The 143,292-nt window shown below is 48.6% G+C and overlaps 2 protein-coding genes across 2 annotated transcripts; one reads left to right on the plus strand and one right to left on the minus strand.

Moving 5' to 3' along the window:
- Positions 1 to 12,010: 12,010 nt before the first annotated feature.
- Positions 12,011 to 78,036, plus strand: PTPN1 (protein tyrosine phosphatase non-receptor type 1). Its single transcript, XM_079719334.1, is given in 11 exon segments — positions 12,011 to 12,212; positions 55,210 to 55,228; positions 55,231 to 55,274; positions 57,838 to 57,928; positions 60,831 to 60,931; positions 63,785 to 63,883; positions 69,397 to 69,534; positions 73,387 to 73,596; positions 73,996 to 74,157; positions 74,542 to 74,765; positions 77,500 to 78,036. Coding segments are annotated over 11 exon segments (1,338 nt in total). The 5' UTR covers positions 12,011 to 12,149; the 3' UTR covers positions 77,687 to 78,036.
- A 5,118-nt stretch (positions 78,037 to 83,154) lies between these two features.
- RIPOR3 (RIPOR family member 3) lies at positions 83,155 to 111,795 on the minus strand (the record flags this gene model as incomplete). Its single annotated transcript, XM_079719832.1, has 21 exons — positions 83,155 to 83,258; positions 83,686 to 83,776; positions 84,888 to 84,971; positions 86,238 to 86,440; positions 86,946 to 87,107; positions 87,814 to 87,975; positions 88,607 to 88,742; positions 89,298 to 89,421; positions 90,338 to 90,468; positions 93,777 to 94,349; positions 95,885 to 96,014; positions 97,795 to 97,940; positions 98,026 to 98,151; positions 98,338 to 98,381; positions 98,718 to 98,781; positions 98,953 to 99,102; positions 99,746 to 99,799; positions 100,105 to 100,128; positions 103,126 to 103,204; positions 105,469 to 105,615; positions 111,686 to 111,795. The coding sequence occupies 21 exons, from the start codon at positions 111,793 to 111,795 to the stop codon at positions 83,155 to 83,157; spliced, it is 2,844 nt and encodes a 947-aa protein (XP_079575958.1).
- Between the last annotated feature and the right edge of the window lie 31,497 nt (positions 111,796 to 143,292).

The raw sequence follows: 143,292 nt of genomic DNA on the forward strand, positions 1-143,292 counted from the left end.
CCAATTCCATAATTTCTCAGGCTCTTTTAGTTACCAAAACCATCTCCTTTCAGTCCTTAAAACTCAAAACTCCTCAAATGAAAATGTCAGTCTCAACCAGTGAGCTGCAGCTAGACCCAACACAGATGAATCTCGTAGCCATGATGTTGACCGAAAGAAGGCAGGCGTGAAAGAGCACACCCTGCGTGATTCCATTTATGCGAAGTTCAAAATCAGGCAAAACTAACCCACGGTGTTAGGAGTCAGAATGGTGGGAGCCCTTGAGGAGGGGATGGGACCGAAAGGGGCACAAGGTGGCTCTCTGGGGGGCTGGTAGAGTTCTGCATCTTGATCTGGATGCTGGCTACATCAGCATGTTCAGTTGGTGGAAATTCTTTAAGCTGTGTACTTATGACATATATATATATATGTTTGTTTCTGTCTATGTATTATATTTTAGTAAAAATTTACTTGAAAAAACTTCTAGAATTTGATTCAAAGTTCTTCTATACCTTCCCCCCTTCCAACACCCAGTTCAAGCAAGACTTATGGCTCTAGGGGCTTGGAAGTGGGGGGCGGAGGGGGCTGGGTAGGAGTGGGAGTAGGGTGCCTTTCCACTACAATGGCTTCACAGGGACCCCTGAAGAGAAGTGGCTGTCCCCAACTGCTAGATGACCTCTGAATTTAGACTCACAAGGCCCCTTCATCTTTTTTTTTTTTTTGCGGTACCCGGGCCTCTCACTGCTGGGGCCTCTCCCGTTGCGGAGCACAGGCTCCGGACGCGCAGGCTCAGCAGCGGCCATGGCTCACGGGCCCAGCCGCTCCGTGGCATGTGGCATCTTCCCGGACCGGGGCACGAACCCGTGTCCCCTGCATCGGCAGGCGGACTCTCAACCACTGCGCCACCAGGGAAGCCCCTCATCATTTTATTGTGTATGTAAAGTGCCGGGTACAAAAGCATATGTAGCGGGGGTGGGGCCCTAGAGGGAGACCCAATATATTTGATATCTGGAGGACTAGAAGTGGGGATGCACTGCTCTTTTAAAGAGGCCAGAAGTTTGTGGAGTCATACGTGGTTGAAGAAGACATTTCTATTTGTGGCCTTTTCGTTAGACAGAAGGAAAAGCCCAAGGCTACTGTCTGAGACAGAGTGTTCCTCCAGAAGCCAACGCTGAGGCAAGGCTTCGAATGCAAGCAAGTGATTTGAGAGGAGGTCTTGGGGAGCAGCGGTCCAGGAGTGGGGGAAGGAGGCAGGGACAGGAAGGGGCAGGTTGCCACCAAGGGCAAGTGGGACTCTGCCCCACTGGAGACCTCTGAGAGCCCGTGGAGAACATGCCCCTGTGTTGCCCCCCCGAGGAGCAAGGAGTTGAGCTGCTGACCCACAAGCTTCCACTTGTCCTTGGTCAAGGGCTGTTTCTAAAGTCATGCGCTCCTGGCCAGACCCTGAGGGACGCTGAGCCCACTCCAGTGGCCGGAGAAAGCTTTCTGCCAGAAAGCTGCAGTGTGAACACCAAGGGCTGAGGGGATGTGCAGGCCATCAGCATGATGGGGGAATCCCTGTCCCCAGACTGCCCGTTCTGTGGGGAAAAGAAACTCTGATCTGCTTCAGCTTGAGTGTTGCTTAGAGCCAAAAGCGTTCCCGTCTGATACGGGAAGAGCAAGGGAAGCTGAAGAGTAGACTGAAGTGAAAATTTAGAGCAAGAAGAGACAAGTGGTTAAGCAGAGTTTGAGGAAAAGGTATTCAGATTTCTCAGAAAGTGTTGCGGAGCCTAGAGGACCGGGTTTCCTACTGCATCATGAGATGGGAATTAGATCACACTGAGTGTTTATTAAATGGGGGCGGGGTATGACCCTGTCTGGAGGGTGAAGAACCTGGAAACATTTAAGTCTGAGAAAGAGAGAATGAGACCTGGAGCGAGAGAGAGAGAGAGAGAGAGAGAGAGAGAGAGAGAGAGAGAGAGATGAGAGGGGCTGAGGGAAAGGGGAAGGTGGAGATAGAGGTGTAGAGACAGAGACAAACCAAAGAACCGTGGAAATCCGCATACCAAAATGTTGTCACCATCGTAAGTGGTGAGACTAAAACACTAAGTTTCCTCTCTTTCATATGTGCTTTTCAAGATTTCTTCATTAAACATGTATTAGAGATTAGACATGTATTTTGAGATTAGAAAAGGAATTGAGAAAAAAAAGGTCCCACCTCCAGTGCTAGAATTTACACGTCTTGATGGAGAGAATGCCCACCTTGAATCCTTTCTCTCTTTAGTTCTTCCACGCTTCTGGAATTTGATTTAAACACAAACACAGTTTCTTTTCTCCCTTCTTCCTTCTTCCTTTTTTTTTTTTTCTTTTTTGGAGACAATCTGGGTCAGAGTCAGCTCATCGCTGAAGCAGAGCTAAGGCTGACAGTGGGTGGATTAAAGGAAATTTATGGAGAGAAGGATTAGACACTGCTTTGGAATTGAGAATTGGATTAACTTCTTCTTCTTCCTGGCTCTACCTCTGCAAGAACTGTCTTGTCCTAGAGTAGTATAGGAGAGCAGTGGGGAGGGAAATTGGCTCTGTTTAGGGAGGTGATAAAATTGGACTTAGATGATTCATTCTTTCATATATTCATTCAACAAGCATTCGGGGAGCACCTCCTCTTGCCCAGCCCTGAGCTACCCTAGGAATATACCAAGATGAATACTACCCAGTCCCTGCCTGAGAGGAGCTCCTGGTCAGCTGAGAGAGACACACATCCGGACTGATAAGACCAATACAAGAGATCAATCCATGCCCACATAGAGTTTTGTACAAAGGCTGAAGTTTTGCTTTCACCCAACCCAGATACAGATCTTGGTTCTGAAATTAAGAAGTAAGAAGGGACTAGGGAGATTCTTATTTAGAAGAAAAGTGGTGACAAGTTGATGCAGGTGGTTTCCAAAAGATCTTGACTTCCAGAGCAACCAGGGCTCAGCGGAAGGAATGAGGCTAAACGTGAGACCCACAGGGCTGAAGGAAGGTAGAAACAGAAGGCAAAGACAGGGTAGCAGTTAGCATGCTTTTGGCTGCAAGTAATAAAAAAGCCAACCCAAAGTGGCTTCAACAATAAAACTAAAAAGCTGGGCTTCCCTGGTGGCGCAGTGGTTGAGAGTCCGCCTGCCGATGCAGGGGACGTGGGTTCGTGCCCGGTCCGGGAGGATCCCACATGCCGCGGAGCGGCTGGGCCCGTGAGCCATGGCCACTGAGCCTGCGCGTCCGGAGCCTGTGCTCCGCAACGGGAGAGGCCACAACAGTGAGAGGTCCGCGTACCGCAAAAACAAACAAACAAACAAACAAAAAAACTAAAAAGCTTATGATCTTTACAAAGAAGTTCAGAGCTAGGTGGTTCCAGAGACAGTTCAGTAACTCAGTGACTTTGCCAAGGGCTCGGGGGCTCTCTCTCTGTGCTCATCCAGCCTTAGTTTGTTGAGGAAGAGGCACAATTCCTTCCACGTGTCTCTTACAAGAGGGAGAAACCTTTCGCAGAAGCTTCTGGGCAGACTTTGCCTCACATCCCATTAGCTGGGATTGAGTAATATGTCCATGCTCAAACTGCAAAGGTGGCTTGGAAAAGGAATAGCTCACTTTTTCAGCCTCTGTTATAATGGGTAGGCTCTGTCAGCCAAGAAGAAGGGGGGAGGGGATGATGGGTAGATAGGCAACCAAAAGTATCTGCCTCAGAAGGGAATTAACATTCTCTGGGCACTGTTTCTAACCCCAGCTGTCCCCAAAATTTCCAGCTTCCCCTTTAATATCTAACTAACAATCAGACCCCATGACTCTAACAAGACCAAACTTTTATCAGGTTCTTTCTGCAGGATATTACTCAGAATCTCTGGGGGATGTTCACGTGTCCCATGGACCATCCCTGTGGCTGCTTGGCAACCACAGTGAGCTGCCTCTCCCAGGACTTCTACTGTCCTTGTCTGCCTTCTCCTAACTGCCTGCATCAGGATGCTGCTCCTGTCCCCAGCGCCATCTTAATCTGTAGGCGGTACACAGCCCACTTCCTTATCAGCCCCCTAAAACATGTCTGGGTTAATTATAGAATATAGATTCAATTACTGTAACTCCCATGAACAGTGGCTTAAACAAAGCAGAAGTTTATTTTTAACAATAAGAATGATGTCTGTAAGCAACCAGGATGACTAGACCTCTGCATATCAGCTGAGAATCAGCCCCCTTTATGTCTCTCTCATGGAACGGTCTGTGTGTGATCAGTCTAGGGGTGATGGGGCAGGCTTCTTCTGTTTTGTTCTCTTCCACCCCTTGTATGTTGCCCTTGTCTGCACAGTCCAAGTTGGAACCCACTATATCTACGTTCCAGGCAGCGGGATGGAGTAAAAAGCAAAAGAAAGAACTTTTCCTGTCCCTCTGCCCAGCACCCCCTGGGCCTTTGAGGGCATGATTTAGAGGTGGACCACATCACTTCTACCCACATCCTATTGGCCAGCATGTAGTCACATGGCATAGTTAGCTTCAAGGGAACCTGGGAAATGTAGTCTTTCGCTGGGCAGCCATGGCCCAGGTACAATCCTATTTCTATGAAAGAAGAGGAGAATTGATATTGGGGACAATTAGTATCTGGGTAATACCAAACGTAAGATGAGCTTGCAGCAGGGAACAACATTTTATTGAAGACTTGAGGATAACAGGTGGGAATTACAATGCAGAAAAGGAAAACAGAAAATGAAATTGAAAGCAGATAGTTTCTAGAGGCCATGTACCTGCATCCTGCTTTCCCTATGCCGGTCTCCGTCCTCCTTTCTCTCCAGCCAGTTGTGGGAGCCAGTCTACCTCCCACGGAGGGGGGCCTCCTGACCCTCTCTCTAGAATTTAGAGCCTTTCTCTTCCTAGCCTACCCCAGATATGGGCAGTGGGAATATCCAGGTCCTTCAGAGGAAAGCTCCATCCACTGTGTGCTTCCCCATGGCCCAGGTGAGGACAGCTTGAGAGTTGTGAGCACATTCCCCCAAGTCAGGGTCCCTCTGCTTTCAGTCACTCTAAGTGTAGGTCCTCTCCATAGGCCTCCCTCCAGCACAGGAAAGGAAAAGTACAGGCCAGCCCCTCCCTCTCTGCACGGTCAGTTTTCAAATGGAAGACCATTTCCATCTTCAAATACAAAAACTACCGGAGCAAATATTTGATCCAAGAGACACACCTCTCTCCCAAGGACTCCAGGAACACTTTTATCTAAATGAAAGCTTAGAAGTTAATTCCTTTTCTCTAAAAGGACTGCCATATTGCTACAGAGCCACTCCACTCATAGACATTATGCCAACACTGCTGGCGACAATGGACAAATGACATAACCACTCTGCTTCCTCACCTGTCAAATAAGGTTAATAACAGAACCTTTCACAGGATTCCTGGGAAGATCTAGAGGGATGAAGGTAAAGCGCTAGCTTAGCACAGAGCTGGGCCCATAGTTAACACCCAATACATGTAGCAATTATAATTACTATTACTAAACAATAATAAACAACTCAACATGGGGAATCTGTATCTGAATAATGTCACTGTTTTAAGACTTCCCCCAAGAGTAGTAGTTCCCCCCAGAATAAAGGGGGGAAACCATTTCCATCTTCAAAGATAGAAACTGCTTCTAACCCACTTCAAGAATTTGAAAATCTAGGGCTTCCCTGGTGGCGCAGTGGTTGAGAGTCCGCCTGCCGATGCAGGGGACACGGGTTCATGCCCCGGTCCGGGAAGATCCCACATGCCGCAGAGCGGCTAGGCCCGTGAGCCATGGCCGCTGAGCCTGCGTGTCTGGAGCCTGTGCTCCGCAACGGGAGAGGCCACAGCAGTGAGAGGCCCGTGTACCGCAAAAAATAAATAAATAAAAGAATTTGAAAATCTAGACTCACTTCCAGGACTGGCTACATAATTTGCAAGGCCCAGTGTAAAATGAATATGCAGGGTCCTTGATTCCAAAATTATTAAGGATTTCGACATGGTGACTGCAGAGCATTAAACCAAGCGCAGGGCCCTTCTGAGCCCAGGCCCTGTGTAGCTGCACAGATTACAGACACACCCACAAAGCTGGCCCTGCTCACCTCCACTGGCATGACAGATATTAGAGATGTAAAACAGGAGGTTGCAACATATACTATGAAAACATCTGTAGGCAGATCATAGCCTGCTTTTTCTACTCAGAAACCTACACAACTGTAATAACAACAGCCTCATTTATGGAGTCCTTGCCCTGAACTAGAGACAAGGCTCAGACACCATCTCGTCCGACCATCACATCCCTGTCTTAATGTCAAAGATGGAAAACTGGCAATCAGAGAGGGTAAGTAACCTGTCCAAGGGCACAGAAGCCCAAGTCCACCAGATTGCAGAACCTATGCCCAGAATCACTGTGTGTGCCACCAAAGTGTCCCCCCACCCCCTAAGCTGGAGGGTGGAGGAAGCAGTGGCCTCTGGAAACCCTCCTTTGCTGAAAGCATGGGGCCAGGTCTAGTTTCCAGCCTTGGGTCAAACTTGCCTGCTTGAAGTTTCCCTGCTTCAACCACCCCCTGTCTCTGACCCATCTTTCTCAGAACGCACGTGATTCCCCCTACTTCCCCCTGAGCTCCTCCCGCACCTGGGCACTTACTCTTGGAGGAGAGGCAGCTCCAGATTAGATTTATGTATTTATTCTTGTTTTTATTTATTTATTTTTTGTGTGTGTAGTACGCGGGCCTCTCACCGTTGTGGCCTCTCCCGTTGCGGAGCACAGGCTCCGGACGCGCAGGCTCAGCGGCCATGGCTTACGGGCCCAGCCGCTCTGCATCATGTGGGATCTTCCCGGACCGGGGCACGAGCCCGTGTCCCCTGCATCGGCAGGTGGACTTCAACCACTGCACCACCAGGGAAGCCCCTTGTTTTTATTTTTAATAGCTTAAAGTCTGAAATATTTTCTGGGAGTGGAGGGGTGGGAGAGTCTTCACAAGGATGGGGAGGGGCCCAGTGAGGATGTGAGTGAGGGGCTCCTGGGCTGCTAGCCTTCCTGTGAGTTCTCACAGTGCAGAACTCACATATATTCATAGAATTTCAGAACTAGAAGCAGCATCTAGAGCTAAACTGCTTTCAAATCCTGGCTCCACCATTTCTTAGCTGTGTGACCACAAGCAAGCTGAGAAACTCTCTGTGCCTCAGTTCAAATGGGGGATAATAATAGTAGTAGCTTCACCATGTTGTTGTAAGTGATAATTATTACCACTATTATTATGTCTTCATTGTTATTATTTGTTTAGAGTTCATGGGAATTCTTGGAGAGACTGTGTAGCATCACGGCTGAGAGCACAGATGCTGAAACCAGACTGCCTATTATCGAAATCCTACTTCCATACTTAGAGCTGTGCGACCTTGGTTAAGAATTTGACCTCTCTGGGCCTCGGTTTCTTTATTTGCCAATATTTCCATTGGACAAAGTGATTGGCTTAGAGATGACATGTGAGACTCAATTGGACCAATGAACTTCAAGGCCAGGACTTGTGCTGGGACCACAGGGAAAAGAAGCACTTTTTCCATCAGGGTTGCTGAACTGGCAGGATGTGAGCCTGGAGCTGCCAGGGCCATCCTGGTTACCTGGGGAGGAGAGTGAAGCTAACACAGAGGGAAGCACTAAGAGAGCAGGAGTAAGAGAGAGTCACGATGACATTGTTTGAGCCCTTGGATGCAGCTGTGCCTGAAGCAAACCACTTTTGGACTTCCCAGTTTCACGAGCCAGTGAATTCCCTAATTTGTGAAAGCTACTTTCAGTTGGGTTTTTCTCACTGGAAAGCATTCAGGCTGACACTAGGAGGTTAAGCAACTTGCCCAAAGCCTGAAAGCTGGTAAGTAGCAGACCAGGGTTAGAAGATTCTAACCTGCTGCACCCAGACCAGCATTCTGTATTTGGGTGTTCATTGATTTCACCTCTTTACCCATTTTCTCATCTGCAAAATGGGACAACACCAGGCTTGCAGGACTTCTGGGAAATATAAACTGGGAGGTCACACCTAGCGCTGTCTGTGGCTGGAGGCTGAAGCTCTGTGCATCCAGTTTTCAGTGCTGTGGGCCCGGGTTTTGCCCCTAGTCAGTTATTCCATCCCAGGGATGTCTTTGGCTGACCCCAAATCAGCCAACCAGTCAAGGCACCCAAACTTCTTTAGGAGAGCAGCTGTGACTCTCAGAGGGAAGGGCCACTGCCTTTCCGGGCTATGTGTCCTCACTGGTAGACAGAGCAAGCTGGATGACCCTGAGGACCCTGGAGGTCTGAGTCTATGAGGGAGAAAAAAGGCCTGTCATCTTGATTTCTGGAATCTTCCAAGGACTTGTGGCCCATCTGGGAATGACCTGTAGCTCAAGGAAGACAGCACTGAACCAAATCGACTTAATCTCTTTTCTTCATGAAGTTGACATTTAGTGGTAGAGATGGACGATAACACATAAAACAAACACATGACATAATACTACATGGTAACAGTAGGGAGAAAATATGTCCTCAAATGCCTGATAAGTTCTAAAAAGGAAAAAAGATACAGACTCACGGAACTGTTTATTAGGGGGCATCAGAAGGGGCCTCTCCGAGGAAGTGACATCTCATCAGAGACTACTTCAGTCTCTCTCTGAATTCCAAGCTCTTAACACTGGTCTATCTCCCAGAAAAAAGACCAGGCCGGATTTTTACCAGGAAGCTTGCTGACACTGCTAAGTTAGGAGTCGATGATCCATTGGAGGCTTGGTAAACAGCCATCCTTCTCTACTGACAACTCTTTAGGACATTTTAAAAAGTTTAATGGGTTATTGATTTGCTCCATTAGCTAAATCTGTGAAGAAAAGGCCCAAGAAACCACCTGAGACCATTCCTCAGGCAGGCCTGCCAAGAAAAGGTTTTAGCTATCATGACACATGGCCATGTGTTTATTTTCTAACCAGTCATCACTAAAAGATTCCCAATCACCACCATCACAGCTCTGGGGGATACCAAGGCTTGGCTGGTTCTAGGCCAGGACTTGGCAGAGAACTGGTAGAGCATGACAAAATGAAAGCCAAGCCTTAGAGAGCCACGGAAGATTCCAGCACCTCAAGTCCCTCCTCCCAACGCAATATCAGGGGCTTGGGACACAGACAAGAAGTCGAGGTCCCTACCCTCCTGGAGCACTATAGTGGGGGGGCAGGAAAAGGAAACAAGCCAACAAATAAAGAGGGAGATTTTAGAGATGAGCACTGTGATGCGAAAAACAAGGTCACCGGTAGAAAGTGACTGGGGGCTATTTTAGAGACCGCGGTCAGAGACCTATCTGCAGAGGTAACATTTGACCTGAGACCTGAAGGGTGACAAGATCTGCAGGAAGAGTGGTCCAGGCAGCAGGAACAGTTGGTGCAAAGGTCCTGAGGTAGAAACTCATTCAATGAATTAGAGGATTGGTCTAGAGTACAAGAAAAGGAGAAAGGTTGGGGAGGTGGGCCAGGGTTAGGACTTATTTGGCTTTCATTCTAAGAAGGATGGGAAACTATTGGAGGGTTTTACCTGCAAGAGTTTCATGATCCAAAAATTAAAAGCGCTCTCTGGCTGCTGCTATGTGAAGAATGGATATAATAGTGATTAGCTGATACCTGAAATTAGGGGTTTCATTCAGGACCAATATTGTGACAAAGTTTCACCCTCTGCCACTGTGGTAGGTTGAGTGGGGGACATATCTCAAAAAAGATATGTCCAAGTCCTATCCCACAGAACCTGGAATATAACCTTATTCAGAAAAAGGGTCTTGGCAGACGTAATTAATTTACGTATCCCAAAATGAGATCATCTTGGATTACCTGGCAATGCAAAATCCTCCTGGATTAGAGTGGGTCCTAGATCCAATGACAGGTATTCTTGAAAGAGTGAGGCCAAGGGAGATTAGACAGCTGGAAGAGGAGACAGAGGAGAAAAACCACATAAAGACGGACACAGACTGCATTTCTGCTGCCGCAAGCTGAGGAACAATTGAAGTCACCAGGAACTGGAAGAGGCAAGGAAGGATTCTCCCCTAGAGACTTCAGAGGGAGTGTGGCCCTGTCAACACATTGACTTCAGACGTCTGGCCTCCAGAACTGTTCAAAAATATATTTCTGTTGCCTGAAGCCACCACATTTGTGGTAATTTGTTACGGCCACCCTAGGTAACTAATACATCCACTAAACATACGTGGACTCTGCACGCACACACCCACCTCCACTCCTTCATCAAGATCCTGTGCATAGCACTGGCCCCACTCAAAGGCCGCTCCAGTCACTGGGTGGTACTCCCTGCAGGCATGAGGGCCACTTGGGCTCCAGATGGGCATTTGATTTATTTGCTTACTTAGGTCAGCCCACAGTGAGAAGAATGAACCAGCCTTGTTCTGTGCCCCCCAACAAGGAGCTCTGAGTTCTGTGAGTTCCAGATAAACTAGCCCTCAAAGAAACAAGGGCAGGAAGAGTACACGAACCTGGAGAGTCACTTAAATGGCTAAGACTTATATTAGGCAGCTTCCAAGTGTGGGGTTCCCAAACTTTTCACCCGAAGGGGCATCTTTTGTTAATTTCCCCCTCCATGGAATACTCAGTTTCTAAAGACATTGTCTATCAAACCAATTGCATTTATTCAACAAGGATTTACCTCCCATTTCCTATTATTTGAAGGTATATAATAATGGGGGCTCATATTTATTGATCCACTCACTAGACTGAAAGCATTATATATACTCTTTCAATTTTCACACCACCCTATGAGGTGGGTACTTTCATCATCTTCATTTTACAAAGGAGGGAACAGAGGCAGAGAGGGGTTAGGTAATTTGCCCAAGGTTGCGCAGCTAGTATTTAGTAGAGCTGCAATGTGGACTCAGGCAGCCTGTCTCCAAAGTGAGCACTCCCCTGAAGACTGGTTAGAATCCTGGCTTCCATACCAATGTTCAAAGGTACTCTGGACAAGTGATTTTTTCTCTCTGTGACTCAGTTTCCTCATCTATAAAATAGGAATAATAAAAGTGCCTATATTGTAGGGTTGTTGTAGAGATTAAATGAGAAAATGTACTTGGAATGCCAGGCACAGTGCCTGCCACAAGCACTCAAGGAATGAGCTGGAATTCAACACCGCTGCTCAGGGTAGGCTTGAGATGGGAAGACTGAACAGAGATGATTCTGTCCTCTAGGGTCTCTGACCCCATGGAGTTCACAATCTTCATATAATGACCCCGACCCAAAAGTGAATGGCTTAAAGTACAAGCTGCAGGAAAACCACCTGACCAGCCCTTCTCATGTGTGCTTCAAGGACCACAGGTATAGAATTAGCTGGGGTTACTGGTAAAAAATACAGATTCCTGTATCCGAATCCTTTGGAAGTGGGCCCAGAAATCTGCCATTATTCAACACTAATGCACCATGGAATTTGTGCTCCACTGAGTCCATTCTGAGCAGGACTTCCTTGCTACTTTGGGAAATATTAAAAATCATTCCAAGACCCCAATCCATTCATTTCTGCAGTGCCCAGGATAGGAGACCCCAAACGCAAAGTACATTCAGAGAGTGGTGGGCCTTCCCCAGCAGCCTGGTAAATCATGAAGCTCTAAGTTTCACGAAAAAAGGGTGGACATCTGGCCAGAGGCGGGAGCCTGGAAGGGGAGCATGTAACCGCCCCCCCCAACCTTGGAGCACTGAGGCCTGGGCCCTGGCGCTGCAAGAAAGATGCATGACTGCTTCAAGGTCACTCTGACTCAACGGACCGCGTCGATGCTTCAATTCAAGATCGGTGGCAGCCGGGCAAACCCACGCGCCGTGGGCGGGGCTCCCGGGGTCGCCTAGGCAACGGGCGCGCGCCACGCCCAAGCCCGTAGACCGGGATGGGAGGGGAGGAGGGAGGGCACGCTGCAAGATGTCTTCCCCCAGCACCTCCCCCGGCTCCGCCCCGCGGAACTGCTAGCCGACAGTCCTGAGCACTGATTGGTCCTTCCGCTTGAGGGGCGGAGCCCGCGGCAGCGCGGTGCGTACTTCCGGCTGCCGGGTTGACATGAAGAAGCAGCGGCGGCTAGGGCGGCGGTAGCGGCGAGAGTCGCGGCTTGCAGCAGGTCTAAGTGCGGAGAGCGCGACGCGGCCTAGAGCGGCAGACGGCACAGTGGGCCGAGGAGGAGGCGCAGCAGCCCCCCTGGCCCGCCATGGAGATGGAAAAGGAGTTCGAGCAGATCGACAAGGCTGGGAGCTGGGCGGCCATTTACCAGGTGCGGGAGCGCCCCAGAGCGCGGCAGGCCCTTCGCTTAGGCCTCGCGAACCTTCCCCTCAGACCCCCAGGCCCCGCTCTCCCTCTGGGTCCCGTCCTCCGCCTGGGCCCTGCTCCGTGAGGATTCGGTCCGACGGTGGCAGAGGCCGGCCGCCTCTCTCTTTGTCCCCCGGGTGGGCCTGCGTCTCTCCCCGGCCTCGCAGTCCCCTTTGATCCCCCACCTACCTCATATCCTCCAGCCCGGGTGACCTCTCAAGCCTGGAAGCCGCCAGTCTCTGCTCTCAGCGCGAAGCCTCGCACCCCGACCCCGCCCCCCTGCCTGTCCACTCTTTGTCCCCTGGGGTGGATAGAACACCCCCACTACTTCCTTTCTAGACTGGACCACCTCAGGCTGTCTTCCTTTGTCTCCCCGGGGGAAAGGGTTACTCCCCCCTCCCTCCTTTACATTTCCTTTCTCCTGGTCTCTGTGCGTCGAGTCCCAAGGATGACAGTCCCTTCCCCCTTCCTGTTCATTCATTTAATGGATCTGAATTGACGTGCCTCTTCCGTGCTAGGCGCTGCTGAGGCGCTGGAGGTAGTGTTTGCTGAACAAGACAGGCAAGATCCTATCCCCCGTGAGCTTAGAGTCGAATAGGGGGCAGTCCAACACATAAGCAGACAATTTCAGATGGGGACAAGTGCTATGAAGAAAACAAAACATAACGGGGTAGAGAGTGATTTCAGGGAGGATGGCCTGCCTCAGAGAAGGGGATCAGGGAAGATCTGTCAGAGGAAGAGATACTTGCTCTGTGAGCTAAGCCCTGAGAGCAGCAGGCTAAAGAGCTTTCCAGCCAGGAGGTCTGGAGTACCCACTCCACTGGGGCCAGAGTATTACCCCGTGTCAGGCAGGCAACAGGGGAGGTTAACGTTTTTACTCTCTCTAAAATAGCACCTTTCTCTCGATGAGCATCTTATCCTTTGGTCATGGTTGAGATGATGGTGTCTTCCCAGTCCTCATCTCCTCGTGGGTTATGGTGATTCATAAATAAAAAGTTCGGAAGGTAGGGTTTCTCTACATCATCAGATTAAAAAGATGAAGAGGTCTGCTTTCACAAGAGCTAAATCCTGTGAAGGAAATATGTGCTCCCGATTAAATGTCATCGCGGGGGTTGTAAGGATTAACCAAAACCACACTCGGTATTTTAAATAAACAATGTACAGAATAGAGAGATGTTGTTACTTGTGTAAAGGGAGAAGGCTGTTTTCGGCTTGTAGGCTCAAAAGGCAAATTGTGAGATCCATCAGCTGGTAGTATTAAAATCTATTTTGAGCTCCACTTAAAAAGGAAAAAAGCTTTAAGCAGTTCTTTGGTATGCTTGACTAACAAAAGCCTTTTTTTGGCAGGCTTGGTTTCATGTGGATTTTCATCAAGCTTATTTGACAGGATTCTTTTTACTTGCACTGTAATGTACATTAGCTTCTGATAGACTAATGTTTAGAACCACTCTAATCTGTATAAGTACGCTCGATCAATATATAAAATTTGTATTCCGTGTCTAGTCTCTCTGAGTTAATTGAATGAATCCCACTAGTGACTTTGAGAATGTGTAGACAAATTTTCTACATCAGATTGAATACAGTAGAGTCTAAAGTGGTTTTAAATGAAAAAAATTCTTGGTCTGAAGTGTTGGAGTTGATAATGACATACCCCATCACAAGTAGGGGTGGCCTCCAGGAGGTACTGGGGAGAATCTTTTATATTGAAGCTGACTCAGTTGGCAACAGCAAATTCATATTATAAAAAGTCCTGTTTGAATTTGATTACTTACAGTTTTAGGGAGGAGTGGGAGACCTGTCACCCAAGCACTGTTAAAACTATGTTAAGCAAGTCACTAGCATGGCGCATGGTCTTCAGTTAATTTCCCTCATCGTTCTTATGTTTGTCTACCACCTTGGAACCCCAGGAGTTGGTCGAGATCGCTGTATGTTGAGATTTCTCTAGATCCTTAATCGATTGCCACATTTCTAGAGGTGGTTTCCTTTATCTTAGAGAATTATCCATATGGGCTTTCTCACCTCTGCAGTACAGATACTTTTCTTTTACAAAATCTGAATCAGACGTTCTTTTCCTTCTTGATGTTGAAAGTGGCAAACTCTGGCATTTTTTTAAAAATGTAGAGTTCAAATGACCTTGAGTCTAAAGTGGCAGATCTTCCAAAGTGTGTGTCAATTTACGAAAACCATTATTTTTCAGGAATTCAAAGAAATGTGTTTATGGTGGGTAGAAAATGGAAGTTAAAAAAATTAATATTTTGTAGCCTGTCACAGTGAAGGCAGCCTTATACAGAGTCATTTTGAGCTTGCTTAGTCTATTGTGATTTTTAAAATAATATGTAATTTTTGCTTAACATATTGTAAACAAAGCAGTGCAGTTATTTCTCACTATACTAACTTCTACCTAGAACAAAAAGATGTAAAAACTTGGAAACAATTGGGAAAAGAACAAAGGATTAAGTAGACTTGAATGCCGGGGAATGAGGCGGCTTAGAAAACAAATGTTTCAGGCGAAGAGTCTCTGCTAGCTCAATTTGATAAAGTGAGCATAACTGTTTTTATATAGTTGTTAATGCTAATAGATAGCATAGATACTATTATTAGTATCTATTATTAGTATTAGTATATCTATTATTAGTATTAGCATTTAGGTCTATAAAAAGTCAGCTTTGATAGCATGTGTAGATGGCTTTAAAAAATTGTTTTCTATCATTTAAATGATTGTATGTCTGGTTTGAAAAGTGGAAGTAATACTTAGCAAGCCTGGAGTGCCCAAAAGAGAAGAGAGAACACAGATAGGGCAAAGGGATTGGTTTTTGGAGCTAGAATGAGAGAAGAGAGGGCTTGAATGAATGAAAATAGGAAAAACTACCCTCCATTTGTAGTTTAAGGTTTGGGTCAGGTGTTTCGCCATCTCTCTCATCTCTAATTCTTTGATTCTCTGACACTGTTCACTAATTTTCAGTATGAATGATTTGATTGTTTCAGATAAAGGAGATTGCAACAATAGCTTGTGACTTGAAGGCAAGATTTATTCTATGTTAGAGGCAGGCTTTGTAATACGGGCCACTCTTCCAATTGACATTTGTTTTTATAGCTGCTTTCATTATGAAATACGATCTAATGCCTGACTAGGTTAAAACCATGTTATAACAATAATTCACTAAAATTCCTTACTGCTGTATACAGCTTATTTTGTTACAGTCCAAGATGAATATTAAAATTTCCCAGTAATTTTTATATAAATACCATTCTCTTCAGAGAAAAACTGTGTTTTGTGCAGAGGAGAAAGATCTATACACTATGACTCACTTCACTTAAAAAAAAGAAAGACAAACGGAAGTGACACGGAGAGGATGGGAAGCTCTAGTCATCTTGAGTGACCCATTAGATCTAAATGTGCTTGTGTAGCCCTGGTTTGAGTGAACTAAATTTAGGTGTCTGATCACCACTTTGGAAATGGTGCAAAGACGTTTGTAATTGTCTGGACTCAGATTAACTGGGGGCACAAGTAGAAATAGTGGAGGGAAGAACTTTTTGCTATCATTATTTGTTTGACATCACTGGCATATTTATAGGAATACTTTGGTTCTTTTGGAAGTACGTCATAAACTATATCAGATGGTTCTGAAGAGTCAGCTGGGGGATAATGGTAATGCAGATGATTTTCGGTTGCCAGTTATCTACCATTGGGCTCCAAGGCCCCTCCAGTGCATTTTGCTTTTTTTTTTTTTTTTTTTTTTTTGGCTGCGCTGCGCTGCATGCAGGATCTTAGTTCCCCGACCAGGGATTGAACCCATGCCCCCCTGCATTGGAAGCGTGGAGTCTTAACCACTGGACTGCCAGAGAAGTCCCTGCATTTTGCATTTTAGCATGAATAGCTCCCCCAAACCTATTTAAAAAGATGCCTGATATTGAGTAGTGTAATTGAATGTATACTGAATTTCATGATAGAAATAAATTTTAAAATTTCCTGTAGGGATTTTGTCAGACTCATAACTCCTGAAATAACTGTGCCTTTTCTTTTTACCTTTTCTCTTTTTTTTGAGTTGTCTATTTTCTGATCTTTTAGATGGCAGAATCCTTTGGGCAGTTTTTGTCTTATGCTGTGCTTTTAATTGCAGGTACTTTTTCATAAGCCACCCTGAGCTCATGTGTATTTTGCACAAGCTGGCGTCCCTCCCTACAGTGTTTATGTTAATTTGTTCATGGTAACCAACTAATACTGACTACAAATAGTCTGGGCATGTTTCTTTGTACTGCCCATGTTTAGGAAAAGAGGAAGTCCAGCAGGGTCATTGTGTCCAAGACAATGTAGTTTGGTACCAGTCATTTGGTGCATGTTTTGAATATCCAGGAGTACTGGGGACTTTGGAATGGTTCTTGATTCCCTCTACCACATCTCATTGATTGGTCACTATGATGTCCTTCCTAGCATCCCAGTGGTCTAGGTTCTCAAATTTTACTTATAATACTGCTGTCATTTCTGGTTTCACGTTGCAGAAATTAATGAAACCAGAAGCATATTAATAAGGTCCCTCAACAATCTCTCCACATCTCCCCCCTGCCCCACTGTGTATATTCTTCACATTATCACTAGAGTAATTGTGTTAAAAACAGACCTGAGTCTGTCACTCCTCTGTTTACTTCTATGCTTTCATTTATCTGTCAGGTCCAAGCTCCTTGGCATGGCAGCCAGGTTCCAGCCATCCCCTCCTGTGTACCTTTTATTCTATAGCCACACGAGCAGGTGCAGTGTTCTCCAGACTCATCCTTCTCTTTCATTCCTCTGTACTTTGGCTCAACACTTTGTTTAGGCTGCCTTTCCCACTCATTCTGGCTTGCGCCTCACAGCTCAAATGTGTGCCCCCCTTGCACTGGATTTTGGCTCTCTCACTTGTGTGCTTACATACACCTTCATACCTATCTCTTTTAAAGCCCTGCTCTCATGGGAGCTGTTCCTTTGTATCCGGGTCCATCTACTGTAGGGTCCAAACTATGGAAGTCAGCTCTTCCATCTTTCTCATTCATCTTGGTGTCCTCTGCACCGGGCACAAAGTGCCTAAGAAACGTTGGGGTTGAATTGATTGTCAGCACTTTGCCCCAGGCCCTGACAATAGAAAGACAAGTCACAGTTCCCACCTCCCATTCTGGGGGAGGAGGAATGGTAGACACAAAAAGATGAGCCTGCATTAGTACTAAGAGCAGAGGCCACTCTCAGAGAAAACCAGTACAATTTGAGCCATGGCTTGATGAGGCAGTTTGGTATTGCCTGCTGTGGTGGCTTGGAAGAAAAGCTTGGATGCTTACCCAGTAGGAAACCCAGTTTGTTTCACAGGAACTTTAAATTTAACAACAAATCTGTACTTGGCCTGAGGCGAACTGAATAGGAAACTTGGAGGTGATATATCTGTCTCTCTAAGAATTATTGAATTACTCTGTTCTCATCACTCTTGACTTGTTCTCACATGCCTTCTAGAAGGGCTTTGCATGTAGCTGGTTTGTAAAATATTTTTTGACTGTGGGATTAAAAATATGGTTCTCCATAAAGTAACAACCCTTATAAAACCTGTGATTTCTTTTCGAAGTATAAATGGTAAAGGCAAACATTTTTGGCCTTTGATCAGATCACCCTTCTGGCCAAGAGAGCAGCTTAATCTTTTGCTTTTTCTCTAGTTAGCTCTAACACTAACTAGGCTGAGTGGGTCCCTTCCTTTCTTGGGGCTTCAGTCCCTTCCTGTGTAAAAATGATCCTTGACTAACTGATCACTGAGTTCTCGTCAAGTAATGAAAGTCTTTAATGTGCTCACAAAGAGAGTTTGGTGTTCCTGAAGTAATCCTTGTAACCACTGCGTACACTGTGGTTACTCAATTTTGTAAGGTGCGTGGGTGTCGGTGGGTACAGTTAGGCTCACAAATGTGTAAAAGTTTGGTGAGTATAAAGATTCAAAAGAATTGAATCTTTTTTTCCCAAGAGGTATTGAACATTTTTAATAAGTTGGGTTCATTTGGTTTAGTAATGTGGGAAAACGAGTGGCACTGACATATGAGTTATGCTTGCAGTTTTTCTCTGAGTAGCAATTGGGTGGTTTTTCCTGTAAAGATAGAGGAACTGATTCTCGAGAATTTACGAAAGATTCAACCCCAGCTAGGTACACAAAGAGTAGCTGCCCTTTATGTTGTAATTTTAGAAAGAAACCAACATCTGGTCTAAACTTCATTTGAAGAGCATGATAGTATACACAGCTGCCGCGTTTGAGAAGAAAGTACCTAAGGCTCCAGCATTTTAGAAATAATGCTTCACTTTGTAGAAGTGGGCTTCATAGTTTCCCAGCTCCTGCCCTCTCCTTCCTCAAGGCAGCTTGACGTATCACAAGGGTCTTACTGACAGTTTTGTAAATTTTGAACGTCTGAAAGCTAGGAACAAGACCATTTCCCATGGAAGATTCTTTTCCCCCGAAATAAATAGCCAAAGAAAAGTCAAGCCCCCCCAAATCAGTTGATCTTCGGAAGGTGGTACAAGTCACACTGCAGACAAAAATAACTACTGATAAATGATTTTCAGTTTTGTTTTGTTTTTTTTAAATTTGTGACCCGATTCAATTTGCAGTTTTGAATGCTTATGATTCTACCAACGCTGTTTGTAAAGTTTTACGGATACCCCATGGTAATTAGATAGAATTGGTGCTTAAGAAGTTCTACAGCATGGAATCACAAACGTGGCTTCTTAGCACAGGGACACTTAAGGTCCATATTTTTCTCTGGAAAATATACATATTCCCTACTACTCTTAATCTAGTAGTGTGCCAGGAAATTCTGAGTCCTTATTGAGGGTTAACTGCTTGTTGAAGCAAACCTTTGGGCTTGAGTGGACTTGTGTCCTAGGCTTCTTTCTCTTTTACTTGCAGAGCTTTCTTCCCAAAGACTGATTGAGGCACGTTTTCTTTTACAGATGAAGAAGGAAAAGCCTCGGCTGTGTTTGTGGCTTTTGTGGGCAAGCGACACCACTTGCAAAGATAAGATGAGCATAGCAAAACTAGGTTTCCAAAACTGTGTTTTTTAAATTTATTAGTTAGTGATTAGAGAAGGAAAACTCCCTTATCTCTGTTACTCTGTTATGAACCATTTTTCCCCTGACTTTTTTTTTTCCTTACCTAATGGCTTTGTTACTGGTGCATCTCTTCCTTTTGAAGAGCCTCATTTAAAAAATGCCACGCTAAGTTCCAGGGAACAGCTTAGCTAGTTTTTATTCTGATGAGTACTGATTACTCAGAGAATTATACACTACAGTGAATTGCTTACAGGAAGGTGAACATCAAGTAGTTACTCCGAGTAGTTGGAATTCTCCGAAGAACAGGGGGTTACTTAAAAATGTCTGCGCATGAAATCACTTCTGAATATAACTTCACTCAAGAGAACAAATAGGCAAGCTGCATTTAGCATAATACGGTAAATTAGCTTTAAATTCCCTCGGTGCTTAAACATTTGTCACTGCTATATTTATCTCTTTTAGATTTTGTATTGCTTCGCTATTCAAATAGTCAGGGCTGAGTTTGCTTCTATAAGGATAAAGGCAAAGTGTGCCTAACTGGGTCATAAATATTTGTGTGGCTCACTTTTGCACAGAGAAAAGAGGCCTCTAAGAAGATATTCAGGGGTGTTTCAGAGGGAGGATACTTTGTTTTGTGTGTTTTGTTGTTCTTGTTGTTCTGCTTTATTTTTACCCTGATTCAAAACGTTATTTTGACAGCATCTTACAGTTAAGAGCATTGCCATTATTGTTCTCCACCACCTGGATACCACCTCCCAGTTGCTGGGGTCTTTTGGATCATCCTCGGAGGTGGGGTGAGGGGTGAAGCAGAGTGGTGCAATATCAGGAAGTTGCATTAAAGCCACATCAGGTTGACAGGCACAAAGCCACATTTCTGGAGCAACCCCCAGCACACCGGGTGATATGGCCATGATTGAGGGTTAGCTGGTCCACATCTCCCATGAACCATCCTTGAGAATCCACATCCCCATGATGTACTGCGTTTTAATGTACCTATCATGGTACCATTTCTAAGTGTATTTAAATATTCCTTCATGTCCCACTAACAGTTTTTCTTAATATATCCTAGGAATATTAGTGTCATTAGCAGTATTTTATTTTATCTGTTCTTGTCATAGTACCCAGGTCTGCTACTGTCCCTTGTTTTTCTACTTACTGATAAGAATGCTTTTGAGAGTTTTAGTATTGAAGAGTGCACAGTAGCAGCTGGTAGGATTTATACTCATCGTTTCTTAACCACTCGTTTCCATCCTTTTTGAGCTTGAACTTTCCCCAGAAAACTTATCAAAAACGTAATCATCACGCAGAGAGAATCATGGTAAAAGTAGTTGAAGTTTAACAAACTAGTACCTTTTTTTTTTGCATGAACCCACATTTGTCAACTAAGCTTCCTTTTGCAACATGTTCCACTACTTTATGACAAAAACTTTTGTGTTTCCCAACAGCCTTTGTTCATTGGAAGATGTTGCTTTTGGAAGTAGGAAATAAACGGCTTGAGGAGATGGAGGCAAGCTTTGGTCTGAAGTAGGAGTCTGGTATGTCCCTAGCTCTCTGTGAGAAGCGCATTTGGAGATGGGTGTGGTCCATCATCTGAAATTTCCTATCCTCAGTTTGAGGAGGTGGTTACCGTTCTAACCGCTTAAGAACTGCATGGTACATGCTATTTTATCTACAGGGCAAAAGTTAGCTCTAATGGTTTCCCTTGTACTTGCCTTCAAATTAACAAAATGTCATTCTTTGGTAATGTTTACATGCCAGAAGGAAGAAAGGATACAGCTGAAGTTAAAGGATTAAATTGGCATCACACCTTTAGTTTTGTAAATGCTTTTAATGTTTGATTTTTGTAGGTTGATCATAAGGAAGTGTGATAAGTATGTTAGGTTATTTGTGGTTTGAGCTAATTTTAGTCTCTTGTTCACAGCTTGCTTTATATCCTTTGACATCTGCTTTCTAGAAAGACAAAGTTTGAATGTAGGACTCAGTTTATATTCTACACTTGGCTACATTTCAAAAAAATATTTTCTCAGTACTTTGGTAGTTGGACACTTTGAAGCATAGTAACATTCTTTTAAAAATCATTGATTCCTTTGCTTAGTGATGTCTCTACTTTTCCAGTAAGTAAATTAGATTCTTTCATAGAGGCTTGGAACTCTTGCTACAAGCCAGTGGCTAAAAGGGTATGGTTGATACTAGAGGATTTTTAAAAGAGTCTGACTGACCATGAGATGTACTGAAGCAAGGCTTTGATTGGCTGTGTACAGGAAACCTTCTCCACCCTGTCCCCTTAGTTGATAGAGCCTTTTACTCATAAAGGCTGGGCCTTTGTCTCAAAGCTTTAGTCCCAGGCTGCCCTGCCACCCACCCTTAACCAACTCCCCCCAGGGACTTGTGAGGTGATGGAAGAAGAGGACAGGGTTTGGGTTCTGGGTCTGCCTTCGACTGTTGTGGGACCTTGAAGGAGGTAACATTCAGGATCTGTAAAATGTGCTGATTAGACCACATAGCCTTACAGCATGATTGGAATCTAACATCCTACACCTACGTGGTCACACGAGGAGCCAGGAGACTGGGGCAACTTTGCTGGAAAAATGGGGGCTTCACATCCCACTCATGCTAGGTTTGGTAGCCATATATGTTCCATGATCCCCCTTATCTAAAAGTGAGACAGAACTTTAAATTTTCATATTAACTCAAATCAAAACTTTAAAAATCCATTATGTCCTTAAAAAGAAAAAAACACCCTGTGTGGGCATAAATCCATTATTTTATAAAATGACTGAATGCCACATTGATGAATGCAGTTTCCTTTGAAATTCTTCTCATGTCTAAAGAGGATTATTGGGTTTTGTAATTGGACTAAAATCTCCCATCCAAGGGAGAAAGGCACAGTCTGATCCATGTTCTACCCTCATTCATAATAAAACCCAATAACAGCTAACATTTATTGAATTCTGTTCTGTACCCCAGGCACTGTGCAAAGTGCTTTACATGCAGTACCATTTATTACACACCATAAATTGGTCTTTAATAGCAGGAAATGTTTTGGGAGGACAATTAGGTGTCAGAGCCTCGATGTTCTTCTTTGCCTGAGGTCTCCCATGTCCTGGACCCAGCTTTACAACGGCACTGTGGCCATGCTCACACTGATACACAACTGCAGGGACAAGGAATTGTGCTTCGCCTCCTGGTTGATTAGCACATAGGAAGAGAGAGTTTGTAGATTTTGACCCTTGCTCATATTTCTGACCTCTTACCTAGATGTCACAAGTTGGCCACCCAGTTATATTTTGCTTGGTCCACACAGTGCTTTAAAGAAAAGGGGAGTTTAAACTTTTGTCATAATTGATAAATCAGGCGAAATCACATACAAATCTGGATTTCTGGCTTCTCTTGAAAACTCTGAAGATCACGCGGCCTGAGCCCACCGTGGCAGTGGTCTGCTGATCTGAGGGGCACGTGTGTATCCTCCTCCCCAGCAGGTCCCCCGTCCTCGCTTACATGAACTACCCACAGCCACGGGACGCACTTGAGTTTGTAGCCTCTGCTCCAGACTGGGTGTTTTTCTTGGAGCTGTTTATTAGCATTAGAATTAAGGTGATTTTAAAAAGACGTTTAGGCTTGTAAGTAGTTGGTGTACTATCATTAGATAAAATCAAAGCAAGGGAAGACTAGCTGGAGATAGGGTGGCTAGTGTGAAAATGCCTGAGGAGGGAGTGCCCTTGACTTCAAAATCCGGGATAAAATCATTAGCCAGGTGCTTCTTTCCTTCCTGCCCTTGCCCCTTCCCTTGTCATCCTTATCCCCTTTCTGCTATTTTGAGGAAGTTAGAAGCTGCCACCATTTTTTTCCACCTCGAGCAACTGAGTGTGGCTGTATTTTTGTCCCATGTTCAATTATTTCCACGAACTATTTTTGATGACCAACTTGGAAATTAAATTGGATGGTCAATATGGGACTTGACAAGAAGAATGACTTGCTCAAATAAGTTTGCACTGAAAAATCTAAGAAGTAGTGTTTTTAATGACTTGCTTTGTGACCTGGTTAGGAATGATACCATTTGTCATGTGTCTCAATTCATGATTAGATGATTTCTCTACCTTATCCTCTCTATCAAGGGATGAAATAAATGATAGCCATGATTGGGGGGAAAAATATATATATGTATATATGTTACAAAGAATATGTGTGAAAGGTCTCTGTCCCTGTTCAGCGACAGAAGTACGTGTTATATTGTAGGAGATGCTATTCCTTTGGTCCCTCTTGAACATCTCTTCTTCCATAGAGGTATACTGTATATGACAAATTAGAACAAGCAATAGATAGGGAAGATTCTTTACCATTATAAAACAATCAGGATCCTTGTTCTAAGTTTTGTACCTTTTCCCCTCCTAAAGCTGAATCCCAGGAGGACAAAACCAACTCAGTGTTTTAGCACTCCTGAATCGTGTGACATGATGGCATTGGCCATTTAATACTTTTTTGTATATATGAAATTAAAATCAATAACTGGAGATCAGTTTCTCCATGAAGCTTTTCATCTCCCCTTTATTTCCTCTTCTGTTCTGCAGTGGTAAGCTCCTTTCAGGCAGAGTCCATTCACTCATTCAAGCTCATGAGCTAGGGGCCGGGCTCTGCTAGGCAGTGAGGGTAAGTGGTGAGCAGGAAAGACAGTTGGTCCTTGCTGTTAAGCTTAACAGTGCAGCCAGCAAAGGGGCTGGGTAGAGACAGTGCCAGTTCAGAGTGATGAGAGCTGTCATAGGCGTAGGCCTGGGTACTTGCGGACACTAAGGAAGAGGCATTTGGGAGAAGGAAAAGCAAGCGGAAGAGCTGTCAGGTAAAGATAGTCTATAAAAGTAATATCTAAGTGGAGATTCCAAGGGCAGGCGGGAGTGAGCCCCTTATGTTCTCCAGTCCCCTAATCTGGGTTCAGGCCTCCTTGCCCTTCTCTGTTCATATTAAGTGTTAAATTACCTAAGCTTGAAAGCATGGGAGCATATTTAACTTTCTTCCTCTTTGTTCTTAACCCTCTGCCTCCCATCCACCCCTTGCCCCTCCACGATTCATATGCATTGTCTCTCTTTCTCTTAATATATTTTTTTTTCCTCTCTCCCTTGCCATTACTTCTCACCTTGACTGTGATAATGGCCTCAGAATCCTTCTAATAGGGTGACTTAGTGAAGGCTACAATATGTCACTGACCTCATGTTGCCGCCGTGTAGTGAAGTCACCTGTGTAGGTGTCTTCTCTGGCAGGATGTTTGTGTTATCGTCTGTGCGTTAACAGTGTTAACGGACAGTGCGTTACACTTAGTAGGCAGGTAGTACAGTATTGATTGCAATGAAGTGATAGCTTTTATGTAAATAGTTTTATTTTTCTTATCCAGGTATTTATGCAGATACTCTTCAGTCCGTACAAAAAGCAGAATTATCTTTTATGACACAAAATGTTTTTTAAAAGGAGTCTTTAAGTATAAGCCTGATTCGGTAAGTACAAATGGAAAATATGTGGCTATCCCCCTGATTTGCAGATGACACTATAAGAAGAAAGGTCTTATTTATTCATTTTGAATTTTAAAGGATGTTTTTAATGGTGTTGGCTGGCTTATCCCATTATGTGGTCTGTTCATTAGCAGTTCTCTATACATAGACGGCTTTGTTCGAGTGAGTCTTTCAAATCAAGTACCTTGTAAAATAACTTAAGTTTACTGATAATTTATCCTAGTTTTAAATGACTAAGTGATAGGCTTTAATTTTTAGGCATTTTAACATTTTTGGATATGATTACATATTCTGAGACTTTGTGATTTAAACACAAAAATTATCATCTTGAGTAATTCTGAATGAGTTGCTGATTGCTGCCTGTTTTCCGTTCACATACTTACTAAACTCATTCCTTGCTGTGTCGGAGCAGTCAGACTTGGATATCTGCAAACCATTAAGGTTGTGTAACATCTTTTCTTTTTTCCTTTTTCTAATTCTGGCTTTGAAGATCATGTGTGGAAGTAGTACTGGATTCGATTTTTTAAAGAAAAATTGTTGATTACTAGTCATTACAGATTTGAAAAGGGAAGAGTTTTTCTTATCAGTGGAGGACAAAGTAGAGTAAAAGAAGCTTTGACTGTTTTTCCTTCACTGGTGAAGGAGGATGTTTCAATGTGGCTTCTGTTTTTGTTTTTCCTCCTTCCGGTTTTATTTTAGAGTCATTTACATGTCACTGAATGGATACTATAGAACATCCATAGCAGAAATAGATGTATGGAGTAGAAAAACAATAGTTCACAGGCCTCCCAACAGAGTCACTAAACATAGCTTTTTTTTTTTTTTTTTTTTTTGGCTTCATTGGGTCTTCGTTGCTGCACGCGGGCTGTCTCTAGTTGCAGCGAGTGGGGCTACTCTTCATTGCAGTGCACAGGCTTCTCATTGTGGTGGCTTCTCTTTTTGCAGAGCACGGACTCTAGGTGCGTGGGCTTCAGTAGTCGTGGCACGCAGGCTCAGTAGTCATGGGGCACAGGCTTAGTTGCTCCGCGGCATGTGGGATCTTCCCGGACCAGGGCTCGAACCCGTGTCCCCTGCATTAGCAGGTGGATTCTTAACCATTGAGCCACCAGGAAAACCCCTAAGCATAGCTATTAAATGGACAGAATATTGCAGGGGGGAAGCAACCGTTTTTAAGATGGAAGTGAATAAGAAAGCATTATAAAAATAGATCCTTAATAGAAGTCCAAACTCTGGATAAGACCCTGGTTCACTGATTATGCTTTGTCTTAGGATTGGAGGGGAGGTGTAGATGTGTGTGTGTTGGGGGTGGGAGTATGAATCTTAGAAAGGATTCCAGCAGGCATTCCCGGTCAATAAATTGCCTTTGGGGGAATTGTTTAATTACTTGCCTGTATCATGCTGGTCATATTTTAAGTGGGCCCCTCTGCATCCCTCCCTCTCCCTTTAATTTACCTGGCTCACAACGTGTCCTCTTTTCCACAGCTGCTGTCGCCCCTGGGCCACGTCAGTGTTCCCTTGGGCAGTCCATCCACCATCCTCACCTCCTCCCCTGGAAATTTCATGTCCCTCTCCTTTTGCCGTCTCCTTCCCATAGGGCGCGCCCTGGCCCTTGGGATCTTTTCTGCCTTTGCCACCTCATTAGACTCAGACCTTTCACTCTCCAATCACAGCCTCCTGTGCTTCCACACTCCCTCACTCAGTTACTTCCCTCCTCTGGGTTTACTCCTCCAGCCAGATTTCCAGCTGCTCCTTTCCAGCGCCAGTCCTCCCTTCCCTTCTTACGCGGCCGGTCAGTCCCTTGAAATGCTGCCTCTCCAATATCCCCGTGTAGCCCTTCTGCCCATCTTTTTTTTTTTTATTTATTTAATTTATTTTTAGTTTTGGCTTTTGGTCTTTGTTGCTGTGTGCGGGCTTTGTCTGGTTGCGGCGAGCGGGGGCTACTCTTCTTTGCGGTGGCCTCTCTTGTTGCAGAGCACGGGCTCTAGGCGTGCAGGCTTCAGTAGTTGTGGCACGCGGGCTCAGTAGTTGTGGCGCACGGGCTTAGTTGCTCCGTGGCATGTGGGATCTTCCCGGACCAGGGCTCGAACCCGTGTCCCCTGCATTGGCAGGCAGATTCTTAACCACTTTGCCACCAGGGAAGCCCCTGCCCATCTTCTTGCCATCAGCATACCAGACCAGCTCTACCTGGACCAGGCCAGCCACCTGCTTTTCTCTTCCTGGGCCCAGGCCCCTAGGTGCTGCTGGAGAAGAATCTCCTGGTTTTGCAGATTGAACCACTAGAAGGAAGTCAGGTCCGTAACCTCAGATCTGTCTCCCTCGGCTCCTGGCTGGCAGATCTGAAGCTTGCCTGTCATCCTTTCTGCCTCGTTTCTCTCACAAGGAAAAAGGAGCCTTTGTTCCTGTCGAAGGCAGCCTTACATCTGCGCTCTTCATACCTTCCCATCCCACCTGCTCAAGGCGTCTTGCACCAGTAGCTTAGTGTTTCTTTTAGGTATGTGTCCTTAGCCCTCCCTCTATGTTACCATCTTTCTTGAACCATTTAAACATTTTCAGGCTTCCTCCGGCTGCGACTCCCCCTCTAGTCACTGCTCTCCAGCTGAAATGTTTGAAATAAATAGGTCACTGCGCCCATTGTTCACCTCCCAGTCACTCCTCGACTGAGGGAAGCTAGGCTCCACCCTGCCACGCCACTAAAATAATTCTTCACTGGGTCACTGTTAGCTTCCTTGTTGCTAAAGCCAATGGATTCTTTGCATCCTTATCATAACACCATTTAACATGGTTGACCTCTATTTGCTTCTTGAATATTCTCTAACTGCAGTTTCCATAACTCTCTCTTTTCCTTTTTCTTTCCTTTTGTATATTCTCCTTTTCTAGCTAGTTAGTCCCAGCTCTCACTCTTGGGCTTCTCTGCTCATCTGCTGGGGGTCTCCCTATGCTGCCACTTTCATCTGACTCTGTTCTTCTTAGGCTGTTTCAGTTGTTCACCCAGAGGTAGAAACAGCCCTTGAATTCAGAGTGGGCTCATAGACATTCTTGCACTCTGGTGTAGCTTCCAAAACACTTTTCGTTCCTGAAATGTAAGGCTCCCTGTCTCCCACAGGGCCTTTGCGTATACTGTTTCCTCTGCCTGGAACAGTCTCCCTCACTAGTTCTTGTTCTTCCTTCCAGTTCCATCTTAGGCATCCTCTTTTAGGATGCTTTCTCAGATTTCCCCAGGTAGGTGCCTCTTACAGGTCTTCCCATGGCCCCTGTACTTCCACTTTCATAGTACTTTGTGTGATTATACTGTAAGGATACCCATTGTTCTGTAGTTGCCTGTTTACTTACCTATTGCCAAGTTACCTGTCTTAAAAGGGGCAGGATTGCTTTTGTTTGCGTCATTTCTGTCTCTTTGATCCAATACAGTGCCTGGCATATAAAAGTACCCAATAGGTAGTTCCTGAATGAGTAGATAAGCTATGCTATTTGGGTTCATGAATTGGAAATGGTTGATAGGGAGGCATCAAGTGTATAGTATTGTGCAAACCATGTGTTACTGACCCACCATCAACTTAGCATACATTTTGCTTTCTCTCTCACCCTTTATGTTATGTGTGGAACAGCCCCCTCCCCCATTGAAATTAGAAGCCCTTCTGAGCGGGAACTGTGTGTCATTCTTGGTATCTCCCGCCAGTGCCTTGAACGTAGCTGAACTTCATTTCAGTGAGCCTAATCCCAGATAGATAGACACATATACAGTAAGTCCCCTACATACGAGTGAGTTCCATTCTGAGAGCGCATTCGTAAGTCCAATTTGTTTGTAGGTCCAACAGAGTTAGCCTAGGTACCCAACTAACACAATCGGCTGTATAGTACTGTACTGTGATAGGTTTATAATACTTTCCACACAAATAATACATAAAAAACAAACAAACACAAAAAATAAAGAAAACATTTTTAATCTTACAGTAAGTACCTTGAAAAGTACAGTAGTACAATACAACAGCTGGCATATAGGGGCTGCCGTTGAGTGATCAGGCAAGAAGAGTTACTGACTGGAGGAGGGAGAGGAGGTGGGAGATGGTAGAGCTGAAGGATCGTGAGCAATAGGAGACGGAGGGCAAGCTGCAGTTTCACTCAGGCCTCACGTGATTGGACATGCAAACGCACATTCGCATCTTTGAAAGTTCGCAACTTGAAGGTTCATATGTAGGGGACTTACTGTGTACACTCAGTGGAACTAAGTCTCATCTGTAACCCATCCTTGTCTTCCTCGGCTGGTCCTGCTTCGGGGCCGTGCACAGCCCATGCCACTCTGGAGGGGCAATTTCCCTGTGGTTTCTTAGTTCTTGTGTTCCAGCATGCTGGCCAAGTATGAGAGACGTCAGCGGTATGAGAGTCTCCCTCATTGAAACTTCATAGGTTTGGTAGCTGGGACTGACCAATGCTGACAGGAAATAGAGGCATTTATTAAAAGCCAGAGTTGTCAACTTGCAGGATGCAGAGCTCTTGTTAGCATATGATTTCATGGTTGGTTTGGTGCTCCTCTATGAAAGTAAAGAACTGGGTAAAAATGGCAGGAGCGTGCTTGGGTCTCTAAAGTTAGATCCCTTTTCCTAAGTAATTTGCCTTTAGAGTTTCATTTGTTTGGAATTTCCTGAGATTTTGATCTTGCCAGAAAGTTTCCAGCAAAACAAAATTCTGGGCAGGTGAAGCATGTGCACGTGAAACGAAATCATTGCTTTCGTTTTCAACTCTTTTCTTAACATATTATCCTTGGTTCAGCCCTGAAGGTTATTCTATTTTTTGTGGATCTCAACTTTTCTCTCATCTTCTGGTTCTTTCAAAATGAGCTGTATTGTTTGAATGGAGAAGAGGAGGAGAGGAATAAAAATAAATGTAAAAGCTTTGTTCTTGCCTAGGCAGGCTTGGCTTTATATTAGTAGCTTGGAGCAGAATGACATGTCTAGTCTGGTGAAGAAGGGATATTTCGGGTTGGTTTGGCTTCTTGTGGGTTTGATTTTTTTTTTAAAGGTTTGTCTTTTAAACCAGAATTTTTCTGTGAATGTAATCAAATTTAGATAAACGCACTTAGTTTCACAATTTGCAGGGCACATTTCTGTTACCTGTGTTAAACACGAGTCATTGTGGTGAATGACTTGGGTCAGGGTTGTTTCTCAAATGAACTGAGATCTGGCATGATTAAGTGGTCACAGAGCAGACCTGTAACCCAAGAGAATTCTTTTCTTCCCGGTCCAGTGTCCCTTCTTTCAGACGTGCTGCTTTCCCAGAGCCCTAGGAATGCCTTTCATCAGAGTAGCCGTGATTAAACGGAATAGAGGTTTCCTGTTGGACTGCAGCGCTCACCTGCCTTCATTCTGTTCATCTCAGAGCAGAGGTTCTGGATCCTCAGTGTTACTTACTGAGATTTTTTTTAAACATAAAAGTGCCTTTAACAAGTTTGAAGACCAGAGGTAGAACAGTTGAGAACAAAGTAGAAATAGTGTTAAAGACAGAGTTGTTGGCAGGAGTCTTGCGAAACGTGTTGAAGATGGTATGGGAAGCGGCCAGTGTGTTGGTTTCACACCTACTCGTATGGTCCCCGTGTTGTAGTCTGTGTGTTACCGAGTCCCCACCCACCATCATCCTCTTTGTCTTGCTCTCCCCCATCCTTGCTCCCCCTCCTCACCACCCTCTCCCCCCATGGCCACCACAACCACCACTAGCAATTACCAACACGTTGGATCTCGAGGCTGCTTCCCTATAAGGATGTGGGGCAAGTGGGGTTGGCCATTGACGTCGTTACCAAGCTCTGTGGGCTCTCTCACTGTGTGCCTCGTGACGTTTGATTGGCTGCAAACTAGCAATAAACTGCTTCTTCTGCTATCTAATCTGTAGTTGCTTTCTATCTCTGTATTTAAGGGTACATCTATAATCTGCCAATGCCAGTTGAAGAGGATAGATGATAGAAGCAACCGAATGCTTAAGCAAGTTGGGAGAGATGCTGATAGACAGCCAGAAAACTACAACAGCCTGTAAAACAGAACAGGCTCAGTTTGTGGCAGAATTCTGTGTTCAAGAGTTTTGTTTTTTGTTTGATTTTTAATATGCCTGTTTTGTCCTTTTTAAATTGATAGTCTTCAAATAAAAAGCTACGGCCAGTCTTGTTTGTATGTCATGGAGTCCCTGGCTGTGAGGCTCAAAGTTTATTACTATCCAGAGTGTCCCCTTAAATCTCTTTGGGTCAGTTCATGGGAACAATGTTCAGATGGACTTTTCTGGCTGGCAGAGAGTCCACTGGTCACCAAGCATGAAAGTACAGACAGTCCCTAATACATAAATGTGTCTGCTTCGAAAGGTTGAAAGTTAGCTGTCTGGGACTCTGAACATATTTTCTGTAGAATCAGTGCTATGAATGGTGGTTAAGTTCCAAGCTTACCCTGGTACCTATTTAATCTGCAGTATACCTGAAGTATTCCTATTAATATCATATGTGATTTCCCCATAAAATTATTATATATGATGATGATTCCTGTATATAATATTTAATATTATACATAATAGTGATTTTATGAATAAAAACCATTCTGGGTTCCATCTGGGGGGGTTGTGTGTGTGTGTATGTGTGGGGCGTGGCTGTAGGTGTGTATTAATACATCCCCTTCTCATGCAGCCTTGCCACTGGAAGTGGTTTTTCTTCTCACCTCCAAGTAATATGGACTCTCATGGATTTTGGAGGAGAGGCTGGATTCAAGGATGCAGCGGGTAGGTTAGCGCCATGAGGAATAGATTAGGCTGGCATTTCTGGGGCTAGAGAACAATGACAGCTCCCAGGACACTTCTTGGGCTTGGCTGTCTCTTCATTACCCCCTTTTGTCTTCTTCTGGGGTCCCCAGGCATTGACCTTTTTTTCCTTGGTTACCGTTTTTTTTTTTTTTGCTTGGACCAGGGTTTTTGCCTCTGGTCTACAACTGAATTTTCTATCAGGGTCTCCTGCTTTTGAAATAAATGTATAGTCTTTTTGAGGTTTTCAAAATTAAATGTTGTGGCAGAGTTATCACATGTTAATTTTGCTGTGAGAAATTGTAGAATCCCAGATGACTGATCTTTATGATCTTTATAAACTGCACCTGTATTTCCATTTCATTCTCCTGTGTTATATATCACATTGCAGAAAATAATAGCTTTTATAATTAATACTGCCTCTCTTGATTATATTTCTTATCTAAGATTTGTTTTCAGCTAAGACCTTTTCATGACAGTACACAAAACCGTACAGCGCACTTCCTACTTAAATCCTCTGAAACTGTCCGCAGCAGTATTTCAGAGTCCAAAATGACTTCTGCCAGGAGACTGGATAAACCTTTGGGTAGGTGGTCTCTGTGGTCTCTTATGACTTGATTTGTGCTTCACCTGGTACAAAGAAATCTTTTAGGGTAAGGACAGGCTGCATTAGCTGGTCATAGCAAATGGGACCTCGGAGAGCATCTGAATGGCACAGCAGGCCTGGCCCTGGCAGCCTTGTGATAAAAGTGTTTGCCTCCAGGGCCATCATCTCCCATAAATATCACATTCCCCTCCCTGAACCCACAGGCACCCAAGTTGCACCTCATTTTTGTCCACAACCAAGCACTGCTGAGATGCTGAGGCATTGGGCTCTTAGCTGATGGCGATAGTTGGTCTGGGTGTTTCCATTTAGCAGTTTGCTGCTTTTAAACTAGCTTGTGGAGAGCTGCAGGGCTGGAGGTTCCCTGCTAGTTCATGTTCGGCTTTTTGTCCCTCACTTGACAGCTGCTATTTCACTTCTCAGCAGAAAGGGACACTGTGCCCACCCAAGCCCACCCAGAAAGGAAGGTGTGATGTACCACTTCTGAAAGGTTCAGTCTGGCATCATTGTAAACAAGAAGGTGGGTCAGGTGGGGCTGGAGGTGGGACGTGGCTGCTCCCCAGAACTACAGATTGTTCTACAAGTGCATTCTGGCATAGTGTGATGAAAGTTTCTGGCATTTTATTCCCCTTAATAATCGTGAGCACAGAAGGGGTAGGGGGAGTGGGGTTGTCTGGCCACAGAAGCTGTCATATTAAACAGCACTTTCTGGTTTTAGCAAGTTTTATCCAAAGGAGACTTCAGATTTTCTCTCTCTAATTTACTGGCAGTTCTTCTGAAAATGTCTAATTATTTCGCCAGAAAATCACTCAAGCACTTAAGCCTTTTTTTTTTTTTAACCTGTGCAAATATGTTACATTCTTTTTTTTTTTTGCGGTACGTGGGCCTCTCACTGCTGTGGCCTCTCCCGCTGCGGAGCACAGGCTCCGGACACGCAGGCTCAGTGGCCATGGCTCACGGGCCCAGCCGCTCCGTGGCATGTGGGATCTTCCCGGACCGGGGCACGAACCCGTGTCCCCTGCATCGGCAGGCGGACTCTCAACCACGGCGCCACCAGGGAAGCCCATGTTACATTCTTTTAAAATAGATCAGATAGAAATGGGAACCCGTAAGATTTTATATATTTTCTAATGCATTCTTTTTATATTAAATAGGTTTCTGTAGACTTTCTCATGTTTTTGTTTAGAGGATGTATTTTGTAATGTAGAGCACGGCTTTACCTTGTCTTGTAAGCTTGATATATTTTTTTAACGACCCAGCATTTTTTTCCTGTATTGTGAAATCCACTGAGTAATTATAAAATCAGTAGACACTTGTTTACAAGTTAATATGTGTATCTATCCTTAGTTGCACTAACTCAAAAGCTAAAGTAACCTTCAGTTCTTTGATTTACCCTTACATCCAACTGATTGCCAAGTCCTCCAACTTCATTCTTTTTTTTTGCGGTACGCGGGCCTCTCACTGTTGTGGCCTCTCCCGTTGCGGAGCACAGGCTCCGGACGCGCAGGCTCAGCGGCCATGGCTCACGGGCCTAGCCGCTCCGCGGCATGTGGGATCTTCCCGGACCGGGGCATGAACCTGTGTCCCCTGCATCAGCAGGCGGACTCTCAACCACTGCACCACCAGGGAAGCCCCTCCAACTTCATTCTTGAAATGTGCATCTGAACCTCTTTCCTTCTTTCCTCATCCTCTTCCCTTGTCTCCATTCAGGCCCTCCTCATCTCTGGCCTTTTATGGTCCCTTCAGCTGGTTCAGGCTCTTTGTTTCCATCCTGTCTTTCATGGGACAAGAAGTGATATCCCTGTCCTACTTGAAAACTTCCAGTGGCTCCCCGTTGCTGGGACTGTAGTCTCCTGATTCCTTGGCCTCACCTAACACAGGTGCTTAAAGCAGGTCTGGGTAAAGGTGTTGGTTTAGCTCTGCTGACCAGCACCCCTGCCCCACCCCTTCCCCACACATTCCAAACTGGGTTGTCATTGGTGCTGTATCTTCTGTCTGCTGAGCGGCCACCATTCACCCTCCTTTCAGCACACAGGCCCTGCCTCAGTGGAGCACGTGCCCCCCACCCCTGACACTGAGCTGACTTTTCTGTTAAGTTCCCTTTTTTTTTGTTCCATGGGAAATATTAACATGCTTTCTCTGTTACCTCTGTGAATGTATTAATTTTCCCTAATTCACCTGAGGAATCCATCTCTCTAGGGGAAAATTAGGATTTGGTTACAGGAAGAAAGCCACTGAGAAAGAACGTATTCTGCTTCTGACATGCCAAATAGCATTTTTTGCAGTGTGCTGTTCCTTTTTAACACTTAATAATATTTTATGGACTTCCCTGGTGGCGCAGTGGTTGAGAATTTGCCTGCCAATGCAGGGGACATGGGTTCGAGCCCTGGTCTGGGAAGATCCCACATGCCGCAGAGCAACTAGGCCCGTGAGCCACAACTACTGAGCCTGCATGTCTGGAGCATGTGCTCTGCAACAAGAGAGGCCACGATAGTGAGAGGCCCGCGCACCGCGATGAAGAGTGGCTCCCGCTTGCCACAACTAGAGAAAGCCCTCGCACAGAAATGAAGACCGAACACAACCAAAAAAAATAATAATAATGATAATATTTTCTGTGATTTACTATTTTAATTCTATTGCTTATATATTATTTTCTTCTTTGCTAGAACGTGAACCCTCTGAGGATATGGGATCATGTCTTTTAGATCTTCGTATCCTCAGTACTGAGTGTACTGTAGTGTCTGGCCTAGTGTCACCTTGCGGACTTATATCATGCACTCATTTAACCTTGCTTAAACTATACATACTGCCACAAGCAAAAAAGAGAAATTCCTTTAAATACCACATTGTCCTATCAGACCACACCTTGATAATCCTCTGTAGGGAAAGGGAGACTACTGGTGAAAGAGAAACAAAAGAAGTTAAGATCCGGGCTTTAAAATATCTAAGGCTTCGATGCTGGCAATTTAAAGTAGTTTTTCCAAGGTTTTAATCTTAATTGCATGAAATTTTTGCCTCACAGCTAACTATAGAATTTAGTTGCCATATAAGATGGCATTTCTGTACACCCTTCAGAAATGCTTGTGGAATTAAATAAACCATATTTAAGACTCAGCACTTAAGGGTAATCTACCTAACAATTATTCTTGAACAGACGAGTCATAATTTGTCCTATAAACCATTATGATGGTCACTTATAAATTCATATAAATTATGTTGGCACTTAATTCATTACAACTGTATTGGGTGCCTGTGGATGCCAGGCAGTGTGCTAGGCAGTGACAAGTACAGGGGTGAGGGTGATAGGGAACACACACCTGTGGTCTCGTTCATAGTCATAGGAGAGAGGTGACATGAAACAGTCACACAAACTATTAATTGTGGAGGAAGTGCCATGAAAGAAGAACAAAAGGTACAAGGAGAGTGTTGAAGAAGGGGCTTTAAGCAGGTATGAAGGGGTCAGTGAATCCTTGGGTGAGGCCTACAGGGTGGGGTGGATGAGTCAGTTAGAAGTGGCTTAGCAGTTTTCAAGAACGCAGGGAAGGCATGCATAGCCTGAGCATTGGTCACCAGAGTATGTCACCTCCTGAGATAATGACTCCCAGAAGTTTATTATTCACTGGCAGAAAGTAGTACTTCCCCTTCGTTTATACACGTTTTAAAAATTAAGGATTTGTCTTATACTAGAATCCCCTGATTTGTTGAACAGTCCTGTATTCACTCTACTCATTCATATTCCTTGAGATTTTATAAAATATTTTTAAAATACCTGATGTCTTGATTATATCCTTTCAACCCTTGTTAAGAATTCTTATTTTTTGGGGCTTCCCTGGTGGCGCAGTGGTTGAGAGTCCGCCTGCCGATGCAGGGGAAACGGGTTCGTGCCCCGGTCTGGGAAGATCCCACATGCCGCGGAGCGGCTGGGCCCGTGAGCCATGGCCGCTGGGCCTGTGCGTCCGGAGCCTGTGCTCCGCAACGGGAGAGGCCACAACAGTGAGAGGCCCACATACCACAAAAAAAAAAAAAAAAAAAAAAAAAAAAAGAATTCTTATTTTTGTAATTTATACTATATTTCATTATATAGTGATATATTTACTATGGAAAACAAAAAAGAATAAAAGTTTTCTTTATCCCTATCACTGCAGAGTATAACTACTATAAACATTTTGTCTGTATTCTGCCAATCATATTTTAATTGAAATTTTTATTGAGGTAATTACAGATTCATGTGCAGTTGTGAGAAATAATACAGAGAGGTCCTTTGTACACTTTGCCCAGTTTCCTTCACCATGATAACACTGTGCAAAACTGTAGTACACTATCACAGCCAGGATATCGACATTGATAACAGTTTGTCCATCTTATCATATTTCCTCGGTTTTACTTGGGCTCATTTGTGTGTGCATTATTTGTTTCCCATAAACTCTTGTATTAGTAATGCTATTTTTTTTTTTTTTCTTTTTTGCGGTACACGGGCCTTTCACTGTTGTGGCTTTTCCCATTGCGGAGCACAGGCTCCGGACGCGCAGGCTCAGCGGCCATGGCTCACAGGCCCAGTTGCTCCGCGGCATGTGGGATCTTCCTGGACCAGGGCACGAACCCATGTCCCCTGCATCGGCAGGCGGACTCTCAACCACTGCGCCACCAGGGAAGCCCAGCAATGCTATTTTTTATGTGATTTCATTCTAGTTTTTTTTTCTTTTCTGCCCTCAAAAAGCATCCCCTCTCCTAATCTTATATCCCTCTCATGCCATTATGTGTTTTCTCTAAACTTGTTTCAAAAAGCAGCTACCAGAAGAGAAATAAATAGATTAAAAACGGAATAATCAGTCCGAATGTACTTTACCAGCTTACTGATTGTTTATAGACAGTTTAGCCAGTTTATAGTTTCTGGCCTTGCTGCTGAAAGATACTCTGGGTGGTTTCTAACCAAAAGAGAACCATTTAGTGCCATTCAAAATAGACTGAAGTATCAACAGTGTCTGAAAAGGGCCTGACAGTGATGTAAATGTCAAGTTGCCTATAATTTAAGCAGAACAGAGTAAGTAGAAGAATAAACATGTACTGGGAAAGTACAGGTAACAAAGGAGGCTTAGAGATCTTTGCTGTTATTTCTTGAGTGAATATTCTTCTGAGGTCGTCTATCTACTGACTCCCCCTCTGTCGGACAAATAACCAAAAAGATAATCACCACTTGGTTGCTGCATGTGTAGTCAGTTGATTTTCGGTGGCCATACGATTTTCACATGTGGTCTGGTTTTCAGTGTTGCTTGAATTTTCTCAATGCTCCTGTTGAGAAAATTCAGAAAATACCCCCAATTTTCAATTTTGGAGTAAAAAGGAAAGAAACAATAGGACATATGAAAAGTAAAAAGGAAGTTGTTTTAAAGTACTTTAACTGAGTTCAGAAAGCATGAATAGAGCAGGAGAGAAGCCAGGATGAGTGATGCTAGTCATCAAGTGGCATGGGGTCGCTAAAAGCACATCAACCAGATAGTCAGCTTGAAAAACTTTAAAAGGAGGAGATAACTGCCAAGGGACTCTATCCAAGCAAATGGAAAGAACTTGAGAAGAAAACTAGTTAGGCGTGATTGTCTTGTTAGAGTTTGGATAGTGAGAGAAGGGAGCTCTTTCTGTCCAGAATAGGATCTCTCAGTGGAGGTTAGGCTCTCACTAATGAAAAATAACTGTTGAGTTCCGGCTGACCTTATTCAGCAGCTCTTAATAATTAAAATTTAATAACATATGAATATGTGGAGGCTACTTCAACAAGAGAATCTGTTTCTCAAACCTAACTGTTAAAATGCTGAAGTTGTTTTTATCTTAACCCAGCTGTTATTGAACATTATTTTGGAGGCTCTAGATAAAGTAACAAGATAAGAAAAGTAAATCATTGCTAAACAACTGGGAGAAACGGATATATTCTATTTGCAATGTGATTGATCAACCTAGAAAACAAGTTTAAGAAAAATTACATGAGTAAATGAAGGTAGGTTAGATGGCTGGATAAAAAGATTTTATCATAGAATAATATGTATAATGTGGGCCTATCTATGTAAAAACAAATAGTAAGAATTCATAAATAATGAATTCATTATTTAAGAATTCATTGTTTATTTTGCATGTTTGGAGGAGTAGACAATACTAGACTGTTAACGGTTAAGTTTTTTCATTACGTCTTTGTATTGTATACACTGGACATGTTATTTTTATAATTTTTGAGGAGGAATTTTATAATAAGTCTTTCAGTATTTAGGAATGCTTATATTTTCTAATGACTCCTTCTATACTAATATCTTTATTATATACCCCTAGTGCCCTCAGTTTTTGCATATTACTGTGATTCCCTTCTGTGAGCCATATTGAAGTTACCTAGTAATCAACTATTCTTCCCTTCCCTCTCCCCCCAGCATCTGATTTGAAATATTCTCAGTTGTTATCTGAAGAGTCTCAGTCAATCTCCATAAAACTATTAGCAAGATTATTCTCTTTTTTAAAAACTCTTCCTGTTCTGCCTTCCACACTGCCTTTGGTGGTTGTACTCTACATTATATAGTACACCATCTCCCTTACAGCCATCCTTTTATCTTAGACCTACTAGTAAATATTAATGCTCATTATCAGTTGTTCCCTAAATCTCTCTAGTCATTTTGGTTGCCTGATGCTCATTCTCTACTAGATTCTTCAGGAATGGTTTATAGAAACAATATTCTGGGAATTAACAGTGCACGTTCATAACAGTTTGCAGCTTTAATATTTGAAGGCCATATCGTCTGTATATAAAAATCTTTGGATCACATTTTATTTCCTTAAGTAATTTAAATATGTTATTCCACTGTCTTGTGTTATGAAGCATTGCTGTGGATGTTTGATGGTCTAATTTTTTGCTATTAAAAGTGACTTGGTCTTTTTGCTAGATTCCCAAAGGATTTTTTAAATCTTTTAATTCAAAGTGTAATCATTTATTAAATCATATCTTGCTCTTGGCCATTTTGGGTCCAAGAAGAATTCTTCCCCCAAATCAATGTGTTCTTTCAATGTATAGTTTCAAACCTTTTCTTTTTTTGATTTCAGAAGAGTCTTAAATTCAAGCTTTCAGTATTTCTTTTGTTACATTGCTTTGATTTCCTTCTCAGGGACTCAGCCTGTTGTGTGTATGTTTGATCTTCTTTGCCTATCATTTATTTCTTTCACTTCCTCTCAAAAATTTTAAAATCTTAATAATTTGCTTTAAAAACATGAAAAAATTTTAAATATAATCTTAAATTTAAAAAAAAATACAATTTCAGGGCTTCCCTGGTGGCGCAGTGGTTGAGAGTCCGCCTGCCGATGCAGGGGACATGGGTTTGTGCCCCGGTCCGGGAAGATCCCACGTGCTGCGGAGCGACTAGGCCCATGAGCCATGGCCGCTGAGCCTGTGCGTCCAGAGCCTGTGCTCCACAACGGGAGAGGCCACAACAGTGAGAGGCCTGCGTACCGCAAAAAAAAAAAAAAAAAAAAAAAATACAATTTCAAACTTACAGAACAATTATAACAGTACAAGGAACCTATTTCTCTTTGGTTACTTCTTTTTGAATTTCTTTTTTTTAAACTCTCCTGTTTTCTGTTTCCTTTAAGGCATTAAAACTGTTTATTTGCTCTTGTGTTCCTCCTTGTTTGGTCTTCATTTCTGAAAGTATTTTCTTCTTTTCTTTTTAAGTCTTTCCTGATTTCTTTCACTTCTCTTTCCAGATCATTCTTTTTTTCCAGTTACTTTGGTTCTTAAGTTCTCATTCTCATTTATGTTGTTCTTCCATAGCTTCTACCATTTTCTTAGTTTCTTATTGGATTAGTTTCATCTTTTGTGGGCATCTTTCTAGCCTGCTTTTGTCTTCTGTAGGGATATTGTTTGTCCCTTATTCTCTTTCATATATTAATGCTGTGTGGAACTCAACTGTTCCTTGTCTACTGACCATTTTTAAGTGAACAGTTTCCCGGTAGTTTTAGGAAGGAAGGGGTGGGTCAGATTGATGTTCTAGCCCAGGGCTCTCAGGCTCCCTCTTTAGTTGGCTTTGGGAAGTGATTTTTTAAAGCATCTTGTGTTTCTAAGATCTGCTTCCCCTATTCCTTCCATTTTTATCTATTATCTTAACCTTCTCTTTCCTTTGCCCCTTTTGTCTGTATCTTGCTCAGTTTGTTCTGCTCCAAGAAACTTCTCCTCTGTGCAGGCTGTGTCTTACTTAGAAGGTCTTGGTTTTGAGAGTCTGTAGGGCCTAGGCTGACCCAGCACCTTGGGGAGGGGGAGCCTGGGGATGCCTGTGAATTGGAGCCTACAGGATCTGCTCCTAGTTTGGCTGCTCACGCAAGTTGGCCTGTCACAATTCCCAGTGAGACCTGATGATTTGGGGTTCTCCTGGTCACAGCCATCAGAACCCCCTGTTGTCTTGATTCTCCTTCCTCCCACACAAATGCTGATACCACATGGGTCTTAATAACTGGCTGTCCCCCACTTCCTTGTACTTTCAGAGTCATAAGGGTGCCTTGTCTCTGGTTTTGTTTTAGTTGTTGTCTGAGGGGTTCTCTGTGTTGGTTTGGCTATCCTGTTGCTCCGTTTGTTTGTTTGTTTGTTTATTATTTATTTTTGGCTGCGTTGGGTCTTCGTTGCTGCCCATGGGCTTTTCTCTAGTTGTGGCGAGCAGGGGCTTCTCTTCATTGTGGTGCGTGGGCCTCTCTCCTCTTGTTATGGAGCACGGGCTCTAGGCGTGCGGGCTTCAGTAGTTGTGGCGCACGGGCCCAGTAGTTGTGGCTCACGGGCTCTAGAGTGCAGGCTCAGTAGTTGTAGCACACGGGCTTAGTTGCTTGATGGCATGTGGGATCTTCCCGGACCAGGGATTGAATCTGTCTCCTGCATTGGCAGGTGGATTCTTAACCACTGTGGCACCGGGGAAGTCCTCCATTTATTTTTATGGGGATTCAGGGAGAGTGGAAAACTGTGCCACTGCTGCCACCATCTTCCCAGAATCATAAAGCCAGAGTAATCGCTCAAAAACACATATCCGATTATATCATTCCTCCCTACTTTAAAAAACACTTGAGTTGCAAGAATCCTTCATGAAAACTTTCAAACATATAGAAATAGGCTAGTATAATGCACCCCTCCCTAAGTATTCGTCACCCAGTTTCAGTAATTAAAAACTCAGGGCTCATCTTTTTTCCTCTGTATCCCCTACCCATTAACCCCTCCCAGCTCTAATTTATTTTGAAATAAATCCAAGCATCATAACAAATACTTTAAAAAGAAAAATTAAACACTCAGGGGTCAGAGGAGCCAGAACCACATCTTCTTTGGACTTGGAGAGGAAAGTGAAATGTCAAGGAAAGCTGATGTTACCATCCAGGGTCTGGGCTGAGGGACCATCAGCCTGGAAATACATTCGGAGTACGCCCTTAAGGAGCTGACCGTCGTATCGAGCTCTGCTAGGCGCAAGGAGCTAGGAAGACAGCACTTGCCATTCCTAGCTGAATATTGTTTGCAGCAGGGGGCCCCGGTGGGTCCTGATTTAGGAGTGCTGAGTGCTGACAACGCCCAGTCCCTCCTCAGCCTGGCTCGGGCGCTCCATGTAAAAGCCTTCCTGCTATTCTAGCCATTGATTGACCTGCTCCTCCCTAGTTTGTAGGGAGGATGTAGGGAGCCTAGATTTCATCTCAGTTGGAATGTAGCCTTCTCCAGGAGTGTAGCACATCAGAAAATCGTGCTGCCTGCAGGAGAAGTAGAGGGGAAGAGGCACATCCTTCCAAGAAATGCTTCTCTCACACCCAGCCATTCCCTGGGTATCATAGCAGGAAATTACTCATTACTGGGAAATCACCCCTGACCTTTCTGTTGAGGAAGTCAAAGAGAGAGCAGAGTTCTCAAAGTTAGTTGGGTCACTGGTGCTTTCTTCTTGCATTCATTATTTGTTTTCCACTGCCATCCTCATGCTATCTCTATTTTCGTAATTCCAAATTCATATCTCACCTTGGTTCGTTCTGACATGTTTAGCCCACCATTCAGTGGATCCTTATTGAGGGCCCTGTGTCTGCAAGAGTTGTGCTCTGCTGGTGAACAAGCTGGACCTCAAGTGCCTGCTCCTTTGAGCTGAGGAGGCTCAGCCAGCAATCTCTCTCGGAAAGCCTCTCCAGCCCTGTTGAGTGGAGGCAAGTTTAGGAAGTGTTATGTGTGTGCCCTGTGCACCCCTAGGAGTCGGCACAGAGACCTGGGTCACAGGCCACTTTCGTGTGGTGTGGGCCCACTCTCTCCTCTCTGACCTGTGGTGTGATGGCAAGGGCTTGGAGGGTGACACAGGCAGCAGACTTCGGGGTTGCTCCAGTGGAGAATGGCCATCCTTTCTCCACCCCAGCCTTCATTGCTGAGGTTTCCTTTCAAGCAACAGTGCTGGAACAGACTAGGCAAAACAGCTTGGATATAGCTGTATGACGTATCTTCTCCCCTTAATACCAACCAAAGTTGGGAAGGAGAGGCGACAGGTCAGCAGTGCCAGAAAGAGCTCTTTCCTCTGCAGATGTGACTGCTCCACAGTTACTCCTGAATTTACTATTTTCATTTTTACCAGCTCCTCTTGTTGCCTATCCCTTCTTCCTGTGAATAGATTTTGCCTCTGAGCAGGACTTTCTACTCAGTAGCATTGTTTGTGGCCACAGGCGGTCTTCCCCCACCGAGTGGGAACTCACTGAGGACAGGGACCACGACAGAGCCACCTGCCCCGTCAACACTTGGTACAACCTGAAACGCAAGAACAAAAATTGGCTGCAAGAACAAAAATTGGCTGCAAGTACAGTGATAGCAATGTTGCAGTCTTGGCTCTGAAGCTGATCCTCAAACCTTGACTTTGGCATCGTATGTAAGGGTTTGCTTTAAAAAATATACTTGGGTGGTGAGACCAATTACCTTTAAAATAATTTTACATTTCTGGCTTTTTAACTATCCTGTTCTCTAATGAACGTATCTCACTGAAACTTTCCACTGTTTGCTCTGAGTAATCTTGTTTACTTGAAGATTGCTTTACAGTGCAGTAAGAAAACAAACATTCTAATTGTGAGTTTTTTTCAAGTTTAGGCATTGCTGTTACATGAAAATGTCACTAGACTTAGTGTCCCTAAAGTTCTTTATTTATCCTGATTTTTGCAAAATGTTTGATTTATTTGGTCCTAGGGATTTATTTTCCTGTTAACCCAATGAAGATGTCATCATTTTGTGAGCCTTGGGGAGAAGAGTGCCTAGCTATTGTAGTATCATTAAAGGATTTTACTTCTACAATAGCTTCAGTTATTTATGTAATAATAGTGACCCTAGGTCTGTCTCTAGCAATATGTATATGGATTTTGGTTCCTATATAGTTTTAGTTGTAGCATTGAGATATTGAGCAAATCCTCTTGAGGAAGTATTTGGCATCAGTCAGCCTTCTAAAAATTGATCATATGTTATTAGCAGAGGTTTACTGCCTCCTTTCACTGTATAGAAAATGTATTTTTTATGTATCCAGTTCTAAGAAGGCAGATGACCAAAAGATCATGCTGCTGTTGCCCGAGGCTTATGGCTGGAGAGGAGGAAGGGATAGAACCGTTTTAAAACAATTGCATCTCCCTAAATATGTCAAGGAGATGGGAAAATGTTCTAATTTGATTTGTTGACATACAGGTATTTTATGCTGGATCTTGTTTGAAGTAGTTACTCTGAAAGTTGCTTTTTATTTAAATACACTTAATAAATTAAAATTTGCTTTGACGGAAGTTAAAATGTTAGAAGTCAGGTAACTGACATGGAGAACTATGCTTTTTAAAAAATAGTCTGCTTATGGACATGGTGAACAGAAATAATTTAATGTTTTAATGTTTTCTTCTATTTCACTACAAGTTTATACGCATAATAATACATACCAGATAAATATGGGGGGGAAATTTTGTGCCAGAGCCATCCTGCCTACTCTTTCCTTACAGAAGAACAAAGTAACAGTATTCATTTTAACTATAGAAATACTATTGTGGGTTTTTTTAATTCCCTATAATTTAATCTCCTGTGTTCCTCTTGATCTTTAATTTGCTAAATAGTTGCAAAGAATGAACCTATCCTGCATTAATCTTCTTAAAAAAACACAACTCTACCTAGCTGTAATGGTTCATCTTTCTCTTAAAAACAGTGATTTGTTCACTCTGAAATCTGAATGATCAGATGCAGCTGCATTTTGTTCCTATTTGAGTTTAGGGAGAAGGGAGGAAGAAGCACTCTGTGATATACAATTTGAGCTACTGTAATAGACGGACACGAAGATTAGCATAGTGGAACTGTTAACCTGACAGAACCAGAAGAAACACCTATTCTTAGCATGGTTTGAGATTTAAAGGCAATATAATGGGTATAGTTGAAAATTGTAGAAGGAAAATAAACCAGATGGATTAAGATTAAATTTTTTTTCTAAATTGTTACTGCCATACTGAGGAAGAGGACTTTCTACCATTAGAAGCAATAAAGGAAATCGCAGAGGGAAAGGTCAATAGGTTTGAATACTTAAAAATTTAAAACTACTTTAAAACTCTTCATTACTTAGGTAATGCATATGTGCTGTAGAAAACAATTGGAAAACAATAGAAAGTAAAAATCACTCATAATTCTGCCAAGTGGCAGCTCTGTTGTTATTATAATGACATTTTATGATAATCCTGCCACACTTAAAATTTTTTATTTAGGGGAAATTAAATTTAAATGTGCAAACAAATAAATTGGCACAGTGGTTTCTCAGGTTAGACAAACAATTGATGGCTTTAAAATATGTAAAGAGCTTACATGAGTAAGAAAAATACTAATATTCTCAAAGATTGACAGGCAAAGGACAGAGACAGTCACTCTGTGTTCATCATTCCGCAGACGTTGAGTGCCTGCTGGTCAAGTTAAAGTAGTGTTTACTGTGCACAAAAACGGCTGTTGAAAGGGACAGACATGCCATATTGTCGTCTGTATGTTTTATTCCAACATCTTGAGGCATAATCAAGATATAAATGAAATTGTATGGAAAAACATTTTTCTTTAGTTGAATTTTTTCAAAAATAATGGAGAAGAGTGTATTTATGAACTTGAGATGGGCAACTGTTTCTTAAACAAGACACCCCACAAAAACTAACGATAGAGGAAAAGATTGATAAATTGAACTACATTGACATTAAGAACTTCTCTTCAATGGGAGAAAATATTTGCAAATGAAGCAACTGACAAAGGATTAATCTCCAAAATTTACAAGCAGCTCATGCAGCTCAATATCAAAAAAACAAACAACCCAATCCAAAAATGTGCAGAAGACCTAAATAGACATTTCTCCAAAGAAGATATACAGATTGCCAACAAACACATGAAAGGATGCTCAGCATCACTAATCAGTAGAGAAATGCAAATCAAAACTACAATGAGGTATCACCTCATACCAGTCAGAATGGCCATCATCAAAAAATCTGCAAACAATAAATGCTGGCAAGGGTGTGGAGAAAAGGGAACCCTTTTGCACTGTTGGTGGGAATGTAAGTTGATACAGCCACTGTGGAGAACAGTATGGAGATTCCTTAAAAAACCAAAAATAGAACTACCATACAACCCAGCAATCCCACTACTGGGTATATACCCTGAGAAAACCATAATTCAAAAAGAGTCATGTACCACAATGTTCATTGCAACTCTATTTACAATAGCCAGGACATGGAAGCAACCTAAGTGTCCATTGACAGATGAATGGATAAAGAAGATGTGGCACATATATACAATGGAATATTACTCAGCCATAAAAGAAATGAAATTGAGTTATTTGTAGTGAGGTGGATGGACCTAGAGTCTGTCACACAGAGTGAAGTGAGTCAGAAAGAGAAAAATACTGTATGCTAACACATATATACGGAATCTTAAAAAAAAAAAAAAAAAGTTCTGAAGAACCTGAGGGCAGGACAGGAATAAAGACACAGACGTAGAAGATGGACTTGAGGACACAGGGAGTGGGAAGGGTAAGCTGGGACGAAGTGAGAGAGTGGCATGGACATATATACACTACCAAATGTAAAATAGATAGCTAGTTGGAAGCAGCCGTGTAGCACAGGTAGATTAGCCCGGTGCTTTGTGTCCACCTAGAGGGGTGGGATAGGGAGGGTGGGAGGGAGATGCAAGAGGGAGGAGATACGGGGATATATGTATATGTATAGCTGATTCACTTTGTTATACAGCAGAAACTAACACACCACTGTAAAGCAATTATACTCCAATACAGATGTTAAAAAAAAAAAAGAACTTCTCTTCATCAAAAGACACCATTAACTTTGGGTTGTTTGCAGAAGTGGCCCCAAATTCCTCCCATCCCTGTCTGTCACATTTATGCCCCTCTGAATGTGACTCTCACCAAGAGGTGGACAATCACTTTTGAATTTGTGCTTGGCCACGTGACTAGCTTTGGCCAGTAGAATGTTGGCAATCATGACACAAGCAGAGGCCTAAAAAAAATACAGGCATACCTCATTTTATTGCACTTTGCTTTATTGTGTTTTTTACAAATTAGAGGTTGGTGGCAACCCTGTGTCAAACAAGTCTACTGGCACCAGTTTCCCAACAACATTTGCTCACTTTGTCTGTGTGTCACATATTGGTAATTCTTGCAATATTTCAAACTTTTTCATTATTATTTATTTGTTGTGGTGATCCATGCTCAGTGATCTTTGATGTAACTAATGCAAAAAGATTACAACTCACTGAAGGCTCAGCTCACGGTTAGCATTTTTTAAGCAACAAAGTATTTTTAAATCAAGGTATGTACACTGTTTTTTTCAGACATAATGCTTTTGCACACTTTATAGACTAGTGTAATATAACCATAACTTTTATATGCACTGAAAAACCAAAAGTTCATGTGACTCACTTTATTGCGATATTCGCTTTATTGTTGTGGTCTGGAAGTGAACCTGCAGTGTCTCTGTACTTGCATATTGGGCCTTGCCCTTTCTTGCTGCTTTTGAGAATTCTACAGTCACTACAGTGTGAACAAACCCAGGCTAGCCTGTTGGATGATGAATAACACTGACCTGATTACTGTCATCACCCTTGTCAACAGCCAGCCAAGCACCAGGTTTGTAAGCGAGGCCAGTGGGCCACCAGTGATCACAAATGCGTATGATGAGCCCAGCCAACAGTACATGGAACAGAGACAAGCCATCCCAGCTAAGCTTAGCTCAAATGGCCAACCTCTAGAATCACGAGCAAATAAGTTGTCATAAGCCCTGTGTTTTGGTGTGGTTAGATATGTGTTGGCTTTTGCCAACATTTTGCAGTGTGTGTGACCACCAAAGGACTTGTGCCCAGAATACATAAAGAATACTGCATATCATTAAGAAAAAGACAACAGCCTAATAGAAAAAAAGTGGACAGAGGCTACATGTGATATCATTCCAACTGTATGATGTTTCTGGAAAAAGCAAAACTATGGAAACAGTAGCAAGATCAATGGTTGTTGCCAGGGGTTTGCTGGGAGAGAGGGAGGGATGAATAGGTAGGGCACAGGGGTTTTAGGCCAGTGCAAATCCTCTGTTTAATGGAGGATACATGTCATTATAAATCTGTCAAAATCCACAGAATGTACAAAACAAAGAGGGAACCTTCTTCAAAACACTTCAAGGGCTCCTCTGGCCTGTAGCAGTAGTATCTTGCTCTGGTATTGCCACTTTTCCAGGTGTCTTGTAAGCAGGTGTGACATGTGACATCAATGCTGATGTTATGATAAGTTACTTAAAAAGCAAATGGCTGTAAAGTCATTCACAGAATGTTACTTTCACTTGCTGCATTCAGATGTTTTCTTTATTAGGAATTTCAAGTAACTCTGCATGACTTCTTAGTGGAGAAAACAGATAGAAAGCCACAGGCTATGGGCTCACATGGGTTTCTGTCTCTTGTAACCTTATGATTAGACTAACATGTCTTTGGCATGGTAAGTAGTAAGCATTCACTGAACTGTTGATTTTATTAAAAGTCCTCTCTCACCAAATTGGCCCAAAGAGATTTTTCTCCTGAAGCCCTGAAGTTTTTAAGACCTTTGCTGTTTATTCAGCAACATCCTAAATTAGCTTTATGTAGTAGAGTTGCATCTCACACTAGATTGAGGTCTAAAAAAAGATAAGAAATCTGTGTATAGATCAGGTTATCCTTAATTTACCCATAATGTATGGTGCATGTGGTTTTATGCATACAGCCTGGTACCATTGTTCTCAGGCACAGTTCAATGCCAGAACCCTTAATCTAAGCCACAGGAGGAAGCAAAAAGAAATGCAGGTGCGGATAGAGTGTGGGGCTTCTGAACCATTCCTTCTGCCTTTCCAAGAATGATCAGATCCTTGGTGGTGGGGAGGGGCTGTAGGTAGAGTATCCACTTGCTCGGGGCTTTAATCCTTCTGTTTTACTGTTAATTCTTGATGAATAGTCATGGATGTGTTTGTGTGAGATACATGTGACAGTGCCTATCTGAGAACCTAGCGTCTGTTTATCTGGCTGTTCATCTTCATATCCTTATTGCCTGCCACATAGTCAGTGCTCAAGAACTATTTGGATGAATTGCAGGGACTCAAACACTGACTCTAAACCTTGCTTCTTTAATCCACATACACAGAATTCTTTGGAAAGCCAGGCAGAAGAGCTTGGTCACCTGCTTCCTGTCTTCCTCAAATTGTCATTTTATCTTTGTGGCTTCAGTAAAAAACTGTCACTTCATAATGCTTTTGGGCATTGGTCACGTCTTTCCTCATCAACCCTAGTCCCCGAAATGGTATGTAGAAAAGTACATTTACATCTAGAAAGTATTTAGAAAACTCATTTGGTTGATAACAGTAATGCAAAAGCCTTTTCTTTGGTTATGGTACAGAATCTTGTACTGCTCTTGGAATATTAAAGAAATGCTTAACCAAAGCTAGTTTCATTTTGACATTCTGTTTCCCTCCCATTTACACTCCCAAATTATACACAGACTATCATCAGTTTCCTAAGTATGGTTCTGTTATTTCAGAGTAGGAATATCGTGTGGGTTCCTAAGGTCCCTCCCTGTGACCACTGAGCTTAGGGAAATTAACCATGGAAGGAGGAAGCTGGTGGTTGGCAGTCTGGTTCCATGTAAACGAAGGTGTAAACCTTCCACTTTCAGATGTCTGCCAACTACTTGTGTCCTTAGTCAGCTGTACCACTGTCCTCGGCAAAGTGCCAGAACCCCAGGGCCTGAACACTTAAACTGTCCTTATGGAAAGCAGAAGGTAAACAAAACAGAAGTGAAAGTAGATTCAGTTTTTTAGACTGTTCTCTTACAGGAATGGTTTTGTGGTTCTCAGCATTAAAAAAAAAAAAAAACTTGTTCCAATATGTTTCATTGACATCAATTACTGTAAGTCTGATTCATTTTCTGCCTATTGATTTCTGCCCAAGGTGAAATTTATGACATTTAACAGAAAACATAAGTGATTAAAAAAAACAAAAAACAGATACTTTAAGGGTTGTAAAAATAAGGTTTAAAGTCAGTGGCACTTGAAAACGCAATTTTTATATTTCTTTGTTAACTGTTCAGCTGTGTAAAAATTAAATAAATGGCAATGTTAACGTTCTGTTAAGCTTCCAAGAGATACTGTAATTTACTTTGAGGATTTTTTATCCTTACTATTTTGCAGCTTTACTCTGACCCCAACGTGTGGGTACTGATTTATATTTTGGGGGTGTGCTGGGGCTGCTCTACCCTCTGTGTCTCTGAACTGCTCCTTCACATCTCCTATTTCTCCATGCTGTGTTCCTCCGCTTTCAAAGTACCCATCCTTTGTGTTCAGTGTAGAGTTTTTATCTTCATCTGTTAAGGTTTGTTGTTGTTGTTTAAATTTCAGTGATTGTCAATTCCATTTCCAAGGTTTCTCATTTGTTCTTTCCTATCCACTTATTCTGGCTTCATTCCTCCCTAGATTTATTTATAACATCTTTTTTATACATGATTCCTTTATTTATCCCTGATCTCAAATATATTTATCTTTAAAGTGCCTGACAGGCTAACAAGAAATTTCTTGTGGAATAGATTTATTTTTCTAGTTGATTTGTTGGCTCTCTTTTTCAGACCTAGTCACCTTCTGTTTTTTTGGTACCTTGCTTGCAGATCACTTTGAGTGGGAGGCCTGTTTTTTTCATTTGTTCTGTTTTTGAGCCTAGCTGTGCCTTTGTGCTTTTCTTTATATTTAATCAACCCTCGCTTTGTGTTCAGAGCAGAGGGTGCACATCAGAGCGTGAAATTGGTCCCACCATGTCCACCAGATGGTTCCCCTTTGTGAAGGGTACTCCTCACTTTCCATTCCTGCCCTCATCCTCTCCTTTGTGGGGAATTTGTAAAACAATTTGATTATGCTTTTTTCCATGTTGTTTTCCAAATGTACATAATTGTTCTGGTAGTGATTTGTAACTCCATTTTCTTTTAACCTTACCCCCGACCAGTGTACAAGATGACCCAACATTTCCTCAAGCTCTGGCAGGGATGATTATTGTATATCCTGCTGCCTTTTAAATGCTGGCCAGTTTTGTTCCTTCCTCCCTCTCCCTCTTTCTCTTTCAACTACCACATAAGAGTCTTATGTTCTTGGTTTACTTTTCATCATCTTTTTCTGTTCAGTACATAATCATTTTAAATTTTAAACCCAAGCAAGCTTGGTGCTTGTTAGCTAAATTTTAAGCTTTTTCATTATTATCTAAGCATTGTAGTTTATCTTAAAATTTAACAATATTGGGGCTTCCCTGGTGGCGCAGTGGTTGAAAGTCCGCCTGCCGATGCAGGGGACACGGGTTCGTGCCCCGGTCGGGGAAGATCCCACATGGCGTGGAGCGGCTGGGCCTGTGAGCCATGGCCGCTGAGCCTGCACGTCCGGAGCCTGTGCTCCGCAACGGGAGAGGCCACAACAGTGAGAGGCCCGCGTACCGCAAAAAAAAAAAAAAAAAAAAAAAAAAAAAAAATTTAACAATATTGAGTATGTGACTTCTCATGTATTGATTATATAAACAGATAAATAAAATATTTTCCTAAGGTTTTTGTAGTAAATTATATTGTTCCATTAACTAGTATAGATAAAGAATACAACATTGCTTTCAACTTGAAAGACATTGAACTTCTGCCTTTGATAATTTGTGTATTTCTCAGAGTATACTTTGTTATACAGAAATTTTATATTCTCATTTATAATGAGATTTATGAATAACGAAATTTGTTCAACACATGTTATTTTGAAGAGTTGGTTGCTAAAATTTTAGTCTAGCCACCCCTCCCCCCCCATTTCTATATATATCTCCCTATTCAGTGGTGACTACTGCAAGAGTTCCAGGAAATGTACACCCTGTATGTTCACTTATTGCATTTTAAATTATTGTCTTTACTGTACTTCTGCATTTCCCTTCAGTCTAGCTCTGTCTATTTCTGAGAGCCAGTAGCTTCCATAAAGTACTAGATAACGGCCGGAGCAATCAAATTAGGCAACCATTTGTAAAATGGGGGTGCGGGGGAGCATAGAAGATGCTGAAGGTGCTAAGGGACTTGTAGTTCACTGCAGTTCCAGCAAATAAAAGGTACCACTGGAGTTTTTTCTTCCTTTAGACTTTTAAAACAGATGGCTGTCCGAACCATCTAAAAATAACCCTTTTTGCTTTGAATCCACATTTTCGTAACTCTTTTGGTACTCTCTTGTCAGGAGGCCGTGTGACTCAATTGCACAGCAAAATAATAATAATAATAAAATGATTGGAAAGCAGGATTGGACCAGACATTTGCTTAAACATATTCCCTTTCAAGAACATTTCTGTTCCATAAAATGAAGCAGATTGGTATGGAGTTAAGGACTCCCTGAGCTTTGGGGACCTTTGGAATCATCCCTTAATTCCATCACTAGAATTAGGTTGAGTGCCTGCTCTGAGCCTGGGCCGGTGCTAGGAGGGGTGAGAAAGGTGAAGGTCTCGGCCCTTCCCAGCAGACTCCCAGCTTTAACAAGACGCTGGCTCCACCTCATCACTCTCAAATAGTTTTAAGAGAAATATGCGTTTTACTGTGGAGCCAATAAGAGACATTCACCCTATTCTGGGACTAAAAAGAAAAAGGTGTTAAAACCAAAATCGCTAGGTTTAATTTAGCAAAGTGCTATAAACCTGAAAATATTTCTGCAAGGCCGGATTGGCTTTTATGCCTGTGTGTTTTCAAAAACGGAAATCTCAAGTAAAAAATTATCAGCTTCTCACCCAAGTTTGACTTTTTGCCTAATTAGATTTGGGAGGTATTTGAATAATGGATCATGAGCTTTCCTGTAAATACAGAAATTGATTCACTGTGGGCCCTAATTCATTCCAGAATTACCAGAGCTTTATAAGCATGTTATATCCCTTTGTACTCACTGGGAGGTCATCTGTTATCTTGTTAAGTGAGTGTGGGAAGATAGGAAATAAAGAACTAGCTTTAGAAATTATTCAGGTAATGTCGGTTTCTGCCCTGTTCACTTCCTTGCCTCTTAAGATTTCCAGTTCAGATGTTTTGTTTAAACTTTATCAAGCATTTTGTAGCCCAGCTTTCTAGCCCAGCCAAATCATAATTTTGGAAGAACTTGCTTTTTTCCTCTCATGAAAATGGTTCACTACAGAGATGAGTCAGATCATTTGGGGTGCCCAGTGCCTATATAAAATGATACTGTGTAATTTAAACCATTTGCCTGTAAGCTTTGACCAAACTTGAGCTCTGCTTTGGTAGCACATCATCAGATTTATTCTCCAAGAGAGCATGAACGTTTGACGTCCATTACATATGATGTTTCATTCTATGACATTTCTGAAACCTACACTAAGAATAGGAAGTAAGCTTCTAAAAAGCCAGGAAAGAACTGTCCGAGGGAAGGAAGTGGATAGGTTATCTGTTTGTTGGTATATTTGATTTCCCACTGGTAAAATTTCTAAGTTAGTGTGATCCCATTCCTGAAATTATGAGGTACACTTTGAATGATTGTTGAAACGTTCAGTGGGTATTTTTTAGGGGATGCTTCTGGAAATATGTTTCATGGCAAGTTTATTGTTTCCTTTTTGGCTTGGCTCCTCAGTTTACCCAGCATTCATCTTTTCATCATCAGCTTTAAGGCCTTTATTTTATTGTGTGTGTGGAAGTTTTACATACTTTGGTGGATTATTTAATCTTTGGTCAGAGTAATCAGAGATCTTCTAGGGATACTTCATGCTTGGGATGAAAGTCTCCTTAAACTTGTTCATTAGTCAGGGATCTGCTTTTTCTACAGCTGTTAGAAGGTTAGCTTACCTTTGATACAGTTTTAGAATACAGAAATCTTGTTTTGCTGTAGTTCTGTAAAGTTTTGTGGTACAGTAGTTTATCTGCTTTCTTCTAAACCATTATTGGTAGTTATTTTAAATTTTAAAGGTACTTTATCACTCCTCAATTTTAAGACTCTAATCCTGGCATTTTATTTTACTGAATGAAATGTAAATACTTGTATTCAGAGCATGCATATATTTCCCATATGCCATTCTAAAATAGAGAAACACTTAAACTGGGTATATTTTATTATTTGTAAATTATACCTCAAAGCTGGTCAGAAAAACTAATTGAAATACACACTTCAGATCTGTGTGTTTTGCTCTATGAGTATACCTTACTCTTAGAATCTCTTTTTTAAAAAGTATTGTGTGAATAACTCCTATTTTTATTAGGTATCTCCAAGTTTTGCTGTGTTCTCTCTCACCAGAAGAGTACAGATTAATAAATCCTTTGGCTGAATAAAATCAATTGCACACTGTTGTTGCTATTTTGGCCCTTATTTCCTCAGAATGAATACTTATTAGTTCAGTGGTTTATCCATGTCAATGATTCCTTCCATCTTCACCCAGTCACACCAGCTGGACTGATCAGATTGTTTCACATCACAAGGCAAAATTTGTACCTTTTACTAAACACTTCCAAATAACAAGTAGAATAAGAAATTTAAAACTGAGGTTTATTTTCCTTCAAGTCATTTTTCTGTATTGTGTAGCATTTCCCTGAAAGCTTAATCTCATCCATAAATGATGTGATGGCTAAGTTACTACTGGACTAATTTGTTTAATCCCAAGTGGGTTTATAATACATCATCATAGCTTTAAATTATTATCTCATTTCTAGTATGAGTCAAAAACTCCTCCTTGTCATTTTGTAGTTTTTTTAATAAGTAGAAGAGCAGAATGTGGGCATTCTTTTTTGTAAAATCCAAGTTGAATGTATACATGGTTTAAGAACTTAAATAATACCATGATAAGCTTATAATAAAATCCAGTTACTTGCTGCCCGTACCTCCCTGTTCCCCAGTCTTTCTCTTCATGAATGACTATTTTGAACTCTTTGAGCTGCTGACTCTAGCTTGTATTTATTTCCGTATTTCTAAGGAAAATGCTTATCTTTGGATTGATTGATTTAGATCTTTACTAAGGTATAGGATTTCATTTTCTTAAACAGCCATTCCTTCTGCTTTCCCACTTTGCTTCCCCTCCCCCATTCTCCCAGTATGTTATACTTTTTGGTTAAAACCATATTCATTGTGTACATTATTTGCCTGTGCACATAGTCACAGATAGTGTTGTACTGTACTGTTTCCTTTTTAATAGATTTTCCTGTAGTTAATACTTCCCTGCCTTTTCTTCATCTGTAGAGTTTTCTTTCTACCTGTTGCTAATTCTTCCCATAGCTTCTGATAGCCTCTCAGAACAATTTTCCACAAGCTCATTCAGTGCTATGCAATAGAAACACAACGCAACCCATATGTGTAATTCTCCTTTTTCTAGTAGCCACAGTAAGAAAGATAAAAGGAAGCAGCTGAAAATAGTAGTATAGTTTGCATAATCCAGTATGTTCAAAACGTTATTTCAACCAATAGTCAGTATTTCAAATATCTGAAATACCTTACTTTCTTTTTTTAGCACTAAGTCATCAAAATCCAATGTGTATTTTTACACTTGCGCAACATCTCTTTTCAGGCTGGCCGCATCTCAAGTGCTCTCTCGTGGCTTCTGGGCTGCTGTTTCGGACAGAGCAGTTTCAGGTGATTCCTCAGCTTCAGATTTGGTCTTGGAGGCATCCCTACTGGGGACCTCTGTTCTTTGGTCTGGGTCGCTGGGTCTGTAGGCTGCCACACAGCTACCATTCTGAGACTTCTTTGCTTTGCTTCTCAGTTGGATTCCCTGTTTTCTGGACTTGAGGTCTTCTCATTTCCCTTTGGTGGTCTCGTTCGGTTGCGGTTGGTACAGGGGACAAAGGCATGTTGTTGACACGTCTCTCTCTTGAGTCATTCTGGGCCAATCTGGCTGCTTGCCTCCTAGGGCTGGTACATAATTGTCATCCTGGGGCCTCCCCCATCACAGCTTTTGTGGAAATTTCCTGTGCCTTTGCTCTTGTGTTGGATCCTTCCCCCCGACCCCCGTCCTGTATATCTTACATCTTTCTCTTTCGTGGTTTATTTCCTCACTCAGGTGGGAGACATGCTCCAGTGGATTGCTGCAGCAAGGGAGCAGGGGTGGTAAAGTTTTTGAGACCTTGCATATCTGAAATGTTCTTCTTGTCCCTTCTCACTTGTTGATTATTGGGCTGTGTATAGAATTCTAAGTTGGACATCATTTTTCTTCAGAATTTTGAAGGCATTGCGCCATTGCCCTTCAGCTTTCAGTGTTCTTGCAGAATCTGATCACCTTATCTTTTGAAAGTGAACTATTTTTTCTCCCTGGGAACTTACAGAATGTTCTTTTTGTCTGCAGGATTCTGGAATTGCAAATTAGTGTGCCTCGGTATGGGTCTGTTTTTATCATTTTGATGAGCACTTGATGTGTCTGGCAGATTTCCTTGAACTATTTTTTAATGTATTCTTTTCTTATATTTTGTTTTGCTTAATTTTCCATTATTGTTATTTATTTATTTATTTATTTAGGCTTTGCCTTCTGGAAAGGTAGGATTTCTTCTACCTTTATCTTACCACTCTTCAGTTAAGCTTACCATTTCTGCCATCTTGTTTTTAAGTTGCAAGAGACATTTTTATTGTATACAACATCCTGTTCTTAATCCATGGATACAGTATCTTATCTGAGTATATTAATAATGTATATATTTTAAGCTTTCATTTCTCTGCAGTTTATTTCCTCTAAGGGACCTTTTTTGCCTGTTTTGTTTTTCTTTTAAATCTCTTTTGTATCAGAGGCTTTCTCTCCTCTGACATCTTGTAATCAGTAGTGTGTGCATGATGAAGAATAGGGGCTTACAGGGTCTACAGCGAGCTCTGAGCAGGTGTAAGGGGCTTATCAGCACAGATCTGGCCACTGGGCCTCTAGGTGCAGGCAGGCTGTTATTTCCATACCCCCGTAATGGCATCTCTTGGTCTTTCCTCTTGTCTGCTCAGATCATCTAGAGAGCACTCTGCCCCCTGATCTACATCTTCCAGAAGATAAATCTCCAGATTTCTGCAGAGTCGTGAGGCAGCAGTCACCCAGCAGCACGGAAGGGGGCGGTGGGAGTGGAGATGCTGCTCCCCTCAGGCAGCTCTGCCCCGCTCCCCTGCAGTGAATCCCACCCCTCCTTCCAGAGAAGCACACTTTCTGCGCCTTTGGAAGGTTCTGTGGTGGAAATCCTGATGGTTCTCTGCTTTCCCCACTGCTGGCTTGTAATTGAGCTTTCTCAGGCCTGCCAACCACTAATCAGTCTGATTTCCAGCTTCCAAAATTGTGTTGCTATTATCTGCTCTCCTGTTCTCTCACTGTGGGTTCGTCTTTTTTTTTAAGCTGTAATAGACTATGCATAACATACAATTTACCATTGTAACCATTTTTAGGTGTACATTTTAGTGGATTAAGTACATTCACATTGTTGAATGAGCTTTTCTTTTAATAATATATAGTAAAATACAGACTTAAAGGAAAAGATTTTTAAATAGGATTATAGGGGTGTTGATTTAGGGGAGCAAAATTAGATGTGTGTGATCCATCTAGCAGGACACATAACGTGCATCTTCTGTTAGTCCAGGCACTTGCTCTTTCTGACAGTTTGGTGTAATGGGATTTGTTTACCATCTCCTAGGAAAGCATTTGGATAGTTTGTTGGCGTAAAAGGGCATTTTATCTGCTCTTGATAACTGTAGCTTTACAAAAGGTTACAGATGGAACTCCCAGGCCTGACTTGGCAGGCTCTCCAAGATCTGGCCTGTACCCACCTGTGTGCCCCAGGCCTGTTGTTCCTCCCACCGGCCCACTCACTGTTCCTGCATAAGACGTGAACTCCAGCCCCCGTGCCTTTGCTGTGCTGGGGGTTCCTGAGTGAAACGTGCCCGCCCCCCCATCTTCCTGCCCTCTTCCACATCTTTCCAGCTCCCAGCCCCACGCCACTTCCCCCCACCCCATGCCACTTCCCCCCACCCCAGTTGTCCTTCTGTTTTCCTCCCATGACCTTGGACATGCCTCTGAATTAGCACCTTGCATTTCCCACACTGCGTGGCTCCCTTTGATGTCCGTTTCTGTGCTGGGTCTTCCTCAGTGCCCGGCGCAGGGCCCACGCTCAGTTAACTATCTAGATGAATTCCTGATGCCAGAGATTTCAAGAGAGAACTCTTTATCCTTTTTTTGTAGGATATCCGACACGAAGCCAGTGACTTCCCATGTAGAGTGGCCAAGCTTCCTAAGAACAAAAACCGAAACAGGTACAGAGATGTCAGTCCCTGTAAGTATTCACACTGCTGTTACTCTGCTTCCATTGCGTCAGCTCTTATTCAGCTGCAGGACCTCTCAGTCAGGACTCCTTTAGCCCCGGGGTTTGGTAATAAATTGATAGCAGTAAAGGTTTATGACTTGATTGTTTCCTATAATAAAGGCATTAGAGACTTATAGTAATGGTTCACTTTTCCACCCTTGTAGGAGGGGTAAGGTTTCAGTTCCTGGAAAATTCAGCTAAGTTCAAAGCACATTTTTTCGCTTTGACTATTTTAATGATGAATCATTTTCCTACCAGCTGAAGCAGGGTATAGCAGGCATAATATAATCACTTCTGGGTGACTCAGCAGAAGTCTTATTAGACCCCGATCATTGTATTGAACTGCTAACGATGCCCTGCGCAGGCATTAAAGGATGGGAGCGGTTCACCCCCTCAACTAAAGCCGCAGTCAGCTCTGCTTGTCGACCCCACCTCCTGCTGCCATCATCATTTTTCGAGCTCTTTCCTGCCATTAGCTCTCAGCGTGCCCGCTGGCAGCCTCCTCTGCCTTCTGAGTAATTGGCTCTCAGTCCGCTGATATCTCGAAAGTAAATAACCAAATATGTTAGAATTTGTATAAAGTAACAAAACCTGGAGGGGAGTGAAGGACGTGAACTTTGCCACCTCCTCTAGGCCACAGAGAACCTTCTGGCTCACCTCCATGTGGCCGTTGCCAATCAGTGAGGGCTGTGGCTGCCAGCAGCTCCCCCGGCACTGCTCTCTGCCAGGGACATTGAAGATGCAGCCGGTCAGTCCCCAGCCAGGCACTTCCCGCCGGCCTGCCAAAGCTCACTGCCCTCCCGCCCTGAACTATGCAGCGCCCAGGTCCCTGGGAGGGGCGCGAAGTCGGACCCCGGTTGGCACAGAGCAGTGTGCCTCCAACGGCTGCCACGGTCCCTGCCCCTCAGAGCTGTGTGGCCTTGGGCCGGTTGCCCCCTCCTCTGATCGTCAGTCAAACAGGAGTCAACGCGCATCTCAGGATCGTGCGAAGATGAATAAAGTCACGTCAGCCGCTCAGCCCAGTATCTCACTCGTGAATGTTGGCTGCGGTTGAGATGGTCACTAACTGAAGGTGCTCGCCGGGAACATCTGGAGCGCAGGTCTAGGTCAAGTGACACATGATTTTGCCCCAATGCCCAATACTCTTGATTGAGCACGTCTAGGCTATGGCACCTCGTAGGCTTTATTTAAAAATAATACTAACAGCCTCTCCTCAGGTGATGCTGCTGTGAGGCCCTGGCCAGCCGCCCTGAGCTGGAAAGAACCATCACTGTCCGCACCTTTCACACGGTGTGGCCATGCCTTTGGTCTCTAGCCTTTGCTGTACTTGCTCTGAATTAGACAGTAATATTGTCTTTAATATTCCTTTTCTACATTTTTGATCAAGGCTCATCTAAATGGTTTTATGAACCAGTTTTACAGAGAAAAAAACAGCACTTAAAATATTCTTCCAGAGATACAATTCCCAGACTTTTTCACCCTCACCCAATCTTACTCCTTATATTTTGCTTTTTCTCCCCTACCTCTACTCTTCAGTAGAAAAGGTAATTTTCTTTTAAGGTTATGGAGGAAATGGGGAGAATGTTTCAAGGTGGAAGCTCTGGGGACTGGGTATTATCTTCCATTGGGCAGGTGAAAAACCCAGCACTCGGTGAATAAGTTGTTTGCCCAAGGTCACCACCCAGCGCTGTTTGAATCCACTCACATAACCACCAGCGCCGGTCATAATTTTTTTTTGAGATCTCTTATCTCCATGACCCACTTAAATATTACCCAAGTATTTCAGTTTGTATTAACCCTCTATGATGAGAAACATTATTCCAAACAGTGGCTAACTTCCTAAAACATCTCTTTGGAATCCTTTCGAATAGGAAGCCCCAAACCACTTATCCCCAGTAACTTTTCCTTTCCCACTGGGTGGGGGGAGAACTATTTATGGATGGTCACGTGAGTTTACCGTCCATTGTGTTGTACCAGAAATAAAAATGCCCACCTGCTCTTGTTAGCTGCACTAGCAGGATAAGGAAGGTGGCCCTCAGGGAAACATGGCTTTTGTGACAAAGTTATGGTAAAGGGGAAAAAAAAGGGGCTGTGCTTTTTCAGTAACCTGGGGCAGACCTTCCAAATGCAAGCTTATTTTTAAAAACTCTTCTGAAAGTTACATTTAATAGACTTTCAGTGTTTTGGATTCAGAGTTTATTTTTTCCAGTTAAACTGCCTTTTAAGTGTCTTTGATCATGAGATTTATGTTATACTTGAACTTTGAAAAAAAAAACAACCTCGTATCAAGGAATTCAAGGTATGACTTTTCACACTGTTGTATACTTAGGCCACTTAATCTTCGAACCATTAGGCACAGGTGAGGTTGAGGTGTGATCATAAGTCTTACGTACTTAGCTCATTGTACCAACTAGAGCTCTGGGGACTGGGTGGAATTTTTGGTGGATTTTTTTGCCTTTTAAAGATTGAAGCCACTGTATTTTTTACCCTTTAAAAGTATATATTAGGCATCAGAGAACAGATCCCTTGACATCCCCTTTCCCCAGTCTTCCGAGTTGTGGGGACAGTAACAAATATCCTAAGATGGTATAGCCTAAAAACAGATTTCCCAAACAGGACATATTCTGTGTTTTAGTAGTTTGTCTCTGTTGCTGTTTCATGTTAAGTTTCAAACACTTCCAAAAACCTTTCTGAAAATACTAGTCGTTCCCATATTGATAACTAATCTCAATTAAAACAGCTTGGCCTCAGCCAGTGTGAACGCCCTGAGTGCCACCAACTCACCTTCTTTGCTTTTCCCCATGGGGTGCACTGCCTGTGTGGACATTTGGGTCCTCCAGGATTAACCTCTAAGTTCTGGTTTGCCTTTCAGTTGACCATAGTCGGATTAAACTTCATCAAGAAGATAACGACTATATCAATGCTAGTTTGATAAAAATGGAAGAAGCCCAGAGGAGTTACATTCTCACGCAGGTAAACGGATTGTTCGAATTTGACTCTAATGGTTTTTGCCTTACTTGATGTCAACGTAAGAGTTTCAGAGTGCTGTTGTCTACACCTCAAATAAAATCTGTCACATCTGTTTAGAAGATCGGGTTTTAAACAACCCCAAAAAGCAACAAGGAAGGAAAAAGTCTTCCTTCAGAGATTGTCTGGTCGTGACGTGAATCTTTTCTGGGAAGTATGGCATTGCTGGGTTTATAGAAAACAGCAAGAAAATGCCAGAGTGGCCTGTGGTCTGTTGACAGAGGCAGCAGCTAGAGAAGAGCAGTACCTGTGTTGAGTCCATAAGTATTCGTCTCAGAGTGTCCAGTGCTGCTCATGGAAATCTAAGAGGGTTAGCAATAGACGAGGAATCTTTATCCAGATGGCCATTCAGAATTCCTCTGCATGGTCCTCATTCTTGCGGGGGGTGTGGGGGGTGCATGGAGGGGGTAGATTATGTGGACAAGCATGCAGAATCACTTGAAACTCCCACTGGTTTTTGGCATCTTTATGGGAAAAAAAATCATGAAAGTTGTTTAATAATTGACCTTTTGTGAAACACGTACTGGTGTATGACCCAAAGACCACGGGTATCTGGGAAAGGGGATAAAGGAGTTTCCTTTTAAGTAATTTTCTCATGTCTTAATCTGTGACCTGTAAATTGGTCTAAACAGTCTAAGTTTCTCTCTCTTTTTTTAATCCTAATTTTTGTTTTTTCATTGCGTATCAGTTTTTATCCGTAGTATATTGGGTTTGCGTTATAGGGTGATTGTGAACGTCATAACTGTGCTTAATATTTGGAGACTAAAATGACAATGAAGCCAGAAAGTGCAGTGAACAAAGTCTGCTTTGGGGCAGGGCGTATCCCTGGTGGCCCTTCTTTACCGTCCCTTTTGTCCTGTCCCAGTTCCTTTCCGCACGTGACCACAGTTGGCCCTCGTGCCCCCCAGTCAGTGTATGGAACGTCAGTCCCCAGGCCCTCAGCCCATGGTCCTCCCAGCACCTCTGGGGTGGGGATGAGAAGGAGCGAGACCTTGGTGGTGGCAGGCTGGTGGGAAGAGGTCGAGGCAGAGTGGCTTCTTGGGAACTTCTCCTTTTAGAAGTAGTCAAGTTTCTTACTTCCTAATTTCAGCCATTCAACTTTGGTGTGGGGTCGGGAAGCCCAAAGCAGAGATAGGGTCTGTAAAGTCACACAGAGCGTTAGGAAATCACCATGGAAACTTCTACACCGCCGTCCTCCCCACCCCCATGCCCTAGCGCTTCCTTGGCACATCTGAAGGTCTGTCTGTCTGTCAGGTTGTACCATGGTTATATCCAACTGCTTACATGGCCTCCCTCTGCCCTGAGATTCACATGTGGGATTGAAGCAGGCTGACCCCAAAGTTACATCCCTAGACAATATGACTGAAATATTTTCTAAGCCACAAAACCGAAAAAGCCCTGCCCATTTTTTATTTTTATGTTGTTCATTATGCAAATAATGCAAGGCTATAGTCTCATTTTTTTAAGGGTAGAGAATAATGTCACAGATGCTGGCCTTCATGTCTGTCTTCAAGTGTTGGCTGAGTTTGGCGTGTATCCTTTCAGATCTTACAGGATTTTTAATCCCTCAGACCCGTTCTAAACTGGCGTGAAGTATGGGGGCAGGGGAGTGACCAGAGCCACTGCTATGGGGACCTGGCAATAGGGTCCTCGTGCCCAGCCATGGGACCCCTGATTCCTACCTTCCTGGAGCCATTTTTCTGTCAGTTGGCTGGAAGGGGTTATGGAATCCGCTATTGTCTGAGACTCTGTAAGGGGCCAGGATTTGTCAGGTTTAGGCAGCAAATCCCAGATAAGTTCAGGGAAGGAAGCGAGAGGGCACTGAGGGCTCCGTGGTCGAGGGAAGCGCGGGGAGACTTAAAGGGAAAAGATGTAAAGACTGAGGAGATTTTGGATGAAAGCGAATGGAAACCATTTTAAAAGAAGTGGTGCTGGCCAGAGGAGGTGACATGCTCTGTCGTGCAGGTGATAGGTGATGTCCCTTCCAGGCAGCACTAAAAATTGAGGCAAACTCGAAGCATTCACACCCTATATCCAGTAAACATCTGTTCCCATTGCCAGGGGGGCTGGAGTGAGACAGGCCCCACTGCTCAGCAGGCACCCCTACCCCCCATGCCCCGGTGACACCATACCCCTTGGGCCACCCGCCTGACCATTGTGTGTCCACATCTCATGTTCCTTGGTCCAAGGATGAAGGCTGTCTGTGGTCACGTTAACCATTATTAATAGTAATAATAATCGGTACATTTTATTGGGTGTTTACTGTATTCCAGGTACTGTGGTAAGGCCTAATAAGTATTGATAATAGGAACATAGTTAATCTTCACAACCATGTGAATAGGTGGAGAAACTGAGGCAAGGAGAGGTGGGGTGACTTGTCCGAGGTCACACAGATAGTAAGTGATTGGAGCTGGGACCAAGCAGTCAGAAGCGTCCCTGTTGACCCCTTCCCCACACTGCCTCTCTCCTGCAGCCAGGAGTTTTATTCGCTGTACCACCCGCCCTAAGGCGTTCTCAGTGGAGCCCCTCAGCGGGCCAGTCCAGACCAGAAAGCAGAATCAGTGTTTTCTCTCCTCCATCGCTCAGCTCTGAACCAGCCCTGAGGTGCAGAAATGACCTTTCACCGCGTGGTAGGAAATAGAATTGTGGTCACCACTAGGCCGGGAGAGGCGGGTCCCTGTCCCAGCCGCGGCCACCGCGCTGCCTGAGGGCCCTGTCATCCACTCACCGCCAGCAGTGAGCTTGCACTGGAACGTGTTTGTGTGTAAAATGCATACACTGTGCATTGTGTGTTTGCAGGGCCCTTTGCCCAATACCTGCGGTCACTTTTGGGAGATGGTGTGGGAGCAGAAAAGCAGGGGCGTTGTCATGCTCAACAGAGTGATGGAGAAAGGCTCGGTAAGTCATAGACTGATCCACTGTTTGCATCCCTGCCCGTGTGGATGCCAGTCCACAAAGTCGACATCTGTCCGTGTTTATTTCCTTGAGTTGCTTTTATATTTCTATTAGAAAAACATAAAGAAGCAGTATACAAATACATGTTTATTGTAAACAAGCCAGATACGTAGGTGAATTTAAAAGAGGGAAACAAGTCAAACTGCCCTCGACCTATTCTCCACCCTGCCCCCATCCGTCAGTCCCTCCAGTGTGGGACGCGTGTGTCCTGCTTTCCTCTCCCCTCTCAGTCTCTCTCCTGCTTCGTGTGCTGCTGTGCTTGTCTTGTGGAGCTGTGTGAGCAGAGTTTTATTTTGAAAAGCAAGTTCCTACTGTATCTTCATCATATATGCTTTTTCTGGCTGGTAAAAGCTTGCCTCTCCGCACCTGAGTTGTGGGAGCAGCTGGACCCTGGGTTCGCCTCCGTAAAATCCCCAGACGCTTGGCTCTTGGCCACACCTCTTTAATGTGGACGTTGTGTGCTTGTGCTTCACTTCAGGGTGTGTGTTCCTTTCTTCCAAGTTCTTTGCAACGTGAACTCGAGGTGTGCGTTTGTTCAGGCCACCTCCTGCCCCTCGACGGCTCTCCTCAGGCTCTCCTGCGTCCTATATCCCGAATGACCTTTCTAAAGCAAGTCTCACCGTACCTCTTCACAGCTGAAACTCTTCTGGGGCTCCCCCTGCCTCCCAGGATATGCATAATGTGGCTGCTGGACCGGGTATGGTTGGGCCCTAGTTAATCTGGACCCCCAGCCCCGCCTTCCGTCTCCAGACTTCAGCCAGGACAAACGTTTATTTATTTTATTAAATTGTTCTTTTGTTTAAGTTTTTTTAAGTTTCTTGCCAGTTCTCTGGGCTAATGATCCGAATCACACTCGCCCCACTTCCCGGCATCCCACGTTGCTTCCCTTGGGGCCGTGGTGGCTGTGCTCTCCCTCCCCACACGTCTTCGAAGTAGGGAATAGCTGCCGCATCCCCGCCCCCTGGCTCCCGCCCGCTTCCCGCGACACTCACGGCCAGCACCAGACACTCACGGCCAGCACCAGCACCGCCGGGGCTCCGCAGCCTCAGAGGTGGAGGCCCCGGGAGGAGGTGGGCTGAGGAGCACCAAGACCGGGAGGAGCGTGTGGCCCAGGCCCAGCCAGGTGCTGGCACTGTGCTCTCTGGGGCTCAGCGGGGGCACTGCTGTCGCAGCCATCCTGGCTGCATCGGGATGCGGCCGTGGCTTGCCAGGAGAACATGAAGGCTCCGGAGACGCCACCCCTCTGAAGAAAGCACAGTCGTGGCCCTAAAGGGAAAAAATACAAGTGCAAAGAAGGTAACACATCAAAGGAAACGTGAGCGGTGAAAACCTAAAGCAGTAAAGCACTCGCCACAAAGCCTCTTCCCTCCCCGACCCGGACAGGAACAGTCTTGGTTACAACAAATGGCCTTCTTACGGCGGCACATGTTTAAAATCATATTTTTGCCTCTGCCTCCTTTTCTTGAAAGAGAGTATTTATTCGCTCCACAGTCACAGGTGTAAAGAGCTTACCTGAGTGTTCAGTTGATGCAGTAACGCTTCTTGTCTTAGAAAGAGTGGTTTTTGATTTTCTCTGCAGTGGCTTGATTAATAAAATGTGAAGTTGCAAATGTGAAGCAAACCCTCACCCATCACCACTCATGTCAACAATTTTGAGTAAAGAAACAAAACACGAGGTTCCTGCAACACACGCACTCTGCAAGGGGAAGTGAAACACGGTGGCCGGTGCAGGTGCTGAGCACAGGTGACCCTTTGGGGTCTTCCAGCCTCATCGCTGCTGACGTTTGGGCCAGATCGCTCTCTGTCATGGGGGGCCGGCCTGTGCATTGGAGGGTGTTTAGCAGGATCCCTGGTCTCTGCCCACCGGATGCCAGTATCACCCCCACCCCAGGTTGAAGCCATCAGAAATGTCCCCAGACATTGTCCAGTGTCCCCTGGGAGGCAGAATTGCCCTCAGTTGAGAAACACTCTGTAGTCGTATGGAGGGTTGAGAATTTTAAATCATGACTTATTTATTTTAAAACCATCAGATATGGTAGCATTTGCCTTTTATTTGTTACTAAAAGTTCAGGTGAAACCTCTTTGCTATTTGCACGCGGTTTGCTTTAGCTACTGTTGCCACAGGACACAAGGAGTGGTGTCCCTGTACTGCAGTCACATGTTCGTCACCAGGCCCTGCTCTTCGTTGTCGCCCACCCAAGGCCGACCAAAAATGGACCACAGATCCACTGTGACAACCTTTCCCCTTGGACTGCTATGTTGGCCATTAAAAAAAAAAAAAAAAAAAAACTAGTTGGTTTTTATTGTAGTTTACTGTGATGATGTGACAGTAGTCCCTGTTTTCCTTTGCAGCTCTTCTTTTTACTGTGGGTCTTTTGGGCCTGCAGATTGGCATGGAAAGCAACGTATGGTTTATGGTTCTTAAAGTTTCCTTGGGATAAACATTTTTTTTTTTTTTTTTTTTTTTTTTTGCAGTACGCGGGCTTCTCACTGCTGTGGCCTCTCCCGTTGCGGAGCGGGCTTCTCACTGCTGTGGCCTCTCCCGTTGCGGAGCACAGGCTCCGGATGCGCAGGCTCAGCGGCCATGGCTCACAGGCCCAGCCGCTCCGCGGCACGTGGGATCTTCCCGGACCGGGGCACGATCCTGCGTCCCCTGCATCGGCAGGCGGACGCGCAACCACTGCGCCACCAGGGAAGCCCGGGATAAACATTTTTAATTCAGCCTCAACGTTATCACCCCATAAGGGCTGACTGGGGAAAATTATAAGAAATTGCAGTGTCTTGTTTGCTCAACTAATCTAATTATAACTTCTCGACACAGCCCGTGGTAAAAACCAGCTTGCAGAGCGTTTCCATGTAATGCATATTTGTTTTCTGGTTTCCTTCTTTCGCCAAATAGTGGAAGATGTTCTCCCTGTATTTTTGGCAGACCTGCCCGTTACCCTTTTGGGACCCTGTGCTTCCTGGAAAACCATTGTGCAGAAAATGATTGTGTGTGTTAGACTGAGGTCATCCACATGGCCAAAGTTCTCATTCATTCAATTTAAAAACTGAGTTTAGACATGATGGGATAGAGTGCATGTGTGTAGGGGCCGGGCTTATTGTCTAGGCAGGGGAAGTAGCAAGGCCATGTTCAACCAGAAACATCGCCCATATCTCTCCCCTGAAATCCCTACTGAAGATGCTGTTTGATTTCAAGTGCTTTCAGGCCCGAGACACTAGGTTTTGTATCATAGGTGCTTTAGGGTTTGTGCATCTCTCTCGTACTCTGCTTTTAGTTCTCTGTGTTCATTCTTCTTTCAGCCAAATCACCCATCACAGGGTCACCCCAGATGACTTTCATGGATTTTTCTCAAGATGGCATAGCTCTTTGTTTTAGATGGACCCAAGCAAGGACTCTCTCACACCCGCCTTCATGGTGGTAACAGCAGGTATGACAGATGCCAGCACTTTGGCACTGCCACATGGCTGTTTGGTGCCAACCCAAGCCTCAATGTTAACCCTGAAGAAGGACTGCTTTCTAATAAAATAAATCTCCTTTTCCGGTCACTATGTATCAAGTAAATAGGATAACAGGAAGTAGTTGATATTGTGCTTATTTTGTTTTGTTTTGTTGCATATGTTTACAATAAAAATTTCTACAGGAAATGACAGAGAGCAGGCTGTGGCATGTTGCTATAGATGCCTAAGAGTTCTTTTAAGAACTCCTGTTTTTTAAATAAGTATTGACACTTAGTGTGTGCCAGAATTCCTCAGCTATAGAGTTCCAAAGTCTTGCTCTTTACCCAGATTACAGAGATTTGTAAGGCTTTATATTTGCTTTTGAAAGTGAGTGCTTGCTGTGTGGACATGAGGTTGAAAAGACTTGCCTTTCCTGCCCATGAGGCATGAAAACATTGGCTTCTTCTTTGGTAGCAATTCGCCATTCTGCATTTCTGCTTCTTTGCTTTACTCTTGGTCTGCTCACTGAATTGGGTGCCCACTCCAGCACACGTGGTTTTGGACCTACCAGGGCAGTCTCTGTTTCTGGAGTCTCAAGGCATTACACAGGTCTGATGATTTGAAGTGTGGGAATGAATGCATCCTTTAAGCGTCTCCTGAAGTCTTGCTGTCATCTGCCTCGCCCACTTTGGCTAAGCATGGGATCGTGCCATGCCATTGATGCTTCTGTGTCCTGAGTGGCAGGATCTCTTTGGTGCTGACAGATGGGCTCTGTTGCAGGGGTTCATCTTTGGCGCTCATCATTGGTGCAGGGAGGGTGGAACTGGCCAAAACTTTAAAACAGGCCAGTGTCCAGGCTCTTTAGAAAGCCTTATTGGCCTTCTGTTCGGGAACCATAAAGTTTGATGCTGTGTTGGCATCCCAGTGTGGTGTTTCTTAATTTGTTTCCCTCCCTTTTTTCTGTTGCTTTGGTTTTCATTAAAGCAGGACCGATGAGCTTTTGTTGTTCTGTCTTCGGCCTCTTCAAGAACCTCCTGGCTCCTCTGAGTCAATGCATGTTGAATTATAAGGGTCTTGAACTTGTACCATTTCCCAAAGAGCTGTTTACACACACTGATATTTCATTTGCTGGAAGTCATACCGCCTTTGAGGGTCCCTCTGTCTGGGGACATGTCGGTTCCTCTGGCTTATGGACCTGGCAGCTTAGCCCCCATCTACCTGCTGTTCTTATCCAGAACAGTCATCAGCAACCAGAAATGTCTGGCACAGAAACTTGGCTCAAGCAAAGCATGCCACTAAATTTGACTCAGATTTTCTTTCTTGAACTCTAAATGAAACCAAATCTTTGGGAGTTTGCTTGCTTTAAGGAAAATGTTAATGAGCTACGTTTAAATCGAGAGCATCAAGTAGTTTCTAAAATTTTTAAACTAGAACAAGGGATTTTTCTGAACTGAACCAAACCAGAATGAAAGGGTGGGGTGGGGCAGTGGGTGATCCCCAGCCTTGGAGGACCCCTCTGCAAGCCTTCTCGATTCTGGTTTGCATTTGATTACAGCCCTTCAAGCTTTTTACGGTGTTTCATGTGGTCTCTTCTAGTCTTGGTTATCGTCCCCAGGGTAAGGAGTCTGCGCTATGCCGAGAGCACCCATCAGGGTCTTGATAACCTTTGAAATGGCTACATAAAGTAGTTCATGAGAGCCTAAATCTTGTGTGCCATCTGGCTTCCTTCATGGGTGATAGGGAGAGGATCAGACCCCTGGAACGCTTCGCTGTGTGGAAAACTGGGGCACCTGGGTTTGGAAGTGCAAGTCCTGTCTGCCCGACTAGTCCTGGTCTAGATCTTCACAGACCCCTCCCCATCTCCTCTGGAGGCAGGCAGGTTACATGGATGGTGACCTCCAAGGTCAGAAAACCCTGGGTCTCTGGGTTATCATAAAGCTCGTGGACAGTACTTCAGACCTCCATAGGAAGACAGTCAGTTGCTCACAATAATTCAATGTTATTTTCTCCCCTAGTTAAAATGTGCACAGTACTGGCCACAAAAAGAAGAAGAAGAAATGATCTTTGAAGACACAAATTTGAAATTGACATTGATCTCTGAAGATATTAAGTCATATTACACAGTACGACAACTAGAATTGGAAAACCTCACAGTGAGTATGGCACGCGCTTAAGTCCTTCAGACAGTTACTGGTTGAGATGTCTTTTCACTTGGGTGATACTACTTAGCACCAGTTGTTTATGCCAGTGGTTTTCTGTGCGCCGAGCAAGAAGTAGCTTTAGCACTATGGTGAGTAGAGCTCACCTGCTTACTTACCGGGTGACCAGAGGTGCCTGGGGGCGGGTCGCACCTGCCTCCTTCCCCACAGAGCTCTCTCCCAACACTCGTTAACACCAGTTCTTAGGGAAAAGGGAGTTCTGACCTAAACCTTACCTGTTCCTGCTCCTGCCTTTGCAACTGCACAGGGACTAAAGCGATGGCCTGTGAGTTAAATACCAGCAGAGCACGTGGGCCTCTCTTGTGGTCCACGGTCTCTTTAGTCCGAAGTGAGGGAAGAGGGGCCCTCCAGGGCTGACTCCCAGTTCGTAGTCAGTGTAAGTTTTCTAGATGAAGTCTTGGGCTTGTTTGTGTGGGGAGAATTTATTTATTTATTTATTTTAATAAATTTATTTATCTCATTTATTTTATTTTTGGCTGCGTTGGGTCTTCATTGCTGTGTGGGGGCTTTCTCTAGTTGCGGTGAGCGGAGGCTACTCTTTGTTGCGGAGCACGGGCTCTAGGTGCGCGGGCTTCAGTAGTTGTGGCTCGTGGGCTCCAGAGCACAGGCTCAGTAGTTGTGGCACGTGGGCTCAGTAGTTGTGGCTCACGGGCTCTAGAGCGCAGGCTCAGTAGTTGTGGCGCACGGGCTTAGTTGCTCCACAGCATGTGGGATCTTCCCGGACCAGGGCTCAAACCCATGTCCCCTGCCTTGGCAGGCAGATTGTTTAACCACTGCGCCACCAGGGAAGCCCATGTGTGGGGAGAATTTGTAACACCACCTGCCGGCTATCATTAAATGGATCTTGGAATATGTCTGGGCGGTGTGCTAGAAGCGGCATCACAGAAGGCCCTGCCCTCGGGAGGCTGAATGATTCGCCCGGAGCCATCACTCTGGGGAACCATGCTTGTAGTGGGAACAGTGGAAGGGAGCTGACGGCAGCTCCTGGGGACACCCTCAAACACGGTCAGCCACTGCCTTCTGGAATCAGACTGCCTGGGGTTGATTCCTGGCCCCAGCATATCAAACTGTCAGACTTCAGGCAAAGGGCACCGTTCTCACCGCGTCTCTGTCTGCCCCCTGTCAGGTAGGGTTTTTGAAAGCCTTCCAGAAGGTGGTCCGTGTGCAGTGTGAGAGCAGCACAGGCTCAGAGCACGTGCCGGGAAGGGTTCGCAGGTTCTGTGGGGTTGAAGGAACGTGGGTTTATCTGGGGGCAGTGGGACTGGTGTTCGGGCTTGCGGGCCGAGGCTGGAGAGGAGGGATCTGCTCCTGCGTTACATTCGCGTCTTAGTTTTCAGTTCACTGCTTTATAGTCACCGTGACGCCTGGGGTGGGATTAATAGTCGAAGTAAGATCGAGAATTTAGCGCAGGTGACTGGAAGTGGAGAAGGGGTTAAAATCCCGTGGCTCTGGAGGAATGCAGCCGCGCAGTGGGTCCAGGTCCCCCCGCCGCCCCCTGTGCGCTAGCGCTGGAGCCCCAAGCCCGGCCATAGCCGCATGCGGGCTCTCAGGGTGTGATTTATGGAGGGGTTTGATACGGAGGATTTTCAGCAATAATGTTGGCAGTGGGTTGGTATGTGCCTGGAGGATTACGTGGTAGACTTTTTTAATGCTTTTGAGCGTTTGCAAGCCTGACATTGCAAGTGACTTCTGCTAAACTCTTGAGAAATTTTCTTTTGCTTGTTGAGGGAAACAGAATTCGGACAGAGCAGAAGAGGTTTGTGCTGTTTGCGTGGCAGAGCAGAGGCAGCAGCTTGGAGGTTTGGGGGAGATCTGTTTGCTCCAACAGACGTGGTTTTGAAAAAGTCTTGTCAGACGTGTACCTGGCCGAGCACACGTCTGGAATGAATTCCTTGAGAAAGAGGTGGGCAGGTGTGAGGGAGGGAGTAAACAGGAGATAACCCACACCTTTTTAAGAATTAAAAGAAGGAACTTGCTTTTGGCGTGTTTTCTTATTCCTTTTTTTTTTTTTTTTTTTGCGGTACGCGGGCCTCTCACTGTTGTGGCCTCTCCCGTTGCGGAGCACAGGCTCCGGACGCGCAGGCTCAGCGGCCATGGCTCACGGGCCCAGCCGCTCCGCGGCATGTGGGATCCTCCCGGACCGGGGCACCAACCCGCGTCCCCTGCATCGGCAGGCGGACTCTCAACCACTGCGCCACCAGGGAAGCCCTTCTTATTCCATTTTTTTTTAAATCTATTTTTAAGTGCTTTTCTGTTCTAAAAAAAATAGAAGACACATTTCTCTTTTAAGCCATTAAAGGATATAAGGAGATCATTTTCTAGGGAGGAAAGTATGGAAGTGTTTGGTGTGGTTCTATAAGTTATCCTCATGTCATAAGCAGATTTTTTCCACTTCTGCAGAAAGATACCAGTGTGTGTAATAGCTGGTGCAGGGCGACACATGTGTGTTCTCTGCTAATGTTAGGTCCTTGCTGTTTTTGTGGGTCCTTTTCACACATTTTCATCACACTAGGGTCAGGGAAGGTTGCTGTAACTAGGCTGTGAGCACTGGGAGGGCAGGGCGCGGGGTCATTACCTCATCGTGCCGGGCACACAGGAGGCACGTTATGGACATTTGCCAAACTAAGGGAGACATTGTCGGTCAGCGGGTCTTTGGCCCAAAGTGTTTCACCATCAGCCGCTGTCCAGGTGACCTAGGCACTGGCTTGGCCCTTTGCGCTGTGCAGCTGGGGTGGTTCCTGTCTGCAGGCCTTACTTCCCCTGTGACTGGCTCCCATTGCTGTGGGCTCTTACCTTAGTGTAATCTTGGTTGCTCTCCTCAGCAAGAACTACATTTTGATCATTGCTCCTGGCGACCAGTTGTCCACCCTGGGAGTGGAGTCCCAGAGGCTCAGAGGAAGGAGCGGAGCTGGAAACAGCACCAGAGGCCGTTCTGTCTGTTCCACGGCGAGCAGATTGGGCTAGGGGACAAGGGCCAGGGTCCTCCTTTCAAGAGTTCCTGCAGCGGGCTCTGGAGTCAAGCAAGCTTAGATTTAAACTCCTGCTCCCCCACTTAATGGAGGGTTAGCTGCCAAGCCTCAGTCTTCTAATCTGGAAAATGGGAGTAACGGGACTACGTGCCTCGAAGGATTGCTGTGAGAACTCAGTGAGCTCTCGTGCCCACACCGGAACATGGTAAGCGCTCCGCTTGTGGGGCCAGTGCAGCTGGTCTTGTCAGCATCCTCCTCCTCATCGTGAACCATCTGTTCAGCTGGATATTGAGCCACACGTGGCAGCCTCCTGTCTTTGGAGACTGAGTTGGTAACTTTTTTCTGTAAAATGACAATCCTCTGAGGCATCCAGATAGTCCTGTAAGGAAAGCCCCGAGTTACCCAGAGCTGGTGCCCCACACGTGCAGTTACGTTTCCACTCTTTCATGTGAAACCCCGAGGCCTTTGATGACAAGATTGCTGTGGGTGGCAGCGAAGCATCATTTTGACTTGTGGGGCGGACAGAAATCGGTTGTAACCAGGAAAACGGCAGAAGTGAAAGGAACATTGGAGACAGGGGCTCTTGTGGGCAAGACTGTTCCATCCTAAAGGAGGGGCAGTTGAAGCAGGAGCAACCTGGGGTCCACTCGGGGCTTGGTATTTGTTCACTAGGTTTGTGGACCCGGGGAGAAAAATCTGAGAATTAAGGGTACTCTTGGAGTTAGGTGGGTGGAAAGGCACTTCATGCTTACTTGGAATTAATGATTTCTGTACAGGTGATCCTCTTAGAATCGTCATGAGTATATTTCTCTTCCAGTCTCAAGAAACTCGAGAGATCTTACATTTTCACTATACCACGTGGCCTGACTTTGGAGTCCCTGAATCGCCAGCCTCGTTTCTGAACTTTCTTTTCAAAGTCCGCGAGTCGGGGTCGCTCAGCATGGAGTACGGCCCCATTGTGGTGCACTGCAGCGCTGGCATCGGCAGGTCGGGGACCTTCTGTCTGGCTGACACCTGCCTCTTGCTGGTAAGAAGGCCCTTAAATACCGCGGGAAGAGAAGGGAGCACATTTTAACCTCCAGTCTGGCCCAGGCACAGCTTCTCTGTTAACTGTCTCTGCAATAAACTAGCTTTGATCTTCACTTTTTAACAGCTTCCTTCCCATGAAAGGAGCTTTACCCTAAATAGCTTCGTTTGAAGGAAGGCCCTTAATTTTGATGTGGAAGCCAGGACGATCCAGAGAATCCCCTTCCCTCTCCTTTTTCCCCTGTGCTCAAATGGTCCCAATTTTGCCACATTTTCTAGAATTCTGCCTTCCTCGCTATGACTTTTCCTGAGTAGGAACTGGCATGCTCCAGGACATACACAGTCACATTGTACTTGAGGCTCGGACCTCACTGAGCTGTGTCTCCTCTCTGGCTTTCAGATGGACAAAAGGAAAGACCCTTCTTCTGTTGATATCAAGAAAGTTCTGTTAGAAATGCGGAAATTTCGGATGGGACTGATCCAGACAGCAGACCAGCTCCGTTTCTCCTACCTGGCTGTGATCGAAGGCGCCAAGTTCATCATGGGAGACTCTTCAGTACAGGTCAGCAGTGCTTTTGCTTTAATCCAGGTGTGTTGGTTTTAAATTTTTGCCTGTAAAGAAGGAGGCTGTTCATTGTAAACGTTGAAACAGCATCCTGGGTCAGAGGAAATAGCTAGGCTTCGTGTTTAAATAGCTAAAAAGTTGTGGAAGGTTTCACCATGTTCCATTTTCTGCCTTTGAAGTGCTCACATAGAGATCATTAAAAGGGAGAATAGACTTTTATTTTCATAAGATCTCATCTTCCAAGGACATGGCTGGAGACCCGAGAAGCTGAGAGGGCCCCTCACCTAGCCCTCACCTCTGCTCACTTAAAGGGGAGCAGGTTTCCTGACAGATCAGCCAAACGTGAAATCTCATGGGACTTCCTCTTGCTGCTTTTTCAAGGAACAATGGAAAGAGCTCTCCCACGAGGACCTGGAGCCTCCACCCGAGCACATCCCCCCACCTCCCCGGCCTCCCAAACGAATCCTGGAGCCACACAATGGGAAGTGCAAGGAGTTCTTCGCAAACCACCAGTGGGTGACAGCTGAGACTGAGGAGGTTAAAGAAGACGGCCCCGTCAAGGAAGAAACCAGAACCCTCTTAAACGCCCCCTGCAGCCTGGAAAGGTAATGTGAGAGGGTCCTGGCTTACTGGGGGTGAGGGGAAATGGCCTTCTATTCCAGAGATACATATTGATATTGAAGCCCTGGGGACCCAGCCTCCTCCTTGAGGAACGGGCCCTGGACCGTCCCTGCTGCTCCCCCAGCTGGAGGAGCCTCTGACTGAGCCACAGGTTGGCCCGGGAAAGTGACTGACTTTAGCGGGGACCTAGCACCACCTGGTGGTGCTTGTTGGAATCAGGGGTCTGGTGTGACTGAGTCAGGTCTTGCAGCCCAGTGATGACAGTGACAGAAGACAGAAGCCTGCCCTGGACTTCAGGCTGGTCCTGAAACTGATATCCAGGCTTGACCACGTACCTTCAGCCCCCAGAATGATTTTGGGGTACTTAACCTTTTCATGTAGTCGTTTTTTTTTTAAGATTTGTTTATTGTTTATTTATTTTATTTATTTTTGGCTGCATTGGGTCTTAGTTGTGGCACACGGGATCCTCATTGAGGCGCGTGGGCTTCTCTCTAGTTGTGACGTGCGGGTTTCCTCTTCTCTAGTTCTGGCGCACAGGCTCCAGGGCACGCGGGCTCTAGTTGAGGTGTGCGAGCTCAGTAGTTGTGGCGTGTGGGCTTAGTTGCCCCGCAGCATGTCGGATCTTAGTTGCCTCACCAGGGATCGAACCCGCATCCCCTGCATTGTAAGGCGGATCCTTTACCACTGGACCACCAGGGAAGTCCCCCTTTTCATGTGTTCTTGATTGAATTGATTGCCGTTTTGCTTCCTTACAGTTTGACAAAGATTACTGAGCACCTACTGATGCATGTGAAACCCCGAGATAACTAGACTGGGGCCCCCGGTCTGTGTTCTAGACCATCTTACTTGGAAGGGAGCAGTAGATTGTGGTGGTGGCCCATGGATAGGGATGTGATGGAGGTGCACGCTGAGGGGGTCAGCCTTAGAGAGGAGACACCCAACCTTCCCTGGGTGGTCAAGGAAGGCTGCCAGCAGGAGGTGGCATCATGCACAAGCTTGAAGGATGAACGGGGGTTAGCCCGAGCCTGAGGCCGTGGAGGCAGTGCCCTTGGTGCCTGCATTTTTGGAGGGCAGTTTAAGATTAGTGCACGCTTTGACCCCATGTTTGTCTACACCTAGAAACTCAGCCAGCAGGAGTTCTCAAGCAGGTGTGCAGAGATGTCCAGGTAGAGGTGTTCGTGGTGGTATTATTTGTAATGTTGAAAAGCTAGAGATGAGCTGATTGTATACCCAGGGATTAGGTAAGTCGTGCTTTCTCCCTGTGTTCGATGTTCTGCAGCTATTAAAGGATGGGATCAAGGTGTATTGTTACGGCCGGACATTGGAGCGGTCATGCCTGAGAAAGCAGGTCACACACAGTGTGTGCCCCACGGGGGCCTCTGGCTAAACAGATCATCAAAATCTTCCCCGGGCACTTTGCTAAATGCTGGTTTCCAGGTCCCAGTCCTGACCCATGAACCTACTCCCCAGGGCCTTTCGTGCAAACTGGTCCTCATCACAGGAACACCGGGTCTGGTTCTGGGGCTCGAGAGACACTTGTCCAGCGGGGCCTCCCAGAGCAGGTGCTGAGCGAGTGCGACTGTGCCCCGCTTCCCAGGGCCTCTGTTGACAGTCTCAGGGTGGGCTGGCGTGCTCCCTCTGAGGGCTCGCCGAGGGCCGAGGATGAGAGGGATGGGAGCTGGCACGTGACTTGGGTCAAATTTGTGTCATTGGTCCTGTTTCTTTATTCATGAAGACAGTGGAGAGAAAGGTGCCTTTCACATTCTGTGGGTGAAGGTGGTGAGCAGGGAAGTATGGATTTGGGAAGCTGAAAGCCAGAGAATTCCAGGAAAAGAATGGAGTTGGACCAAGAACCTATGCGCCTCTGGGCACTGGGGAGGGCGGGGAGCCCGCTTGCACACAGGCCTCAGCCCTGCGGCTGGGGCCTCACTGGGTGGGCGCCGAGAAGGGTGCTTCGTGCAGCCTCCTCCTGTCTCCTGGGGAGGAGGTGCCCCCGGATGGTCCTGCCAGTCACGCAGGAGGCTGCTGGGGCAGCAGGGCCGTGGAGAGGCACGTGGGAGGCAGGACATCCTGTGGCCAGGGCCGCCTCAATGGACGCAAGGGTGGGAGGGCAACGGCCTGGGAGAGGTGGGGAGGGGAGAGGCAGGGTCTGGCTGCACCCAGGCCCACAGCCTCTGCTGGCCTCTCCCGGGACAGCCCCACAGGGTGGCTCTGGCTCGCCCCCAGCAAGGTAGTCAACTGACTGCACACGGGACACCTGGGAAGCGGGCCTGCTGGCAGGACTGGCTGGGCGTGCAGCGGGGAGGGCAGAGGGTCAGCACTGCAGATGTGTGGTGTCTGCATGTCAGCAGCAACAAAGGCCTCTGTGTGTCCGCGTCTGTCAGGCCCCGGGGAGGGAGTGGAAGCCTGTGGCCGCACTGTTAACCTTCCCTGATCTGAAGGGGAACATTCTACAAGCGGCCCCAGGGGCTGTACTGCCCCTCAGACCCTTACCCAACCCCATCACCAAGGAGTCCGCGGGTCTCTGGAACCCCACCCTGGCCCTGCTGTTGGGCCCTGGGAGGGAGGCGGTGACAGGCGGGCCTCCGGCCAGTGTCAACATCAGCAGGCTCTGCTTCCACGTGGCTCATTTTTTCCTAGAATTCCTCCGGGAACAATAGCATCCTTGCCATTGTTTTCTCGAGTGAGTAACCCGCCTCTGCCCCCCTCATTCCTCAGCGTGAGTCAAGACACTGAAGTCAGAAGGCGGGTCGTGGGGGCAGGTCCTGCCCAGGGGGAGCCATCGCCGCCCAAGGAGGAGCGGGACCAGGCGCCGACTCACTGGAAGCCCTTCCTGGTCAACGTGTGCGTGGCCACGGTCCTCACGGCCGGCGCGTACCTCTGCTACAGGGTATGTTTTCACTGACGGACGTGCTGGCCAGACCGCGTGTACGGCAAGCCCTGGCCGCCAGCCCGGCGGTAGCGCTCAGTGCTGCGGGAGCCTCTGAGCCAGCCTCACAAGAAACAGATCAAAGGTTTTCAAAGTCTGGGACTGTGAAGGGCTAACGAGAGAGAATTGAGGATTGATGCACCGGGGTCTTAAGGAGCCCTGTGGTCCCAAGAATAGAAGAGTCTAATCTCAGGGCCTTAACCTATTCAGGAGTAAGTAGACAAAATGCCAAATACGTCTCTCTCTCTCTTTTTCTTCTTTTTTTTTTTTTTTTTTTTGTTCATTTGTTTTTGAAAAAAAAGTAATAGAATTACAACACATTGTTGTTTTTAACCTTTATAAAAAGCAGCTTTTTGTTATTTCTGGGGGAAAAAAAAAAAGACTAGGCACTTACGAAACTTTCTTGTGCCCTTAGGCGGTGTAACCAGATACACAATTTTTATTTGATTTCCCAGGGAAAGACTCCCACACTTTTGCGAATGTAAAGTTCTTTGGAGGAGAGGGTTTGAGGGTTTTGGACATCATCTTGCTCAGGCGCTTCCTCTGCTGAGCGCGCACTGAGCTGGGACAGTGCCTGCGAGCTTTCCCGTTTTAAGAAGAAAAACAACAAAAGGCCGTCTCTAGAAAACAGAACCCGGCTTCTGCTTTTGCTCAGGGTGTCCCGCTGGCTTCCCGTTGTCTGCTCCTCCACCGGCCCCCTCTCGTTGCAGCCGTCTTGCGCACATCCTGCCCCCATTGCTCCATCCCCATAAACAGGGTTCCTCAGGGCCCCTGCCTCAGGGTCAGAGGTCACCACAGGGTGGCCACCGGCTTTTCACCCAGCCATTGAGATCCAGAAGGAGCAGTTTCCACTTTGCTTGGAATATAAATGCCGTTTCAGTAGAAATCCACACATTAGAATGTGTTACCGTTAAAGTTACGGAGAAGAGTGAGGATTAGCCTCAAATCTCTGGTCTTGGAAATCACCTCACAAGACTTCTTTTTTTTCTTTTAATGATTTTAAATATTTTACCTCTTTCTAAGCAACCACCTTCGAGTGCATCCGATGGTTTAGCAACGTGCAGACAGCTTTTTCCTCGGGGGTGATTTTGGGAAGGGGGAGCTGTTGTAAAAAAATAATAATAATAATAATAACCAAAACCCCCTTCACGGGGGCTGGAGTGGCCAGGGCGGCCGAGGTGTTGCACGCGTCCGCAGCTCTGCAGGGGTGGGGCCGGGCTCCTCTGAAAGCGTTTGGTTTCATCCTAGTTCCTGCTCGACAGCCACACACAATCTGACCCGCCTCCACCCACGGTCCGCCCCTGCCCGTAGAGCCCGCAGCCGCCTAGCAGGCAGCCGCCGTAGGCGAGGGCCGTCGGACAGCGTGGCCCGCCGCGCCCCGCCAGACAGCGGTCCTGCACTAAAGCCCCCCTCCCGGGTGGTTGGCCTCACCTCCATCCTGCTACGTTTCTCCCCCTTGCCGTCCTCTGAATACCAGACCCACAACCCATTTTTTGAGGAGGGCACAGAGGGCGCTGGGCTGGTGGCGCAGAGCAAGGCGGCCTGTGCGGGTGGAGGGGCGAGCCTCGCGTGGTGCCCCCTCGGCACGTCCCTGGCAGGCGGCAAGCGACATCCTCCCCGCGGCCCTCCCTGGAGACAGTGTGTAGTGAGCCCCTCCACTCCATATTTATTTTTTAATTCTTTTCTCCTGAAGGCATCCACAGTGCACTAGCATCTTCATAAACCAATAATGTATTAACATTTTTTGATGTCAGCCTTGCACCAAGGGCTTTATCAAAAAGTACAATAATAAACCCTCAGGTAGCGCTGGGAACGGAGGACTTTGCCGTGAGCCTGCTGCGTCAGACCAGTACTAGGAAGGAGGACGGTTGTAAGCAGTCGTGATTTCATTGGGTAACACGAGAAGAGGTTTGCCTGTGTTTATAGAACAAGGGGATAATATATAATGAACACTTGGCTATTTAAGACACATGGCGTGAGATTACTTTGTCCCGGTTCCTCCCCTCCCCAGTTGTCTGCTCGAACCTCAATCTCAGTCACCACTCTCCCTGTGTGTATTAGGATGCATGTACGGTCTCCTTGTGTCCCGATCAAATACCACGTGCTTGAAATCCTTAGATCTCTGCTTACTGATGCGCTCTGTGTACAAGTCCAGTCTACCTTTGCATGAGCTGAGCATTACGTGGCTCTGGTTCCTAAGACCGTTGCTGAAATAATTGCCATTCGGCAGCGGAGCGATGTCCAGTAACAGATATTTGCCTGATTCCTGGCATGACACTCTGGTGACTTCCTAGTGAGGCCCAGCCTGTCCTGGTCCAGCTGGGCCCCACTGTAACTCAGACATTCCAAGGGTATGGGAAGCCATAGTCACACCTCGCACTCTGGACATTTAGACAAGCAGGGTCCCCCGCGACACACACACCTTTGGGATCAGCCTCCACTGTGCCAAGTTCACACTCTTCTTGAGCAGATCGTGATCTGGAACCAAGGCGACTGTTGGAAACCACACTTCTTGAAACAGCCTGGACGACGGTCCCTTCGAGTCAGCCTGCGGCCCTTTAGGTCCGGGGGCCTTGCTGAGAGAGGCGTCTGCCCCTGCCCTTGAACTCTGGGGACTGATGGTGCTCACGACTCTTCCTGCGAGGGGAACTTAAGACCTCCACATTAAGTGGCTTTTTTAACAAGAAAAAAAAAAAGGCAGCTATAGCTCACGGGCTGCTCTTTTGCCAGCATTTTCACATTTTGCCTTTCACGTGTTAGAAGCTCGTGCAGAGAAATTCTGTGGTGGGAACATTTGAGGCATCGCCCCGCAGAGCCTTGGTGAGGTGTGGATGAGACTGAGGTGCCAGGCTGTAAGCATTTTTGAGTTGGGCTTGTTTGTCTGTTATTTTAAGTCCTGTATATGTATGTAGTAGTTTGGTGTGTATATATAGTAGCATTTCAAAATGGATATACTGGTTTAACCTCCTATCCTTGGAAAACAGATGGTTCTCCATCTTGTCACACGTATGTTAGAGAAGTAGCGAGCTGCTCTGCTATATGCCTTAAGCCAATATTTACTCATCAGGTCATTATTTTTTACGATGGCCATAGAATAAACCATTTTTACAAAAATAAAAACAAAAAAAGCGAGGTGTTTTGGTATGATACCTTTTCAGGTGTGTGTATACGTGGATGCATGATGGGGGGCGGGGGGCGCGTCTCAGGGTCTTCTGTGACCTCACAGAACTGTCAAACTGTACAGTTTTCCAACTTGCCATATAAATGATGGGTTTGCATTTTAGTTGCAACAATAAAAATTTTTTTCTAAAGAACATGGCTTTGGGGTGCTTCCCATTTCTTTGCTTAATAGGCCTAAACCAGGCTGGGCAACTCCTGTTTCTTTCCATCCCTGCTGATGTGAAGCAGATGTTGTCAGTCAAGAGGGGTTATAGTTTTTCCGCATCTGAGGATTACGACGCGGCCTCCTGGAGTCGTGGGTGCCTCTGGGCTGGGGGCACTTTCCCCGCCTGGTGTTTTTACTCAGCGGTCCAGGCCTCAACCCATTTCATCAACAACAACAAAACTCACCTTTTCAAGTGTTAGGGCCCTTGGATAACTTAATGAATTTATAAAGGTTGTTTGAAGAACTGCTCAAACCTCAAGAACGTGTGTCCCTTAGCTGGCTGCCTGTAAGACACAACGGTGGCCACGTCTCAGCACCTCTGCCTAGTCACATTTGCTGTGGAACTGACCCATCAGTGGAGACTGACACTGAGAGGTAACAGTGAAGTATAAACAATTCGTGTAGCCTTCCTTTTGTGTACAAAATTAAATGTAAGTCTCCCCTAAAGTGATTGACTTCTTGTTCTGAAATAATTTCAGACTTGCACAATGTTGCAGAAATACTACAAAGAATTCCCTTATATCCTTCAAGGTTTTATGACTGTTTCAAAGCTGGCTGGTGAGTAAACTGTTTATGCTGTGGCCTCTCAGCAAGATCCATGGAACCCAGAAACAAAGTCTGTGGTCATGTGACCACACAACACCCAGCGAGGACAGTGGGGACCTGGGTGGTAGTGTCACACCCACTGTCGTCACCTCAATCGTTTTCAGATACAAAAAAAAAAAAAAAGACATCTAAGCTTTCGTGACAAGGAGGAACGGCAATGTGGAAAAAAATAACTAAATTTGTAACTGAGCAGAAGTCAGATAGGGCCCAAGGCCAGAGAAGGGCCATGCCGCCTGGTGTCTGTAAGGAGAGGGGACTCCGGGAGCCTCAGAGAGCACGTGGAGAGTCCAAGGGGCGGCCCTGCCCTGAGGCCGCCCTCCTCCACCCCTGCATCTATGTCACGTTGGAAAGAGAGCACTGAGGGACAGCAGGGGTGACGTCTTCCCTCAGGATATTCCAGAAAACAACCACTACCCTCCACTTTTTTCGGGTAGAGCGGAACACCAATAAAAAGGTATTTTAATTGAAATTTCAGAAAACAACATATGGACAAGGCAAATAAATACTGAGTTAAACCGAAAAGCACAGAATATATACAGGAAACGTTAATGAGCATGTTTAAGTTACAGAGCTTTCCAATGCCACTGTTGATACCACATCCAGACCCCAGGGTACCTCTATATTCTTAACCCAGAAACAGCCCAGGACACACTTGGGTTTTTTAATAGACTTAAATAGGAAATTAATTTTCCTTCTTTAAACATGATGTTCAGTAAAATCTTTCTTCAAACTAGCTTACGGCTTCTGAAGCAATTTATTTAATAAGCCCTAAGTTGACTTGCTTCAGAAAATGGATTCCATTCTGATGAGTGAGGTCAAAGCAAATGGCACTCAAGACACCTCGGCTGACGGCATGTTCTTGTTTCCTTTGTGCTGTTGAACCACAGTGAAAATAAGGCCCACGGTCAGCAGGCCGCCAGCGGCTCCCCTGTGGCGCTTGGGCTGCAGCTCAGGCTGAGGGGGCGAACCGTGGAAACCCCGGCTCTGCCCTCCCCACAGTGACAGCTGCTGCTGTGGGAACGACCCGAGTCCTGTCCTCAGCAGGGACGCTCGGCCTGCTCGCCTCCTCGGTCCCAGTCTTCAGTGAACCAGAAGTGCTGAGCCAGCTGACCTGCTGATTCCAGGCCTCCGCCTGCCTGGCCTTGGCCCCTTCGTGGCGTGGCTGGCTGGCACTGACCCGGCTCTGGCCCCGACCCGGCTCTGGCCCCGGGGAAGGGCAGGCAGATGCTCAAAGCCAAAGGCTGACTGACTGAAGTGCAGCCCTCTAAGTGCTGTGCAGCCCCTTGCACTTGTGCCCTGGGGCTTCGTAACTGGCCCAGAGTCCGGGAGCAGCTCCGGCCAGTTCACTCTCGGGAGAGCGCACCGTGTCCCTCCACCCGAAGCCCTCCCTGTGTCGAGGCCGGGCAGCAGCAAAAACAAAGGTGCCGGATTTGGGCTCATTAGCTGAGGCCTTTTAAAATATTGTGATTTCAACATCTGCCTCCTGGCCAAAGGCTTCGTCTCTTTGTTCTGAGCAAAGTTTGTCCATCTTCTCAAAAGCTAAGCGTCCTTTTTCACCTGAAATATTAAGGTCATCTGTCACTGGGTTGTCTCCCCACCTCGCTCTTTTCTACACTGGTGAGCCAAGGTGGCCTTAGTACTTCCAGACGCCTAGGCCTCCGGTGCTGCCGTAAAGGGCAGGGGGTGGGGAGCCTTTGGGACTGGCTCATGTGGACCCCAGGGGCTTGTCCCTTTGTCCGAGACAGAGCCCGCTGAACCTTAATCCTGCTTTGCATCTGGCTTTCATTCCCAAGGGTCGTAAACGGCCACCTCAGCCATAAAGGAAACCTGCCTTGGCCAAATGCAGTCAAAGAGGTTGCTAACGGTGCCCGTCCCGTGTGCTATTTTGCATCATCTGAGAGCTGGCTGTGGCCTCTCTGGCACAACCTTTCTATGGGCCCCAGCAACCCCACTGCACTTCGAAACGCTGGATGCTGTACTTTACCAAATGACAGCGTGGCTTCCCGGGCTGCCGCTCGCACGGCCTCCAGGTCAGACTGGCACAGGCGGGCAATCTGATCAATGCTTTCGATGCCCTGTTTGAGGTTGGGGGAAAGGCGGACCATTAGGGGGCATTTTAAGGAACAGGCACCCACTTTTATAAACCCTGCAGGACCAGCCCTAGCACGGTCTCTGCGGCTTCAGCCCCTCTCTTCTCTGAAGGCTTCCAGGTTTCTCCTGTGGCCTCAGGTTCATCAAAGTGCCACTGGCAGCATCTCATGTTTTCAATCCTGACACCTTCGGAAAGGCCCGTGTTGGAAATGAGAAGACCTGCTTTCCCCTGGACCCTTCTACCCTGTCTGCTTCTCCCAACCCTGCCCTCCAGGTCAGACCAGGAGAGGAGGTCTGACGTGGTTCAGGCACAGCTGACCACCTGATCACCTCCAGGGCCAAGGACCAGAGTGCACTTTAGCTCCCCCTAGTGGGCACCCTAACACTCACTGGTTATTTGATTATAACCAGATGGTCCTTGTAGAATTTCCTGTCGGTTCATTCCAGAATGAATTTAGTCTGTATTGGACCATTTTTCATCTAGCAGAATGGCAGTGATTTTTTTTTTTAAATAAGGGTTACAAATGAAGATGAGACTGAGGTAAAACGGGCATCCCCTCCTGTCTGCTTTCGGGAGTGTAAATGGGTGTGTTGTATCATGAGTTTCAAAAACATTTATCAATGCATTCTCTGGCCCTGGGATAACACTAAGTCTAGCCTAAGGAAGTAATTCAGAATTCCATATAAATTTTAAAAGCTTTATGCACAGAGATGCTCAAGAAGTAGAATGGATAATTTTTGCGTTTCTGTATTTTTGCACTTTTTTTTTCTACAATGAGCTTATTGTGCTTTTAGAACATTTTTCATTGAGGATATTAAACCATATAATCCAAGAGCTCAAAAGTGAGTCTCTGGGGCCACCTGCTTGTTCACACCGAGCCAGAGCAAACAGGCACTGTTTCCGAGGGACCTCTGCCACCAGAGCTTCTGCTGCTGGAGCTGGTGGCTGTTCCTCTACAACCAGCTCTTTACGGTGCTTCTTCACTGGCAGTGATTTTCTTTTGGTCCCAGTGGAATCATTTTGAAATGAACTAACTTCAGCATTAACCACAAGCAAGCTTCTCTCTATCCCCACCAAGGACGGGTTAAACTCACCCTGAGATGTTTTAGCGCCAGGCACGCAGCTTCCTGGAGTTTTGCATCGTTCTCGGTCAGGGCGTTGGTGTAGAAGAGCAAAGCCTAGGAAATAAGGTTGCTGTGAACGGGGGGGCTGGTGAGAGCAAAGTCCACGGTGCCCACGGCTCACCCCCCGAATGCTGACAGCACGTGTGCACAGTGTCGAGCTGTAGGCTACGGCGTTCAGTTTATCTAAAAACGCTGGTCCCTGGGCTGAGGGTCATGACGTAAGAAAACTCTTTTTCTCTAGTACTGTTTACAAAATGTGTTCCGAAACTGCCATCTAGATAAAATGCTGAATCAGAGGGCTTCCCTGGTGGCGCAGTGGTTGAGAGTCCGCCTGCCGATGCAGGGGACACGGGTTCGTGCCCCGGTCCGGGAAGATCCCACATGCCGCGGAGCCGCTGGGCCCGTGAGCCATGGCCGCTGAGCCTGCGCGTCCGGAGCCTGTGCTCCGCAACGGGAGAGGCCACAACAGTGAGAGGCCCGCGTACCGTAAAAAAAAAAAAAAAAAGCTGAATCAAGAGAAATCCGCTGTCCAGCGGGGACAGCAGAAGAAGTGAACACACAGAGGGAGCCTCGGTGAGGCTGCTGCCTTGGCCAGAAGGAAAAGCATCTCTTCCCTTCCTCACTCTTCTCCAGTCACAGCTCTGACCCCGCCCCATCAGTCACATGACCATGGCCAAGTGGGTTCAGCTGGAAAAGAAAGCTGGCAATTGCTTTGCAAAATTGTTTTAAGGGCTATTAAGCACGGGAGAGGGGCCAGTGGGGATGTGCCTGGCACTTGGGTGAGCCCGAGACCGAGGCCCCAGTATTGCCCTTCTCCCACCATGGGGGCTGGTACCCGAAATCTAGAAGAGTCACAGGTGTTCAGGAACCTAAAAGGCAGAGGGGTCCAATCTCTTGGTTTTCAAGTGAACCGAGCACAACGAACCAGCCAGCCACACACATTAGTTGAAAGTAAATGAGGATGACTGTCAGAATTCTAAGAAAGAGACATTCTACGTGCAGGTGACATCTCAGAGACCAAGTAGATAAGGTGCTTTAGAAACACTGAGCTGAATGAGGTGGTGAGCACGTGGCATGCTGCTAACCATCGATCGCCTGGCAACGCCGGCTCCCTCCCCAGGGCTGGCTGGCTGCTGCCAGTGGTGAGGGCATGCAGAAGGCTGTGTTCATGTCTGGAGCATCTCTAAGTCTACATACCGGCCACAGATGCAGCCCCCAGTCATTCACTGCTCCCTATTTTTCCGAGAGGAGGCTTACCTCCCTCCACCTCCCCCCAGCTCACACACCTGCAGCCAGAGGCTGCCACCTCCCACACCGTACCTTTTCCCGAAAGCTCTTGTTCCTGGCTGCACTGGCCAAGCGAGCACTGGCCGCCCTGCACACCCGTGGGGTCCCGTCCAGCTGGAGCAGCGCCCAGGCCCTCAACGTCTGGGGCAGGGGCTGGAGCTGGCCCAGCCGCTTCCCCTGCAGCTTCCTGACTGTCTTGGCCTGGCCCACGCACTGCAGCTCCTCGAAGAGTGTTACTACAAGAGACAGAAAAAGGCGGCCCGGGGTCCCCTCTGATTGCGCCGGGCTGGACAGCTGTGGCTTGTGCATTAGCCAGGGAGAAGCAAATCCCAGGACAAGCCCGTGTGGTCACCAAGGCCCAGTCTGGATTGGTCTCAAAGGGGGCCTCCTGGAATCTCCAGGAAGGCTTTCTAGCAAGGGATCAAATACACCCTAAAAATGAATAAAACCCAGGTCCATACTTCAGGGACTGCGGCCAGCCCAGCAATAGCCCTCCTGTCCAGTTCTGACCTCTGCTCTGTGCTTTGTAAAGCCTCCTGCCCTGGGAGCTTATTTCTACGTGGGCTGAATGTAGAATCTAATTAAATCTGGTTCTCGAAAGAACAGCTGGAGGAGAAAGGCACAGTGATTCTGAAACACTGGCTTCCCAGAACCAAGCCGAGACAGAGGTCTCCACGATGGACACTCCTTTGTCGTCAGTGTGTTGCTTTGAGGCTACGTGCCCCCTGCCCCAGCCCCTACCTTCCTTGGTGAGCTGAGCGAAGTGCTTCTCCAGGTCGGAGACACTCTGCCTCCGCAGGTAGCTGTGAAACTGGAACCAGGTGATGGTCTGTTCTTCAGGGAGCCCGGCTCCAGGCAGCAGCCCGCCGCAGCTGACCACCTGCTCCAGGAGCCTGCGGCACACTGGCGACACACAGACAAGGCGTGAGGGGAGACCGAGACCCCGCCCCCTTGGCGCTGCTCAGCCGGCCACAGCCGGGGCACTTTAAAGGCTCCCTGATGGCGTGTGGGTGGATCCCTCCCTGCGCCTGCGCGGGGCGTGCTCCAGCTGAGGCCCACAGGCCCGAGTTGGGAGTCTTGCGGTGCATCCATGTGCCCTGGGCCCCACCCGCCCCTCAATCTGAATCACAGAGCCGGGGCCTGGGAATATGCAGGTGGTTAGAACTGCTTAAGGCCCAGAGCCACTGCCTGGAGTATGACTGTCACCCTTCAGTTGTCAACAGAGAAAAGTGCTGCAGCTCTGCATTCTGGAAAAGAGTCCAGCCAAGATTCAAGACACCGCTATGGGGCAGGTAAAGTCCTGCCTACCTTCCCATAAAGGTTCCTTCTCAACCGCTCTAAGGTTCTGGTGGAAGCCATAGAATCAGTCCCCAGAAAGGTGCACGAGCCCACTAACGTTTGCAGCTTCCCGGCTTCACAGACTCCTCCCTCCTCTCCCCAGGAAAAGGAGATGCCTTGTTGTCAAGCTCAGAAAGGCCTCCACTTCATGCCGAGAAGGCGTTCGCAGAGGTGGAGACGGGGCTACAAGGAGGCCTGCCGAGGCAATGCTGAAGGCCCCAGAGGATCCACAAAGCATTTCCGAGGGGGGTGGGGACAGGCAGGGGGCTACCTATTTCCAGTTGTCCCGGGTATTTCCCTCTGACTCTGTGCAGGAACGTCTTCTTGAGCTGGTCCAGCAGCACCGTGCCAGGGCAGGACAGGACCGCGCCGGGCTCCGTGCAGCCCCTCCACAGCTTCAGGCACCCCTTCCTCCGCGTGGCCTGCGGGATGACTGAAAGCCCAGGCTCAGAAGCCCGACTGGCGGTGGGGAAGAGCAGGCAGTGAGGAAGCCCAGAGATGTCCTTCCACTAGGCCCTGAGAGGCCGGGGAGGCGAGGGATGGCCTGGCCTAATGCAGAGTCCCTTTCCCACGTCCCAGTGTGACCCGCAGAGACAAGCAGCTTCAGCTGTGAGCACCTCATCTGGGTCACCCCCTGCAGCCCTCACGACAACCCTGGGGCTGCTGCTGTCACCAGCCTCTCCTTGTGGACAAGGGGAAGTCCCAAGGAGGGGAAAGAGGCAGAAGTGGGGTCACAGCTACTGTCTGACCACACACTGTGTGCCTCGAATGTGTCCTGGGGTTCCTTCACTGACACCTACCCAGCGGCCTCCCCTATACAGATGGGGAAGCTGAGGCTCAGAGAGGTGAGTCGTTTGCCCAGAGTCACACAGCTGACCGAGGCTAGCGGGCCTCCCTTCCCACCCCACAGTGTGTGTCTGATCCCAGCCACTGCCCCCACTCACGTCCCCTGGGCTCCATGTAACGCTGGGTGTTGGGAAGGGAGAGGAGGCGCCCTGGGCTCTCATCCTCACCACTTCCTGCCACGCGCACGGGCAGCCCATGGAGGGAGGGCAGGTACTTACTCTCTTCAATGGATGTCGCCTTGCTGACCTTCTCAAAATCAAGCACAGAAAGCGTCTCCAGAATCTGTTTTTGCTGTGCAGCTTCTTCCAGAAGGCATTCCTGGACCATCTTCGACAAATTAGGAGAGTCCAGTTTCTGGGAAGCAACACATGATGCTCCAAGTTAGCACAGAACATGCCCTCTGAGGCCAACCACCATGACTGTGGCGCCCACCTGCCCCGTGCCCATCCTTTCTTCTATCCCGATGGTAGCTCCCTGACTGTCATCTGGGGATTCCTCGTTTGCCAAAGGGGTAAAGACGATAAGATGCAGGCTGGAGCTGCCAGGAGCCACCTTTGCCACCGGAAGGAGCCAGCCTGCCAGAAAGTGAAGCCAACCAACACAGGAAAGCAGAGCTGAGAGAGGGAAAGACTCAGTCATGATGACATCTGAAACCCTGGATCCAGCTGGGCCTGAAGCCCACCTCTGGGCCTTTCAATTCTACGAGCCAAAAAATTTCCTTTCGGCTGAGCCAGTTTGGATTGGAGTTCTGGCATCTGCCACTGAAAGAGACACAACCACTGCCTTCGGTAGAGGGCTTGGGCTGTATAAGGACCCCATGACTATTCACCAGCACCACCACCATCACCCCCGCTTTGAACCTGCCACCCCACCCTAACCCCACCCCACCCTCCCCCATTCCTCACCCACCTGCAGCAGCACTTTGCAGATTCGGAGGTGAACCGTGAGCAGCACATCCAGCTCTGGGGCACCAGCCGTGAGCTCCCTGGACGACGCTTTCAGTGATGGCGGTGGAGGTGGGGTCCTGTCCTTTCTGAGTTGAATTGAGAAGAACTGGGTGACCGTTCGGTTAACAGTTCAGCTCCCTCCAAAGGTAGAGGAAACCCTCCCTCTCTGGAGAGCTCTGATCAGGGAGGCCAACTCCAGGTCCCAGGGAGATGGAGTTAAACTGAGGAGAAAACTAAGAGAAAACGAGAAGCAGCAAAAAGTAGCAACAACTCAAAACAGGTGCTGGGATGGCATTGGGGGCCCTCCCGCACCTTGCAGGGCGTGCAATCTGCAGCAGAAGCCTAAGGTTCCAACTAATTCCTAGCTCTGTGACTCTGGATAAGTCAGCCTCCCCTAGTCTGTTTACTCATCTGTAAAGTGGGGGCAGGAACCCCAAGCTCGGGGCTGTGAGGGGTGAGTGAGACACAAGCCTACCCAGCACTGTGTCTGCTCCGGGCAGGGGCTGAGCCTGAGCCCTGAGGGGGTGGAGATGCCACACCCTCCCCATGGGATCGTGAGAAGAGAGGAGAAATGTGGCCTGTTCACACGCTTGTGTGCTGCTGAGCTTTGGGTGCAGGAGAAGCACTCAGACCAGTGCAAGTGGGCAGGTGGGAGCTGCTTCAACGAGAACGCAGTTGGTGTCGCAGGTGACGGCGGGCGGTTGTGCAGAAGGAACAGGGAGCGGGGTCGCCTGGGCGATTGCTCCGCAGAGGTCAGAGGTGCTACTGAGCGCACTATTGTTATTTTTTAAGATTAAAAAAAAAAAAAAAAAGCCCATCGCTCGGAGCAGAAGGCTAAGGGCCAGGCTGAGGTATCCTCATTCACTCAGTGGTCACCGAGGACCTGCTCTGTGCGGGGCGGGGCCGGGGCCACAATAAAGAAAACAGACCTCAGGGCAGGGCTGTGGAAGACCCCAGCCCCGAGGCTGGTCACCAGGGCCGCGCTGGGACGGGCGTGCTCACCGGGGACCCTGGGAGCCCCCAAACAGGGCCAGCTCGTGCGGGGCGATGTGGGCGCTGAGGAAGGAGAAGCTCTCCAGGATGTACTCCATCAGGCTCTCGGCGGACGCGTGCTCCCGGCGGGCTCCGCGGGGCTGCGGACGGACGGACGGACAGCCAGAACTCAGGGCAGCCCGGCCACCCGCCCAGCACACCCACCCTAACGGCGTCCTGGTCACCGTCCCTCAGCAGGGCTGACATCCCCTGCGTCAGGGACGGGCAAAGGGACGCGTCCCCGAGGTCCCTCCCGAATGGCCTGTGACAAGGTCTGGCATGACAGCTGGAAGGAGGGCAGATCTGAAGAAACTCACCGGTCACAAACACCCACAGGGACAGGGCAAGTGACAGGAGAGAGCTGGAGAGCAGGGCCCGCCCCCAAGAGGGCACCTGCCGCCCGGAGTGTGAGGCCTGAGGTTGCCAGATTGTTCAGTTTTCCAAGAAAAAGTGGAAATCTAGACTTTGTGGGGAGCTGCCCAGTTTTTAAACATCGACAACTAATTCCAAATTATTTTTTAAATACGGCGTGGGTCAGGCCAAACAACTCCCAACAACCCAGGCCAGAGGCTGCTAGGCGAGCCTCTGGGTTCCAGGTGTCTCCTCTCCCGGGGAGACGTGGAAGGAGAGGAGTTTTAAGGCAGCCCCTGACTGGGGGAGGCAGCAGGAGGGGATGTCAAGTCGTCAGAGCCTCCCAGTGGCAGGTCTGCTGTGGCGGATTCCCATCCCCAGGGGCCTCGTCTCACACAAAGTGCACCGATGGCATAGCCCAAGTAGACGCTACCCCAAGAGCCAGAAATGGGCTCCTGAAAGTTGAGCCCAAAGAGAAAACCTTGAGCAACAAGAGAAGAATAAGACTAGTTGCAGAGATTTCCTTGCCCAATAGAAAAAATAATAATATATATATACATATATACACACACGCGCACGCACGCACAGGCGCATGCGCACACACACAGTTCTTGTTATTCATGGTAGTTACGGTGTGTAAAGTCACCTGACCTCTGGATTTGAAACTGAACCATTGCTCCCAGGGGAGATGCAGAGGCGTGAGCCTCTGGTCAACATTTTCATCAACCCATCAATACGTAACCTTGTTTTCTGTGTGTCTGCTTAAAGACGTCTTATTTAATATAGACACTGTACCGCTGATACACTAAACCCAAGGTCAGTGGCATTTTAACTCACGCCTGAACACAGCTTATCCAACACACACATTTCCTCCATGAGGCACGTCAGGAACACTAGCCAGCACCTCAGCCTGGCACTTGGGCACTGTTTCGAACAGCGAAATCACCAGAAATAAGTACAGAAATGTGGAAACCGTAGCACTAAATATTCGGTGAAAAGGACACTTGGGTACAGTATGAGCTGAGAAAAGAAGGAAGAGCGTCATCTCCTTCAGCCTCAGCTGGGAACTTGCACATCAGGTGACTCCAATTATCTGCCCCTTTGCACGTGCCTCTGAATGACCACGAAAGCATCACGAGCACGTTTTAGCAAGTAGATGAATTCGCAAAAACAGAATCTGTAAATAGTGAGAATTAACTGTGTGTATATAAATATATATACACACGTATAAAATTAAATCCTCGGGCTTCCCTGGTGGCGCAGTGGTTGAGAATCTGCCTGCCAATGCAGGGGACACGGGTTCGAGCCCTGGTCTGGGAGGATCCCACATCCCGCGGAGCAGCTGGGCCCGTGAGCCGCAACTACTGAGCCTGCATGTCTGGAGCCTGTGCTCCGCAACAAGAGAGGCCGCGACAGTGAGAAGCCCGTGCACCGCGATGAAGAGTGGCCCCCGCTTGCCGCAACTAGAGAAAGCCCTCGCACAGAAACGAAGACCCAACACAGCCAAAAATAAATAAATAGATTTAAAAATTAAAAATAAATAAAATTAAATTAAATTCTCATTAAATCCTCACATACACACATGTATATAAATACGTGTATTTATACACCTATACCTATGTGTATAATTTCTCTTGAAAAAGTCAAACTAAACACCATAGCCTATAATCATCTGTATTGTTCTAACTTGGTTTGCCCAAAAAAAAAAAAAAAAAGTTCCTCAAAGATGTTTAAAATTATTGTCCTATTGCGGTATTACTTTAGGTTGTTTATGCAAAGTGTATTTTTCAAAATACAAGTATGTGACAGAAGCTGCGTGCGTGCCGACCCGAATGGCTCTACATCCTAACGCCGCTAAGAAATACAAAAAGGGTGACGTTACTTCTTACATTTTTTTCTTGAAATTTTCCGGCAGGTCCTTTTTAAAGACCACAGCAGTGGGCCTCCCTGGTGGCGCAGTGGTTGAGAGTCCGCCTGCCGATGCAGGGGATACGGGTTCGTGCCCCGGTCTGGGAGGATCCCATATGCCGCGGAGCGGCTGGGCCCGTGAGCCATGGCTGCTGAGCCTGCGCGTCCGGAGCCTGTGCTCCGCAACGGGAGAGGCCACAACAGTGAGAGGCCCGCGTACCACAAAAAAAATAAAAATAAAAAAATAAAGACCACAGCAGTGGTAAACAGCGAATGTGTTTTTAAAGTTACTAGATATAAAGTGAAAAATTAAACTTTCACCTGTGCTGAACTGTAATGTTGGGGGTGGGGTCAGAGCTGGAATAACCGAAACGAATTTTGAAGAGAGCTGTTAAACTATTTCAGTGCCAGTGAACTGAACACATAGGACAGTGGTTCCATAAAGTAATTGATGTATGGGGACTTCCTGGAGGTCCGGTTAGGACTCTGTGCTTCCATTGCAGGGGTCACGGGTTCGATCCCTGGTTGGGGAACTAAGATCCCACGAGCCTTGGGGCACGGCCAAAAAGAAAATTGATGTCTAAGTAGGGGCTGTATGTATATATGCTGTATATATGTGCCGTATGTATATATATATAAGTATACATTTTAGCTTACGTACATCTGTATATGTAAACCAAAAAAACAGAATCATCTGCCCAGGCCAGCACCTCTGAGAGCCCCCCAAGGACAGCCGCTGGCTTGGGCCCTGTGGAGGTCTTGTTGGGGGGTGTGTGGCTGTGAGGGGCCTCCCACAGTGCCAGCTCTGACCCTGAGAATGCCCCAAATTGGGGATCTTAAAGCTGAGCCGCAGCCCCACCCACCCAGGTCAGAAGATGTGAGATGGGGCTGGGATCTGGCCTGACGTGGAGCAAGTTATCCACTACGAGCCCCGACTTCCTCTTATAATCCTCCTCCCAGCTCGTTGAGCGCCGTTGTTACACCCACTGGACTGATGAACAGACTGAGGCCCAGAGAGGAGACATCGCCCACCTGGGTTACACGGGGGTGAGGCCAGGATGCTGGCCCAGGCTCCCTGCCCCAGAATCTCACTCCCAGTTGTCACACCATCAGCAAAGCAGGGCTTCCGCCCAGCAAAGAGTAAACGTACCTTCAGCCGGTCCCTGAAGCTGAGGACCTGGTACTCCAGCTCCCGGAGCTGGGGCGGGGCAGGGTCCATGGACCTCAGTAAATCCAGGACATCCTGCAGGGGCCTCTCGAGGGGCACCCCGGGCCCATCCACTCCATCATCAGTTTCTGCTTCATCGTGGCCTTCCTGGCCTCCGGGGATCACGTGGTTGCGGAAGGGGGAGCCCCGTGGCAGGTCGAGGCTATCTACTCCCAAATTTCTCCACCCAGGCTGCTCCACAAACGAGCCTTCCGCCAGGTGGAACACCTCTGGCAGGAGGCCCAGGGGTGGGGGGTCCTCCTGGGCCCCCTCTTCAATGGAGGTGTTGGGGCCAATGGCCAAGGGCAGGAAGCCCACGTCCGAGGTGGATGCTGTTGTGCTGGTCTCAGTGTCTCGGGGGTCCTCGGAGCTAAAGGAGTCCATCTCAGGCAGCTCCTGACTCCGGCTCCGCAGGCCAGGCCCCCGAAGGTCACCGTCGGACAGGCAGCTGAGGATGGAGGTGGCCCTCGGCCTGTCCAGCAGCAAGGCTTGCTGTGCTGGCTGCTGCAGGACAGACTGGAGAGGGGGAGGCAGGAGCAGCCTCACCAGCCGCCCCAGGGATCACAGCAAGGCCCCCAGAGGGCTTCCCCCACAGCCCCTTGCTCTGCATACCCACATTCTCAGGATGACTGAGGTCCACCAAGGTGACGGGCGGCCCGGAAGTGCTGATAAGAGCCTGGCACCTCTCTGCCCTTACCCCTCATCACCCCTCTGATGCACCCCTTTCCAGCCCCAGTCTCTGAGGCAGACCTCATTTAACCGTCACCACACCTCCCTGAGGGTGGGCACTGGCTCATCCTCAGGCCACACAGGTGAGGATCAAAGTGCGAGAGTTTTAATCCAGGCGAGCTGACATAACCCGAACCCCTCCCCCTCACCAACCAGCCCAAAAATAATGGTTGATGTTCCGACAACACCATCTGTTTTTGCCAGGCATTCTTGTAAGCACTCCTCATTAACTAAGTCATTTAACCCTTACAAAGCCCCGCCAGGGCGGTGCTGTTGTTCTCATTTCTCTGATACGGAAATTGAAGTCCAGAGAGGTTGAATGACTTGCCCAAGGTCACACAGCAGATGAAAGGCATAGAGAGAATTTGGACCCCAGGCCATCTGGCTCCAGAGTCCATGCTCTTAACCACAGATGATTTTTTAACCAAAGTACGCTGGGACCACCCTGGCCAGACAATCACGTTTCCTCTAAATGCACAAGTTGCCCAGCTCATATAAAGCTGCCTTCCCCACCTAAGGTCCAGAGGCGGGAGACAGGTTCATCCAGCTCAGCATCACCCTCCCTCTGGGCTTGAGAGAATGTCCTTGTTTTTGTCTCTGTCCCTGGACCCTCACTGGGGCACCTGCTTTGGGAAGATACTTGGACACATGCAGGATGACGTGTGTACCAGGTTATTTACAGCCCTGTCGTTGGTAACAGCAAATAACTGAACCTCAATATCTTGTTAAATAAAGTGCGATTTTTAGCCAAATGTGGAATGCTGCACGGTGCAAACAAAGAATGAGGAGCGCTCTGGGAATGACAGTGTCCAGTACATCACTAGGTTAAGGGCTGCTGTGGGAGAAAGGCTGGGGAAGATGCATCTGCTCCCAGACGGCACGGAGTATCTCTGGAGGAATATGGAGGAAGGTGACAAGAGTAGTCGGTGCTAAAGAGGGGACCCAGGTCCCTGGAGGCCACAGGAAAGAGATATTTTACTGTACAGGATGTCAAGGTATTACCTACTGGAAACCCATACTAAAGGGTAAAACAGACTGGAGGCCAAGGTCATGGCTGGGGTGGTAGAACCATCCAGAGAACCCCATCCCAGGCATCCAGAAGAACCAGCCAAGCCCAGAACCAAGTCCAGAGGCCCCAGAATGGAGGGGTTGGCTGCGAGAAAGAAAAAGTACAGAAAAACACCCAGGATAACCCCCGAACAAGGGAGGCCGAGCCCAAAGCTTGCTGCTCAGCCCAGCCCCACGTGCTGGCCCCTGGGGAGTCCCCCCCACTCCCGATCCCAGCTCGACCACGGCATCCCTGTCCGGTGAGGCTCACTCACCAGGTAGTATCTCTCCCGGAAGCTGGGGGTGCTCGGGGGTGTCCAGTTGTACAAGAAGCCCTTCCTGCTGCCCACGGAGAACTTGCCCGTGGGGCTGGGCGACACCAGGAAGCTCTCGGTATCAAACGGGCTGGAGGAGAGCAGAGGCCAGGGTGTCATCGATGGCCGGAGGACACTGGAGCACAGACAGGACCCAGGAGATGGAGGCTCGGGGAGGGGCAGGCACAGCCGGGGGACTCCAAATCCACGTTCTCAACCCTTCTAGCAACGTCTCCCAGAGGCCCGCTGCCCTGAGCGCCCTTAGCCAGATGGCCACTCGGCCGCCACACAGGTGAATGACAGCCCCCTTTAGAGCCCTTTCGAGAAGCTCAGCAGACCAGAGGTGGACACTCAGCTCTGCCGTCTCCTGGGTTAGCCACGTCACTGCCCCCCTCAGATTCCTCATCGGGCAGGGGTCGCCAGTCACGGTCACAGGGAAGGCTGCAGATCCACGGTGAGGAAGGGATGCGTCAGCCCGGCCCTCGCCTGCCCTTGGAGCAGGCAGGCATGGGTCAGCCCTCCCTGCCTCCTGCCTCCCTGCACACAGGCCTAGCTCGCAACATCTGGGGCGCAGCCCGGCCACGAGGGCCTGAGGCTCAGAGGCACTGCCTGGACACCTTTCCTGCCTCCCCAGGGCAGCTGCGGGCCAGCGGGACACCTGGGTCCTTGGACTTGCCCGGCTTGGGGCTGCATGGCACTGGGCCACCCCCTGCCCCGTACACTTGAGAGGCGCGCTCAGCCCCGCTAAACAGATGAAGACACTGAAGCTGGGGTGTCACTTGTCCAAATTCACCCAGCTCACCGGAGAGAGAGCAGTGGCTCCAGTGACCCCGGCTCGGACCCCACCCCAGGGAGGAAGGAGAGACTGGCCCCAACTGGTCCCAAGAAGCACCAGAGTAGAGGAAGTGCGTCTCAGCCCCTTTGCTCCTGCAGCACCTGCCCTGGGGAATGAGGAGAAGGGAATTTCCTCAAAACCCAAGGTTTCATTTGGGAGAAAGAGCTCTGCTACCAAAAACAAAACCTGTGGAAACCACCAGCGATCACTGAAATGGCATGCACGGTGGAGAGCCCCACCTGGGCAGGGGTCGTTCTCACGCGTGTCCCCCATCCATGGGGCTGTGGGCTGTGGCCCAGGGAGGACTCAAGGTGACCGCTCGGCATTATGCCTGATGCGTGGCAGGGGTCAGCAGGGAATGAGGTGGGCACAGCAAAGCCAGTCCTCCTGGGCAGAGGCAGGCTTCTCCCGGGAGCCCAGCCCAGGAGGCTGCTGGAAAGGGTCCTGGACATCCCAGGTCTTTATTTAATTTATTTTTTTCATATTTATTTATTTGGCTGCACTGGGTCGCAGTTGCGGCATGCAGGCTCTTAGCTGCGGCATGCGGACTCTTAGCTGCGGCATAAGGGCTCTTAGCTGCGGCATAAGGGCTCTTAGTTGCGGCACGCGGGCTCTTAGTTGTGGCATGCGGGCTCTTAGCTGCAGCATGTGGGATCTTTTTCCCTGACCAGGGGTCCAACCAGGGCCCCCTGTATTGGGAGCATGGGGTCTTAACCAATGGACCACCAGGGAAGTCCCCAGCCAGGTCTTTAACAGCCACTGGGTCAAAAGTGAGAAGGGAATCAAAGCTCAGAGGGGCGGGGGCGGTGGGGTGGGCAGGGCTGCAGGGAAGGGTCTGGGCCCCAGCCTGTCTGGGGGGCAGGATGAGGGCAGGGCTGCCCAAGGTGGATGCTAGGGCGTGGTCAGGCCACCAGGGGGAGCCGGCGAGCCCCCTCCCCCCCCCATCCCGCCCCCTCCTCTCTGGGTGGGAGTTTGGGGCCGGCCTCCCATCTGGGCAGTGGGCCCCGGGCAGGGGGAGGCGGCTACCCCGACTCACTTCCACAGCACCTCCAGCTGCAGCTTGATGGTGCCCAGCTCTGTGATGTCCACCACGATGACCTGCGGCCGGGTTGTGAAGAAGTCGGTGATGTCGCAGGTCACTGTGCCCACCGCCAGCGAGCTCAGGCCCCGAAGCTCTGTCACCTGGGGGGATGGGGAGTTGTGGGTGGTGTCGGAGCCAAGCCCCCCACCCCGCGGCGCCCCGCCCCCGCCCCTAAGCCCCACCCACCTTGATCTCGAAGTTCTCGTGCAGGGTGGGGATGAAGGCCTTCTCCTCCTCGTCCCAGGTCTGGCTGTCGTCAGACTCGATCCGGCCCCTCAGCTTCCAGCGCTGGCGGCCCAGGCGCAGGAGCACCTGTGGGCCAGACCCACGGAGGGAGGGGTCAGCCGCCCCCTTTGCCCCCTGCTGGGGGCCCTCCCTGCCAACCGGGGCGGGGCGGGGACAGAAACCCAGCTGGGGCCCTGGTTGCCAGCAGCGCCCAACCCCCAAAGGCCTGGTGGGGAGCCCTGAGGACTGATCCCGCCCCGAGCGTGGCTGTACCTCATACTGGTCTCCCGGACAGAGGCGTGCGTAGCCCACCAAGCCTGGAACACAGAGACGGGCTAATCTCTTCGCCACTCTCCTGTGTCCCTGCCCCATGGGTCACAGGCCCTCACACGGGGAGCCCCCCATCACAGGGTGGGTATCAGCTTGGGGGGTGGGGGGCCATCATGATGACAGTGGACAGGCCCGGGCCCTCACTTTCAACTCAGGGGATAGGACTTGCCCGAGGTCACAAGTCACAGGAGTGGAAACGAGGGCTGGGCCTGGACCCCCGGGATCCTGACCAACCCTCCGCACAAGCCCCAGGGTCCCGGAGAAGGCCTGGTGCTCCCTCCACACCGGCCCCTGCCCAGCCACTCTCAGCCCTGTTCGGTTACCTTTCATCCTGACGTGGAACTCGCCCAGGTGAACCTCCAGGGCCCCCTCGATGAGCCACATGTCCTGCAAAGCCCCACACAAGGTGGCTCACCGCCTGGCCCCCGGGCTCGGCCACGGGGGACGCACAGACCCTGCCAGACAGAGGCCCCCGGGCAGAGAGAGAGGCTTCCTCAGGGCCCAGGGAGCCCCAAGACCGGCCCGCCCCTCGCGGCGCTGCCCGCCGCCGCCGCCCACCTCGGTGCACTCCTGCAGGCTGCGGCCCAGCTCTTGCAGGCTCTCTCGGGAGGCGCGGCTCGGCGGGCACCGGGAGAAGGCCCGCTGCATGTTGGAGGCGCCGTCGCGCAGGCGGCACTGGATGCAGTAGCCTTCGTAAAGCTCCTCCACCTGCGGGGCGCACGGGCCAGTGGGCGCGGCCCACGCCGAGGGGCGGGGCCCGGGCCCCGGCCTGCCAGTCACTCGCCCCCGAGCTGCCGACCCCACCCCGGCGGTCCCACCCCCCCGTAGAATGTGCGCCCGCGGGGCAAGGACCACGTCTGCCTCGTCCGCTCCGCATCCCCAGCACCTGGCAGAGGCTGGCACCCAGCAGGTGCACAGTAAAAACCAGTGAACTGGGCGGGTGGGTGCATCGCTTCCGCTCTCCCTGCCCGATTTTTCATTTGTGAAACAGGGAAGGTGGGTTTGTGATATTCTGTCCACCCACTGGGCTCCTGGGGCAGTAGAGCAAGCTCATGGGAGAGTTTGCAGAATATAAAACTTAAGGCACTTGCTGTGCGACCCTGGGCCAATCCTTGTCCCTCTCTGGGCCTCTACAATCCCATCTGTATGATCGAGTGGTGGGACTCAACATTCCCAGCCCTCTAACCCCAACCCCCTAACCCCATCTCAGGGCTCAGCCCCTGCAGGCCCCGCTCCTCCTCGGCTCTCTCCAGCCACCTGGCACCCAGAGAACCTCCCTCCAGCCCCCGCCCCCCACTGCCAACCCAGCAGAGGCCCAGCAAGCCGAGAGACACCCCCGAAGCCGGCTGACCTTGCTGATGTGAAACTCCATCTTCCGAATGTGCCTTTCCACAGAGCGTGTTTGCTTCTCCCAGAAGAAGAGAAGATGCTTCAAAAGTAGCCTGCCCACACTCCGCCCCGAGCCCCTGCCACCCTCCTCCAGGTACTGACACAGAGCTGCGCTCAACGCCAGGCCAGCCCCTCACCATCCCTAAAGAAGGCACATCGCTGAGCCTCAGTTTCCCCACTTGTAAAGTGGGGAGGAAACCCAAGTATTCCTCCCATGGGACGGCCAGGAGGATGGAACGCAAGCGAAGACGTTATTCTCATCCAGCCAGGCCCAGCCACAGCCCACCTTGCTTACCACGTGCAGACAGGAGTTTCCCTCACCTTGTCCAGGTCATAATAGAAAGCCTGCAGGGGAGGAGAGGAAGGAGGGAGTCAGGACTCCAGCGCTCCTCCAAGACCCATGAGGCTACATCCCAGGGGCGCCTGAGCTCAGAGGACAAAAAGCCAGCGGCCACTCCGTCCTCTGAGGCCTGCAGTCAGCAAGCTGTGGTCCAGGCCAAGCAAGAAGAATGAGTAAACACATGGGCTTTGGGTGAGGCAACTCTAGGCCTGACTCTATTTGCCAGCTGTGTGTCCCAGGCAAGTTCCTCTACCTCTCTGAGCCTCCATTTCCTTATGTAAAGTGGGGTACCAACAGCACCTACCCCACAGGGTAGTTATAAAGGGTAAAGGACGGTGTAAACTCAACAAGAGGGGAACCAGTGCAATTTGATTATTTAAGGGGTGACTTCAGCCATGACCAGAGGAATTGAGAGTGGGGAGAGGCAGCCAGCACCACCCAGGAGTTCAGGTCTAAGGAAACTGCAGATCCGGACTGGTCCATCCGGATTTGCAGGGGGCCACGGTGTAGCCAATGAAAAGAATATATTGTCGGGGTGGGGGAATCTTTGTATAAAGGGCCAGATAGTAAATATTGCAGGCTTTGCAGACCATATGGTTTCTGCTGTTGGAGCATGAAAGCAGCCACAGACTATATGTAAATGATGGGTGTGGGCTGTGTTCAGATAAACTGTATGTCCAAAACAGGCTCTGCTTTGCCCACGTGGGTTATAGGCACTATATCTGTGCCTGGACGAACTTCCACAAGGTTGACGATCCACTAAGGAGAAGGACTAAGATGTGGGAGGATACGTAAGTTGTGATTTCATTTTTGTAAGACAACTGTTAACCAAACCACTCTATATGCACAATCTGTATATTTCCATGATTATGTGACCAGGGAGGAAAATATGGAAAGATAAAGACTAGATTGTCCTCAAGGGCTAAACACGGTGGGACAGAGAAGATTGCGGACGGGAGCCAGTCGAGCAAGAAGGAAAAGATGGATTAACCCCCTGCCAACGTGTTTTCCTACGTATGCATTTATGTGACATTGTACGTGTAGGATTATGAAATTAAAACTCTATGTAAGGGGACTTCCCTGGTGGTCTAGTGGTTAAGACTCCACGCTCCCAATGCAGGGGGCCCCGGTTCAATTCCTGGTCAGGGAACTAGATCCCTGCATGCATGCCGCAAGTAAGAATTTGCATGCCTCAACTAAGAGATCCCTAGTGCTGCAACTAAGACCTGGCGCAGGCAAAATAAATAAATATTTTTTAAAAACACACACACACAAAAAAAACCCTATGCAAGAAATTAAGAAATAGGAAAGTTCCCAAGGCTTTGGAAAGAAAAGCAACTGCACAGCAACTTCTCAGAAACTGAGAACCGGACCCCAGGTGCATCGTCCCTCTGGGTGGCCCCAGTGCAGTTGCTGCCCCTTCCCTGCCTCAGTGTGCCCACCTATGAAATGGGAGTAGCTAACACGTACAGACCTTTACACAAACCTTGCGTCCCTTAGAGTTACTTCTAGAACAGAGAGAGAGAGGGAGAGACCGGAGGACATGAGAACAGCCACACCCACAAGAGAGGGAGGCTCGGCAAGTGCTCGGAAGGGCCGGGAACCAGGCAGCGCCTCCTTCCGCCTCTGCGCTGACCCATCTGCCCACCAAGGACAAGGCATGACTGAGCTTGCCCGGCCTTCCCTTCTCCAAGTGGGCCAGCATGCTGGGAGCCCTGCGTCTCCCACCCTGTCGATCCCCGAAGTCTTCTTTGCTGGGGCCAGGATATAGAGGTGGGGGGACACAACTTTGATAGATTCACTCCCCACCCGCTCGTGTCTGCAGTCCCTCCATCAAGCCGGTGGCCCGCTCTCTGCATTGGCCCTTGGAGGAGCAGTGCTGGAATGAGCTAGAGAAAACCATAGACATCAAGGCCTCCTGGTTTCTGCTTCCAGAAGTTCTAATTAAGGACAGGAGGGGTTTTCACAAGGCAGCAGCCGGATGGAGAAGAGGGGGCTGGGAGGGACTCCCCAAGACGCAAAAGAAAGAGCCTCCCCACCGGAGAGATGCAGGCACCCAGCAGTGGGGTCCTGGCAGTGCCAGCAGATAAAATGCAAGATACCCAGGGAACTCCCTGGTGGTCCAGTGGTTAGGACTGCACGCTTCCACCGCAGGGGGCACGGGTTCGATCCCCTGGTCAGGGAACTAAGATCCCGCATGCTGCACAGCGTGGCCAAAAAAAAAAAAAAAAATACAAGGCCCCCAGTCACATTTAAATTTCCAATAAACAATGAATACTTTTTTTTTTTTTAGTATAACTATGTCCTGGGACATACTGAAAAATGATTTGTTATTTATCTGAAAATCAAATTTAACTGGGCATCCTATTTTTTTGGTATTGGTTTTTTGTGGCGTTTGTTTTGTTTTTGTTTCTTCTAAATCTGGCTCTGCTAAGGGGGTGGCAGAAGCCCAGAGCAGGTGAATCCTGGGCTAGACAGGCCCCAGGGCAGCCTCAAAGATGCCACTCGGGTGGCAGCAAAACTGCAGAGCGGCTGGACATTGTGGGAACACGCAGGGTTGATCAAGGACGGGGTCAGGGCCACTGTGACACACCCTGGATTCAATGCCTGATCCAATTTCCTGCCATCATGTAAGCCACCCTGATTGCAGGGGGCCCAGATGGCCAAGACCTACAGAATAGGGCCATCTAACGTAGACACCTCTCTGTACACCCGCCTACCTTACAGTTACTTCTAAAACTAAAGGGAGGTGGCCCAAAGATGTGTGAACTGCTGCACCATGTGAGGGCCGGGGGCTGCCGGGAGCTTCCCACCAGTCTGCGAGGTTAAATTCATCCGGGTCCAAGTGAGGTTCATTCATCAAAAATAAAGCCCACTCCTTAGGCCTCTGAGTTCCGAGACTGAGATTCACACCCGTGATGCAGGCAACGGGGTGAAAGAGGGTACGTCTTTGAACCCTGGCCAAGGCTGCTCGCCTGGGAAGGGCCCGGGAGGGGTCTCACCAGCCTGGAATTCCTGCGGGTGTCCTTGTGGCGTCCTGACAGGTAATCCAGCTCAGCCTGCTGGACACACAGATACTCCCTGTGAGGAGAACAAGGAAAAGGATTTGGAAAAGGAGCAGAGAAAGGAAAGAAACAGGCAGATGAGCAGAGTTCCAGGGAGGAGGCAGCAACGGCCACCAGCAGGGGGTGCTCAGCAGGTTCAGGGGTCAGAGGGCAGACTCAGCCCACCCCACCGGAAGCCCAGTCCCAGCTCGCTCAGCCTCCACATCCCACACACCCAGGGCTGTGTGCCCAGTGCTGTACAAAATGGGGAATCCCTTAGGTAATTCCCCAAAGAGCCCTGCAAACAGGAGCTACTGTTATTATACCCATTTTAGAGATGGGCAAACTGACCCTGAAGCAACTCAGTACAGGGTCACACAGCAGGGAAGAGGCTGAACCCAGGTCTGAAACCAGGCAGTGGCCTCCAGAGTCCAGTATCTTCACCCCAGCCTGTGGGGAGGTTACAGAGAACACACCTCTCTCACAGCCAAAGGCAGGCCGTCCTGCTGTCTGGATGCCCAGGACCAGAAAGGGGCCTGACAAACTCACTCTGGAAAGCACAGAAAAAGCCATGGGCCCAAGGGGACTTTTCATGTTGTGTTTTCCACCAAAAAAGAGACTCAGACATGAAACCTGAGATCTGGACGTGGGGACCAGGTGGGGGTCCCATCCTGCTCCATTGTAGATTTGCTGGCTTACCCCAGGAAGGTGACTCACCCTCTCTGGGCCCACTTATACTACTACCTTCTGCCAGACCACAGCTTCCTCAGGGGTTGGGCTCCCCAGGAAGGAGATGCCCTTGACCCCAGACAAGTCTCAAATGTGCGGTCCTCACAGGAATCACCAGAAGCTTTCCTGGGAGAGGGCACCTTGGAGATAGGCCTCCACCCTCTGGGCACATCCCCGGTTCCCACTCAGCCCCAGCGCTGGGCGCACTGTGGGATGACCCCTGCATAGGGAGCCAGGCACCGGCCCGGAGGGAGGTAACATTTACCCTAAGCCCAGGGGACAGCGGGGCAGGCAGCCTGGGCCCTGGAGCCCCACCTCTGCTTCCTGGCTGTGGGGTCCTGGCCAAGATGCTTCCCATCTTTGGGACTCAGTTTCTCGCCTGGAAAAGGAGGCTAAGAGAGTCTCTCATGGCATCAAGGACACGATGTATATGAAGCACCAAACAAGCCATAGAGCTGCTGCTGCTGTTATTATTATTATTATTATTAATTAGTGAGGGATGAAGAGCAGGATCACAAGAGGTGGAGGGCAGGGCAGGGCATCCCAGGAAGAAGGAAAAGCCTTCCGTTGGACAAATGCACGAACACCCCTCCCCCCCCTCAGCTCCCATGCTGACCTGCCTGCCCACTGTGCCCCTAATGTGCCAATCATGCTCCTGCCCCAGGGTCTTTGCACAAGTGGCTCCTTTGGCTTGGAATGTTCTCCCATTATCTGCAGGGCTCACCCCTTCAGGTTTTTGCTCATACGTCACCTTCTTAGTGAGCCCTTCCTTGAACACCTTATTTAAAATCAACCGCACACCTTCTACCCTGATTTGTTTTCCTCCATAGGAGCTACCACCCTCTGACATACTCTCTATTCTACTTTTCTATATTGTTTATTGTCTGTGTGTCCCCCACTGGGATGTCAGCTCCACGGGGTAGGGGTCTTTGTGTTTTGTTCATTCCTGTACCCTGCGCCTGGCACTTGATAAGCCCTCAGTAAAAATATGGGGAATGACTGAATCTTCCTGTTCCCACTTCTGCTCAGTTAATCAGTCAGCCTCTTCCTCACTTGAATCCAGCCACCCTGACCTCCAGCTGTTGTGCAAGCTCCTACTGCAGGGCCTTTGCCTGTGCTGTTCCCTCTGCCCAGGATGCTTGTCCCCCAGAGGCCAGCATGATGGCTGCTTCTCAGAAACCATCAGGACCTCCTCAGTGAAGCTCTCCAGGCCACCCTGTGTGACAGGCCTTCCACATGCTGTCTCTCCATCACCTCCCTCACGGCCCTCTGGGCTCGTGGAAGTTACAGTATTGATCACATTTCTTTTTATTGCCGTCTCCCCCTCCACACCGTGAGCTCCATGAGACCAGGGTCCCCCTGCCGTATTCACTGTGTCCCTGGTGCCCAAGGACAGGGCCGAGCACATGGCTGCACCCAGGACATGCTTGTTGACTAAAAGGATAACCAGGAGCTCCCTCTGTGGCCTCTTACAGAAGAGACCCACCCATGTTCCCCAGGAAGAGGCAGAGAGGACCAAGCAGACGAGGACAAAGAAAGCACTTGTTAAAGGCAACGAACAGCCATCCTTACTTGAGGCCTCTCTTCAGTGCTTCAAAGATCTTCTTCACTTGCTGGGGCTTGGGATCCGAGCAGACAGACCCCTTCCGCAGCGTGCCATACATCTTGGAGGATTTCACAGGCATTCGAGACCTCGCTGAGTTCCTGTGGATGGACTTTCTGTGAGAAGGGATGGGTTGGGGGGCGGTCAGAGCAGGGGTCTGGACAAAGCCCTTCTCAGTGGCAGGCACTTTGGGAACAGTGGCCAGAGCCCCAGGGAGTCAGGAGACCTGGCTGAGTCTCACCCCACTGCCACCAAGCTGCGTGGTCTCAGGAAAGTTGCCAAGACTCTCTGGGCCTCAGTTTTCTCATCTGTCAAATGAGGGCTTGGATTTGAGGATTAAAAGAATAATAGGGGCTTCCCTGGTGGAGCAGTGGTTGAGAGTCCGCCTGCCGATGCAGGGGACACGGGTTCGCGCCCCGGTCCAGGAAGATCCCACATGCCACAGAGTGGCTAGGCCCGTGAGCCATGGCCGCTGAGCCTGCGTGTCCGGAGCCCTTGCTCCACAATGGGAGAGGCCACAACAGTGAGAGGCCCGCATACCGCAAAAAAATAAATAAATAAATAAATAAAAATTTTAAAAAAGAACAATAACACTAACCTGATATGAGAAATTAACTTACAGTGAGAAATACAATCAAGCAGCCCAAATGCCAATGCTGTCTGTTTGTGCTCTTCATCAAGCTCTGTGCAGGCAAAGCAACGTGGGAGGCCAAATCATAGTCCAGTGGTATACCCATGGGTTGGGTACCTGTTGACTTTGCCTGCCCCACATCCGTTCCCCTCCCTCTGTTAATAGCACCTCAATTTCCCTCGGGGGCATCTCCCCAACCCTGCTCTTTATACATATACTTTGGAGGGAGGCAGCCTGACAAATCACCATACACACATGCACACACACACACGCGCATGCATCTATGGACATTCTGAGGCAAACCCATGTCCCAGTACTGGGTTAGTCAACATATTCCACTTCCTTGGAAGAGAACTTCTCCCCCTTCCTTCCTCATCTTCCTCGGATGCACTGAAGAGCCAGCTTCAACCATGTGCCCTGGGGCCCCCCACAGGGATGGCCGAGCCACAAGAGAGAAGGAACAGGCCCTGGACAGCCTGTGGAGCAGACAGTCCATTGGCTCTACACTGTTGTTGGTCCTCAGACCACAGTAGGAGGACCACTTTCTCAGGGGTTCACCACTTCTGCTTCACTTGGGAGACATCCTCCTGCTAGAAACCCAGCCCCGAGTCTCCCTGGTTGCCCTTCACAGTCTGCTGCCCTTTTAGGGTCTAAAATCAAGGGCACAGGCTCATTCATTCATTCAAACACTCACAGAGTGGGGCTTTCTCTGAGTCACGCAACGTGATGGGAGCCAAGGGGCCAGTGTCCCACCTTCAAGGGTTCACAGTCTGTGGGGAGGGGTGGGGGGCTTGTGGTCTGGAGAGCTGGGCAGGGGGCAAGTAGACACAGCTCCAGCTCCTTCGCCAGGCCTGAGAGAAGGGCCACTGGGCCATCGCCAAGTCCTGGTCCCCAAGAGGCCTGGCAGGTTGCTGGGCTGTATTTCCAAGCCAACCAGACGCTGCACATTCCACGCAGGGTCACAGGGTCCTGTGGTCGACTCAGTAGAGCTGTCCTGTCCACCCCTGCTATCGGGCATCAAGCCCCAAACCCCGTGGTTCCCCAAAACATGGATGCACAGCCACATTACAGGCCAATGTGCCAGAAATACAGATCTCAGGGCTTGGCCGGGGATGCTGAGAACTGGGTCCCAAGGATGCTGCATCAAGGAAGGACCTGGAACCCCGCCCTGGAAACCTCAGGGGCCTCACCAAGCTCATATCATCTCATGGGACACAAGCTCCTGGTCAGCCACCCATGTCCAAATTCTAGCCCCAGAGGACACAGGTATTTAATCTACTGCAGCCTCAGTTTCCTTATCTGTAAAAGGAGGATAATAAGAGGGCCTGCCCCACAGAGTTGTCATGAGATAGTCATTCATTCAACAAATATTTACTGAGCTCCTATCATACACCAGATGCCATTCTAGGAGCCAGGGGTAGAACGGTGGCCAAAACAGACAAAACCCCTGCCCTCGTGAGCTGCCCTGCCAGCTGGGGAGACCGTGGGAAGTGGTAGCAAGCACAGACTCTGGAACCACATGCTGGGGTCTCTATCCGGCTTCCCCAGTTATAAGCTGTGTGACCTTGGGTAAGTTACTGAACCTCTCTGTGCCTCGGTTTTCTCATCCATAAAATGGGGACCAGAGAAGGGGTTGCTGTGAGAGTTACATGAGTTAATAAATGTAAAGAGATTCAAGCAGTTCCCAGGAAAGAGTAAGTGCTATATATGTGCTGAAGTTAATAAGGTAATTTTTAAAAGTACATATCAGTTATATTGTACAGCAACTCTACTTCAATTTAAAAAATTATATATCAGATAGTGCCTAGTGCCAAGAATAAAAACAAAGGCAGGATAATGAATGTAAAGGGTGAACAGGGAAGCTTCCTCCAATCAGGCGATGTTTGAGTCTGGGTAATGGGCACGCAGCCCTGGGGACAAAGCCTATCACATCAGTAGTGCTCACCCCTGCACCTGCTGCTGCTGTTATCCATATATTATATGTCAAGTGACACTTTGCAAAGCCCAGGCAGGGACTGTGCTCCCTCCTCCCCGACCCTCCCGGAGGCCACATCAGCCACCTCTTGGAACACACCCTCCACAAAGTTGCCATCTGCGGGCTGGCAGGGACAGGCAGAGCTGCAGCCTCGAGAAAAGTGGGTTTCAGACAGGCGAGGGTCCCCGGCAGGTGGGGCTGCAGGCGCCCCGCTCACCTGCCAGCTCCCAGAGTCCCACAGTCCCCGGCAGATGCGTGCCCTCGGCTGGGTCCCACTTCCATCTACCTGGAAACTTCCTCGCCCTCGCTCTGTGGCTGTGCCTGCTAGCACCGGCTCCTGGGGAAGCTCTGAACCCAGTGCTCTTGTCTGAGGTTCAACAGAGCAGGTGTGGTGGCCAGCCGCGCCAGGGACGGTGATGTATGTGCAGTCTCCGGATGGCAAAATCAGGTTGCATGTCTGGCCCAGTGCCACAGCTGCCAGGGTAGGGAGCAACCTCCAGAGGCGGATGTCACAGCAGTTCTGGGAGGACTCAGTAAATATTAAACATCCCCCGGCATGCCAGGCGAGCTTCCAGATGGGCACATGTGACCCACTGGCCCCGGCCCTCACGTGAGGCCGCGAGGCCAGCCCTTCTACCTGGTGTCGTTGGGAGACACTATCGGAGGCCCCGGTGCACGGCTGCTGCAGGTGCAGGATCCAGAGGTAGGAGGGGCTGGGGGCGGGGCAATAAATAATAGGACCGACTGGACGCATTTCAGGTGAGGACTCAAAGCTGGGTGTAAGCGCACCTTTCCTCCTGCATCTGGTGGTACTAGACACACAGGGATGATGACAAACACGCACACGGCAGTCGCAACGGTCAAGCTCTGCTCTGGGTGCTTCACGTGCACTAGCCTGTTTCTCCTGATACAGGTCTCTGAGGTCTAGCCCTCCTCTCTGTCCCCTTTCTCTAGCCTCCTCTCCTTGAAAATCAAGGGCTGCTGCTTAGTTTTCATACCTACACTTCCCAGCCGTCCCAGTGGAGGAATTCCCAGGTGGTGAGGACCTTGCAGGGTCTCCTGACTCAAGAGGGTCCCTGCCTGGCAGCCTGAGGGAGGGGAGACCTGGCTGAGGAATGGCAGGAAGGGGTTAAGAGCAGCCCGTGCCTGTCAGTCAGGGCAGAATGGGACAGTGTCAGGGCCTGGCCCTCTTCATCTGCCCACCTTATTATATATGGCCTTATGTTATCATATATTATCATATACTTATTATATGTGGCCTTGTTATAGCAGTCATTCAACCTTAGCGTAAAATTTCCTCACCAGATTACTTCCCCAAGTGAATTCTTTGATAACGCAATAAAGAAAAAAAACAACCCTGTCCAGAGTCAAAGGGGCTTCAGGTGCCAGGGCAGGGATAAGGGTTGGGGACATCTAAGTGGAGCCCGGCTCTGCTGCTCTCCCGTCTAAGGATATTTTTGCCTGACCTGCCCCCGCAGCTGAGCACCTCGGCAGTGTGGCCGTGTTTCAGCCTGGTTGGATTACCTGGGAAATAAGGCCAGAGGTGAGGCCTGAAACCCAATCCAGACCATCCAGCCCCAGAGCCGAGGGTCCAGACCCCTGGGAGCTGTACAGAGACAGGAAGTTAAAAATAGATGTGCTGCTTCTCTGCCATCATGGGCAGCTTCTTCCTCACCCCTGGACAAGGGGACTACGGAGGGCCAGGCCAGGTGGAGGCCACTCAGGAATCTGAGAACCCGTCCAAGCCAGGCATCCTCCAGAATTCCCTGCAGGGTTGGCGGGGGAGGGGGCAGGACGAGGAGCCCCAGGAGGGGTCCAGGACACGTACACCACTGTCCCACAGGCCGGCCGCACACCCACTTTCTGTCCCTCAGAGCTCATTCCCACCCCAGGGCCTCTGCACCTCTGCCCCTCCGCCTGGAAGCCTTTCCCATGTCCACACCCTGTCTGCACGGGCTCCTCCGCTCTCTGCCTTCACTTAAATGCCTCACTGGGGGCCTCCTCCAAGGCCCCTGCTGCCCTCCTGCCTCCCTGCTTTAACCCCTTCAGGGCACCTGCCACCAGCTGCATCCATCTTGACTATCACTGGTTTATCGTTTTCCTGTCCTGAAAGGAGGCCGGGGCCTGGGTCTGTCTCCAGAGCCCTGGACAGGGCCTGACCAGAGCCAATGCTCCATAAATACTTGTGGAAAGAATTAGGGATTCCTAGGGGGTGCTTCCAGGATTTCAGCCCTGAGATGCCACACCTCCCAGGCACACCTCAGAACTGAGAAGCTGAGCTGCCCTGAGACAAGGTGAGTGAGCTGGGAGGGCCTGACCGCAGGGCCAGCCTCACAGTGATGGGGGGCGGGCGGGGGAGGGGAAGGTGGGTCTAACGCGCAGCTGGGGAGCCCTAGGGAAAGGGCACAAGGAGGGCCTGCCGGGCTCGGGTGGTCCACACCCCCAACCCCCAGGAAGTGGCTTTGAAGCCAAGGCCTGATGAGACTAAGCAGGACCAGGCCAGGTGAAGAGCAGTGGGGAGGGTTCCAGGGGGAGGGCAGGGCGTGTGCAAAGGCCTGGAGGACAGAGAGGCCAACGGGGCTAAAGCCCAGGGTTCAGGATGAGGCTGGCCAGCCAGACCCTGCCGTGTGGGGACCGGACTGTGCTCTCAGTGGGATGGGACCTCCGGAGGGTTTCAGGTAGGGGAACGCCAGGATGAGATTTGGTTCTGCTCTGGCTGAGGGCCCTGCCTGTCTACCACAGCTGTTCAGACTGGCAGCCGTTTGGGGCCCTCAGGATTCCTGGAGCCAGGGGCCCGGCACGCCTGGGCTGGCAGGGCTGTGGCCCCAGGAGCAGAAACGCACCTTCCTCCCAGGCATTACCTGCAGCTGGAGGAGACACATCGCAGATCAGCCGTGAATTCACGTCTGGAGAGTCAGTACTAACCAGGCCTGTCTCTGCCTGTCTCTCCTCCTTGGAAAACTTCCCACAAGCCCCTACTGCGTGCCAGCATGTGCCGGCAGCTCACCATGTGTCACCTCACTGTACCCTCATGACAAGCCCATGAGGGAGGGACATTTGTGATCCCCGTTTCGCAGATGAGGAAACCAGACTCAGAGAGGTGAAGTCACTTGCCCCAGGTCACAGGTGGCCCTATTTCCCATTCTATCAAACAAGAAGAACATTCCATCCTAACCTGGCCCCTAGGAGACTAAGTTCTAACTCTGAATCAGTCTTGCTGTGTGACCTTGGGTGAGCAGCTCTGACTCTCTGAGCTTCAGTTTTCTGATCTGCCAAGTGGGCCTGATAAGCTCAAGCAGATCAGCTTCCAGGATCAACTGCCAGCAACATGTAGGGTGATACCTGTTCAGATCTGAAGCAAATTACAGCTTTCTCCCAACACCAAGAGTCTCACTCACATACACACAGACACAGACATACACAGACACACAGACAGACACAAACACACACTCCCCTGCGCTGCAGGCCTGGCATGAGAGTGAGCCTCAGGGTCACTGGCATGGGAGGAGGATGCCCCCGCTGGCCCCCCGATCCCTGGCCCTCAAACCAGCCTCCCACACACAGCCCGGGCAGAACTTACGCGATCCTCCGGCTCTGGGCACTGCTGAAGCCGGCAAAGGAGGCGCTCCGGCCCATGACCCCCACGGCTCCTGTGTCCCCAGAGGACAGGAACCGCACCCTCACCGACATGGCTGTCACCTGCAGGGAGAGGGCAGGACAGTCAGCCTTGCACTGGCACCCGGTGAGTGCTGACCGCAGGCTGGCTACCCTCCACCATGGCCCCCAAGGGCCCTACAGCAGCCCCAGAGAGGGGGCGGCTGGGGCTGCCCCCAGCTCACAGATGAGAAAACTGAGGCTCAGTGAGGTCAGGGAGCTTGGAGGGGGGGTGGCAGGAGCAAGATTCGAACCCAGGTCTCTGCACCCCGTGCTTGGGTCCTTGATGCCTGTGCGATGCTGAGTCCTCGTGCAGGGGGCACCCAGCAACTCGTGAGCCAGCTCTTCTCACCTCCCCTCAGCTACTCCTCTCTGCCAGTAACCCTGACCCCCCTCCACAAACCCCCACTGAGCACCTCCTGTGTGCCAGACGCTGAGCAAGGCGGGCAAAGCCCTTGCCCTCCAGGGCTCCCAGTCCAGCAGGAGGCTGATGGGCCACCATTATAGGAGGGAGTCCATAGCGAAATGATGGGGGTGCCAGACCCACCCATGGAGGAGGCGACCGAGAGCTGAGAAGGAAAGGCCAAGGAGGGAAGAAGGGGAAGGGGAGGGGAGGGAAAGGTGTCCGAAGCAGAGGGAACAGCATGAGCAAAGGCCTGCAGGCGCAGAGGACAAGGCGTAATCCAGAATGGAAGGAAGTTCAGTGGTTGGGGTGTGGCTCCAGGTGAGGTTGGAGAGGCCAGCAGAGCACAGGTCAGGGGGGCCTCGGTGGCCCCAGCGAGGGCTTTGGCCTTGCAAATGGCTAAGGGTAACTAGGAGCCATGGGAGGTTTTGAGCAGGGGGTGAGTCAGCCCAGTTCACATGAGGCCAGGCTGCTGGCATCAAAGGCTTCCAGAAACCACAGATCCATTGCCCCATCTCTGACCCAGGTTGCAGGGAGGCCAGCCTAGAACTCTGGCTGTCTTTACGTTTTTCCAAACCATCTCGAGATTGGAAAAATGCCACCACATCCTTTGGGAATATCGCCCAGTGTCTTCCAACACAATAGGAAAGTTCTCCCCCATATCTAACCTAAATCTCTGCTGCTACAGTTTTATACCTCACTCCTCAGCCAGGGTGGCGTCAGTGCAAGGATTCCAGGGACCCCACTGCCCTGAGAAAGCTCCGCTCCGCCAACTCCCTCCTATTCCCGCTCGGTAGGGCCCCTGCTTCTCACATCCCCTCCACCCAGCGGCTGAGCCCAGACTCCACACCTTTGCCCGCCCTGGGGCCTCTGCCTGGAATAACGTTCCCTTTGCAGCCGCGTCTATCCAGTGTCTAGTCCTGCATTTTGTTTGTAGTCAGCTCCCACCAGAAGCTCCAGAGCCCTCACTCTGAACCCCCTGGCAGATCTGCGTGACCCCTACAAGCTTCCTCCTTCTCCGATACCTCCCGCAGCCCAGAGCCCCACATGTGCTGTGCATAGGTGAGCTCTGGAAGCAACAAAGCCAGACCCGGGCTCAAACCCCAGCTGCAGCTGTGCCGCTCACCGGCTCTGGGCCTCGGTGATCACATCTGTAAAATGGAAATTCAGAAAAGGACCAAGGACACAATGTGCTGACAGCACATAATGTGAAATAGACACCAGAAAGAGCTGGTTGTCTGTGTGCCATCGGCTGACCAAGACCCCAGCCTGGAGACCCCAGCTGCTGAGGCAGATGAGCCGAGGAGCGACCTCTGGCCCCGACGGAGGAAGCGACGAGTGTCTGCTGAGCACCGGCTGAGTGGATCCCCAGTGCCAGGGACTGTCCCATGCAATAGATCCATGAACAGCAGCCCGGTGTACGGATGGGGAAATGGATGCAGTCTGGCAGTGGAGGCATCATTTACTGAGTGCTCATAATTAGGCCAGCTGTCCACTACGTGCCTTATGTAAATTATCTTAGTAGATCCATACAACCCCCTGAGGTGTAGGAGCTGTTGCGAACCTAATTCAATAGATGAGGAAACTGAGGCTCAGAGAGGTCACAAGACGAGCTCAGGGACCCAACTGGGGAGCGGCAGAGCCAGGCTGAGAACCCCAGTGTGACTGATGCCGAGCCAGCACTTCTCAGGTACGTGGGCAGGCATCCCGCACTCTGCGGGTTCACCCCAGCCCCACGGGAGGACCCTCACGTCCCCACAGTCCCTACCTGGGCTGAGCTGCTGCCAGCTTGGACCAGCTCACAAGAGTCGACGGTTAAATTTTCAGGAATGTTGGTAGCTTGAAATCAGCCATGACAGAATTAAGTACAGCGTGGAAATGGGCAAGTGCTACAAATTAGGTTTTGAGGTGGGTTTTTTTGTTTGTTTTTCTGCCTGTTGTTAAACTTTTATCGGCATACCACTGCCCCCACCCCTATCAGCACAGGCTCTGGGTGGCACTGGAACGTTCTCAAACTGCTAAACACGCCCTCCCTCCATCCTAGCCAAGATGAGCAAGGGCAGGACGAGGGAGCAGGCAGGGAGATCCCCAAGGTCAGCCGGTGGGATGTGGACTCTGGAGCCAGCCCCAGGGGGTTGGGGACCAGAACGCCCTCCCTCCACCTTCTCCCTCCACATCCCCGCCACCTTCCCTCCCAGGCCTTCTGGGTCGTCCTTCCAGCCTCCCCCAGGTCCTCCACTTCAAGATAAGGGAGAAAGACAACCGCTAAACAGTTCCTCTGCATGCAGTTTGCTAGAACAAACCCAACCATCTGCCTGCCCAGCGTTAGGAAAGGAGAAACGGGGAGGAGAACTAAGGTTCGGCGCAGAGACCCATGCAATGTGCCAGCACCTGGCTGCAGATTGATTATCGCGACAGGGCCATGAGGTTCAATGACCCCACGTTTCATATGAGGAAAGAGCCTCTAAGAGGTGAGGAGGCTGGCTCAGGGAGCCACGTTTTCCAGTGTGAGGCCTGGCTGTCACGTGGCGATTGGCCTCCTGGCTAGACCCTCCCCGCTCCTCTTCCAGCCCAGATGTCACCTCCCACAGGAAGCCTTCCTGGACCTCCCCCCAGTCCCTGCCTCACTTTACTTACAGTGGACGGTGAATGGTGACTTGTCTGCCTCCCCCACTAGACAGAGAGTTCCCTGCAGGTGGGGCCGGGGGTGTTCTCCAGGGCCTGAAAGAGTCACAGTGCATCTTTATGGGACCAGAGGACAAAGATGGAAAGGCTGGGGCTGCTTCCCCCACTTCAGCAGGCTGTGCAGCCCAAGGCGCAGTCAGTGGAAGAACAGGATAAAGATAAGAACTCCCACTATGTGCTGGACTCCAAGGCAGGGGTGGACACATGACTTCGGTAAAGGGCCAGATAGTGCATTTTTTTGGCTTTGCAGGCCTTATAGTCTTTGTCACAGCTACTCAACTCTACCGTTTTAGAATAGAAGCAGCCACAGATAATGTGCAAATGAATGAGCCTGGATATGTTCCACTAAAACATTATTTACAGGAGCAGCAGCTATTGATGGATGACCCCTGGGTGGCCAGCACTCTGCCTGCTACCTGCTCTAAAGGTTTAAAATCTCATTTAGGGGCTTCCCTGGTGGCACAGTGGTTGAGAGTCCGCCTGCTGATGCAGGGGACACGGGTTCGTGCCCCAGTACGGGAAGATCCCACATGCCACGGAGCGGCTGGGCCCGTGAGCCATGGCCGCTGAGCCTGAGCGTCCAGAGCCTGTGCTCCGCAACGGGAGAGGCCACAACAGTGAGAGGCCCGCGTACCACAAAAAAAAAAAAAAAATCTCAATTAATACTCCCAACACTATATGAGGCAAATATTATTATCCTTCTCATTTTGCAGATAAAGAAACCAAGTCTCAGAGAGGAGGGGAAATGACTCAACCAAGGTCACACAGGTCGGAACTACCAGAGCTGCGATTTGAACCTGGGCATGATGGGCTCCAAATCCCAGCTACTTCATGCTAGGCTGCACCTGCTTCTGCAGGGGCTGTGCTGAGGACACCACCCCCCCTCCGCTGCCATGAGCCTGAGCAGGAGGGAGGGGGCCCCAGAATGGAAGCAGGTTCATGACCCAGACCTGCCAAGCTAGAAATGTAGCTCTGGAGGTGGCTGAGAAACATCAAGCCCCATCCCCTGCAGGCTTCAGGGTGTGGGAGCCCAGGTCCCTTTGGACCAGCGTCAGATCCCAGCAGCGCCTCTGCTGGCCGATCCCTGGTGGGGCTGATCCTTTGTAGTTGACCCGTGTGATCTCACCCCGTGGGCTGCAAAACAATCCCCTCTCTGGTGGACTGGGCATGAGATGGCCGGGCTGAGACCCCTGGAATCCCAGGAGCCTTCAGTGGGCTCCTGACAAGTCCCAACGGATGTTTGTCCCCTTTAACCAAGGGTCATACTCTTAATGTTTAGTTGTTGACACAACAGCAGCACTGACCACTCAGAACAGAGGCTGGACACCTTGGAGACCCCACTCCTCTCCCAAGACCATCCCCCCTCCCCCTCCCCCTGCCGGCATTACCCTTTAGCTGCTGGACTGTAGGCAGGTCAGGCAGCCCTGGGCAGCCGGCACTCTGCAGGGCATGAGAGGCAGGCCAGGGACCTCACTGGGCCCCTGGGCAGAAGAGAGAGGCACAGAAATCATGCGGGTCCCAAACCTTCGGTGGCAGACAGGACTGCCTCTTCCCCACGTGTCCCTCGCTGCCTCTCTCCGGCTTGGCACCCGGCAGCACCTGATGCTTGGATCCAGCTGGTGAGCGCAGGGCAGGCGGGCCAGCTGAAGGGGCTCCTTACCCAGCAGCTGCTCCCCAGACACTGAAGGGACCGTCCTGGACCTCTTCCCCCAAGGTGCAGCCAGAGGGAGCCGGAGCCTGTTCTGCTAAATCTGTCCCGCTCGGTGCTGCCCAAAGCTGCCCACCGGCCACAGGGAACCTGCAATTTCACCTCATTTGGAAGTGATGCTTCTAAATTTAATGGCATGGGCTCTCAGGGCTGGGCAGCGTTTATGCCCGAGTCCCTCACTTAGGGCTCTTTTATATCCGTTCAAATGCCAGCCAGGGATTAGTTTGCTTATAGGAGTTTCCAAAATAGCCCTTTGGTTTAGCACGAAAGGAAATGGCAGAATAGCCCAGGATGAGGAATGTGAGTTTATACATAAGAGGGAAGGGCCTCCTGAGAAGGCGTCTCTGGGAACCACACTGTCTGCGCCAGATGGAGTCCAACGCCCTCATCTTACTGATGGCCAGACCCAGCCCAGAGGGGTCAGACGACCTGCCCAGGTCACCCAGAGGTGAATGGAAGAGTCAGAAGAATCCAAACTCCCTGTCCCTGCCAAAACCCAGTCCCCTGCTCCTCCGCTGGAGCCCACTTGAAATCCCGTAGCTGATCCACGCAGGATGGACCCACGCAGGAAAGATGCCTTCCATCGGCTTCCACGCCTGCTGGCTTGGGCTCCCCTCTGCCTGCTGAGCGCCTCCTGAGCCAGGTTGTATGGGGCCGGGAGGACGTGCCCAGGGAAACAGGAGAATGCGGTTCCAGCCGCATGTGATCTAGAACAAGTTCCCTCCCCTCTGAACCTCTGTCTCCCAGTCTGTAAAATGGGAGGATTGGGCTAGAACTCAGGCTTCCCTCAAGCACAGCACACTCTGGGCCAAGTGAGGGATGCCCAGTGGACTCCAGGCGTCACTCAGTGGGAGAGTTATCTTAGTCTTCAGTCTTTTAGTCTTTAGACCTCTTTTCATCCTGGCTCCCCGGCTCTCTGTCACTTGTCACCCTTCCTGTTCAACAGAGCACAGAGCTGGCCCGGGCACAGAGCCAGGGCTGGGCAGAGGAGGAGCTTGAATGTAGTCAGGTTGTTTTGTTTTGTTGAATTTCATTTAAGGTAACCTTCCATTTAGAGCAAGCTGTCTTCTGTATGATTTAAAGTGTCTTTTTAAATAGCATGTTTAAATGAAGACAGTACGGATTTGAAGGACACTTGGTTTAAATAGAGCAAGTAGGCACCCACCTGCCTGGCAGCCCACATTCCTGGGTCCTGCCACCAGCTCTCAGGGGCCACCGTGGAAGTGGCAGCTGGAGCCAGTGGCACCTGGAGACCCCAGGTGTGTCTCTGCAGATGGCCAGCTGGCCTCAAGGAGACAGATGGGCTGATGGCTCCGGCTTCTGGTATAAGAGAAGAGCAAGCAGCTCCTTGGGGAGCCCCAGCTGTGCCCCCAGAGTCCACTGTCCCGCAGCTGCAGGGCAAATGGAAACTTCCTGACAGCCAGATTCAAGACCAGACACAGAGTCAGGATCCGGGATCCAGGAGGGCTCTTGCCTCAGTGTATCATGCAGTCCACAGCCCCCTGTGTTCTTCCTGCCCAGGGCAGGCCTGGGAGGAGTTCCTGTCCTGCTCCAACTCTGGCCTGTAGGCCTGTCAAGGACCAGTCACAGGAGAGGACGGGCAGGCCTTCTCATTGGACTTCACAGCACACCTGTGCCCATTTCACAGATGGGAACACTGTGGGGGGGGGGGGGGTGCAGCCACAAATGGCCAAGTGCAAGGGACAGGTTAGATAACCCATATAAAAGAAATTTGTGCGGCCATTAGGAATATGATTTTGAGGAATAGTGACATAGGAAAATGTTTGAGGTAAGATGTAAGTAAACAAGAGCAAGATGTAAACTGTGTACAGCATGTTTTATTTTCAAAGCAGTACCTTACGAATGTGCTACAATGGACATGTATTCCCTCAAATTAAGAAAAAAACATTAATTTGAAGAAAATCGAGAGATTGACTAAGCTGTCCTCAGTCGCACAGTAATCAAGCTGCCAAGCTGACTGCGTGTCCTCCAACCTAGAGAACGTTGCTTCTCAGGATGAACCTGGGATCAAAGGAGCAACTTGCCTCTTTAACAAAAAGAAAAAAAAATTTTTAAAGGTCCACAGATATCGTCTACACTCCCAGCTAACTCCACTGAGTTTTATGAGGCAAAAATGACTCATGAATTTCTGTGAAATATCCAGAGGGTGTTCTAATTTAAATGACCCCTGATCACCACCGACACACTCCCATTGGCAGGTCGACCAGGGGTCACCTGGAAGAGACAGCAACTCTTGGGGGAAGGAGCCTCTTGAGGCGGCCAAGGGGGTAGGAGTGTGTGTGGGTGTGGGGAGGGGAGACAGGAAGCTGGAGCTGCCCAGAGATGGGGGGAGGTGATGAAGCTGAGCCTCTGGAAGTACCACTCTCACCCTGGTCTGCTTAGGACCAGCAATAAAAATGGGGTCAGGCAGGAGGGACCGGGCATCTCCCCACAGCACCCCTCTGAGGTGGGCACTGTTACCACCCCCATTTTACAGACCGGGAAACTGAGGCTGGTAGAACTGAAATGGCCTGAACGAACATGTGGCAGCACTAGGTCTTCAATAACTCACCTTAAAATGCTTATGTGCGGGGGCTTCCCTGGTGGCGCAGTGGTTGAGAGTCCGCCTGCCGATGCAGGGGACACGGGTTCGTGCCCCGGTCCGGGAAGATCCCACATACCGCAGAGCGGCTGGGCCCGTGAGCCATGGCCGCTGAGCCTGTGCGTCCGGAGCCTGTGCTCCGCAACGGGAGAGGCCGCAACAATGAGAGGCCCGCGTACCACAGGAAAAAAAAAAAAAAAAAAAAGAAAATGCTTATGTGCGGGCAGCGTGGCCCAAGTGTGCGTAGACCTAGCCCACATCCTAAGGGTGAGTAGGTATTGCGTGGAGGGCGCTAACGTGGGTCCCCACTCCAGAAGCAGCTATGGGAGGGTCTGTACCTCGGCACTGCTGACATTTGGGGTCATTCTTCACTGTGGAGGTTGTCCTACGTATTTGGCAGCATCCCTCCCACCCCTTGATGCCAGGAGCTCTCCACCCTCCAGTTGTGACAAGACTGTCTGCAGACACTGCACTGTCCCCTAGGGGCAGGGGTGGGGTGCAGAATGGTGACCAATGGGAAGGACCGGGTTCAAGGTTAAAGGCAGCTTGTCAGATCTGCACGAGAGGGCTGGTGAATTAGCGTGCTGGGTGTCAGGAACGATTTCTCACGGGTGAAAGGAGTCGTGCTATAGATACTCTATTCCGTTGGCTACCGTTGGCCTGTCGTTCAGACTCCATCTCCTGACATGAATAGGGTGTGGGAACCTGGGGGCCCCGGCAGCCCAACATATTCAGAAGGGGCCCTGGGCCTACAGCTCCCACTGGGCCTCTGCCACCCCCATCCTTCACGCGCACGTGTGCACACGCGCACACACGCACACACACGCCAGGGTATGGATGAAGGCCTGGAAGCCGGAGCGTGAGGCCTTGAGCTTGGAGTAGAGGTTGACCTCCTCCTTGGGGGGTGTTTGCTGTAACATCAGAGTTCTCTGTGAGACCTGCCTTCATCGTAACCCCCTACCTGGAGGCCAGGAGAGACCCAAAGGCTACTACCTTTTTAATCCCAAAGAACCTGACTGCCCATGAACGCACACACTGGCTTGGGGCAGCTCAACACAGGCAGGGTTTGGATCCAAACCCAGGCAGGCAGAACTCTGCCGGCCACGTGAGCCAGCCAGTCCACCCTGGATGAACCGCCTGGAGTTCTCGGTAATCTTGGGGACACAGACCTTCCCCCTGCCACACAGCTGGACATCAGAGCCCAGGAGTCTCTCTCCAAACCAGCCAAAAGGACTGGGAAAGAATTCTGCTCCTGACTGCTGTCTGTGGAACAAGTTAGGGCCAACTTCTCCACTGGGGACGGGGGCACAGTGCACAGGCCCCATGAAAACATGAGGATTACTTTTAAAATCAGAAGACTACAAAATGAAATTTTAGGTCAAAGAGAATGTTTTATTATATAATGTAAAATTATATTATTTATATATATTAATAGAATGTATTTTATTTTATAATACATCCATCTTTATACCAGTCACAATATCCTATACTATTTAATATTTTTTATGCAGGAATTGTCCCCGGAAGGCCAAGGTGCTGGGGGGGGGTGGGGATGGCACGAAAGTCGTCACGTGGCCCTGCCCTTGGCCCCCTCCTAGCCCCGCCTCCAATCTGTCTGCCTCTAGATCATTCCTTCCACCTCCCGCCCTGCCCTCGGGCTCCCTATCCAGCTCCCTCCCACACAAGTCTTTATTATGCAAATCAGATTCACCCTTCCTTCCTGTCTCCCCCTTTCTCAGTTTTATCTCCCCCTTCCCTACTCCTAAGTCCACTGGGCCTGACCCCCCAAGATGGAAGAGCTAAGAGAGCCAGGCCCGACCTTGCACTTGACCCAAATCAGCTCATTTGACCCTCAGTGAAATGTAGTGCTGCAGGTCTCACTCCATCCCATTCTGGTTTTTGGGTCTAATGAATTTGAGTTTTGGCTTCTGGCCTGTGCTATCAACCGCAGGCCTCAACTTCCAGATTTCTAAAATGGACTGAGTGGTTCCTAGGTAGAAGTTATGTTTGGACATGATTCCTAGTGAGCTCATGCATGTTTCCATATGTACATTATCCTTAGAGTCTTCTTTCCTGGAACTTACAAATTCATATTCCTTTGTATAGTTACCTAGTTTTTTTTTGTTTTTTTTTGTTTTGTAGTCTGCATTGTGTGGCATGTGGGATCTCAGCCCAGAGATTAAACCCGGGCCCCCTGCATTGGGAGCGCAGAGTCTGTTTTTAACCACTGGACCACCAGGGAAGTCCCCAGTTATCCACCTTGATCTCACTGATTTCTAGGGGCTATTTATAAATCCTGGATTGGTGACCTTTTCTTAATTTTCTCCCAGCCCCTCACTTACCTTTTACCTTGCTCTTAATGAGGTGTGCGTGCGTGTGAGTGTGTGTAACAGAAGCCTCAAATATTTACGTGTCTGGATCTGTGAACATTCCTTCTATGCTTTAGAGTTTAGAACCTGCTTCTTCCACCTCTAAAATTGTTTCAGATCCGTGGACCACTGAAGTCTAGTTCCCTGGGTGAGAATTTTGTCTCGCTGGCAGCCGGGCTGTAAGACCCTCAAGGGCATCGCTCTCGTCCTCCTTGGTCAAGAGATTTCACTCTGCACCCTGCTTCTCAGAAACATCCAGAATCTGTCCCCTCTTTCCACCCCTACCCCAGGACCAAGCCCCATCACCTCTCGGGTCTCCACTGGTCTCCCTGCCTCCACTTGCCCTGAAAACTGGAGTGAGCTTTAAAAAATGTCCATCTGTTTCTTATACCCCACCCCAGATTCGGGGCTTCTGGGAACTCTTAGGATTAAAATCTCACCCCCGCACCACACCCACAAGGTCCGGAAGGAGGTGGTGCCTAAGGATGGAACCCAGACAGGGAAGGCAGAGCGCTCCCTGCCCACTGCCCAGGAAGGCAAGAGCCCCCTTCTCACCCCTCAAACATTAATCACAACCAGGTCTTGTCATGGTAAAGGCAGGACCAGGGGGTTGGGGGACGAGGGGCTGGGGGGTGGGAGGGATTGCAAAGCCTTTACATAATCCATCCTATTTCCACCCTGTAAGGCAGCCCCTCACCGCATTTACAACTGAAGTACCCAGATCCTGAACCCTGAGGAAGATCCGTAGCCCAGCAGTGCTGAGTCAACCTCCTGGAATGCCCGAGGCTCCCCAGCCAGCAGGCCCTGGGACTCCTGCACAGGCATGTGGGCCAGAGGAGTGGGACTGTTTGCTAATAGAGGCTGTTAACAGCACGAGAAATGGTCAAGGGGTCAACAAGAGATAAGCCATCTGGTTGTCCCAAGGTAAACAATTTACAAGAGAAACGTCAAGCCAGCTTGCCGTTCTGGTTTTTCTTTCTCGACAGTGCGGACGTGCAGTGTCCTTTTCCCCTTGGTGCCGACTGGAAAGACAGAGGCTGTCCCAGGCACCCTGGCCTCAGCTCCAGTGCCTCCCAGGAGGGGCAAGAAGGCAGGAACAGTCAGATTTTTTTTCCACACCTTTTCTTGCCCCATTCTCAGGACTGAGTGATTTCACACCAGCTGGTTAATCCACATTGTAAGGAGGGTAGGTTTCATCCCAAAGAAACAGACTTATTTTCTAGCGCCCAAAGCCTTGAACTTAGAGAAGCTTCAGCCTGAAATTTATTTCCTGTTGGAAGAAGACCCCTGCTGGTCTCCCCAGGGATTGCAGCCCTGCTCTACCAACCGCTGCAAATGCCCAACGGAAAGTGAGAGAGGGTCTCCGTTCATGCCATTCAGAGTGAAGCCAGTGGATTCCCAAGCATGCGGAATACACATGTGGCTTAATAGCCTGAAATAAACAGATTGTACTGAAAATATAATCCTGGAGTTTCCAAAAGTGTTGCAAAACATTCCAGGCAGACACTGGAGTTAGTATACTACAAGCTGTTTATCAATTAATTCCTTCTTTGCCAAACATTCTTACTTGGGTCTATGGGGAGATGATTTTGGTTGGAGTGAATCTCTGACTTTGTAATGAAAATCACCAGGGAAAAAGGCTTGCTTTACAGAGGCTCATGTTACAGAAAATGTGGCAGGAACAGGTAGTTCCCATAATAACATAGCTAGTACTAACTTTTGAGCTCATGTAATAAAGAAAAGTGACATCTGGGGACTAGGATTTGGGGTCTCTGCACTAACCTGTGAGATACAGAGCCACACATTCACAGGGAGGATGATGAGTACAAGTCTTGGGGTCAAAAATCTTGTTCAAGTCCAGCCTTTGCCTCCTTCTAACTATGTGACTTGGATAAGTCACAAACTCTGAGCCTCGGTTTTCTCATCTACAAAATAGAAACCATTGAAATTAGTTACCTTACTTTACAGTTTCCAGGATGTGGGGGTTTTTTTTCTCCTTGTTAAAAGGAAAAATCAAACCATAATTTATGGCTTTTCCTACACCTTTGTGCTGCTAAGGTTAGAGACCTGAGGTAGTATCTTACTTTTCTGTGGCTGCCGTAACAAAGTACCATTTAAACAACAGAAATGTATCGTCTCACAGTTCTGGAGGTTAGAAGTCCAAAGTCAAGGTGTCAGCAAGACCACGTTCCCTATAAAGCCTCTAGGAAAGAGTCCTTCCCTATCCTTCCCTGGTGGCACAGTGGTCAAGAATCCGCCTGCCAATGCAGGGGACATGGGTTCGAGCCGTGGTCCAGGAAGATCCCACATGCCACGGAGCAAGTAAGCCTGTGCACCACAACTACTGAGCCTGAGCTCTAGAGCCTGAGAGCCACAACTACTGAGCCTGTGGGCCACAACTACTGAAGCCCGTGCGCCTAGAGCCTGTGCTCCCCAACAAAGAGAAGCCACCGCAATGAGAAGCCCGCGCACCGCAACTAGAGGAAGCCCGCGTGCAGTAATGAAGACCCAACACAGCCAAAAATAAATAAATAAAATAAATAAATATATTAAAAATAAGAGTCCTTCCTTGCCTCTTCCAGCTTCTGGTGGTGGCCCTTAATCCCTGGCCTTCCTTGGCTTTCGGCTGCACCGCTCCAATCTCTGTCTCGAGGGCCACATGGCCTTCTGTGCGTTCTGTCTTCACCAGGCATTTCTCTCTAGTTATAAAGACACCATCATTGGATCAAGGCCCACCCAGAAGACCTCCTCGAAACTCGATTACATCTGCAAAGACCCTATTTCCGAACACGATCACATTCGCAGGTACAAGGGGGTAGGAAGTCGGCATATCTTTTGCAGGGGGACACAATTCAACCCATAGCAGGTCGAAAGCACTTTGTTTAGCCCGGCAGTTTACTGAGCTTTGGGATGTTCTAAGGTGGGCTCCAGGCATTGGTGGGGTGGGGGAAGAGATGCTGGACTGTTACGTGTAAGAAGGCCCTGACATGTGCGTGTTGATGATTGACAGCTGGAGACAGGGAAGGCTATGGGGGAGGGGAGGGGAGAGCAGAACATGGGACATTTTCCAGGCAATGGGGTTTTAGGATGGTGATTCCAGACTTTACTTCCAAGTGTGCTACCCCTGGGTTCCCATTACCCCTAATTCTGTGCACTTTCTTCCCGACAGCACCCTGTTTCCCTTCGTCTAGCCCACTGCCTTCAGTCTGCTGGGCCCAGAGCCCCACCAACCCCTCACTAAGGAGAGGACAAGAGCCTCACCAGGCTAAGCAGACACAGCCTCTCTGGGAAGGGAAACTGGAGTAGAAGGACAGGAGACAGAACATGCTGGATTTCGTTCATTCTGGCTTCGGTGAGTCCCTGACTGCAGTGTCTATCATGAGACCATCTGGGGTTCCTGAGCCCCTAGTTCAGGCCATTTCCAGTCCTGTTTTTCTGGATCCATTCAGTGACCCCCACTCCCATGACCTTCCAGGAGACCCCCTCAGCTTAAATTAGCCAGATTCTTTTGCACTGGCTCACCACAGACCTCTCCAAAGGCCGCTCTCCCAGCAGCCTTGTGTCAGCAAAACTTTAGGAAAAATGAAAGAATTGGAGCAGCATCCAGCATGGAATAAAAGGGAAAAAGACAATTTCTTGTCTTTTTTTTTTTTTCACATACCAAAAACCAGATATTTAATCAGGTAAACAAAACTATTCTAAATATAGTTTTACTTTTTGATAAATATTGATTTATAATAATCCTAAGCATTTTTTTAATCTTAAAAAAAATCCAAAAACTTCAAATGAACCATATTTTAGGATCAGTTTGTCTTTATCTTGAAGGTTGGTTTTTTTGTTTTTATTTTTTTTGTGGTACGTGGGCCTCTCACTGTTGTGGCCTCTCCCGTTGCGGAGCACAGGCTCCGGACACGCAGGCTCAGTGGCCATGGCTCACAGGCCTAGCCGCTCCACGGCATGTGGGATCCTCCCGGACTGGGGCACGAACCCGTGTCCCCTGCATCGGCAGGCGGACTCTCAACCACTGCGCCACCAGGGAAGCCCTGAAGGCTGGTTTTTAACCACCTTTGCATCCAGGGGTCCATTATCAGAACACAGCATAGGGCTCTGTCCCTTAAGCATGTCCACATCACTGACTGACAGACCTATTTCCAGCCAAACAGGCTCCTTCCCCTGCACTCTCAGTGTGGCGTTGCCTGCCTCAGGCCTGTGAACCTCCCTAGGACTGTCTTTTCCTCTGGGAGGGTCAGACTCACCTACGATTAGTGATACTTCAAAATGATGGTGTCAAAAGGAAAAACAGAAGTGGCTTTTAATTCTTGAGCTGTTGATACTGCTCAGGAAAATGCTTTCTGAGGGACATGAACACAGCTTTTGCGTATTTTGTTCTCCTCAAAATACTAGTGAACAGAATTGTGCTCTTGGTAATCTTATGCAGATTTGAGTTTGTGCATTGAATTCTTTCCAGTGAATCCAATCACCTGAGGCCCGCAGTTTTCTATAGATCTGACAAGCAGATACTCCAATCTCCCAAACTCCTTGGTTTACAATAGTTCTACCTACCCGTAAAGCCCTACTGGCCTTCTAATAGTGATGACTGTTAACTATCCCTCATCCTCCTCCAGCTGCAAAGCTGGCTCTTTCCTTTTTAAAATTGCATCCAGCAATTTTAGGAGAAGAATGAAATATTTTTAAAAATTAACATATCAGCACAAAGCTATCTAGAAATGTTAAGACCCTTGAGAATCCTTGGGGATAGTGTGTGGGGGGCAGGGATTTCCCACTGGCGTCTTGGGCCCTGGTTAATATTTAGGGGAGGGGTACCCCACAAGAAGCCTGGCAGATGTAGTCACCCAGGGGCTGCCGCTCAGGGCACCCACGTGAGTCCTGTGCCTGGCGCATGGAGACGAGGGGCAGTGGTGAGCACTACGTGACACGTGGCCCTCTGGACAGCGTGGTCCCCTCTCTTTCAGCCAGAGCACCGCAGCCTCAGCCAGATGCCCTCCCTGGCCATGGGGTTCTTCCTACACACATGCTGTTTTGATTCTGTGCCCCTCAGTCTTTACGCGTTTTCCGGCCTAATGAGGTGAGCTTCACCCAGCCCAGCAGCAGTTCCTGTAAACGCTGGAGTTTCTATGACCCAACGTGGTGAGTTTGCAGGGAAGCGCTCCCTGAGGGCTGGGCTGGCTGGAAAGAGATGCTTCGCCCTTTCCAAGAACAGTAATGAGGTCTGAGGGTCCTGATGGCAGGCGGGGGTGCCATGGGCTCCAAGGGCCCTGGCCTCGCTTGGGGTCAGAAGATTTGGGCTCCAGCCCCAGACACGCTAACTAGGCGTCTGTCTCTCTCCTGGGTAAAACGGGGATAATGCTCATACCTCACGGCATCGCTGTTGGGCTCCAACTGGATTACAGATTTAGAGTAAGTCTGGAAACCATGATGCTCTGAGCAAGTAAAAGGAAGTATCACCGTTCCTGTGGCCATTACTATCATTATTATTAGAACCTAAGATCTTCCGTGGCCGGCAGAATATGACGATGACCCCCAGGACCTTTGACCTTGCATGAAATCCTCTCCCCTTTGAGTGTGGGTGGAACCTGTGAATATCAGGAGATATGACTCCTGTGAGTATGTCACCTTTTATGGCAAAAGGGAGATTATCCTGCGCAGGCCTGACCTACTCAGAAGAGCCCTGAAACAGGACCGGCTCTTCCAAGCAGAAGAGGTTTAAAGCATGAGAGGGACTCAGTGTGAGAGAGTCTCCATTGCTGGCTTTGAAGATGGGAGGGGACCACGTGGCCAGGAAACCGGAAACCTCTAGAAGCTGAAAGTTGCCCCGGCTGACAGCGAGTAAGGAAGCGGGACTTCAGTCCTACAACCACGTGAAACTGAATGATGCCAACAAGAATGGTCTTGCAAGTGGATTTGTCCCCAGACCCTCCAAACAAGAACTCGGTCTCCCCAGTATCTTAGATACCAACTTCTGTCCTCCAGAGCTGGGAGCTCATAAATGTGATTGCATTGAGCTGCTGAGTTTCTGGCAATTTGTTACATAGCAATAGAAAACCAATCCGCCCCCTGTGAGGAAGGCCTTAAAGTGGAAGGCTCCTACACCATCTCCCTCCCAGTGTGGCCTGGACAGTAGAGACGGGGTTGGAGATCTGACTATCCTACTCGCTGGCTGTGTGGGGTTGGCTGCAAGACCTCCCTCACAGCCCAGAACATCAGTTTGCTCATCTGTGAAATGGGGATGGAAATTAAACGCATGTAAAGCATCAGAGTACGTCATAAGGGCACACAGTAAATGCTTAAGAAACATGAACATTGTACATGATAATGATTAGAAATCAGCTGGCGGCTGACAACTAACAACAGGGGGCCTGTGGTCGTCAGAGTTCTGCCCCACACTAGGGGCACAGGAATGAGCCCTAACCCGTATCCTGGGAGTCAGGACCTGCAAGTCACAACTTTGGAAACAGTGGGTTACCACCCACTGTGCCCAGCGTTCTTGGCGGGGTGAAGCCCAGGCCTCGAGCTCTAAGCCCCCCCTCAGAGTCTGGTGCAGGCCTGGGGGGGGCTTCGCTCCTCAAGACCCCCTTTGCTCTGGTTTCCCTGAGGAGGAATTCTGCTGCTGCACTCTGTCCCCCTCCATCTCAGTGAAGCCCGAGGCCAAGGCCTGTCCTCATGAGGAAGAAGCTCGCCCTGGACCCAGGAGGAGAGGTGGGTCCAGTCTCCGAGTTCTGTTCCTGGCACTTGCCCTTACCAGCCCCATCACACCCCAAATTCTCCAAGCTCCCAACCCTGGGGCCCCCTCTGACTGCCCTTCTCAGTCCCTCCTGTCCTCATAGCAACTGCTGAAGCCCCCGCACCCCGGCCCCAATTAATTCTCCTGCCTCTGTTCCCATGGACCCCAGTTCCAGCCACAGGAGGCCGGAGTAAGTCTCTAATTAAACACAACTTGACTGCTGGGGATGCCAGTCAAATCGACGATGAGATACCACTTCACACCCACTAGGATGGACATAATCAAAGAGATGGACAGTAACAAGTGTTGGTGAAGATGTGGAGAAACTGGAGCCCTCGGGCACTGCTAGAGGGCACGCAGGACAGTGCGGCCGATTTGGAAGATAGCTTGGCAGTTCCCCCAAAAGTTTAAACACAGAGTTTCCATAGGACCCAGCAATCCCACTCCCAGATATGGTCGCAAAGGAATGAAAACATATGTCCACACAAAGGCTGTACACAAATGTTCTTAGCAGCATTATTCCTAAGAGCCAAGAAGTGAAAACCACCCAAATGTTCATCAGCTGTTGAAGAATAAGCAAAATGTATGAAGGTCCACTCGTACAATGGGATGTTTTTCACCATATAAAGGAATGAAATACCGATATATGTTACAACATGGATGAATCTAGAAAACGTGATGCTGAGTGAAAGAAGCCAGACACAAAAGGCCACATATTATATGATTCCATTTACACAAAGTGTCCAGAACAGGCAAATCCAGAGAGACAAAAGCTGGATTAGTGGTTGCTGGGGGCTGGGAGCAGGGGACAGTGGGCGTGACTGCTCCCCCCGACGGGATTTCTTTTGGGGGTGCTGAAACTGTTCTGGAATTGGATGGTGGCAATAGCTGCACAACTTTGTGAAAAGGCTGAAAACCACTGAACTGTACACTTCAAAAGGGTGTGTTTTATGGTATATGAATTATATCTGAATTTTTTTAAACAGGTTTAAAAAAAAGTGCTGACAGCAGCTTGCTAAGTACATGACCTTGCACAGGTGATGTGGCCTGAGCCCGCAACTCCCCGTCTGTGGAACAGGACTAACCACAGTGCTGCCTCGTGGGTCCGCCGAGATCACATAAGACAACGCAGGAAAGCGGTGCTCAAAGAATGGAATTTGTGTGAGGAGGAGTCTCAGGACTAGTATAAAGTTGGGGTGGTCTCCCAAGGGTCTGCTTCCCCCAGCAGCTTTGCTCCCTTCTATACTCGCTGCCTGGCTGACTTTCCTCATCTTTCCACCCCCGCTGCCTGGCCTCCCTGGTCCCTCTGCCTGGAATGCCCAGCGTGTCCTCCCTCAGCAGGTCCAGACCTGCCCCTGCCTTCAAGCGTGCTCCCGGCAGCTCCCCCTCTGACCAGCTCTCCCTGACCCATCAGAGCCTTAGGGAACGCCGTCCCCTTCCAGAGGCCCTTAAAGGGAGGTGCTGATCACAGGCTGAGTCACACTGAGAGCTTTCATCTCCTGAGCCAGGCTCTGGGCAACTCGAGGAGAAGGGTCACGTCTGATTTTTTTTTTTTTTTTTTTTGGCCGCACCGCGAGGCAGGTAGGATCTTAGTTCCCGACCAGGGATCGAACCCGTGCCTGCATTGGAAGCATGGCGTCTTAACCAGTGGTCTGCCAAGGATGTCCCACGTCTGATTTAAGTGTGTCCCAAATTTCATTCATTATCACCTTTACCATTTCCCCCATAGTTGAGTGCCACCTGTATTATAAGTTCCTTAATACTTTTAAAAATCAGCTCACTTTTCAGGGCTTCCCTGGTGGCACAGTGGTTAAGAATCCACCTGCCAAAGCAGAGAACATGAGTTCGAGCCCTGGTGCGGGAAGATCCCACATGCCGAGGAGCAACTAAGCCCGTGAGCCACAACTATTGAGCCCTTGTGCCATAACTACTGAAGCCTGCATGCCTAGAGCCTGTGCTCCGCAGCAAGAGAATCCACCGCAATGAGAAGCCCGCGCACCACAACAAAGGGTAGCCCCTGGCTCGCCGCAACTAGAGAAAGCCCGTGCGCGGCAACGAAGACCCAACACAGCCAAAAATAAATACATACAAATAAATAAGTAAATAAAATCAGCTCACTTTTCAAAACATAGATGAAATTAGAAAGATGCTTCTCATAACTGTAAATGAAGAGCCAGCGTCATTCCCCATCAATAGTAATTTAAACAGTAACTGCAAAATATTCACACTGAACACAAAGCCAAGTTCAAGGGCCAGTAGGCATGCTTGCCTGCTAAGCCTCTGTGCTTTCAAGAGGGAGATTAGTGGGTCTTTGGGAGGCATCAAAGACATATTAACAAGTAGAGACTTTCTCGTTGGCGTAATCGGGACTGAAAGATACTTGAAACGGGACTTGCACGTGATCCGTGAGTCACTGTTATTTAATTTCTGTGCCTCCTGAATCCTCTGCCCTCATCTCCCACACATTGTGACTTAACACCTCTTTTCCTGGCCCCTCATCTACATGGGACCACCTCTGCCCCCTTTCCCCGTCCCGGCTTTACTTTTCTCTTTAGCATATAATACCATCCGATATCCTATATGCTACATTTTCCTTGTCTGTCTGTCACCCAGCTAGAATGCAAGCTCTAAGAAGCAGTTTCCTGCTAATGGCCCAGCATCCCCAGAAGGTGCCTGGCACCTAGGAGGCTTCAGTAAATATCTGCTGGTTGAATGGATGGATGGATGGTTGGATGAATCTTGTACGTCCAAGATGAATCTTTGTACTATCTTACACTAACTCTGTATCAAATCTTACACATAGGAGATGGCCCAATAAACAATTGTTGAGTGAGCAAGTGAATTAATGAATCCATCCATCAATACAGTTTTGCCTGGACAGTGGAACTGTCAGTTTTTAAGATAGCCCAGACTTCTTCATGTGTATATGTTTCCAAAGTCCCTGATTCTAAATTCTTCCTGCAGATTTTCTCCAGGACTAAAGGAATGGAGCCTTTGCCAAGAAAAGTGTTTGAATTCTCAGGCCTCCAGTTTAGATTAAATGTGATGGTTTACCAGGAAACGAAAGTTGGGGACCCCAAGAAGTTATGGGGGGCTCGAGGAGTGGGGAGAGCATTCCCCAGGGCCAAACCCCTCCTTGCCCCCTTGCCCAGCACCCTGGCATGCTGCCGAGCCGGAGAAGCCAGGCAGACACTCAGGCACACTGCAGTTACTAAGTGACCCTAAGTACATCAAGATGGGTGCATTGACGCGAGCCACTCGGAGAAGATCTGGAATGAATTGGAGGGTTGTTAAGATCGCCAACTTAAGCCTCTTCTCACAGGAAAAATATTTATTTCACTGAGCTCTGCTTTTTGGAAAGCTGCACGTGTAACAGTCTACATCGATCTAGCAGAGTTTTGGCTACTGCTGGTTTTTGTCTCTTCTTCTGTCTTGTGTGTGTGTGTGTGCGTGCGTGTGTGTGTGTGTGTGTGTATGTGTCCACGATTATTAAGCAATCAGCCAGAAGACACAGCCAGGACACTCTGCTCTACTTTAACCAGAAAAAAAAAAATGGACACAAACTGAGCTCTTGCCTTGCAAGAGGCAATTGCCTCTCTCCTTCCCTTTTTATCTGATATGCTCTCCCCCCACCCCACTCCGGTTTGCGGAAAAAAAGTACAGACAAGCATGAGGAAGAAAGTAAAACTAGCTCACTCCTACTCTTCCAAGGAACATGATTATCTTTCAGTGCACTGTGTTCTTTCCATTCCTTTTCTACTCTTCCTACTCTGCCTCTTGCTGACTGTGTGACCCTGAGAGTCACGTCAGCACTTGGAACCTCTGTTTCCTCATCTGTAAAATGGAATAATAATAGTACCCACCTCTTTGGCTTGTGGGGAGGAGTAAACAAGAAAGTATGTAAAGAACTTAGCAGAGTTTCCAGCACATAGTAAATGCTCAATAAATGGTACCTAGCCTTACAGGATCAATATATACAATATTTATACCTTCTTTTTCATGAAAGAGTATAGCATGTACATCTTCTCATTTCACTATTCTCATCAGCATTTTTAATGACTACAAAATAGTTCATTGCAGGACTACACCAGCAATATTTTTTTCACTATTCTCTACGAAAAGAAATAGAGGATGCTTCCACAATTTCACAAAGATTGCTGTGACAAACTTCTCCAGTGTCAAATCTTGGTCTGCAATTGAAGTTCTTTAGGATGAATTCTCAGAAGTAGAATTATTGGGTCAAATGGTATGAACACTTCTGAGAACCTCAATATATCATATTTAGCACTGCAAGTTGTTTCCAGAAAGATTTCCCACGGATGTGTATGACACAGTCCATCTCACCATGTCCCAGCTGCACTGAGGATTATTACCTTTTAGTTGTTGCTAATTTGACAAGCAAAAATGTCACCTCCTTCTTTAATTTGCATTTTAAAAAATTTTGCCCACTATTTTTCTAATACTGATTTTATCAGCTACAATACGTTGAATGCTTACTATATGCCACGCATGGGCTAAGGGCTCTCCATAAAATATCAATATCTTAATCAAACTCTGGATAAGAAGTGGAAGCTGGGGCTTGAAGAGATATTTGTACACCTGTGTTCATAGCAGCATTTATTCACAATCACCAAAAGGTGGAAGCAAGCCAAGTGTCCATTGACAGATGAATGGATAAACAAAATGTGGCCTATCCATATAATAGAATATTCTTCAGCTTTAAAAAGGAAAGAAATTCTGACACATGCTACACAATGGATGAACCTGGAAGACATTATGCTGAGTGAAATGAACCAGTCACAAAAGGACAAGTATTGTCCAATTCCACTTACATGAGGTTCCTAAAGTAATCAAATTCATAGAGACAGAAATTAAAATGGTGGTTACCATGGGCTGGCGCAGGGGGAATGAGAAGTTATCGATTAATGGGTACAGAGTTTCAGTTGGGGAAGATGAAACAATTCTGAAGACGAATGGTGGTGATGATTGCACACAACAGTGTGAATGTATGTCATCCCACAGAACCATACACTTAAAAATGATCAAAATGGGGCTTCCCTGGTGGCACAGTGGTTGAGAGTCAGCCTGCCGATGCAGGGGACACGGGTTCATGTCCCAGTCCGGGAAGATCCCACATGCCGCAGAGCGGCTGGGCCCGTAAGCCATGGCCACTGAGCCTGCGCATCCGGAGCCTGTGCTCCGCAACGGGAGAGGCCACAACAGTGAGAGGCCCACGTACTGCAAAAAAAAAAAAAAAAAAAAAAAAGATCAAAATGGTAAATTTTGTGTTATATATTTTTTACCACACAAAAATCTTTCTTTTTTTAAAATAAATTTATTTATTTATTTATTTTTGGCTCTGTTGGGTCTTTGTTGCTGCACGCAGGCTTTCTCTAGTTACAGCGAGCGGGAGCTACTCTTTGTTGCGGTGTGTGGGATTCTCATTGTCGTGGCTTCTCTTGCTGTGGAGCACGGGCTCTAGGCATGCGGGCTTCAGTAGTTGTGGCACGCGGGCTCAGTAGTTGTGGCGCATGGGCTTAGTTGCTCCGCAGCATGTGGGATCTTCCCGAACCAGGGCTCAAACCCATGTCCCCTGCATTGGCAGGCAGATTCTTAACCACTGCGCCACCAGGGAAGTCCCACACAAAAATATCTTAATCAATTTTTGTAACATCTTGTGAGCTAGATGCTATTATTACCCTCCCCCCTTCTTTAAAAGATGATGAAACTAAGGATCAGATGATGAAACACATTCCTAGAGTCACATAGCTTATGAAGTAGTAAAGACAGGCTTTAGATGCCAGGTCGTGCCCTTAAAGACTATGTTATCCTGCAAGAATTCTGTAGACACATAATCAGAGGGAAAAATTCAACCAAACTCAAGGTAGCAGGTGGAGTTAGCAGGCACCCAGTGCCAAATGGAGCTGTTGGCCCTCAGGGTGCAGAGTTCAGTTCTAAATTTATTCTCTGACCTTCTTGTGCGTTCTAAATTTGGCCAAACAAGTTCTTCCAGCCTAATCGATGACGTGAGTACATTGTTTTGAAGATCAAACCTTTTTCCTGGTATGAAAGTATAAAATAATGCAGAGTTTGTTTGAAGAAGCAGCTCAGTTGGCTGTCAACAGCCAACTGAGGATAATCCTGGGCTTGCTGACGGTGGACACACGTGGTTACTGACAGATTTCTCGGGAACAGTGATTAACACTATTTCCTGCACCAAGACTGAAATTCTCCTCCTGAATGAACCAGAAACAGAGCCTCAAGAAAAAACTTGGGAAAAAATTTCTAACCAGAACCAATCTTAACATTTTCCTAGGGCTTCCCTGGTGGCGCAGTGGTTGAGAGTCTGTCTGCTGATGCAGGGGACGCAGGTTCGTGCCCCGGCCCGGGAAGATCCCACATGCCGCAGAGCGGCTGGGCCCGTGAGCCATGGCTGCTGAGCCTGCCTGCACATCCGGAGCCTGTGCTCTGCAGCGGGAGAGGCCACAACAGTGAGAGGCCTGCGTACTGCAAAAAAAAAAAAAAAAAAAAAAAAAATTTCCTAAAATTACTAATTAAGAACAAAAGAGGACTCCAGATAATCTTCAGGCCAGGGAGGAATTGCAGAGTCTTCGGAGACTCATGGGACTCAGCGTGTGGGTCCCCACTTCTCTGGGAAGGTATCAGGGTGGTTGACTGGTCCAAGACCCCTTCTCAGACATCTTTCCTCCACCGAGTTGGAACAACCATGTGACCTTTGTGGTCTGGCCACTGATGACTGAATAAGCGTTGGAAACTGGACCCAGGAGAGACCATCCACTCACTGGCCAGAAACATACAACTTCTGGTGCTTGGCCTGAAAGGATGAGCCTGGACATTTGATTCCCTCCCTCAGGAATACAAATGAAGAGACATGGAAGGACATTTCAGTTGGTGCAGATACTTGAGCTGAAGGGTCATGGATATTTGGAGTTGGAATGGCCATTCCGGGAGCATGCACACCCAGATGTATGTGGAAGAGGGACAGGTGCTGTGGCCGTCTGGATCCCTGTGACAATGTGGAGTGGCTAGATCAAGCTTCACCTAAAACCTACACTACCACTGGACTTTTCCATACATGACCCAACAAATCTTTCTTCAAACTAGTTTTATTAGATTTTCTGGAGTTTGGTGTTTGTTTTGTTTTGTATAATCAAAAGGAACATCTCTGTAATCGTCCAAGTCATCCCCTTCTTTTTTTTTTTTAATTAATTAATTAATTTATTTATGGCTGTGTTGGGTCTTCGTTTCTGTGCAAGGGCTTTCTCCAGTTGCGGCGAGCGGGGGCCACTCTTCATCGCGGTGCACGGGCCTCTCACTGTCGCGGCCTCTCTTGTTGCGGAGCACAGGCTTCAGACGCGCAGGCTCAGTAGTTGTGGCTCACGGGCTTAGTTGCTCCATGGCATGTGGGATCTTCCCAGACCAGGGCTCAAACCCATGTCCCCTGCACTGGCAGGCAGATTCCCAACCACTGTGCCACCAGGGAAGCCCCCAAGTCATCCCCTTCTTACCTAGAATTGCTACAGTAGATTTATGATCCAGAGAACCCAAACACACCACGCCAAAGCAGGTAGAAGCCCTTTGAGACCGTTAGGATTCAAAGCCGTGTCCCTGCATGTCCCTAATGACAAGCTGCCCTTTTCTGGTCTGTAGCACTTGGAAGAGGGGCAGGGAGGGGAGGAGGGTTTTGTTACCGGAACACACTGTCCTCACGACGACCCCTTCTCAGCCTCAGAACTGCTGTTATCACAATCTCTCTGAAGGTCCTGGACAAAGGGTAAAGCCCGGAACTCCTGAGGCTGAAGGGCAGGTCGGGGGCCTGGGAGAGAACGGGGAGAACTATGTCTTCCGTTTCCCCTGGCCCCCGCAGCATAGCTGTTGTCCACAGCGAGTTTAGCTGACAACGGGGACAAATAGCAGTAACTCAGCAGGCAGTGCCCCAGCGCTCAGGGTGCTCCTGGGACTGAACCCAGTCCCGTCCAGGCAGAGCGGCTCGGTGGTCAGTGGTAGTTCTGGGATGCGAATCTGCATCTAATGGGCTCCAGGTGTGGCACCTTTTCCAAAACGCTGCAGCGAAGCTCTGCCGACTTCGGGCCTTTGGCTGTGGCCACATCTGCCCTCGCATTTCCGTTCCAGCTGGTTCCACAATCAGCAGCCCCTCCAGAGGCTCCGAGGAGCTGACTGCTGATGCGAAAAGGATCAGCTGCAAACTGCACTCTCCCTCCAGCCTCTGCCAGACCCACCGGAGGTGTGGGTGTGTGCAGCCTACCTGGGAGCCTCTGCTTTTGTCATCAATCAGGCTGCCTTGATTAGGGCCAGACCCCGCTGAGGATGGGGAAAGCCAAAACGTATTAAAAGGAAATTTCCAAAGGAAATAAAGAAGCAATAATAATTGGCCACATCTGTGAAATCGGGTGCTTTTTAAGTGCCAGGTCCCAGGCCTGGGTTTGAGCTCAGGTGGTGGCCATCATAGGCGCTGCCGTCATCACTGCCGTCCACCCCCCCACCCCGGGGGATCTGTTGTAGGTGGCGAGGCACAGCACCCTCAGGTGTTTCTCCATACGGGCCCCCCCCAGCACCCTCTTTTGGATGCTCCATCACTGCCCTGCCACAGTTTGGTTCCTATTATTTCCCATGGGCCCCCAGGGGAGTTGGCTCAACTGGGACCCCGATACAGATTCAAGCCCTGGCCCCACTGCTCACGGCCGTGCAACTTGGGGGAAGTCAATTCTCCTTCCTGAGCCTCAGTTTTATCACCTGTACAATGGGGGGCTTGTTCTAGATCCAAAGTTTTCAAACCGACTGCACCTTTCTGTGGACCACAAGCTTAAATGTCACGACTGGCATTTATTTACGTTACTCAGCCTCCCCGGTGACGTTTTCCCAAGGGCACACCTGTGCTTTCTGGGAACGAGCGCGTGCTTCTCTGAGCCCACCAGCACCCTGCACACTGCTGCTGGGGGCAACGGGCCTAATGGCTCTCCAGCGGCTCACACATTCCGTTCTGTTCCTCTTCACCACGTCTGCCAGCCCAGGGCGTGTGGCTCGGTCAGAACCAGGGTCAGGCAGGCCTGACCAGGAGCCCGGCTCTGCCCTCACTCGGGCAGGGTGGCCATGGGCAGCGCGGCTCCCTCTCTCCAAGCCTCTGGTTCAGTGTCTGTTCATAAGGAAAATCTCCACTGCCTCCTCCAGGTTGTCGTGTGAATTTGAGTTAAGATAATGCAGGCAAAGCTCTTAGCTTTGTGAGAGGCACACAGCAAGCGCAATGTCAGTCCACACAAATTACTGACTAAGTTCATACCCCATACATCACTGTAGGCTCCTTGAGGTCAGGACCTGCCTTCCGTATCTCCCTACGGCCCAATAATCAGCTGGTTGTTTGACACGTATTTTCTTGCTCCGATTGTTTAAGGGTGAGCTGGGAAAATAATAGCTATGTCAGGACTTACTCTCCACTTTCTGGCTTCTTAGCCATTTCTCTTTCCCTCTAAGACAACCCTGATCCCCGTCCCCAGGAGGGAATAACTTGAGCATCACCTCCCATTGAGAATGCGTGTCTACTAGAGCACGTTCCCGGGTTTTATTATATGTAAGGTAGGGCACCAAAAGCCTGTTGAGATCTCTGTGGATGGACAAGCGGCTTGACTGGTAGGTTCCCCACCAATCGTCCTGCCCACCGAGCTGCACTCGGCTCCAGGGGATATTCTCAGCAAGAGCTGGGTCAGTGGCCGAGCTTTCTGGCTTTCCTCTGACCTCAAGTCTATTTCTTCACCACGTGCCGCAGCTGTCTGCAGTGGAAATCTCCACTGAGGGACAGACCTCCTCCTCAGTGCTCAAATCAGGCAGAATCCCACAGGAAAGGAGGCTGGCCAGAGTCAGGAGGGTTCGGTCCCTGAGTTCCTGCGTGACACTGGGCAAATCACAACTCTCAGAGCTTTGGTTTCCTTTTCTCCATCCGCTTAGGAGAGAAATTGCACATCGTTTCGGCTCCTGTTCTAACACCAGCTGGTGGACACGGGTTGCTTCCAAAGCAGTATTGAGACAGAGTCTGAGGCTCACTGGGAAAGGGTGCTGTGATCCATTAGCAATGTCTGCCAGGAATTGAAGGAGGGAAGAATAGTATTTTGGTGGCACGCATATTGGCCTCCCCAACCCAGATGCTTTATAAGGCTCCTCAGAGCTGAGAACAGCTCAGATTCTTAAGATCTCATTGGATCAGACAGAACTTAAGAAGATCTCTCTGTTGATTTGACTTTGCTTCTAAAAGCGCCACAGGTTTCTCATGACGAATGATCCCTTACAACTTTGCAGTGCACACCACTGAGACTCATTCAGACCACCACATCTTTGCAGCCACCATGACAGGTTCAGCCAAGGAAATCTCCTCCAGTCCAGGTCACTGAAAATCAGCCCTAAGATCCCCCACCCTTACCACCCCACCGATCCAGCCATACCTGAAGCTACACCTAATCCTAGACTTTTAAATTATGTAAGCCAATACATTCTCTTTTGCTTGAGCCAGTATGAATTGGGGTTTTGTCACATGTAACTCAAAGATTCTTAATGTACAGATTCTTCTTTTTCCCAGGCAGACCCCAGAATGGGGACCAAAGTGGGTTTAGCTAATATGACGGTGGGAACAGTTGGGGATTTGTTTTTGTTTTTTCTCTTTGATCCAGTCAAGACAAGAGGCCTAGAATGCAGACACAGGACACCAATTTCTCCAGATGGAGGTGCCTGGAAGACCCTTCCTGAGGGGTTTCTGTGATAAGAGGACATCTGCTTTGGATAAGTAGAATCAAAAAGGAGGCAAATTGTCTGGAATATATCCTTTTATTACCCCCAAAGTTTTCAGGACTGCTGTCTCCTTAGTTTCCTGGGACACTGAGTCTAGCTTGGTTGAATTTGTTTTAAAACATCGGCATAAATCATACATACCCTTGGGAGGGAACGTTAACCATCAACCAGCAAAGTTAATGTCCCTCCACCCCCTTCTCCTCCAGTTAAATGGACTGGAATCTCCACCCCATCTCCAGAGGGCCCTTCCCTGCCTTGTCCTAGAACATTTCAAAATTGGGTTTCTGCTTTAAGTTCTTGACATATCCTCCCTGCAGCTCGGCTCACTGGCCTGGCTCCCTCAGGCATTTCTGGAGTCCGGCTCTTGAAGTTTTTTCCTGGGGCAAATTCTTTTCCCCCCCACCCCACCCCCTATCCAGAGACCTGACGGGCACAGCAGCGGTGGAAGGATAGCAAAGGCTTCGGAGCCAGACAGACCTGGGGACAAATCCTAGCATGCCACGTTCTCACTGTGTCATCACGGACAAGTTGCTTAACCTGAGTCTCAGTTTTCCTTTCTGTAAAATGGGTATAATAATACTACTTACTGTGTCTGTCTCTGAGAATTCGATCTTATAATGCTTGTCCAATGGCTGACATAGTAAATGGCAGAGTATTAGTATTTATATCATTCTCATTTAGATCAGCTTAGGTGGGGGCAGGAAGGAAGGAGGATGGAGAAGAGAGAAAGAGGAGAGCGTTTGGGAGCCCTCAGAACTTCCGCATCATTCTACCCTGGGTGGTCCTGACCTGTTCTCCCCGGCCGCCCTAGTTTCAGCATCTCAGGTCACCGCCTGGAGAACTGTCAGCTCTACCCTTTCAGAGGTGACAGACTGACCTCTTTGCTCCCAGGTAGGGAGACTGAGGCTGGGCCTCGGCCAGGTTGCAGAGTCTGTTGACAGAACTGAAGCTGTGACATGGTGGCTCTGACCACCCGGTCTCTGGTGCTTTGTCACAGCAGCCCTGAATGGGCTCAGATGGTCACTACACACCCGCATTGCTGTGTGTTTCCCCTTCAGCACGTTTATCACAACTGTGACTGATTAAGTGTGTGATCCTTTCCATAACAGGTAATAATTTGAAAAATATTACTGCACTTTAGTCTCTGCCTTTGTGGGGAAACAGCCCTTCCCCTCCTGGTCTTCAGATATCCATCTGCCCAGTGAAGATGTAGATTTGTACAGAGGAATAAAGAGCAGGACCATGGCGAGACTCAGTTCCTCATAATCTAAATAGATTTTGCCACGAGACAGTAGCCTTAAAAGCCTCTACTGTGAGACATCATTTTTTTAAAGTCCCTTAGCTCCCAATGAGCATAGCAATTTCCCAAATCACTGAGAAAGTAGAGGTCTCCCTTCACCTGTGACCCCGGGCTGGCTAACTATGGCCGAAGGAGAGTACATAGAGGAAGCAAGGACCCCTCTGCCCCTCTCAGCTTCAGCCCAGAGAGGACAGGAGATGGAGGAGGCCAGTGGTGAAAAGCATGGACTTAAGGGCCCCTGGGTCCACATCCCAGCTCTGCCACTTACTAGCTCTGTGACCATGAGCAAGTCATTTCAGTTCTCTGTGTCTCAGTCTCCTCGTCTGTAAAATGGGACTAAGAGTACTTCCGCCCAGAGTTGTTGTATTAAATGAGCTCACGTGTGAAGTGCTTAAAACAGACTCCAGTGTGTAATAGGCACCCTGTGTGTCAGCTGCTTCTATTTCTTGGTGTTTTTATACAAGCAGGGTCAGCTCCAAAGGCAGGGGTTTGTGCTGATCCTCTGGAGGCTCAAGGAATAAGCTGCACTGACACCACCACCCACCAGCTAAGGATGGGGAACCCGGAGATGCAGCAGGTTGAAGAGAAAGAAGCCCTGTGGTCCACTTTCCCCGGCTACTCGGGGTCCCCCCATAGCCAGGATGGGACTCAACACGTCCCTACTCAAGTGGGGGACATGCTGTTGGGGGAGGGGCCGAGTGACCGCAGCAGAGGCAGGCAGTGGACAGCCTGGGCAGGGGGCCAGATGAAGTGGTGATGGGAGGTCTTAGCCAAGGTGGAGACAGGCCAACCAGGCAGGGCTCCAAGCCCAGAGCATGAGTTCTTCCAGCCGCCAGCTTTAGCCAAGGATGCCAGAAAGACAAGCAGTGATCCAGGCATCAGACGTGGCTGGAGACCCCGTCTCCTCCCCTCCATGGGGAGCCTCGTCATCAGCATCCCTCCCAGACACACAGACTCAGATGGCACTTAGAGAGGGGGCTGAGCGGGGAGCAGAAGGGAATCTGAGACTGAGCATTACCTAAAGGCCTGAAGTCCTGGATCAGATTAAATCTACCAGATTAGACGAAATCTAGCATTTTTCCTTGTTGCCCTAGAACTGGGGTTTGTGAGAAATCTCAGATCAGTTACAGGAAATAAAGATAGTTTTCTCTGCATACACATGTGACAGTGTGAGGAAATGTGCAGCCACCCAATGTCAGTCCCCAGGATGGACACTCCTGTGGGTGGGAACCACAGCTATCCTGTCCAGCACTGTGTCTGAAACGTAGTACATGCTCAGGAAATGTCCACTGAATATGTGAATGGCGACTCCATTCTGACTCGGAGTGGTAACAGACAGGTGGCCAATCTCTAGGACTGGGGAAGAAAGAACTCTTTTCTCAGCTTCCTTTGGGGGGCGGAGGGACAGGGGGACAGGCTTTGGAGTCAGACCCAACTGGGTTCAAACTCTGGCTTGGCCCTGGTGGTGGGCAGCTTCCAAAGCAGCCCCCAGCCACCCACCCCTGCTGGCAGCCACCCTGTCCCCTTAAGTATGAGTTGGCCCAGTGACTAGCTTCTAATGAATGGATATGGCAAAAGTGATGGGGTGGATATCATCTCCAAGATGAGGTTATAAAAGACAGACACACACACACACACACACACACTTTGACAGAGCAAGCTGACGTGCTGGAGAGGCCCACATGGCTAGGAACTGAGGGCCTCCCACCAACAGCCGTGGAGAAACTGCATCCTGCCTGCACCGCTGAGAGAATTTGGAAATGGATCCTGCCCCCGTTGGACCTTGAGGTGACTGGAGCCCCCTGACCCCTTGACTGCAGCCCATGAGAGGCCCTGAAGCAGAGGATCCAGCCGAGCCAGGCCTGGACCCCAACCTGCAGAAATGTTGAGATTATAAACACGGGCTGTTTCAAGCCGTTAAGTTTTGGGATCGTGTGTTAACGCAGCTATAGATAACTAATACAGCCCGTCGTTACCTCTGTGCCCGGGAACCCATTACTCAAACTTTATGTCTTCCCTCATCTAAAAATGTGCATAATGATAACTGCTATATAACTGCGAGTATTATTGCTCCTATAACCTCCTCACCTTAGAGCTTCATTGTGAGGACTAAGAAAATGGATGAACGAATGAATGAGTGGGACCCCTGGCTGAGCATTGAAAAGATCACAGAATCGGGGAATGAAGCCCAAGGGTAGGTCGGAATGAAGCTGTGAAGAGCCCTCACTGAGCGGCTGTCACAAGGTCAGTGCCCCGCTGTCCCACGGGGAGAGGTCCTCCACCGCAGAGAAGACTTACCTCCATCCTCACTTTGCCGCCCAGGGCCTCCTGGGGCTCCAGAGGACTGTGCTCCCAGCTGCCTACCGCTGGGGTGCCCAGCATCCTGTGGCCTCCCCCCATACCCCGACGCTGGGCTCTGCTGTCCCTTTTTCATGGATTATGTTCCCCACAGGCCTGCTGTTGCCCAAAAGCCGGCCAGGCTTGGCGCCGTGGAGATAAACAGGCCGAGAGCCACGGCATCTGAGAGCTCCAGAAACTGGCCTTTGTGGGAAAGCTGCAGCCAGCTGGCACAAATGTCACGGCCTGGCCGTGGCCCCCGAGCAGTCAGACCTGGTGGTGATGGGACAAATGGGAAGGGGTCAGGCCTTAGCCTTCACGTGGCAACAGATGCCTGACTCCAGGTCGGGAGAACAGAGTTTCAGGCCAAAGGCAGCTCACAGGGCCCAATGACTACGATGACTAGCACTCCCCACCCCAGGCCTACGTGATCCCTGCCCCTGAGCTGGATCCGCCGTGCGGCTCACCCCAGCCCCCCGGCCCTACAGAGATGTGTGGCCATCCCTTCCTCTCATCCAGGGTTGGAGCCCCCTGAGCAGAGGGCCACAGGGGCCACATGGCCATTGTCTGTC

This window comes from Hyperoodon ampullatus, assembly GCF_949752795.1.
Source record: "Hyperoodon ampullatus genome assembly, chromosome: 14".
Taxonomy (NCBI): domain Eukaryota; kingdom Metazoa; phylum Chordata; class Mammalia; order Artiodactyla; family Ziphiidae; genus Hyperoodon; species Hyperoodon ampullatus.